The sequence below is a fragment of the Trichomycterus rosablanca genome, chromosome 24, assembly GCF_030014385.1.
Source record: "Trichomycterus rosablanca isolate fTriRos1 chromosome 24, fTriRos1.hap1, whole genome shotgun sequence".
Lineage (NCBI taxonomy): Eukaryota > Metazoa > Chordata > Actinopteri > Siluriformes > Trichomycteridae > Trichomycterus > Trichomycterus rosablanca.
In genome coordinates, this window is record NC_086011.1 from 17,085,407 (window position 1) to 17,211,469 (window position 126,063).

The window sequence follows — 126,063 nt, forward strand, 5'->3', positions numbered from 1 at the left end:
AAAGCATGTAGGGATTTATTTCCAATTAGGGAAGAGATGACGCCCAACAAGCTGTCCTGTGGAAAGCGAATACCAGACAATGCAGAGGCAGGGAACACCGTAATGGCAAGTACATAATGTCCAGACGGTTTAGCAGGTACTAGCAGGTATTACTACTAGTTATCCTTACACAATGCCTATTTTGTCAGGGTTTCCACCACCAGACCAGTGTTTCTTAATCCAATTGTTCAGAGGTGAAACATCACCTAAATATGCAGGATGTGGGAAGTCCAAAGCAGGATTGAGAAACACGGTGTCTCCCAATCCTGGGAATAAAATAACCCTTGAGTACCTGATAGACTGACCTGGTATATATCTGGAATATGTTGTATGTACTTTTTTTGATTGTGTGGACTCCAGTAGGCTCAATGGCACAGATTTGCTGTGAGTTGTGGTATACTGTGATGCAATTACATTAAGAAAGGACAGATTCCTCGCCAGTGGTATTTTCTCCCAAGGTTTGCCTAATTTCAGCTGTTTGTGCAGCAATTTTGCAGTATTTTCTATTTACCAACCATCAACAACTGGTGCATAACCTCCAACAAACCCACCAATCGTACATCATCCAGACTTATCCAAATTTAAGAACAGTTGCACCTGGCCTGACCAAGTCTGAACAGTATCGGGCTCGGCGATGTGGCTTATTATTAGAAACCAATTATGGTGCTCTAACACAATATGTTGTCATGGAAAGGGATTACCACACGCCCATCTGCTGCAATCTATCACAATCGGGTGAATTTTTAACCCGTAGTGCACGGGCACCTGTGTCCCAGCGGCCATGCACGGTACCCCGGAAAGTCTTTATTCTCTACCTCTTCTAAACACTGGCTTTTATGGTGTACTTTGTTTAGGATAAGATGCTATTTTCTGTGGGCAATTATGTATATTTGTGAGCGTATTTGCTCTTAGGTTTTCCCTCTACCTCTAATGAAGACTTACAGGCTGTCTGAGGAAATATGGAGCTCAAGGGAGAAGCTGCGAGCTATCTTTGTCTCAAGCATGAATGTTAGGGATTCAACACTGCAACACTATCATATACCAGATTTATGCATACACCTATAAATTAAACATTGCATGGCTATAAGTATGTAGACACTCCTTTTACGAGTGGATTTGGTCATTCTATTATAGCCCTGTGCATACAGATAGGATTAAAACAAAGCTAAGTGAGTAGTTTCATTATACATGGCCAAATGTAGACAGTCAGACACTATTTAAATAATGAATTTGGATAGGTGTATACAAGTAAGCATTCAACCATGCCTTCTCAAGAGCGAAACCCATGCGTGTCAGCTGAGAATAGCCTTACATGTTTGGTATTCCCTTCTATTACACTTATTAATGAGAAATATCAGGAATCCAGGAAAGTAATCTGACCCGATGCTGATAAGTAAAGCCCAGTGCCGTCCTGTAGACTCACAGTAGGTTCAGGACATTTTACACAGCTTTAACAACCAACATATCAGTTAATGATTAGGTTGTATAGAGGAGAAAACACCAAACTCCAGACTGTCTCAGACTCGCTCTGGTAACACATTCTCAGTGTGCCAATTTAAAAGGGTAACGTAAAGAAAGACTGAAGTGCTTTTTATACCAATTGTTCTTGGAGAGAAAAACTAAACACCATGTTATGATAGAACACAGGGCAGATGTTAAATTCACCAAATATTTAAATGACACTTTATGAAGAATTCAAAACTACAATCACTGAAGGACAAAAACCCAGACAAATAAACTCTCTGAGTGCTCTGTTATATGTGGTAACAGTACCATATATTTTTACACTGGTAGCACACTAGTGGACTAGTAATCAGAAGGTCGCTGGTTCGAGCCTCAGCACTGCATGGTTGCTGCTGTTGGGCCCTTGAGCAAGGCCCTTAACCCTCAATTGCTCGGACTGTATGCTGTCCCAGTACTGTAAGTCGCTTTGGATAAAGGCGTCTCCTAAATGCCGAAAATGTAAATGCAACAACCAAAAACTGCTGGGACTAAAAGAACAAACTCCATAAAATTTGAGCTTCATTAACACAAAATGATTTTGCAAACTAGCTGAGCAAATGTAAAAAATATACATGCTTAAGTCTTAAGATTTCCATGGAATACATGTCCCTTAAAGTCTATGCAAACATCTCACTTTAACTGTGAACCCCTTTCTAAATTGGTGTGAAGTAACAAGGTCAGATCGGGGTTATAATGCTATTGCGCGTCCGTGCGTGTTAAAGATCTCGGTCAGTCCATTCATATGTTAATGCGCCCGAAGCAAGGGTGACCAATCTTGGCTCGATCGATCCTTGGAGAGTAACAAAGGCAAACAAAATGAAAACAAAAGCCTTAATCCGACTTACAGAGTCGGGTCAACATGGTTGAACCCGAACAGAAAAGGCGCCTATAGTAATGCAAGTGAACCGGTGCGACAATCTGTAATTTATTATAGGAGCACAAAGTGCGCACTGTAAAAACCTGGTTCTGAACTGCTAAAGCAACCTTCTGGATATAAATCTTACACAAAAGCGTGTTTTCCTACTACATTTAAGTAAGTAAGCATGCACTATATATATTATATAGTATAGGTATACACTATATTTATATATTTATAGTTTGCGCAAAAGTGCATGATCATGCGTAAACATACTTTTACTAAATAAAGCAAAGTCTAAAAACAGTCTTTCAGTTCTTACCGTTTGAGATGCCAGAGATCTTGCAGAAATCACCCACATTTCCAGTACTGAACTAAATACCCGCAATCCAATTTACCGCATGTCCAAACTTCTCCAATGCCATCCACACCGGACATTTAAATGCCCATAAAATCAAGCTCTCACCACGCTCCTTTAACTCGAGTCAAAGTTAAATCCTTTAGCCTGACTTCTGCCAGGAACAATCACGAAAAAGAACAAAAAAAAAACATCCACGTATAATTTTCCTCGTTTATTTCCCCTGTACGGATTAAACCAGCGACCGGACCGGACCTGACATGCAGCAGCAGCAGCTCAGCGCGGCCAGACTGCGTCTCTCTTTCCGAGCAAGACCAAGCCGAGCCGGAGCATCTTCACCGACCAATCGTCTCACCGTATGCAAATGAGGACGCGTTTTGAACCAATCATAATAAGAGTCCGTTCAACCACCTGGACTCTACGTTCCAGCCAATCAGCAGCGAGTATGCAAATGAGATCATGTCAAGTCAACGTAGCATAGTTACTAGTTAGCGACTTGAACGACTTCGGTTTGACCGTCATTTACATTTAAAAGCTCCAATTTCCCTCCGGCTCTGTCGCCTCTGGGAAGAAATTCAACAAATAATGTAACACAAAATCATTAAATGTTCTGATTTTTGACTCCCATAGCTGTACTATGAACTACTTGAAGAGAGACTAATAGTACTAGTTCTCAAACTGTGGTACTAGACCACTATATTCAGGCTTATCACTGCCAAAGCACCTCAAGTGCACTGAGATACAATATTTTCATTTTAAATAAGTGTATTTTTCCATACATAACTCTAATTTTCCAGAACAGAACACCAAATACAGATATTACCTGATTTCTGATCAAAATGTACTCAAAGACCTGCTAACTCACTAGCTAGTTAATTTACCTCAGTTGTTGGTAGCTAAGCGCTATTTCAGAGTAACCGTTTGACAAGATAATATTTATTTATTTATTTATTAGGATTTTAACGTCATCTTTTACACACTTTGGTTACATTCATGACTAAAATGGTAGATATTTGTTACACAAGACGGACAAGTTTGTATCTCCAATTATTGGACTGTGGGAGGACTTTGGACTGTGGGAGGAAACCGGAGGTCCTGGAAGAAACCTACACAGACACGGGGAGAACATGCAAACGCCACACAGAAAGGACCCGAACTGCCCCACCTGGGGATCGAACCCAGGACCTTCTTGCTGTGAGGTGACAGTGCTACACACTGAGCCTCTGTGCCACCCAAGTGCTTTTTCAGAGTAACAGTTTGGGCAGATAATTGATATTAGAGCCTATTAAACAAAAAACACATTTCAATTCTGTGAAAAAAAACTGGATATAAAGATGGGCAATGTAGAACAGCAGTCTTTTATTACTTCAACTAGAAATAAAATAAGCAATACAACATTCCCTGAGAAATAATATAGCTTTGTACTGTCTGTTCTTCATCAGGTCTTACCATAAGATAAATAAATAAATAAATAAATAAAAAGCAGCACTGATGTAGAATATTGCGTATTGTGTAACTACATGAGTGGTATATGAGTTTCTATAATGAATTTTGCAGCCCGACTGTGGAAACCTGCTTAAACTAAAAATACTTTCTCAATTCTTTCTTTTAAGAATAACAGAACAAATGTTTTTATATCTCCGTGTGTGTTTTTTAAAAGCATGCTGGATTTCCAGCTAGATTTCAGGGCTTAAAAACTTCTTGTAAGATTTTGTCAGGGCAAAACTCAAGTCAAATTGGTCAAGAAAAGTTGTGGATCACCAAACAATCATGACAGCAAAGCACCTCTACCCATGTCCACATCACAAGGTCCAAATACTCAGCCTTAGCATAACATAAATAGGGGTAAAACCCCAATGTCAACGTCAGTTTTAAGGCATTGTTTTGGAGGAAACAATAAAGACGGGGTCTGTGTTTGGAATTCAAGTCTCAAAACAACTACCATCAGCAGCTGCTGCTAACTTTTGACAGCTTTCAATCAAATATGCTGACTGTATCTTAAAGATGCTAACGGATTTAACAGCTTTAGCTAATTTTCACAGAATCCTAGTCTCTCTATAATGAAGCTTCAGAATTCTGCTGTCTAGACCTGGCCTCATGATTTTTGTCCCTCCACAAAACAATTCTAGTATTTTAGTTTTAAAATTGCCTTAGATACGTTTTGGCAAAGGTGGTGATCATATCTTAGCTAAATTAAGCTAAAATTGATGATCACAGCAGTCCTATGTTTCCAAAGCTTTTGGGTTAATCAATCAGATCAGCAAATGTTTAATCCCAGTTGGGGTTAAAGTGACTCAGTTTGGTTCTGATATCCAGTTGCTTGGTGTGTTAGTATAAGATGTTCTCTGTGTGTTCAGGTGGGTTTGCACTGGATAATCTTTCTATTTTGCTCAGGGTTTTAGATTCACCACCATGGCTAATAAAAATGGGTGAGATGGACTAGTGCCATGTTCGTGTTTCCTGCCTTTCGCCCAATAAATCAGACCCATCACGACCCTGACTAAGATAAAACGGTGGTAAAACAATGAATGAAAATGGTAAATGATGTGCAATTTAGGTGCTGTTCTATCATGTAGGCATGGTGCAACTGTGTAGCTGTCAGAGAGAGTTAATCCTCCGCTTTGGTCTGTCTGTGAGGAATTGCACAGGTTTTCCTTGTGACTGCTTGGGTTCTCCCAAACTTCCTTTCACCTCCTAAAATATCCCAAAGGTGGATTGGCTACTTTAAATTGCCAAACAATCAGTGAGCGAACGAGCGAGCTACCACACTGTTATGTGTAGACTGGGTATCACCCCATATTGCAACCTGATCAAGATAAATTAAGAAACAAATAAATGATACACAATTTGATGGCTTTTTTTCTGCCATCACATTTCCTCTTGTTTCTATTTTCAGTGCCTTAATCTCAGCAGCAGTTGCATAATCTTATTATCTATTGTAACCGACCTGCAATTAGCAATAATATAGTTTCAACGAGCCTGTCACGCTGGCTAATGGGATCCATTTATCTTTAGAATGATAAACGAGACAGAACCTGACGGTGAGTGTTAGAGGGGAATAGTCTGACGTAGGAAAGCCATACACAGTCCATGCTTTGTCATATTAGACATCAGAACCCCCTTTCGGTCACCCAACCTGGTTGCAACAAGAAACATAAACGTGCAGCAGTGGATAAACGCCTCATTAAAGCCCTATAATAAATCTAGCGTAACTGATCCGGCGCCGTTAATACAGAGGCCGGTTTGTGTGGCCTGATACTGACCACGTGAGTGAGCACAGCACGCCACTTATCGACCGGCGGATCTTTGTTTCTGCAAACGCACACGCCGAAACCTCTGCGTACACACACACACGGCGCTATCAGTTACCCAGCACGGGCGCACGAGGCCGAGCACGAAAATCACACTCGGCTAAAACCAAACCACGGCCTGTAAACCGGCCCGGCTCACGGCCCGCACCCCATGCACAGGGTTACGGACACGCTGAATTATCATACACCAGATAACCACAGACAAGAATTATGGTGCATATTCATGTACTGGGAACAGAATGGAAACTCTGTTTATTTAAAACTCAGTCACTTAAAATATCAAGCGCAAATAATTTATTAACCACTCCATCCCAGTCATGGTTGCAGTGGGTCTGACATAAACCGGAACCACTTAGATTAAGGTATAAATTATTTACACACACCAAGGGGAAAGTTGGAGCAGCCAATCACACTCATCAGAGAAAACCAAGGAGACATGGGGGAACATGCAAAACTCATTAGTGTCCTTACACTTTGTACTCTTAAGGTATCCTTAAAGGCTTATCATGTCTTTACTAATGTGTTTTAATACATTTCTTTATTTACTTCTATTGACCAATGACCACTCCATTCTGGTCAGGGTCATGGTGGGTCCTGTGCCACCCAGAAACCCTGTTTGCAAGGCATGAACACACCCTGAAAACGGCAGCACTTTATCTAGGAGCAATTAAGAGCTGCTAACTTAACAAATTAGTTTTTAGGAGGTGTACAGAAACCGGATGACCCGAAGGCAACCCGGTTTAGCACTGCTCACAGACAGAGGCTGTGCATCTAGATGTTGTGTGACACCCACCGTACCAGTCTATTAGACTGTCTGGTGGTTGAGAATCATACGTTACTCATGAGGACGTGTTCGAACTTCTCCAGTATGAGTCCAGTGCGTGAGAATGTGATTCATATCTTTCTATTCGACACCTTTCTATGCAGATTTTGATCCTGTGAGGGAAACCATGTACCCGGGAAAAAACCCCACATGGAAACGTGAATGAGGGAATGAAATAATAATAATAATAATAATAAATTTTATTTGTAATGCACTTTACATTTGGACACAAATCTCAAAGTGCTACATAGTAAAAAGCATAGTAAAAAACTCATAGAAATAAACCCACTTGCCCACCCACTATACCAGCTGCATGACCACGCTGCCAGAGCTTTAATTAATCTGCACAGTAGGAATGATAGGTCATCCAGATCATACAGCCCTAATGCTGAGACTTTCAAGCTGGGTAAGAATTCCAGTCCTTCACTCGTCCTTCATTTTTAAATATCCATCATGCTGAAGAGGAGATCCGATAACGACAAAAACGTCCATTTCCACTCGGGATTACACATTAAATGGATTCGCTCGGCCCGGCCAGAGGGATAAGATTACATTTTAAGCGCACTTCTTTCTTTGGGTTTCAATTTGCTGAGCCTGGTTAAAACCCTCGCTAACCCTTTCTACAGAAACTGAAGGACTAAAAGAGAAGGGGTCTGGCTAATTCATTAGCCTGGACAGAGGCGCTTCTTCACCGCCGAGCTTAGAAACGACCTTGTGAGAGGCTCTTGAGGGATCGTGGCTATTTCTGCTCTCCACGTTCGACTCTCACGAGAGCTCTCAAGTGTGAGGAAGTGCTGCGACGTCCATCACGGCTTGGCTCTAAAAACAGGACAGTGCTTTTAAAAAAGGCCTCGAAAGTACGTCAAAATGTGTTTTTGTTCCATTAGCGGCTGCATCATGTGAAGTCACGAGTGAGTCAACAGAGAAACGGGTCACGAACCCTTTAAAGGACAAACGTACAGTACGTATTAAAGAAGGAGGAAAGTGAGTGTGCTCGAGTCAGTGTAGCGTTTCCAGACTGGATTATTACATCTGACATTTGACAAAAAGCATCGACTATTTTAGGAGAGAATAACAACGCACTCACGATGATTCATCTTTCTCTCTCACTGTCCTTGTTTATTTGTTTCTTTAAAAACTACATTCCAAAAGTTTGTGGACACCTCACGACTAAACGTTTGCTGCTATAACAGCCTCCAGTTTATTTGGCAAGCTTTACACTGGATTTTGAAAAATGACTATCAGGATTCACATCCACTTTGCCACAGGAGGCTATTTAGGTTAGAAACTGAAGTTGGTAAAATGCTCACAGTCAACATTCTATTTCTATCCTAATTTGGCAATCGGTCTTTACGGGTTTTGCTTTGTGCTGCAGCAGGAAGAGGCATTCCCCAAACTGCTGCCACAAATTTGAAATTCTGTAAAATGTTAAATGTCCCTGTATGCAGACAGTCTCTCCTCCACCATATTTCACAGTTGCCATTGTGCACTGAGGCAAGTAAAGTTTTCTTGGCAGTCACCAAACCCAGATGTGACGTACAGAAAGGGTTCATTACTCTAGAGTACGTGTTTCATCTTGCTCCGGAGTCCAACAGTGTTGAGTCCAAGAGTGTTGAGCCTGCTTTGCCATGGGAACCTTATTCAAGAAGCTTCTAATAGACAGTTCTTGCCAGTGGTGCATAAAGTATAAAAGTACCAGTATCTTACCAATAATTTACTTTGATAAAAGTAAAAATCACCTCTTACTATATCACTTCAGTAAAAGTCCTGAAGTATCTGATATCTAATGTATTTAACCTAGTGGCTGGAGCTTTGGGCTGTAAAACAACAGGCAGTTGTAGCCTAGTTGTAGCCTAGTGGTTAAGGTACTGGACTAGTAAGGTTGAAAGGTTGCTGGTTCAAGCCCCATCACTGCCAGGTTGCCACTGTTGGGCCCTTGAGCAAGGCCCTTAACCCTCAATTGCTTAGACTGTATACTGTCACAGTTCTGTAAGTCTGCTTAATGCTGAAAATGTAAATGTAAAACGAAAGGCTGTGGGTTTGAATCCCGACTCTGCCTATGTAGCCACTTTAAGGCTCTTGACCCCAGTGATTCAGTATTTTAAAAATATTTCTTTAGCTCAGCCATAACAGACCACACTCACTTTCAGACTCCTTATTGATGCACGAATGCCATTCGAACAATGTGTGGGGGCAGATTTCTCCAGAAGTTTACTCTCACATGCCTCCTACGACACCCGAACACAAAACTGAGTCCACATTCATTCAGCGCTATAGAAAATCTACGGAGCAGCACGCCGTGGGTGTCGGGACACACTGCGTCTGGTTTATACTCTCCTAATCGGACGCAGAGCGAGTTTTCCTCAGAGACGCACGCCTTTAACCCTCAGTGCATCCAGAATGAGAGATTTGCCTCTATTGACACGGTGTCACTAAACATAATGAGCAATAGATCACTAAGTAGGTGGATTATAGGACTGAGTGACTTCAGCAGATATTAGAAATTCATACTTTAACCCTGAAAGCTCTGGGGTTCTTATTATTCATTAAGAAAAAGAAGACACACAAAGTACTTTTCAGCTTCAGATTTTAACCTTAATGACTTTTCAATATCCAGTATTTGTAGAAAATATCCAGTTTGTAGAAAATCCACAAACTGATGAATCTGATAACGACAGAAAGAAAGAAAGTGTGTGAACTGATGATTTGTTACTACCCTGGTAAACGTATTACCAGTACAGGGTGTAAACCCAGCCAGAAATGAACTACACACACTTCCTGTGAGAATACAGTCCCGGGATGGGACGCGCTTCCATCCGGCCATCCACTTCAAAAAATATTAACTTTGGACCCGTCTCGACATACTTCGGGGATTTACGACGGCCAACGTCGGAAAAAATCAGGCAACTCGAAGGCCGGCGGCCAAAAGGGCTCGGGTGCTTCGCGACCATCCGCGGGGCGTTAGAACCTGGAGAAGCGATCGAGAAGCCTGCTGTCAGGGGCAAAATAACCCGCCGTAAATCTGGAAGATCATTTCTGGGATCTTTAGAGGATGAGACATTCCAGAGGATTCTCTTCTCACTGAGAGTTTTAGCCACATTACATAACTGGTTTGAGTTCAGGCCAGAATGAGGTTTAGACTAATATTACTGTATGTGCTACTATAATCATTACATTTACAATAAAAACAAGTTTTAACTCGTTATGGATCTTTAATCTTTTATTAAGGAAGAAGAAAGGAAACTTAACTGCTCGGTTCAAGTCATGAACAGTAGAGCCGTGCAGTTTTAGTTATAGATTTGGTTGTTATATATCAGCAGGACAGGCTTTATGTTTTTCCTCCTCCATGTTTGTGTTGTGTTTGTGGGTTTTTACCCCTTTTAGCAAAACAAAACATAATTAAACAAAGTTAAAATAGGAGTTAGACGGAATTGCAGAGATGCACTGTTAGTACATGCTGGTATAGTTGATACCAGCCTATCTATCAGACTACTGCTGTCTTTCAAATATCACATAGTAATTCACATAACATTTACATTTTTGGCATTTAGCAGACGAGTTTATCTAAAGCGACGTACAGGACTGTGACAGTATGCTAAGAGAGTTAAGGGCCCAAATGTGTGATGGTCCTGGGACCACATAGATGATGTTCCTGGAACCACATAGATGATGTTCCTGGAACCACATAGATGATGTTCCTGGAACCACATAGATGAGACCACATAGATGATGTTCCTGGGACCACATAGATGATGTTCCTGGAACCACATAGATGAGACCACATAGATGATGTTCCTGGGACCACATAGATGATATTTCTGGGACCACATAGATGATGTTCCTGGGACCACATAGATGATGTTCCTGGGACCACATAGATGATGTTCCTGGGACCACATAGATGATGTTCCTGGGACCACATAGATGATGTTCCTGGGACCACATAGATGATGTTCCTGGGACCCCATAGATGATGTTCCTGGGACCCCATAGATGATGTTCCTGGGACCCCATAGATGATGTTCCTGGGACCCCATAGATGATGTTCCTGGGACCACATAGATGATGTTCCTGGGACTGCATAATATGCTGATATAGCTTACTGTGTCATTAAAGCTAAACTGTCAGTTCCAGAACTTTGCTGCTAAGTTAATATAAAATGGACTGCTTCTGGGTTAACACAGCGATCCTATATGATGTCTTTAAGTAAATTTTAGGCATGATTTTCCTAAAACTGCATAGGTCGGCTATCTCTGCTAGCTATCTAGCTAGGTAATGGGTATGCAAGCTAAAAGATCCAGCAACTGTGTTACTTTCAGTATTTGAAAGACTGTTGGAAATCATTGTTCCAAGCAAAATGTTAACAGTGTGAAAGCATTAAATAGATTTCTCAGATTTACCATTAGGTTAGCCAGCTAGCTTAACTAGCTAGCATAGCAAAAGCTATGAGAGATTAGCCAAGCCAAGGCTACAATATCTAAAATATTATTCTGTGTAAGCAAAACCAGTACTACTACGTGTAAAAAGCATGTATAACAAGGAACTTCTAAAAAAAATATCTTACCTTCTGCAGGGGATTCAGTGCGTGGCACGGAGCTTCTCTGGTTGAGGTTAAAAATAAAAAAATAGAAAGGCCCGGAAAATGTGGTGATGTCATAGCAGCTAGTTTGTGATTGGTTGAACAATTTCAATTTAAGCACCTCCCCTGTTGACCCAGGGCCACATCTCACTCTGCAATATCAGGACGTGCTAGGACACAAATGCTGCGTTTAAACTGTGCCTGGTACAGATCTGCTGTAGCGACCTTAAAGCAAATTACAAATCAACATAAACATGTTTTAAACAGCAGACGGCAAAACTGACCACTCACTCAGTCCACTATATCTATATTTCCTGGACAAAAAAGCTTTCAATGCCGTGTTTGTTGTAAATTAACCAATGTGATTAATGGCAATTAATTCCCAAAGCTTCTAGAAAGTGGATAAAAAACTGAGGATGAAGAGACGCCATCCGAAACAAATGCAGGATAAAAAATAACAAAGCTTAAAAGGTCAATCCAAATTCTCCATCTCGCCGAACAAAAGGCCGGACCCGCCTGATAAATGGACAGCATATAAAAAGAAAGGATTAATACTGGAAACAAAGGGGGTCAGCAGGGGGAGGAAGGGGGGCGAGACAGATTCATCCATCAGAAGCTTCTCTTCTACGGAAGAAAACAAATTTAGCTCAGGAACGATATTCCTCAGAGTTCACGGATCAGCGGTCTGAGAGGGAACAAAAACCTTCACAGAGATTATAGATGATCTATCAGTACAGACGTGGGCGTTGCCACCCAGTAATGAATACAGACTACACGAGTTATAGAGTTATAGTGAGAGTTATGATGCTTATTTAGCTAAACTGATCTGATTATGAACAGCAAAATGCTCATCAAATTATTAATACTAATCAAAACCACTGGTGTTTTATTTCCAACCATTAAAAGGTCCAGTGGACAATATTCCATTGTTTGTGCTCCCACAACTGGAGTAAAAATATCTGGAAAGCTTTATAAAATGTAACTGCTCCAACTATTTGATAAAAGCACACGTATCGTACGCCTGGAAAAACAAAAACAATACTTATATTTATAATAAATGTAAAATGTGCCCCGAAGGGCCCTGCAATCCCACATCAGCCAGTAAAGAAATGTTCCAGTGTTTCTGTGGTTCACGTGCTCATTGGTTCTTTTAAAATACAGCAGATGCTATTTGCTTCTGCACTGGTGTTGGTGCTGGACAGTTTAATCTAAGTCTGATTTAAAATACCCCTGGATATGAATGGAAAAGTAAACACGTGATGCCCTGCGCTGGAATCAGGATGCGTTCTTGTCCTGTACCGTAGACAGGGCTCTTCTAAATTTACGGGAAAATGTGCTTGATCTCACGGACCTCGTTACCTTAATAGTCGAACGTAAAGGCTTCATCTCAAAGACAAAAACTCTCGTCCGTGTTTTGACCCCCCACCTTGTGTCCACAGAATTGGTTGTTAGTTTTCCAGACTCAGTTACCCGAGTCGTGTTTATAGCTGCTTTACTTCGACATCTTGGACATTTGCAGATCATAGTGCAGATTAACTAGTAAACATGAGGCACTTGAACGCTGCACGAGTGAAAAACTTTAAATTGTAAATTTCACAGCAAATTGCATATTATTAAGGTATTTTGTATATTATTGTCCTAATTTTACATTAACTGTGGGGTCTTTTGGTCTGGTCACTTTTACATTTTTAGGTCTGTAAATGTACCTTGTATTTATTGTAGGTCCTTACATGTGACTTAAATAACTTATATATACAGTATACAGTCCAAGCAACTGAGGGTTAAGGGCCTTGCTAAACCTGACAGCGGTAGGGTTTGAACCAGAGACCTTTTGCTCACTAGTCCAGTACCTTAACCACTAGGCTACAACTGCCCACTGTATTTATTGCACTATTTTCTGATGGCACTTTGTATGTTATGTTGTTTGCACCCATGTTATTCTCTGCTGTTTAATTTCAACATGTACTTGTATATATCTAAAATGACAATAAATCCATTTGAATCTTAAATAACGCCTTAAATCACTCATGGATTCAACGTGGATCTACTTTATCTGCTTGGTATTGTTTTTCTATAAGGAATTAATGTAACGTGGACCTGTATATATCTAAAATGACAATAAAGCCTCTTAAATAATGCCTTAAATCACTGTTGGTACTTGGCGACTCGGGGACGTGTTTTAAAAAAACCGAATTTTTTCTACTTTTCTGATCCAGAAAGAGCAGAATTTCAGCGAGGTCGTTTGTTAAAGCACCACAAAGTAAAACACCCTGAAAAATACAGAAGCGACGCCGCAAATCATCCCGGCCGTGACAGCTCTACGGGAGGGACAGTGCAGTAAAACGCAGTCTCCATTCTATATATCTGAACGTCAACACTTCAGCTCGTACAAACAGAACACTTACTGTAGTCTGAGAGCTGAAAAAAAACCCAGAGCATGAAGGAAGGAGTGAGGCTCTCGCAGGCTCACACACGGTCGGCTCTCGGCCTCCGAAAGAAGTGTGACCTTGTCCTTAATGACAGGGTGGATACTTAGCCAAGCTCCTGTGGTTTTCTGTGGGGTTTGCACAAACACACACACACACTCGAAAACAGTTCCTTAGTGTTCTTGAACACACCCTCTGTGGAGTATTTGATCTGAACCTACATGCATTGTTATTGCACAAGCAGCATGGACACCAGCCACACACACACACACACACACACACACACACTATAAGGCCCAAAGTACTGTATTTGGACACCTCACCACAAACTGTATTAATTGAGTGACCTCTATGCGATCTTCTCAGCTATAATAACAGCCACTCTTATGAGAAGGCCTTGCACAAAACGTTGAACTATGTCTGTGGGAATTTGTGCCCATTCAGGTCATCTAGATTCAGTGTTGCTTTTTGCTCAAGTATGAGATATATTTAGCGATCAGAAATCAATCAGCGGCAAATCTACAGAAATTCTAGATTTGTGCCCGTGTGATAGGTGGACAGACATAAGAAGAGGAAAATTAGGAAGGTGGAGGGTTCAGGCGCCCCGGCTGTCTCTCTTTCACACATTTTCAGCATGTTGGTGGCGAGCGTTTCACCCGTCATCACATGCACAGACGCTCCTCTGTTTGACCCAGCCGAGGGCAGAACAGGGCACAAAGCTCAAACGGTGCGCACACGCACACACAGTTGGGTCTGTATACAAAAATGGCAGCAGGGTGTAAATCACAAAATGAGTATATACCATAATTACCATATATACCATATATCGAGTATATAGACCCCAAACATGTCTGTCATACTAACATTAAATCAAATATATACATCCAAACATTTACATTCACAGCATTTAGCAGAATTTTATAAACTGACTTCATATCTGATCTGAATACTGTGCAAGTAATTTAAGGTTAAGGGCCTTCCTCAGGGGCCCAGCAGTATTAACCAGGCATTGTTAGGACTTGTTAGAACCAGCCACTTTCTTGTCAATAGTTCAGTACCTTAAACACTAAATTACAACAGCCAAACACCCTCCACCACACACACACACACACACACACACACACTTGAATGTAATTTCACTGGGTTTTATATGAGCTAGATCTACCATATAGATGCACTTTGTAAACAATTACTGACTGCAGCCCATTCTCTGATTTCTCTATGACCCCCAGTGACCATGCATTATGACACAGTCCATAACGCTATATAAATTATTTAGTATCTGATAATATATATATATATATATATAGTATTTAGTCTCTGATTATATATATATATATATATATATATATATATATATATATATATATACACTGTATATGTAGTATTTAGTCTGTGATAATGTATATAGTATTTAGTCTCTGATATACAGTATATACTGTATATATATATATATATATATATATATATATATATATATAATGTCTAATATATATATATATATATATATATAAATATATATAAAATTTAATGTCTGATATTATGTGTGTGTGTATATATATAGTATATAGTATATATATATATATATATATATATATACTCAATAATGGACTCAATACTTAATATAGACTCAATGTTTTTTGTGAAAGCTGCTTTTGAATTTGGGCGAAACACCACAGCTCATACCAAATCTACATATATGGGCACAGGAAAGTCACCAGCTATAGTCACATAGTGATCAAATTCATTAACAAGAATGAGTGTTATGAGGCCATAACACAAAATAAACTTTTTTACACACCAAACGATTAATCACAGCTGCTGTATGTATATATTTGACCGAATGCTGATCGTTATTTTATTATTATTTGTAACAGGACTGTCTGGGGGATCAGCAGTGAGACACAATGCATGAAGCCGTCTTCTCCATATATGGAGATCAGAAGCGTCTCGGTGTGTCAGCAGATCTGCAGCCATCCTGCAGGACCGTGTGTGTGTGCCAGTGATTATACATGGAGATTATTCAGAGGGTCCCAGAGCCAGGGACCTTCAGTACACACCAAACAGAGGCACGGGGGCAGCTAACAGTCCTTCTGTTCATACAGCGTAGAGCACGAGCACGGTCTAACACACCCGGAGACGTGGTATACGCTCACACACACACACACACACACACACACACACACACACTGAGCTACACCTGCTTCTTCACAGCCGTTCTCCAATCCGGCTAATTGCTGGGTGAACGTCACAGAAATCTGAAATAACACCCGGTTACGTCCACGGCTGCACCGGGCTGCTCTGTAATTCAGCAATGACGAAGCCCTACTGTTATTTTACCCCCGACCGTGTGGGTGCGGGATGCCCCAAAATAGACCTCTTTCACACGTCCACGTCACTCCTCGCACGAACAATGAGCGGTTTTTGGCTAGAGTACACAATTCTAAACTATACGTTTACTGCACAGAGCTCCAGTTAAAAAAAAACAAAAAACAAACCCAAAGCCACCACGCCATAATGGCAGACTCGATCCGGTCTGGCAGTCTCTCAGCGGGACGCCGCTAACCCCCGATTAAAACGTCCAGCGCGTCGCCTGCGGTCATCGGCAGCTGTTACTGAGAGGCCTTCCTGCTTCGCCTTTAGCCGTACCAGCAGTTACTGTTAAAACTATGCTAATCAGAATAGAATTAGCCATATCATTAAAACCATGCGCTCATGCGTTAAGAATCGAATTAGCAGTTTGAAGTTTATTCCTCACGCCAATTGACATCAATCAACAAAATATGCTCCCTATCAGACATTTGTATATTTGTATTGTCCTCTTACATATGAGGGTTCTTTAAAAAGTTTCTGCACTTTTTTTTATCTATTTATTAAGAATTTCAAAAACTGATGCAGCGCTGCTTTCACATCATCATCACATGAAAATCTTCTTCCCCTTAAAGCTTCTTTTAGCGTCCAAAAAGGTGCAAATCAGATGGAGCTAAATCCGGACTATAAGCGTCTCTCTCAGTTTCTCAGACACGACTGATTACTACTCCTCCTACCTCACCGCTTATAACCAAAATATAAGTGCGGAAACTTTTTGAAGATCCCTGGTTAAATAGCAGTGATAGTCCAAAACATAGTCAAATATAAATAAATACATTTATTCGGACACCCGGACAGGTTGGTAGCACTACTGAGATTTGAACTCAAGAGCTCGAGCTCCGTAGGGCTAAGCTAGCGTATTAAACTGCATATTATAATTTTAACACACACAACAACCCCGTCTTGTCATTTTACGCGAAGCTGTTTGTCCGAGACGGCGTCCACAATACGTGGAAAACACTAAGCTGTTCCGTGTCTCGAACCGCACCGGAATTGCCTGTGACATTACTTAGCAAATGGCAGCACTGTGGCTCGGTGGGTAGCACAAGAAGGTCCTGGGTTCGATTTCCAGGTGTGGAGTTTGTGGAGTGTTTCCTACCTTTCACCCAGTGAATTCTACTCACTGTGACCCTGAATAGGATAAATCTGTGGTAAAACAGACAATGAATAAATGAATTACTTAATTAATTACTTAGCAAATGCAATAATGCTGCGTAACCTGATTTCGATACAAAACATTTGATTGGGATTTTATTTTAACAATTAATTTCATTTTCATTTCATTCCAGCGCAGTTTTAAATTCGGAGCTCCAGTACAAAACTAAAAAGCAAACACTAAACACTGAACATATATTACATGAACAGAAACACTGACTGTATTTTTCCATCCAGGATCTTGTTTACTTTACACCTTTACCGATCCCTCGAGGACGAGCAGAGAAGGAAAATGAGATGTGTTCTGGGCGGCAGCGTGAGGGCAGAGGTAACCCAACAATTATGGTTCTCTCCTAGTGACCTGGGGGTCGGAGTTCACATTTCAGAATTTCCAGAGCCACGGTTGAGCAGGACCCTTAACCCTGAAATGCTTGGATAGATAAACGCTGGGACTGGATTCCGCTCACACATGGGCGGCTTGTGTGAGACGAATAAATGAAGAGTGTCGGACGAACTGCAGAGAATTGAGACGTCAGGAGTGAGGATTTGATGAGCGGATTGATGAAAGCACCAATGTGAGAGAGGTCTGTAACAGTAGTGACTTTATTAAAATGCTCAATGTCTTTTAAAAGTCACTTCAAAGTAAGAAAACCGGGATAAACTGGCAGGGTAGCGCATCAGAACAGGGAACGAGGTGACTGTGCTACAAAATCTTGGCGTGGCATTGTGGTGCTGAGCTGTTTGTCTGGAGGAGGACGGAAAGCCAGCTGTGTTACTCTCAGCATCCCAAAACCAGCCCAAGGGCACATTTCCAGGTTTTCAAGACAATTGAAGATCAAAACGATAAAGCAACAAACTAAAGTAGAATATTATCATTATTATTTATTTATTAGGATTTTAATGTCATGTTTTACACTTCGGTTACATTCATGACAGGACAGGTAGTTACTGGTTACACAAGATTCATCAAACACAGTCATGGACAATTTTTTTCCATCTCCACTTCACCTCGCTTGCACGTCTTTGGACTGTGGGAGGAAACCGGAGCTCCCGTTGGAAACCCACACAGACACAGGGAGAACATGCAAACTCCACACAGAAAGGACCCGGACCGTTCCACCTAAGAATCGAACACAGAAAGCTAAATAGAATAAAAATGGAACATGGTGGGCGCTCCAATTCATCTCAAAGGTGTAGGTTGAGGTCAGAGATCTGTCCAGGTCACTGGAGGTCCTTCACACATTCACTGCTGTATGAGATTCATGTCTTGATAGAATCCTCTCTACTAAGGCAGCAAGGCAGCTCACTAGGTTTTCGGACAGACCCCATATTTAGGTCTTAGGGCCCCTGTCTGGGTGGCCCTCCTGAGGGTAACTCTCATGAACCACATGAACATCTTTGGTGTAAACAACACTCAGTGTCTGATCGTGCATACAAACAGTTCAGAGACAAATCTGACACATGGTGCTGTGCGTATAAATAAAGCTAAATATCTCAGACACGGGGTGCTGGATCATATTTCGGGCGTGTCCCAGGCTCGCTTCAGCAGTGCTTTCCCTGTCGAGTGCTTTACAATACTCAGGGTGTGAGCTGATTAAGTGAAAAGCTACAATAATTAATCCGGACAGCTTTTCTCTCCACCCCTCTGCACCACCCACTGCCACTAAATCTCCCCTCGGTAGTCAATATTCTGCCCCGGGGGGCATCGGAGGCCCCGGACCCTTTACTGACCCCTGGAAAGAGATGCACACATCTGCAACTGATTGGATTATTGATCTGATCTGGATTTGCATTTAGCTGCTGATGCTGCAGAGGACGAAATCAAGGGCTGGTCGGGTCAGGCTGACAATCACTGATAGAGCACGTAGCAGAGCAGAAACATAAACAAACACAGTGTGTGTGTGTGTCCTTGTATGAAAACACACACACACACACGTGCCGCACTGAATGCTGGGATTGCCTTCAGCGCTGACAAAGCGTCGGACGCTCCCTCTGTATTCAGTCAGATCATCACTCAGAATTAAGGCGCCTCAGTAGGAGCATTTTAAAGAATCTAAGAATTTAGACACGCCCTCTTCTCAGGTGTGTAGGTACCTACACACACACACACACACACTTGGGGCAATTTTGTATCTCCAATGAACCTGAGTGCATGTCTTTGGACTGTAAGAGGTAACCGGAGCTCCCGGAGGAAACCCACACAGACACAGGGAGAACATGCAAACTCGACACACAGAGGACCCAGACCACCCTGCCTGGGGATCGAACCCAGGCCCTTCTTACAGTGTCCTTTTCAACTCCTGAAATCAGAAATCTGAGTCCAAGTAGCACAACAGAACGGAACCCAGTTTACTCATTACTTCAACTGACCACACACACACACACACACACGCGCACACACAAACAAACACTGATAGGCACTATTTTAGACACTGGCTGAGGAATGCGGCACCTCTCAGCCAGCTGCCGAACATTTTGGAGATCCTGTGTCGGCCGACAGATACACACAAGCGCCTCGGGAAAGCGGCCTAATAAAGCTCACACAAATGGCGCACACAGGCGCACACTTCTGCAGCGGTATGTCCAAAAGCTTTGTGTGTGGACTACGGCTGCAGCTATTGATTATTTTTCTAATCAAGTATTTTATCGATTCTTTTCTGTTTCTTTCTCCATTTTGCACGCCGCGCTATCGAATCTCGGCTGCGTCCTAAATCGCATACTTTCATACTGTCTGAACAGTACGCAGGAACTGTATTACTGTATTAAACAGTACGCGATCTACTGCTTGGTACTGTTTAAGTATGCATCTTCATCTTCTTCACGTCACCTTCACACAGCGTAAACGTGTTGTGCAAAATAAAAATTCGTCCGTGCAAAACACCGTGAGCTGTATATAGTTGTGAGGATTAAACAACGTTCGATGCGAGAAATTTTCATCGATGATTTTTAGTAATCGAGTTTCTCGAGGAATCGTTTCAGTCCCAGTGTGGACCACGCTTATCATTAAAAAACATGGTTTAATGTACTAAAAGGAGACAGGAGCACTAAACTTCTCTTATATATTACTGCTCATAAGTTCTCTCCACTAATGTAATGAATCGGTTCTTGTTTTAGTACAATAAATCATGTTAAGTTTTGTTTTATTGCGTCATATCAAACAGTTCGTCTCATTGGAGGCGCTTTGAAAGATCAGCAATCCTCAACCTGGAACAAAGTTCAATCAGGTGAACTATTTTTCCAGTAGTGCTGAATACTTTCTCAGGACGCTACAGAGATTTGCTTTACTCCGTAGCGCACGTTAAACATTCCTAACCGTTCACCTCGCCTCGCAAATAAATGACAGAAACGTAGAAAGACAGATGCCTCTCAACCACATGCGGTGCCACGTAGGGGATGAGATTTGTTCCGATGACATCAGCGCAGATGCAGGAAAAAACTTATTCATCACCCACACCGACGCCTCCTACCTTGACAAACAACCCCCTCACTTCCCCAGGTCGGAGCAAATTACAAAACCCGAGCAGAGACGCAAACATCTGGACCTGTAATGCGCTTTGATGTGGATTTAATATCAGCCCGCAGGTCCGTTTTCCTCTTAAAAGAACAGGCAGGAACGGACCTGTTTTAGGTAAGAACCAAAAAAAAAAACAGAACCCTACAAACGACCCCCTGCGTTCCTCCTCAAGCCTCGCCGGACTGGTAGGAGACGGCTCAACAAGTTTGAGGTCATTGTCCAACTTCAAAACGTGGCCATTTTTATTTGCCGGGTTTTATTGGGCAGACAGACAGACCGGGTCCCCGGGGGGCCGAAGCACCGAGAGAGGGTGAAGTGAGAGGAACGTAAACTTTGCCCTCTTGTGTTTGATTAGGCAGAGCAAACAGAGAATCTTATTGCTTAGAGCAGCAAAAGTGAAACCACTTCACGCAACACAGACGGTCTAAAGAACTCAAACAGTAAATGTGTGTGAACACTTCGAGGAAGAGTCCCAAATATTTCAGACACCTTGAGGATCCGACATCATTCTGACCGGCATGTGGAACCACCAGCGTTTGTCCTGGACTGGGGTTTATTCATTTTATTCCAAGAGGAACCAGGACAACTTTCATTGCCACCTTGCAACCCAAGGTGTCTCTCTACACAGATGCACTTCACATCATCCTACACTCCCGAGAAGAGGGCGTGTCTAAATTCTTAGACCCCTTAAAATGCTCCTACTGAGGCACCTTAATTCTGAGTGATAATCTGACTGAATGATGAGGGACCGATGCTTCCTCAGCGCTGAAGGCAATCCTTCTGCACAGACGCCTCTCTATCTGCCAATCAGGGGCCTTACACAGCGTTTGAAGACCCCACCCACATGGTCCGGTCATCCCGCCCTAGCAGAACCGTGTCTGCTGCAGGAACTACCAATTATGCCCACTAGATGGCACTCAGCTGACCGGTGGCAACGTTGAGTTTCGAACCGAGGAGTTCAGAATCTCGGCGCTGCGCCACCTGGGCGCCCCCTTGTGTTTGATGTCTTATTAGAATCCTCTCTACTGAGGCAGCGAGACAGCTCACTAGGTTTTCAGGCAGACCCACAAGATCTAGACACTGCTAAGCTGTATCCTGGATGGAATAAGCAGTGTCCGTAAACTTAATAACACCAGCACAGACAAATCTTATCAGCTGAAACTCTCAGCAGGACCAGTGAAGCGTTACTGCAGGGCCAGACAAGGACGCCCTCGCCCATTTACACTCAGACTCTTTGTCTATGGCCCTGTCCACCCTGCCGGACAAAAAGGACAGGCGGGGGGGTTATGGGATGGGAGTGGCACTGTATTCTGTATTTAAGGCACATCATCCATCTTCTCTCTCACTGTGGTCTGATTTCATAAACACGCCGAGCTGGAGTGGACGAGGGCCAGGTCTGGACGTGTCGTCGCCGCGCGGGCGGATCGGAGTGTTCCCGAGAACCACGATCTGATCTCAGTTCAGATTAGAGAGGGTTCCTCACGCCACAGAGCTTACACAAAACCACAATACCAAGTTATACTATCGAAAGATTCAGGTGGCTGCCTGACCTGTTTAGTAAGGCTTAAGATTTAGATTTTACCAAGCTAGCTACAATAAAGCCTGGCTACTTTAATTAGCTGCATTGCCTTTCCAATTAAATGTGCACATATTGTCTCTTACTGTGGTTCGATGGAGTCCTAGAGCTTTAGAATGGCTTTGTATTCCTTTCCAGACTGCTTGACATCTTAAGACTTGATGGTGAGGCTTAAGAGGCTAGCTACAATAAAGCCTACACACACACACACACACACACACACACACACACACACTATATATGGCCAAAAGTATGTGGACACATAATCATGAGCCAGTAGAACATCCTAAGGCTTCCAACAACAGTTTGAAGTGTGTTTGTCTATGAGGTCAGGCATTAATGCTGGACACAAAGGTTTGGCCTGTACACAATGTTCCGATTTCCTCTTAGAGGAACCTTATTAACCTTGGATGTGCACAGGGGTGGAGTCAAACTGAAGCAGGAAAGGTCAAGTCAAGTCAAATGTATTTATATAGTGCTTTTTACAATTGACATTGTCTCAAAGCAACTTTACAGAATCCAGGACCAACAGATCAAAAACCCCTATTGAGCAAGCCGAGTGCGACTGTGGCAAGGAAAAACTCCCTTAAAATTACATGAAGAAACCTTGAGAGGAACCAGACTCAGCAGGGATCACCGTCCTCTTTGGGTGGCCTGGAGGATACTTAAAAAAAAATAGGATTTACACAAATCATACAAACACAAAATTAAATTGAACTGTAAGTTGTAACTAGCAGAAAATAATTGGAGTTCTTCATTGTTCAGTCCAATCTGTGATAAAGTCCACTGTAAGTTCTGGACATTTATAGTGCAAACACGCCAGGTACCCGTCACATCTAGTAGGAGCAGCATTGTTGGCTGGTCTTTAACCTCGAGAGGGTAAACAGGTTTCCGTCCGAAAGGGCCTTCCTCAAACTGTTTCCACGGAGTTTAAATCATAAAACAATTATTGACATTTTCCGCCTGGCTGAAACACCTGAACTCAATCATTAGGAGTGGTGTCCACATACTTCTGGTACATACAGTATATGGAAATAATCTGTGCATTGATATTCTCGTCCTGCTCTGCATCACACACCCCTGCACTCACTGGCATTAAACCACGTTCCCCCATGATGCTCTGCTGCTCTTCAGTCCTCCGTGCTGGCAGGAGGCTGAAAGGACACTTCACAGACAGCCGCCCGCTGGAGGACCAGGATAAACAAACCCAGACGAGGCCTTCTAAGGCCAAAGAACGACTCGGTGCCCCTCGCTGAACACTCGGCGCTTGAGAGCTTGTGTGTTTTCCTTGTAAATCTCAGACACGTCCGGCCTTCCATCATATCCTGAGCTGCACTGGGAGAAGAACGTGTGCTTGACTGGACCCAGTAAACTGGACTGACTGAGGTAATTTACCTTCTAGCTTTTAAATGTCAGCAACAAATTTCACATAATGCTTCATTTTGTAGATTAACAGAAGCTAACTAACAAGCTACATGGTCAAAAGTATGTGGACAACACTTCTATCTAGTGGTTTAGACTATTGGAGCAGCACTGATTGCTATCAGGTTCATAAACTCAATCATACACCCATCAAAGTTCAATGGATTTTAAAATAGACGAGACGCCAGACACAATCCTAAGATGATCATGTGCAATGCCAATCACCAGCTGGAGCATCTGATTGCAATATTGTATGAAAAAAAAAGCTATCAGTGACCACCTTGTTTCTACACTCACTGTCCATTTTATCAGCTCCACTTACCATATAGAAGCACTTTGTAGTTCTACAATTACTGACTGTAGTCCATCTGTTTTCCTACATACCTTTTTAACCTGCTTTCACCCTGTTCTTCAATGGTCAGGACCCCCACAGAGCAGGTATTATTTAGGTGGTGGATGATTCTCAGCACTGCTGTGACACTGACATGGTGGTGGTGTGTTAGTGTGTGTTGTGCTGGTATGAGTGGATCAGACACAGCAGCGCTGCTGGAGTTTTTAAATACCGTGTCCACTCACTGTCCACTCTATTAGACACTCCTACCTAGTTGGTCCGCCATGTAGATGTAAAGTCAGAGACGATCGCTCATCTGTTGCTGCTGTTTGAGTCGCTCATCTTCTAGACATTCATCAGTGGTCACAGGACGCTGCCCACGGGGCGCTGTTGGCTGGATATTTTTGGTTGGTGGACTATTCTCATAACTCATAACTCCATCAGCATTGCTGTGTCTGATCCACTCATACCAGCACAACACACACTAACACACCACCACCATGTCAGTGTCGCTGTAGTGCTGAGAATGATCCACCACCTAAATAATACCTATAATATCATGTGCAATGCTAATTACAAACTGGTGTGATTGTTCATCATTATTATTTACATTTTACCATGTTGCAGACTGACAAACAAAGCATTGGCACACGCTCCAAGGTCGCTGCCTACCTGAACGCTCGGTGCCTGAACGCATTCTTTGCAGTGCCAACACCATGAAAGAGTTCAGAGATTTACACTGATTTTCTCGACGCCTGTCAGAACTAACGAGCTACTTGTTCTGCCTTCACTTTTTGGGGTGTTAATTGCCCCCATCACTGTCAAAAATGCCAAGCGGCTTCAAACTACAAAAAAAGGGCAAAGTCAGTGTAAGGATATGTGTACAGCAATGTGTGTGTGTGTGTGTGTGTGTGAGGTTTGCCAGGTTTACTTATATGATGTGAAGGAGTAGTGTTCTCCATGCCAAGTCTATGGTTCAGCGAGAGACAGTGTGTGTGTGTGTGTGTGTGTGTGTGAGTGTATCGGAGCAGAGACACTTAATTACAGGCTCATTCATCACCTCAGGTTTTGCTTGGCGACCCGCCCGACTCTCTCTCATTTCCCATCAGCCCTTCCTTTCACTCGCCTCCCTTCATCACTTGTTGTTCACCTCCTGATGATCCTGATGACATAATTCTGTCTCATTCTCATTCTTCGCTTATCTCAGGTTTGGAATGTTGGACCGTGTTCACGTCTCACCTTAAACCATGAGGAATTTTTACCACAGACGTCTGTGGTACACGTTACACGCCGTTACACACACTCGACTGTAAAATGAATAGCTGTCTATAGACATTGTGGAAACATCTATCTTAATATGCAGATACTGCGTGTGTGTGTGTGTGTGTGTTGAGGAATGCAATTCCTGCACTGTTGGACCCTTGAGCAACACTCATACCATCATTTGCTTGAAATAAAAATGACTGTGGTTTAACCCAGGTTTTTCTTGCCAATTTGGCAGTGGTGGGACTTAAACTGGCAACCTTCTTTTTTGTATTTTATTTATGCATTTTCTCCCAATTTAGTGTAGTCAACTTGTCTTCCGCTGCTGGAGGGTCCCTGATTACAGTCGAGGTGGGTATATTGCTGCTCACGCCTCCTCCGACCCGCGCACAGCCCTTAGCGGAACCCTTTTTCACCTATGCACTCTGCACAGGTGCCTCTCTATCTGCTAATTAGGGTCCTTACACAGCGTTTGAAGACCCCACCCACATAGTCCGGTCATCCCGCTCTAGCAGAGACGTGTCTGCTGCAGGCACAGCCAATGATGCCCGCTAGATTGCGCCCAGCCAAGTTTCGAACAGAGGAGTTCAGAATCTCGGCGCTGGTGTGCTGCTGCGCCACCCGGGCACCCTAAACTGGCAACCTTGTGATTACTAATCCAGCACCTTACCCACTGAGCTACCTTTACCACCGCAGGTCTGTGTTCCATAAATCTCACACACAAGTATGAGTAAACGCTCGACCTCATCTGTGCATCTTTGGGTCTGTCTGAAAACCTGGTGATCTCGCTACAGAGACGCATTTTACTTCATCCTACACTACAGAGAAGAGGGCGTGTCTAAATTCTTAGATCCCTTAAAATGCTCCCACTGAGGCGCCTCAATTCTGAGTAATGATCTGACTGAATAATCAGAATGATACAGTAACTGAGGATGATTAAATTCCTGAATTAATATAATTACACTAATAATAAGAACAGAACTTGAAGTCAGGAAGCACTCAGTCGATACCCTGATAAGGAATGAAACAAATCATTTTTCTTCGTCTCCCCCGGAGAGGAGCGCTGTCACTGTTCCGTCTCTTTCCATTTCTCACTCTTATACAACATACAGAAGCACTTAGGTCTGACAGAGAAGCGCTCATGACGCCGTTTAGCAGGATGAAGATCGTCACGAGGCTGTCAGGAGCGCGCAGCTCTGTAAGTGTGGACGTGGGAGGGCGTGAGTGACAGGACGGTTTGTTCGCCTGTCTCACCGGGACCCAGAGCCGGATGATCCTTTTGACACCAATTGCTGTGAAATCCAGTCCAATTTATAGAATGTGCTTCCTCGAGCGTTACTCCAGTCTGTCATTACTGAATGATGCTGCTTAGTCTTTCAATCATTCAGTCATTGAAAAATATGCTGCAGAAATCTTCTAATGTCAAGACTAACGTGAGCTACACGTCTCTAACCAGCGTATGTAGTACTGTATTCGATCAAAATTGTAATTCATTGATGATAAAAGCCAAACACTAAATGTAAAGTTCATGATTTTATTATATTATAATATAATTTTTATTATTATATAATATGATATTTTTATTAATATATAAGATAATATATTTATTATTAAATAATAATATAATATTTTTATTATTATATAATATGATATGTTAAATTATTATATAATAAGATAATATTTTAATTATTATATAATATGATATTTTTTTTATTATATAATATAACAATATTTTTATTATTATATGTAATAATATTTTTTTAATATTATATAATTTGATAATATTTTTATTATTATATAATATGATATTATTTTTATTATTATATAATAAGATTATATCTTATTTATCTTGTCAAATATGCTTTAAATCATATATTTGGCTACTTTTATACAGTATAAAAGGATGAAAATGCAGCACTGGGGATCAAGATAAAACCGTGGTGCAAAAAAGGTTGGGACCGCTGTCGTACACATCTGTCCGTATATAACCCCAAACATACATGTGTGGACATGTCATAAAATATGACATGGTGTAAGGTACTGGACTAGTAATTGAAAGGTTGCTGGTTCAAGCCCCACCACTGCCAGGCTGCCACCGTTGGGCCCTTGAGAAAGACCCTTAACCCTCAATTGCTTAGATAATATATTGTCACATGTAAACGTATCTTACACATATGAGCCACGTATAAAATTACGAAAGCTGATATTACCCCGTCTCAAAAATACCCGGTAATTTTAAAGGGTTCTGGACTAAACTGTAAGAACCCTGAGCCCCCTGACTTTCCTTCCTTATAAAAGAGCCAGACATGCTGAGAAGTCGCCCAGTGTGTCGCCGGATCCGCCGATTATCTTCGCGCCGAGCATCGGATCGGCCCGAGCGGAGCAAACAGGAAACAGAGAAAGCAGTGGGAGGGCCGTGAGAGTGCATGTGTGTTTGTGAGTGGGTGGCACCCAGCAGGGGTGTAGACACGGCCCGGCCAGCGTGCCAAAAATGAAAGAAACTAACAGCTACATTCCAGGCCGGTTCCACTCCAATCTGCTCTTATCTCGTACAGCCTGGTCTGCTAGTTCCTTATATAGACGTGCGAATGTGCGCACGTTACGCCCACACAGGCTTTTCAGTTCGTGTTCACTCCAACAGAATGAATGATGAAGAAGAACAAAACTCCATGTCAAGTTCAGCCTCAGATCTTTTATATTGGAGACAGTGGTGGCTCAGTGGTTAAGGTACTGGACTAGTAATCAGAAGGTTGCAGGTTTATGCCTCACCACTGCCAAGTTCCCACTGTTAGGCCCCTGAGCAAGGCCCCTCTCAAGTTCGAATCTCAGCTCTGCTACTGGTCGGCTGGGTGCCTTCTAGTGCCTGCAGCAGACAAACTAGGCCTCTAGTCTGCTGGGTGGGAAAAGACTTGACTAATATGTGGTGGGGTTCAGAAGTGGAGGAGTGTTCAGAAGTGTTCAGAAGTGGAGGAGCACAGGGATCGGGGCGTGGCTCTCCTTATGTGAAGTCGACCTAATGCGCAAATGGGAGAGTAATGCCAAGTTCACACTACATGACTTTTGGAGCCGTCAGATCGCTGTACAGTTCACACTACACAACCGGATCTCTTGCAATCGGTCTTTTTATCTAAGTCGTTGTGGATTTCACAAAACACGACTGATCAGCAATAAGCGGTCACACACTACACCATCTATTATCAGGAGAAATCTCAGACGGGTCTGTCTGGTCCCCCAAACTACGTTATGTCATGAAAACACACGCAAGAAGTGACGAGGGGTTTAATGATACCACGTCCAAAAATGCACGTCAACAATAAACAAGCGATCAAAGTCTGTGAGAACTCAGATCGAGTTGTTGAGCAGTTCACACATAGTGATCGAGAGCCGAGTTTCGATCCCCGAGCGAACGCCGAGTTGCTTCCGAGCTGCCACATCTAGCGTTGATCAGTCGGCAAGCGAAAATTGAACTAGGCATAAGAGGGGATTGGTGGACTGAGCACTCATCGGATGGAGGGTGTGTCAGGTATGCACTCTCCTTTTTTAGGAAATGGGTTTGTATATAATTGTCTGCCCATGGGTGGCCGAAAGAATTGTATGTGCTATCAAACCCTTAAATCCCCAATCGGGACAAATTTTATACTGCCTACCTTCTTTCTAGCATCCTTGAAAATGTTAATTAACTTCAAAATCAATCAAATGAATACCCTGAAATATACTTGATATAAATGAAGGACTTGTTTTGATGTGTTTTCACTCTTACCACAGCCTCAAATTAATGGTTTATTCATTTTTGGCCCCTAATTGAGGCGGTCTGGAGATTTTAACTCAAAATTGAAAGACGATGAAGATAGATTAAAAACAAAGTCCACAAACTTGTAGTGGAACCTCTTCAGAGGAGCTTCTGTAGGTGCACGGTAACGTGACAGCAAGACTGCGGTGTTGAATACGTCCGTCCTACTGTCTGGCACTCGCTGAAGAATGCGTCTCAAAGACAACGAGGCATCGGGCGCTGATAAACCACGTGTCCAGAGTTCCGATATGTGCAGAAACACGCAGCACCGACCCCACAGTGCACGTCTTAAAGGTGGCCTACAGCAAACACACAAAGAACAGGGGGAAGAAAAAACAAACCAGGACAGCCGGCGCTGGAGATCAGAGCCTGACCCCCTGTAGTTCAGCTCAAACCTAATCCAGCACACCTGGTCCTGATCTTCAGACGCTCCTGGAGACCTTGTGATTAGCAACGTCACGTGTGTTTGATTAGCGTCGGAACTAAACGATGCTGGGTGGGAAATCTCCGGGAGATTTCCAAGAATACATGAAGCTGTGGTTCTTAGTCACAGTCTTGTTGATGTAATGCCATGTTCGGTGGGGAGGGAAGGGGGGTTCCCTAATTTTTAATCAACCTAAACTGGCCTCAGGTAACTCTCAGGTAAAGAGTCAGGTCAAGCAGAAACATAGCTTAGCATAGGATTCATAGCTGGGTAAAAAAAAGGGATGACATGGACTGCCAATTCTCAAAAGGATCATAAAGTATGAAGGACATTTTGCTCTATTAGCATTTATGCAAGCTGCTGTGCCATAGTATAAAGAGTCAGACTGACCTATACATACTGAGTTGGATGTTCATGTGTGTTTCATGACTATTGGTCCTTATTTATGACCAATCTAAATCTTTGGCAAACACGTATAGCACTGCAGATCTGGAAACAATAACCCTTCCACTGATGCGCTGGGCTAGATAAGCAGTGGTGTTAAAAATAAAGACGGGTAGAGGAGAGGGAGGCATGCAGAACAGCTGAGAGTTCCCCACAGATCTGAGCCCCGTCAGGCAGTTTAAATCACGACAGCTGAGATCTCAGGGACGACCAGCACGCTCCTTCAGCTCGTTCGTTTCTCCTCTCTGCTCTCCCACTCAGCTCGGTTTTAGTCCTGATCTAAAAGTCCTTGGAAGGACGTTCAGGCAGGTCCATTCAGCAGGTGACGCTTTAAATAAAAACAGCAAACACGCCATCAAACGCACATCGTACTGAGTCAACAAACGGGCGGAGTACAGCGTCGTCAGCACGAGAGAACAGTCGAGCTCTGACTGAAGAGGAAATGGAAAACTGAAATGAACTCGAATATCAGCATCTACAGAGCAGGTTCAGGGGAATCAAAACATGTCAGAGACACACACACACACACCGGTGGAAGGTACTCAGACAGACAGACAGACAGACAAGCAGATAGACAGATAGATAGATATACAAAAAGATAGAGATATAGACAGATAGACAAATAGATTGATATGTGGATAGATGGATGGATAGACAGACAGACATACAGATAGATAGACAGATATATAGACAGACAGGCAGACAGTTTTGATAGACAGACACACACACACACACATATGCAGACAGACAGACAGACAGAAGGATAGACATACAGATAGATTAAATAGACAGACATATAAATAGACAGACAGATAGATAGACTGGCAGACAGACAGACACACATTCAGGCAGACAGACAGGCAGGCAGACAGAAATATAGACAGACAGACAGTCATATAGACAAACATATATAGACAGACAGACAAATAAATAGAGAGACATACAGATAGACTGGCAGACAGACAGACACACATGCAGGCAGACAGACAGACAGGCAGGCAGGCAGATAGACAGACAGACAGACATATACAGACAGACGGATAGACAGACAGAGACAGATCAATAGAGAGACATACAGATAGATAGATAGACGAAAACATAGATAGACTAAAGAATAAACAGAGAGACAGACAGATAGACAGGCAGATAGATTAAACAGACAGACAGACAGTTAGACAGTTTAAATATCACAGGAAATTCTACATGTAAACATTAAAAATCAATAGAATTAAAGTGACTCCGCCCGTTCCTCTATGAAATGCGTTCATGTATTTAAGATTCTGTAAATTCAGCTCTCAGCTCTCAGTGTTTCACTGTTTCCTAAATGCAGAACAAATCCTCTCCAGGCTGAAGTGAAAGTGTAAACATGTAGTGAAACATGCATACCAGAACCAGGAGGGATTTTCCCCCCGTCACTCCGCGAGGAACGAACGAGGCCGAGATCGAGAGATACCTAAACAAGTGCACGCAGGCTTGAGCCGGCTCGAGTGGGTTTAGGACATTCTGTCTGCACCCCAGCCTTCAAAACGACCCCCTTCCCCCCAAACGTTCCCCCTACAGCCACCCCAGTAAGCTGAGTAAGAACTTCCTCTACATTCAGTGCAATCAAGATCCTGGCGATCACTTCCATCTAATCAGGGTTGTCCAGTTCATAAAGGGGTGAAGCTAAGGAAATCCCCCAGGACCTAAAACAGTGAGGCAGTATGATGCACCACGTATATCTTATTATCCGGACTATTCTGTTTTCCTCCCGCAAACTGGATACAATCGGCTCTGTTTTGGTCTAATGACCAAAAATATGTGGACACGTCTCATGATTATTTACTTCCAATGTTTCCGATGTGAATATTGAACACAACAGTGTGGAACAGTGCCTCTGTGACCAAAACGCGGTCCAGTAAGACAGAGTTTGCTAGGTTTGCTATGGAGGAACTCGACTGTTCTGGACAAACGTTACACCATTGAACTATTTTGCGATAAAATCTGACACTGATTGCGTTTTTCTTCCTACATCAGTGCCCGACACACCCCAAAATCTTGTAGAAAGCCTTCCTAGAAGAGTAAAGCTGTTGTAGAAGTTGTAGCCACAAAAGAGGGGTCAAAATGGGATGCCCAAGAGGTGCGTGGTGAGGTGTATACATACTTGAATATGCCGGAATGCATGTAGGGGCATTAATGTTAGATCTTTAATCTGGAGAAGGGGATAACATACAAAACTCCTCACAGACAGCGACTGGAATGGATGATCGAACTCTTCAGGACTCCCGCTGACATACGGCGTCCACACTGCCCGTGACCAGAGGCGCCACCGTGCCGTCCCAATACATCAATCGTGTCTACAACATTGTAGAAATACATTCCGAACGATCCATCGCAGGGCATCACACACTCACAGCCAATCCACCTCCTGAAGTGTTTTGGGATGGAGCGGGGAACTCAAATATACCCAGAGGAAGCTGGAGACCAGCTTAGCGCTGAACTCTGTCTACAGCAAAAGTCGATTCCGATTAAAACAATGTGTGTTGCCAGAGAAACTCAACCTTTATTTACTTCATATTTCCTTTATTTTGTCTCCTTGGACTCGATATATGTCTTTATTTCTCTATGAATAACTTACACAACGCAATTCTACGTGATGAGGCCAGGTAATTCATCACATTTGCCACATGAACTTCAGTTCCAGCTCACAGTATGACTTCTGTATGACCATACCGGACCCGCTGATTAACACGCCACAGGAACTGAATCAAAATGCAATAATCACCAAACCCTTAGCGTTTACTGTCAGGACTAACGTTTAATTTAAACAGCCTCGGAATGCTGGAAAACTTCCCCAATATAGGAAACAATTTCCAGAACTTCTCCTCGTGCACTTCATGCTGTTTAATGGTGCGTTCAATAACGCCTGCGCTGAACATTACCAAACACTAAACACTCCCGAACCCACCCAGCAGTCAAGCACTGGTGGTGGAAAACACGTCCCGAACAATGCCGACGGTCTCCTTATTAACGTCCAGACGTTTAATACGTTTAGGATGCCAGAGCAACCGAAAACAATCCACCCATAGAAAGCGGTTATTGTCCAGCCTGGGCCGAACGCACCCGTGTGAGTCTCGTAAGTGACAATGGCCTTATTTAAACGGCTAAGCGATATAGGAAGGAGACTGTTCCATGCCAACTGCAGTAAAATTCCACAGCTGTGCACATAAGCCTGTGGCGCGCTTGTGTGTGGGCTGGATACCAGGCAAACACCTACGCAAACACCTACCCAAACACCTACTGGACTAGTAATCAGAAGGTTGCAGGTTCAAGCTTCACTATGACCAAATTGCCACTGTTGGACCCTTGAGCAAGGCCCTTAACCTTCTGGGCTCCAGGGGCCCTGTGCTCTGACCCCAGCTTCCAAACGAGCTGGGATACATGAAAAAAGTGACAGTGGACGACAGTGGTAGCTCAGCGGTTAGGGTACTGGACTAGTAATCAGAAGGTTGTAGGTTCAAGCTTCACCACGACAAAATTGCCAATGTTTGACCCTTGAGCAAGGCCCTTAACCCTCTTGGCTCCAGGGGCTCTGTGCTCTGACTCCAGCTTTCCCCAGAGACCTCAGTCTCTCAGACACGAGCGATTACTCCTCCTACTAAACCCTCACCTCTTATAACCAAACTATAAAAGTGCGGAAACTTTTTGAAGATCCCTCGTAGTTCATGTCTACACAACCCTTGTGTTCACACAGTGGTTCCTTTGAAACCCCACTTGACATCCTAAGGTGAGCTTCTAAAACTGAAAGTGCTGCCTGTCACACTGCGTTTCAACCCAAACGAGGAGCAGGAAGATGAGAAGACGGAGAAAGGAAGCATTCTCTCCGGTCCTCCTACGGACTTGTTATCTCTCCCCTTCTCAAGTCATCGCTAATTGAAGTGATCAATCAATTCTGACATCCCTTAGCGAGAGGGAAAGCCAGGACAGTGGAGAGAGGGAGGGGGGAGCACTGGGACTATCGTTTAAATACTTCTAAAAGCTCTTTTCCCCATCGATGTAATGAATTTACTTTGTCAGGGCAGAAGAATGATCCATCACTATCACTCACGCATCCTCCAGAAGAAGAAGAAGAAGGAAACCTCTGGGCTACACTTTCACGTTTCTCCTCGGGGACCTGCTGCAAGACGGGCACACAGAGTCCGTATAAAAACGCATTAGGAAGCGGATAATGACATTCGAGACACAGAATGCAGCTAGGAAAAGTAATCAGCCGGGTCTTATTCTGGAGTAATAACCCGCCCAGCCATTCTTATCATCCTTCATTTAAAATCTGATCTGAATAGAGAATAGAGAATCGTTCCCATCTAAAATATAAAACCATGCGCCTGGTTAATAGTTTCTCTGCTCTGCTGGATTTTAATTCTGGCTATAAAAGAAGCTGAGATCATGTGATGAGTGTTGTGGTCATTATAATGTAGGAAAAAGCACAAAAAGGGCACAAAAAGCATTTTTAACCTACCTACAGATTGAGTCTCCCCTATAACACATCTACCAGGGCAGTTGTAGCCTAGCAGTTTAGGTACTGGACTAGTAAGTAGAAGGTCGCTGGTTCAAACCCTACAACTGCCAGGTTGCCAATGTTGGGCCCTTGAGCAAGGCCCTTAATCCTCAAGACTTAGACTGTATACTGCTGAATACTGCATAAAAAATAAATAGGGTAGTGGTAGCTCAGTGGTTAAGACACAGGACTAGTTACTGGAAGGTCACTGGTTTAAGACCCACATATGCCAGGTCACTGTTGGGCCCCTGAGCAAGGCCCTTAACCCTCAATTGCTTGTCTCAATTGTTAGTCGCTTTGCATAAAATGTAACTGTACTATCTAAAGCATGTAGTTCCTCCAAGACATGATGTCTACCAAATACTCTTTATGAACTGAACTCGGCAGCTCGATACGCTTGAAGTAAAGCACAGACATGAACATCCAACACCGTTGCCCCGATTGGCAGAGAAGACAGGAAAGCCTTCCACCCACAAATTAGAGCCAATTATTACACCGGGTTGGTTTCCTGACCTCGGATGGCTGATGATTCACACAGTGACCAGAGAATTAAGTTTATTATTTGCTGTTGTGAACGTTTTCAATGCATCTTTTACAAATCTAGAACTATTATAGTTGTAGTCAGGACGGAATTTAAGCAGAGGTCAGGCTAGGTTTTTGTCAAGCAAATATTGGCACAAGAGCGTAAGTTTTTAGCAATCAGTGCAGACTTTATGGCCAAATAACCTTCACAATCAAATAATTTGAAGATTTATCAGTGCTGTTCTTGTCATGTCCAGGCAAAGCATGAGTTACTAGGGTAGTTAGGGGTTGTAAAAAAGCTCAATGTTGTACACAAGTCATTTCTTCATATGAAATTACGTTTGTTTAAATTTCAGTGGCTATAGACTATTGGGACAGTATTGGACGTGTATGGACTATTGGGACAGTATTGGACGTTTATGGACTATTGGGACAGTACTGGACGTTTATGGACTATTGAGACAGTCTTGGACGTGTATGGACTATTGGGACAGTACTGGACTTGTATGGACTATTGAGACAGTACTGGATGTGTATGGACTATTGGGACAGTACTGGATGTGTATGGACTATTGGGACAGTATTGGACTTGTATGGACTATTGGGACAGTACTGGATGTGTATGGACTATTGGGACAATATTGGACGTGAATGGACTATTGGGACAGTATTGGACGTATATGGACTATTGGGACAGTATTGGACGTGTATGGACTATTGGGACAGTACTGGACGTGTATGGACTATTGGGACAGTACTGGACGTGTATGGACTATTGGGACAGTACTGGACTTGTATGGACTATTGAGACAGTACTGGACATGTATGGACTATTGGGACAGTACTGGACATGTATGGACTATTGGGACAGTATTGGACGTGTATGGACTATTGGGACAGTACTGGATGTGTATGGACTATTGGGACAGTACTGGATGTGTATGGACTATTGGGACAGTATTGGACTTGTATGGACTATTGGGACAGTACTGGACGTGTATGGACTATTAGGACAGTATTGGACGGTTATGGACTATTGGGTCAACAAAGATAATATGACTTGTACAACTTTTCAGGCGTAGTTTTCCCATGAGTCCTGTGTGAAACGTATCATGTAAAACACACCAGCGCCTCCATCTCCGCTGCAGCAAGTCCTCACCTCACCAAACATTTAGCTGTCAGAAACGCCCGCTTTTAATTTTTCCGAGCCCCGAGATTATCTCGAACCACAAACCGACTCCGAGCCAAGACAGAACGAAAGCACTACATACTAGACGCATGGATGCATACATACATAAAAAGCGGCCCACACATGAACGCATATTGCTCACAGCTTGGCGAAACCTGGTCTCCTGGCAGGTCTCCTGGCAGGGCCGACAGAACCCAGTCTGTAATTTGGTGTGTGTGTGAGGTGTGTGGCTGGCTTTTATTAGGGAGGAAGTTGCAACACTGAGCCCAAGCTGAGAGCGCTCCACTTAGGGAAGGTTAAAGGGTTTAGAAAGAGAACGAAGAACTGGAAGAGGGGCGTCGTCGTCTTTGCATTGATGATAATGGACTGTATGACTTTATGTTCAGATGTATAAGAACTCATCAGGCCAGAAACAATACCTGAAGTATCCACCACGGGCATTTTAACCACAAGTACTGTTGTCTTATAACATAAAAATAGAATTTCTTGAATGTCAGGAGAAAACAAATCAACAGCTGAATGCATGAATGTGAAATTATGCGTTTTACTCCACTTTATACACATAATTGTGTTATTTATGGCATGATCACTGTTGTGTTTCTACTTGTCCATTTATATTTTAGTTTTCATTTTTGTTCCTGCCAGGAGGTTTAGGATCGTGTGTTTTTCTTGGTTGAGGGTTTCTTTAACAGTTCCAGGTAGGGATGTAACGATACACTCTACCCACGATGCGATGCGATTCACGATACTGGGTTCACGATACGATTTTTCAGCGCTGCTGTGTCTGATCCACTCATACCAGCACAACACACACTAACACACCACCACCATGTCAGTGTGACTGCAGTGCTGAGAACGATCCACCACCTAAATAATACCTGCTCTGTGCTGGTCCTGTGGGGGTCCTGACCATTGAAGAACAGGGTGAAAGGGGGTAACAAAGCATGCAGAGAAACAGATGGACTACAGTCAGTAAGTGCTTCTATATGGTAAGTGGAGCTGATAAAATGGACAGTGAGTGTAGAAACAAGGAGGTGGTTTTAATGTTATGGCTGATCGGTGTGTATTGTCTAAGCAATTGAGGGTTAAGGGCCTTGCTCAAGGGTCCAACAGTATAGAAAAGTATTGATGGCTTGATATCTGTAGCAGGAATTTTTTAGGGACTTATTCCACTGTGTCCCAGTAGCTCGATAATTCGTGTTTAGCTAGCTAAGAGAGGATTGTATATATTTAAAGATGTTTATTGTGCACTCTCTCGAAGGATTTAAGTAGAAAAAGAACACCTAATGAATCATTTAGCTAAGTTTGTGATTGCGTATTCTATACAATGCATAAAAACTCAACAATACAGAGAATAAAAAAATTAAAAAAAACAGAAAACGTTGGGAAACAAACAAGTAAAACAGAAACAGGCCGAATGAAAAGTCAGAGAACAAAAGTAAAGAGAGAAGGGAAGAAAAATGATTTCCATTCTGCACTAAAGCAAACAATCGCTTCTCCAGATGATGTGATGAGTTGCGGCGGCGATGATGACAACGGTGCCGAAGATGACGGCTCCAGTCACGACTCGAAAACAAAACAAAAAAAGACAAACAATACAAACACGAGCTGGAACATGAGGACAAACGTTCTGAACTCGCGTCCTGACAGATGTTTCGGATCTGCTTATGCTCGCGCCGCAGATGCCGTTCCGCAGAAAACGCTGAGCGACGATCATGTTACCAAAACAAAACCTCGCACTAATAAATACGAGCTCGGTTTGTTTTTTAGTGGACGCGGACCGTGGCGGTCGGGGATGGTGTCGTCCCGTCTGACGGAGTCTGTAGACTGTGTCATTGGAAGGCAAACATGAACGAACTGGTCTACTACTGTGTGTGAGTGGGTACGGCGTTGGTTACACCACTGGCGCCATGGATGTCGTGCAGCACAACCCCAAATCCGAAAAACATGGGACAGTATGGAAAATGAAAATAATAAAAACATGTTTTGTCTGGTCAACGTTGTTTTATCTGTTAATTCGTTCTTTATTGTCCAGGCTTCACATCCGTATGTGGCTCCCGGAATGAGCGAAGCTTTCATAAATAATCCATATAATTAAAAAAATGATTAACAACGTTTTAGGTTCAGTGGGTTGCCAGGCTGAAGCAAATCAAGCAGAACCATTGGATATGATTAAAAATCCCTCTCTTTAGAGATCATTTCCAAGCCTTTTAATTGTAGAGTCTCCCGGGAGGGGAGTGCAGGGGCTGATCTTCAACCCATCCATCACAGCTCCATGATGAACCTTCCTTGAAGTCCCAGTAGACCAAACAGGCAGGACGGAGATCGGCACTATCACCCGAGCTGCCAATCAGACTGAACCGGGTGTACACTAAACGTACAGATTAACCTCTTATTAGAAGATTAGCTTAATAGAAGATTAGCTTTAGGGAGCAGGAGCAGGTGGACCGTTCAGAGTAACTTGGTTAACTAGTTTTGGATGGATGATTTTTATTGATTGATTGATTTGAGGTTCTGATAAACATCTCAATCCAAGATCCACGATTCTAAACCATGTACATACGGTTTTATTGATGTAAACAGATAATCCAGTGCTGTGATCCCTTGATGGACGACTTCATCATGTCTAGTATGTGGTTTGGGGTGCAGCACAATCTTGATGTTTATTTTATTGGATATTAGAAATGTATTTTAATGAGCATATCTATAAATATATTTGGTTGACATGGTGTTGCAGTAGATAGTGTCGGTGCCACAGTTCCAGAGTCCTGGGTTCAATCTTCGCCTTTGGTCTATGTTTAATTTATTGGAAGGTAAAAATGCTAGTTTTACATTTTCGGCATTTAGCAGACGCTTTAATCCAAAGCAACTTACAGTGCTATTTTATTTATGCATTTTCTCCCTTTTCAACCCAATTTAGCATAGTTAATCAGTCTTCCGCTGGTGGGAACCGCTTTTTAGTCCGGTCTTTTCCCACCCTGCAGACTAGTGGCCAATTGTCGACCAGTAGAAGAGTCGAGATTCAAACTCAAGGAGTTCAGAATCCCACCTTGGTCCATGTCTGTGGAACTCTGGTATGCTATGTTATACCCATGGGTTTTCTTTTGGGTACTCTGGTTGCCTCTTGTTTTACAAAATGCTTTTACCAAAACCTTAAATCGCTGTTAGCTCTCCCGGTCCCTGGCTCGTATTTTTTTTTGGGTATTCCAGCTTTCTCCAACCTCCTAAAACACACACTTGGTGGACTAGTTCTTCAAATTACCCATAGGTGTAGGTGAAAGAGTAAATGGTTGAGTATGTAAAGCTGGTGTTTCCAGGTTGGCACCAGACCCACAGAAACACTTTACAAGATACAAATGTACCAAAAATGAATGAATGTCTCTGTTTCAGGGTGAAAGAAGTCTCTCAAACACATTGCAGCTACCTTAGCACATCTGGATCAGGCATTTTTGCATGATAGCCCTACAGAGCAGATCTAAAGCTTCACGTAAAATCAAAACGGTGACTCAGAACCTTCCAGAAACCTTTGTTGAAAGTCAAAATTGACTGAGTATGGACATCCACAGCGTCGATTCATCAGCAGAGAGGAATCTAAATAATAACAGACTCCGGAGAGTCTTTATTCTGGTAAATGTCAGTGTCAGGGAAAAATCTTCTTCGCTGAAAATCTAAACTTCCATCTCAAATGGAGCAGCACGACTACAGAAAGCGGGGTGGATCTCACCCCCGGGTAAGCATCTCCGAACCGAGCGAGTGATACTTCACAGGCTGGAAGTGTTGCCTCAGCAGACGGGAAGCATTGTTCACATCTTGCTCGAGCGCTCTGTGGTTTTCAGGGTGTAAACACACCAAACACTCGTCCCTCTCATCAGCTCTCAGAGAAGAATGATTCAAAACACATGGTCCAATCACAGAGCCTTTAAAGAAGTCTGAACAACGGTGGAGTCAATTAGGGCTCGGCATAAAACCGAGAGGCACGGAAAGTGATCTGCGGCATCTGATCGTGCATTCTGACTGGACAGTCATGTCAATGTGATGTCAGTGTACGTGCCTAATGATTGTCATGTCTAATGATTGATAATCATGTCTAATGATTGACCAGAAACACTGCTGAGTTCTAAAAAGAAAACCTAAACTGTCGCCGTATGCTTAGATTGTTATAATATGTATATGTGCACGCTTCCAGTGTGGACACAGGACGATGAGCGATCAGCGATTCAAGCGACAAGAGGTGAAAAGTCGCTGCTGGTCTGAATGTTGGGCTACAGTGACAGTCAACAATCAATCAAGCTTTACGATGCCATGGTATTAATGCAAGCATGGCAGCTTTTAAACCAATGCTGATGTTAAGCTCAGTTATAAGACTGTTATGTTTTAAAAGGTTACAGATTGACGTTTGAGCCAAAGAACCCAAGATTTAAACAGACGTTGCTTATAAAATACTATTTTTAATGCTATACATGATGACTACACCCAGTGGCCTGTATTATATTTGGCGTCACCCAAAGCAGCTGTTTAATATTCTTGCGAAAATGACAACCACATTTCAGCGCAGGAACACAGCCACAGTACGGCTCACTTGGCACGTAGGATTGCAGATTCGGTTGTGTCGTGCCCCCTCTGAGCAGCTGGGCCCCCCTCTCGACACGAATACATACCAAGTATCCGCGCCGGTCGACCTCTCGGCGTGATACCGCGGCACGATCGATCAGCCGTTATTAGCTTTTATTGACAGGACCGAGCCGAGGCCGCGGTCTGATCGTCCACACATACACACATATTGATTTCTACCAGCCAGATGTGATCAGGCACCAGGACCGGTTTCCCTGGTTTATCTCCACTCATGGGAGCTTTCAGGATCAGGCTTTAAATATTTAACTCTGAGATTTAATAACACTGTATGCATTATGCATGACGGTGAATAAAAGAATGTAGACAAAGAAAAAGACAATAAAAAATTTATAACGGTGTGTATTAAATGTTGGAGAAAAAGGTACACTCACGAGCACTTCATTAGGAACGTCTACCATGTGGGTATACAATCACTTATTATAGCCCAAGTGGTGCTCTTTACAAACATAAAATGGATAGTGAGTGTAGAAACAAGGAGGTGGTTTTAATGTTATGGTTGATGGTTGATCGGTGTATAATCAGGTCTAAGTTGCTGGTTTTGAAGCCTGAGCTTATTCTTGCATGGTGACGTCAAGCTTTCTGTCACCGCCTGTTCTAGCAGCTTTTAATTCATGGTGGTTCTTGGTTCACATCTTGAGTTCCTCCACATCACAGTCCTCAAACTATGTCTTTATGGATGCTGGAACGTGAAAAAGATTTGCCAAACCAAATGAAAAGGTTTTAAAATATATGTTGAAATAAATGTAAAAGCCCCAAGACCTGTCAAATCTAATGCATTTGATGTAGGAACCTGAGTTCGGAGCGCTGCATTATTTTCCCTGCATATCCCAGCTTGTTTGGAAGCTGGGGTCAGAGCGCGGTGTCAAGGGTTAAAGTCCTCGCTCAAGGGCCCAACAGTGGCTGTTTGATGGAGCCGGGATTTAAACCCACACCCAAAACTCTACCCACTAGGCTGCCACTGTCCCTGTAATATACTATACAATACTGTTCCTTATTATATCAAAACGTCTACTGCAAGTGTCAGCTTTTATGTAATACTGTATAAACTGGTCAAGAAAAATCCAACATACACATATATATATATATTATTAAGAGAAATCTTTTTATTTACTGACTGGACCAGGGACTAGATTCTTGGCCGGTTCAGCATTAGTACCCACCCTCTGGGTCATGGCTCCAATTGTGGGTCCAAAAAAGGGGTCCAAAGCAGTATTACACAGACTAAACAAGATCCATATTCCCAAATTAGGAATCACACGGATTATAAACTTGTTCTAATTGCAGTTCCATGATCTCAATGTTTAGAACTCATAAGAACACATAACTGAACAGCACTGTTCCACACTGGCATGAAGGAAATAGGACTGCCCTCCTCCTAAATCCTACTTTAACCCCCCTGGAACACACTTTACAAGGAAGGATGGACACGCAGAAAGAAATTGAGCAAGAAAGACAATCCTAAGCAGACAGGAACTAAAGTTAACGGCACTCCGGAGGGCCGGCAGCTTTTTTTATGAAGTCCAAGTGCAGGGAGGAAAGAGGCAACTCTGTGCCTGAGAAGGGTGTGTAAACTTCACGAGCCTGGTGTCGGTTTCCCTATCAGCTCTGCATCGCTGGCTTTTATTTCTCACTGAGGAAGGAAGGCCTCCTCCGCCTTTCCCCCCCAAATTTTTTCCCCTGGTTTATTCCAGGCCTTCCCTCCCTCTCCGTGCATGTCATTTTCTCTCCCAGTATCCATGTCCAGAGAGGCATTAAGCGGCGGCCACTGGGGACTCCCTGGAATCCAATTCCACTCAAACAGATGTCATATATCACCCGCGGAGACGGGGAGTCGCTTCGAGAGGACAGAACAAAGCCCCATCAGCTGTCTGGTACTGAAAACGGACACACTCCGGCCTCTTTTGTTTGCATCGCGTCTCCTGCTTTGGTACGCCCGCGTGCGAGGTTGGAAATTATTAAAAAATACACGGCAGCAGGGAGAGGCAGAAAGACGCGATGCTGTAACTCGACCCCCGTCTCACTTCCACGTCACGTTATGTCACGTCCCGCTGCCTTTATGACCGGGCCAGACAATGGGGGCGGCGATGGGCAGCAAATTTAGTCGCATTTTATTAAAAGCAGAACTATAATCACCTAAAAACTAGAGAAGAGCGTTAAAGCAAATCCCTTCCAAGCAGAACCCTGTAAGAAAGAAAAATTTGACCTAACAAGTCTTCCATCATCTTTCAAAGGCTCATTAAGTATAGATGGTTAAGCACTAAGAGAACCCTTGAGGAACCCTTGAGGAACCCTTGAGGAACTCTTGAGGAACTCTTGAGGACCTGGAGGAGACTGCAAAGTTTGCTCAGCTGCTCATTAAGCCCGTAAGCTTTCCTTCAAACAGGCGTCTGAAGTTCATACTGCAGAACGTTTTAAAATCACTGAGGAAGAGAACGAGATTGAAGACACCAGAATATATCCAAGAAAAACACCAGCTTAACCAAGCAGCGCTGGGCCATTAATGACGTCCAATGACCCTGAACACCTTGTTTGCACAGCAGACAATCAGCTAAATTCTTCAGCTCATCTGGAGCCGCAGATCTGACTGGATCTGACCTGGATGGTTTCTGTAAATATGGACGAGGGATCGACAGTAAGAAATGACGTCAAGCTCACCTTGGTTCTCCTCGGCAGATTACAAGCTCAAGGTCAAAAAGAGCGTCTCATTTCATCTTGAACCCCAAGTGGACGCTTTCAGAACAGCTTTCTATTTCTAATGAAGCTTCTCATGAGTCTATTTACATTTACGACCATCATTCACGCTATTGAAGGAACTCAACAACACACAGAATTACAAGTAGAACCTTCTCAGAAAGCCATTTGGCTGCCAAAAAGCAACATTTGGTACCAAATACCTTCAAATATTTCAGCTGGTTCTCTTTAAAGCAAAGAACCAGTTTAGTAAGTCAGATCTGGAGCTGCGGATCTGACTGGATTTGGTGTGCGATAGGCTGTCTGCACATATATCCCTTGTTGCTGTCATGGGTAAAATTGTCTTCCCTGGGGGAGATGCAAGACAATGCGACATGTCACATGGCTAGAAATGTCCAACGTTGGTTGGAAGAGCATGACCAAGACGTCCAAGTACCACCCTGGCCCCCTAATTCCCCAGACTTGAACCCAATTGAGCATCTGTGGGACCACCTCGAACGTCGTGTTGGCTTTATGGATCCTCACCCATGCCCCCTCCAGCAGCTGTGGGATGCACTGCAGTCAGCATGGCTCCAGATACCTGCGACAACCTAAGAGGACCTTACTGAGTCCCTCCCAGCCCGTCTAGCTGATGTCCGTGCTGCACATGATGGTTACTCTGGATATTAGCTGGTGCTCATAATAATGTGACTCGACTGTGTAATGAAGAAACAATTCCTCATGAGTCTATTTACATTTACAGCCATTTAGTAGAAAACTTTATCCATGCTGATTCATTCACCACATTCCATTTAAGGAACTCAACAAGAGACAGAATTCCAAGTATAACCTTTTTAAAAAGCCATTTGGCTGCCAAAAAGCAACATTTGGTACCACATACCTTCAAATCTTTCAGCTGGTTCTCTTTAAAGCAAAGAAGCCGTGAAGCGTTTACGTAAGAGCGCAGGTCTGAGATATCTTGTCGCCGAGGCTAAATTGTGGCTGGTCTGGGAGACGGAGTCGGATGATATCACCGCTGGTTTCACGGTGGTATGCAGGCCGGATGAAACTGATAAGTTTGTGGTGGCTCTGGGCCATCGCCGATATAACGATCTGGATTCTGTCCCATCTACTCTTGTATGGTCACCATGTGCAACATCGGTGTTGTTTAATGCAACTGGAGGTTTTCATTCTTTTAGCCACACAAAAGTGGTTTCCTGGTGGCTGTTGGATGAGGCCTGGGGGAGGATCTACAGAGCAAACAGGACGATGGAAGTGTCTGAGGGAAGGAAGATTGACAGGGTTCCTCAGTGGATTCCAGTGCAGAGAAATAAACCAATCTGATAATAAATAAGAAGGATTAACAATTGGTATCCCAGCCAAACGGACTAATAAATCCACAGAGCCGTAAATCCGCCGGTGTCACACACAGTACAAACTATTTTTATTTCCACGCCCAAAACCCGTTCCTATAAGCATAAAGAATATATATTCCTGTCAGTGATGGAGCTCTTCTGGCGGTCTCTGTCAGCACCATATGGAAGAAACGTTAGCGTAGACACAAATCACTGAACCCTCCGGTACTCGCTGTGCAAGACTTTATCATTCCTACTTTATGCAGACAGTGGAGTAAGAGCTCAGTGGGGTTCTGCTCAAATCTCGAATTCCATTTAAACATCAGCCATGGAGTGGTCAGCTTATCTACTCTGTTTCTCAGGACGTACAACCTGGACACCACATGAGAGAACATGGGCCAAGTCTAAGCAACAAACTCAAAAATGTTTAGGAGCAACAACAGCTCAGCTGTGAAATGCAAGGCAACACAAACCTGCAGCACGGTTGTTTTCCATGGACATGGTATAAAACAGAGCACCACTGGACTTTGGAGCATTTCACACTCTCACTAATTAAATAAAGAAACTCCACTGGCCTCCAAGAGCACTGATCTAATGAACTTAAGCATCAATTGATTTTCTTGACAGACATCAGCACCCAGCTATGCAAATCCTTATTTGACTACATGGGCACAAATTCCCACAGACATACAGACATTCAAAGTCTTCTTAGAAGAGCGGCTGCTGTTATAGCTGAAAATATGACATGGAAATGATTCTATTTGGCTGTATAGAGTATCATTAACCTGCAGAACGTGATCTGTTTTTGCACGTGTTGATCTTAGGATTGGGTGCGGCTGCTTCACCAAATCTGTGAAATCAAATCTGTGAAGGTTCTCATGAAGACTTGTTTTAGTTTGGAACTTATTAGTGACCTAAGACATGTTTAACTACACATACAGAGCATACACAATCCAGTCCTTTCTCACAGACATTTCTCCCAAAAATAGGACAGACGAGATTCTGTTGAGGTCTGTGACTCATATTTGGGAGTGGACAGACCGAGGTAAGCTCGTCTGGATAAACTGATTAGGAAGTGTAATCAGCAGCCGTTTATCCACGTTTATGATTGCTGAATTATTGCTTGGTTGATTCTCTGTGACCTTTTTTCACTGGTTCAGATACCGTAATTATTTATGCATTACAAAATATACGTGTCTGTATGAATATGTATATAAATAAGTACTTTAGCATACTGCTGCACAAGCGTTTCTCATTCTATATACAGATGTGGCTAAAAGATGTGGCACCCCTCCACCTCCTTAGTTCTTTCAGAAATTAAGTCAAAGAGAGACGTTAATTGTATTTTTCTTTATTTCACATTAAATTAAACAAACAAAAAAGTCACAGGCAAAAATATTGGCTCTTTTAATAGTTTGTTAGAGTGACCATACGTCCTCCTGATGCAGCAAAGCAACCCCAAATTATCACTTTCCCTCCTCAGTGTTCTACAGTAAGCATGATGTTCTTTTCTTGAAAGACTTCATCCATTCTGTCAAACTAAACTGGTATACTTAGATCCTCAAAAAAAAGCTGTCTGGTGTCCCACAGTTTTTGGCCAGTGGGCTGTACATTATGTTCCAAAATACCTTGACAGTCTTCCTTACGGTGTTCATTGTGTCCTGCACAGGTTCATGACACTTGGTGTATGATGCAGCAAAGCAACCCCAAAACATCAGTGTTTTACAGTGAGCATGTTGTTCTCATTTAGAAAAGCTTTATTCGTTCTGTCAAACTAAACTGGGATACTTAGATCCTCAAAGAAAGCTGTCTGGCATCCCACAAGGCTCTATTCTAGGACCCCTATTTATCCCACATTATATGGGAGAAATTGGTTAAAGCTGAGATGATTTTTAAATTGCAAACGGTGAGGCTAAAACTCTTAATCTTGTCAGTAATGAGATTTTTTCATTTCATTTTTATGAACCGCTTTATCCTGGCAACCACAACCCCCTACTCCAAAACACAGCCAATCATGTCTGTGCCGGCCGTAGCACCGTTGAGATTCAAACCCGGATCCCAGCGGTGAACGACTAAGGTAACGAACCACTGCGCCACCCTCATGCATCATTAAAAGTTACTGATATTACTGCAGAACCACCTAAGGAGAATAAATATTGCATTTTAAAGGGGAATTTATTATATATATGGGTCCGTGCGGGGGAACAGAATCTGATCATGACTGATGCCCTCTCTGCGCTCGGTCAGGACCCCGAGCAAAAAATCCTTTCCATATGCAGACCTCTGGCTCTCGCTCGACCCTATTAACCCCCAGCACATCCTTTAGCTCAGTTTTACTAATGATACTCGACCTGGACAGGGAACTGTGAGTGACGGCTATAAACAAGCTCGGCTCGTATCTGACGAGGTTCAAAAACAACCAGAACTAAAATAAAGACGCTTATTCTGCAAAACGGTTCGGATTTAATCATGCAATTGTGAGATAATATGGGGGGGGGGGGATGGCTACACAGTCGCCAGATCTCAACCCAATTCAAAACCAATGGAAAATGGGTGCTAGTGGGTGCCCAGCCGACCGGTAGCAGAGCCGAGATTCGAACCCGGGAGCTCAGAATCTGCTGAGAATTAGCTGTATGGAATCATTAATTTATTTGCCGTCTGGTCAGGGACAGGAACAGCATGAAACATGCCGGACAGACTTGTGGGAGGAAACCGGAGCACCCGAAGGAAACCCACATAAACAGAACATGCAAACTCCACACAGAAAGGACTCGAACTCAAGACCTCTTGCTGAAAGGTGACTGTGATACCCATGGCACAACCCTCACACCCTCTGTCCCACTCTTTTGGACAGTGGTAGCCTAGTAGGTAGAGCTTTGGGCTAAGGTTGAGAGTTCGAATCCTGGCTCTGCCATACTGCCACTGTTGGGCCTTTGAGCGAGGCCCTTAACCCTGTCTGATCCAGGCGCGCCATACATTGGCTGTCCCTGCGCTCCGACCCCAGCTACCAAACAAGCTAGGATATGCTATCTATCTATTCTTTGCAATCACCGGGTTGAAAACGCGGTACCTGGGCACGTGTACGACGTGGCGCTGGACGTCCCCTCCCGGCAGTCTGAACCGCTCTCCTTATGCTCGGGATTCATTATTCATGCTCAAGTTCACGTCCTGTAACATGAACGCGAATGTAAAAGTGAGAACGTGATAGCATGGCCGTGTTGGAGAATAAAAGCGGCTTCTTTAAGTGAGGAAAGGTAGAATCAGGGGGGCGACAGATGTGTGGAAGGGGGCCAGAAAGTCGCTCTTAAAAGTGCAGCCTGGGTGCAGAAATAATGAAGCCGAAACGCCACATGAAAGCATTTTTTTATCTGCTGATGCGAGGAGCGCGGGGAATAGGCTGAGTCAGCTAGTTCAGCAAAATAGTTCATTTTTAGACTCTCAAGCTGTCGCGCAGGGTTACGGGTCTGACCGCATGATGGCATGACGTAACCCCAAATGCGAAATTCGGCAGAAATTTGTCCCTCACCACTAAGTCTGGTGTCTGAAGTTTGCTTTAGTTTCTGAGTCGATCTGAGCTAACTTAATAGCCTTAACTTTTAACATTCTGTTAAATAATGAATTTTAAAAGCCTGCCACGGTGCTACCAGCCTGGCCGGGCACTTTACAGATGTTTACCTTCTTGTTGCTACAACAGTGACTCCTACAGGCTGACTGAGGAGCCAGGACAAGCAGAAAATGAATCCACCGCCGGCTGGAGTAAAGATGTTGCCATCAGAGGAAGCATGTGCTAGCCAGGACTTTGTAAGGTAGGCACCAATCACCAGAGGGCACAGAGAAATTTGTCCACAGTCAAGTCAGCTTTACATTGTCATTGGCTGAGAGGCTACCAAGCAAAAACAGCCTCCTACAGCCTGACTGATGTTTGTTGCTGATCTTTTTCTTGCAAAGCAGTTACTAAGAAGCCCAGTTGCATAATGCTTGCTTGACTGTGGACAGCAACTTGTATTGTTACCACCCAGTATTTCAGGGGTGTCCAAACTTTCCTTGTTGGGGGCTTGATGGGGTAAAAGATATACAAACACAGGGCCACAGACAGTAGAATGACTAATGATCTATCATCGTCGTGTATACTAAGATGTCGTTTATAATCCTAATGGAAAGATTATTATAGTTCTTTCAATTAAACATACCCACTTCCCTATGAACTCAGTACAAATGTGTGTTCCTATCATTTATCCACATGAAAAGTCTTTTTTAAACACACGTGAGAACCCAGAGACCTCTGCCCAAGAAGGAAAATGCTCAACAGCTAAAAAGCTAAAACCCATCATTAGGGAAACAAACAACGCTCAGCCCTGATTGGACGCAGATGCTGAACAAGCATTAGCATCGCTTTAATTAGCTTTATAAAAGCGGTTCAGAACTATAAAATGCAGTCATCATGGCACAACGTCATGACATCATTCTTCTGCACATCATTTAGTGCCTGCGATCGGCTGAAGTTCGTCCAGATTCATCCAAAATTCAGCCGGAATCTAGAAGGAAGAAGCTTCATGGTCCTCCACAAGCCTTTATATTCTAATTCAGGCCAGGAAACCCCAGTGAGCTTCATTCAGAAAGCCATCAAGAGCCTAAAAGAGCCTCATCCACGTCAAAGAGGACGGGTACACGCTCGAAAAAATAAACAAACACAACCTTGTTAGAACCAAACGAGGAACACACCACACACCAAAGAGGCTTGATTAGTGTGGCGAGGCTTTGATCTTTCACTGCAGAATGAGCCAGAGTCAGGCTTCCGGCACACACGGGACCGAGGCGGAGGAAATGAGCTGGAGATGCACTCGTTAGGAAAGGTGTGGCCGACCGAATCAGAGCCTGAGGAAATCGTCCCTTTAATCTCAAGTACTTGCTTAAGTAGTTTTGGAACTGGTGGCTGTGGAGATCCCGGAGACTCACAGGGTTTAAAGGTTCATTTTGTTTAGGATTATAATATTATAACTTTATAATTTATTGATTAATGTGTGTAGAATTAGAATCAGTGTGGCTGTCTCAATATTTACAATCATCATTATCCTCCTCAGCACCTGCTTTATCTTTATTAGGGTCTTGATGAGTCCAACTGGGTTGTTCCAGATCCAAGAGTATTCTACTTCAGGGTCTGTATATTTATTTTATCCAAAGTGAAGAGAATAAAAAAAAGAGAACAGAACAGAAGAGAAGAGAACATTACAGAAGAAAAGAGAAGGGAAGAGAACAGAAGAGGAGGGAACAGAAGAGAAGACAAGAGAACAGAAGAGAACAGAAGAGAACAGAAGAGAACAGAAGAGAAGAGAAGAGAACAGAACAGAACAGAAGAGAAGGGAAGGGAGGGGAATGGAAGGGAAAGAAAAATAAAAGGGAAAAGAAGAAATAAAAAAGAGAAAAGAAGAGGAGAAGAGAACTGAAGAGAAGAGAAGAGAAGGGAAGAGAAGAGATAAAAAAGAGAAAAGAAGAAAATAAAGAAAAGAGAAGTGAAAGGAAGTGAAGAGAACAGAAGAGAACAGAAGAGAAGAGAACAGAACAGAACAGAACAGAAGAGAACAGAACAGAAGAGAACAGAACAGAACAGAACAGAAGAGAAGACAAGAGAACAGAAGAGAAGAAAACAGAACAGAACAGAACAGAAGAGAAAAGAACAGAAGAGAACAGAAGAGAAGACAAGAGAACAGAAGAGAACAAAATAGAAGAAAACAGAACAGAAGAGAACAGAAGAGAAGACAAGAGAACAGAATTGAACAGAAGAAAAGAGAACAGAACAGAAGAGAAGACAAGAGAACAGAAGAGAACAGAAGAGAAGAGAACAGAAGAGAAGACAAGAGAACAGAAGAGAACAGAAGAGAAGAGAACAGAACAGAAGAGAAGACAAGAGAACAGGAGAGAACAGAAGAGAATAGAACAGAAGACATGAGAACAGGAGAGAACAGAAGAGAAGTGAAGAGAAAAGAAAAGAAGAGAAAACTCTTTCTCAGACCTTCTCATGTCACCAGTTCCACCATTATGACCTGTTAAGACTCAGATCATGTGACTGGTGCTCCTCACATGAGGGATCCCAGCTGATCCCAACGCTTTTAACTTCAACATCAGCGAGTGAAAGTTTCACCTCAGATTTTCTGGACCACAAGACTCTCGTGTTTAATGATGAACGACTTTCTGCCCACGACTCCATTACTGAACGCATTACTGAACGCATTACTGAACGCATTACTGAACGTTTTTTTGCAGCCACTTTATCAGACTGACCTCAGGTTTACTGCATCTATCTGGTTTCTTTGGTTTGGTTTCTAGATCGCCTTTCAGATCCAGCACACACCAAACCAGTAACTGATGACCTTATTATTGAGGATGATTTATGGAGCTGTAACTGGCTCTGACTCCTGATTCTGCGGTCGCCGATGTTTGCGTAAGTTCGCGTTCGTTAAAAACGGGTTTTTGAAACAACGTGAAACACGAGAGCGGCTTCAGATTGGAAAGAAACCATCTGACCGGTCTGGGTGTCCTTGTAAAAACAGTGACTCGGGACGACGACCTGCCAAAAGGCCATCAGGGACACGAACGCGGGGCGAGAACACAGGAAATTCTTCAGGATGGTGGAAAAGCTTGAGGTTTGACGCCGTTACATAATCTGACCCGCTGTGAGTGAGTAATATAAGAAGCACTTTTAAAATAAGAGAAGGTCAAACAAAGCATTTAAATTTGCTTGTTCAGCATCTCATATCCAACCAGGAGCATTAAGGAGTACAGAGCTGTCCCATCTCTTTAGAGCCCTGACGTCTCTCCAGGTTTGTAACATTCCACTGGGATTTACGTTCATTTAGCCCCAAGAGTATTAGCACATTGAGCAAAACTGAGGTTTTGGAACAGATCTGCTGCTGGTTTAAGCTGTAAGTCACTTGTAAGTCACTACACGATACCTTCATTAATGTTTCGACCGTGGGCGCACTGAATTGTGGGATACAGCGCTCCCACGGCCGAGGACGTAAGCCTTTCTATCATACATTAATAAATAAAAAGGTTAAAAATGCTATTTTCATGGATCTTGCTGTACTTGAATGTTCTACCTGTGATGTCCTTGGTTGTACTTAATGCCGTAGCCATGAATTTAAGATGGGGGGGGGGGGGGTGTTGTTGGGTTCCTCCCATTCTAAAACATTCCTGTCAATGATTGGTCAACAACTAATGGAAGCACTGATGGATCCTAACATTACGAAAAGCTAGAATAGTGGGTCAGTAAGTCGGTGTGTGTGTGTGTGTGTGTATGTGTGTGTATGTGTGTGTGTGTGTGTGTGTGAATGCATGTAGGTCAGTAAGTCAGTGTGTGTGTGTGTGTGTGTGTGTGAATGCATGTGGGTCAGTAAGTCAGTGTGTGTGTGTGTGTGTGTGTGTATGTGTGTGTGTGTGTGTGTGTGAATGCATGTGGGTCAGTAAGTCAGTGTGTGTGTATGTGTGTGTGTGTGTGTGTGTGTGTGTGTGTGTGTGAATGCATGTGGGTCAGTAAGTCAGTGTGTGTGTATGTGTGTGTGTGTGTGTGTGAATGCATGTGGGTCAGTAAGTCAGTGTGTGTGTATGTGTGTGAATGCATGTGGGTCAGTAAGTCAGTGTGTGTGTGTGTGTATGTGTGTGTGTGTGTGTGAATGCATGTGGGTTAGTAAGTCAGTGTGTGTGTGTGTGTGTGTATGTGTGTGTGTGTGTGTGTGTGTGTGTGAATGCATGTGGGTCAGTAAGTCGGTGTGTGTGTATGTGTGTGTGTGTGTGTGTGTGTGTGTGTGTGTGTGTGTGTGTGTGCATGTGGGTCAGTAAGTCTGTCTGTGTGTGTGTGTGTGTGTGTGTGTGTGTGTGTGTGTGAATGCATGTGGGTCAGTAAGTCAGTGTGTGTGTATGTGTGTGTGTGTGTGTGAATGCATGTGGGTCAGTAAGTCAGTGTGTGTGTATGTGTGTGTGTGTGTGTGTGTGTGTGTGTGTGTGTGTGTGTGAATGCATGTGGGTCAGTAAGTCAGTATGTGTGTGTGTGTGTGTGTGTGTGTGTGTGTGAATGCATGTGGGTCAGTAAGTCAGTGTGTGTGTGTGTGTGTGTGTGAATGCATGTGGGTCAGTAAGTCAGTGTGTGTGTATGTGTGTGTGTGTGTGTGTGTGTGTGTGTGTGTGTAAACTGCCCCTTTGTGTCCGGTCCAGCTCTGCACACCGTGTGTGTTTGTGTTTCTGACCTCTCGCTCGTTGCCATGTAGCGTGAATAGTGGCATCACCATGGAAACCGACCGAGAAACCAAACACACTTGTGTAAATGCCACCACTGATGTGTTTATGTGTCTCAGACTTACTGACTGTGTCTCTATTTCACAGCGAAGTTCCACACAAAGCGAAGCTACAGCGCCACCTGCTGATGGGCACGGTCCTGATTCAGGAGCAATATGAGGCATCATGTGGGTACTATTTTTTTGGCTCTTCACCTTAAAACTCTGCCATGTCCAGACCTGCAAATCAGCACAAATTCCCACAGATATACTTCAGATTCTTATGAGAAGTCTTTTCAGAAGAGCGACTGTTGTCCCTGTCCACAGTCAAGCAAGTTTTACAGCACCATGAGCTGAAAAGCTTTGACTCCAAATCCAGCACCTTAAACCTGGAGGTAATAACTGGCACTCACCTGGCATCTGAGGACCGCTTTGTGTCGACAGCACAGAGAACCCGTCAGCGTGTTCAGCAGCTGCACGGTTCTAATATTTCAGGGGTCGCAGCGAAGTCGACTGAACTCTGACCTCCGAGTTCAGGGGCTGGAAGAGAACGAGGCAGTTTCCCACACAAGTCACCGAGCGCTGATCAGTGATGGTGCCTCCACCAAGTCCAAGTACGACGACAGTCGGTATGATATTTATCTGTCTGTCTGTCTGTCTGTCTGTCTGTCTGTATCTTTCTGTCTGTCTATCTATTTATCTAGCTGTCTGTCTATCTGTCTTTCTGTTTATTTATCTATCTGTCTGTCTATCTATCTATGTGTCTGTCTATGTCTGTCTATTTATCTGTCTATTTATCTATCTATCTGTCTGTCTATCTATCTGTCTGTCTGTCTATCAGCCTTGGGACAAATCAAAACGGCAACTATAACTGAATTAAAATACCTCATAAGTAATAATCCATCATTAGTGTGAATGTTAACGTGTTCTTGTGTCTAAAACAAGACAAATCCCAGCAGAAATGTTCCAAAATCTGGTAAATAAGCTCAAGGAAGTACAAGGAGAAACACCAAGCTTAAATCTCTCAGCAAACACGTCTTTTTATAAATCTATGCAACAATTGTCCAGAAACAGAGACTAATAATTTCAGTCTTTGTTCATCCAGATCTTCAGGCTTCAGCTCTGTGATTATATGATTTTAAACGTCTGTGATTATAAAGCCGCTGTGGCGCCCGTGACCCTCTGAGGTTTGCAGACGGTCTCTAGACAGGTAGTATTATTCTATTTTGCGGTTTGGGGTTGAACCACATCACCACACAATGGAACCAGATTCTAAAAGTGAACCTATTTGTCCTCTGGTTCCACCCCCTCTGAGCTCCCCTTGTTCGCTGTGACATTTGTGAAAGAGGATTGGAGTCACTGCGGCAGGGGTTAAACCCACACGGGAAAGAATAAAACAAGATTAGCTTTTAAAACCTCAGTGTGAGATTCTTACCCCACACACATGATTCTGAACGTTAAAGAGGAACCAGAGGCGTGATGAACGGGGGGCGGATCACAGTACCACTTAAAAATTTACACTAGGATTTAACTGCCTTTAAAATGACATTAAATTAAAAAAGGATATAAATAAAATAAAGCCGGTAGCACTGTCGTTTCAGAGCAAGAAGGGCCCGGGTTTAAGTCCCCCAGGGTCCTTTCTGTGTGGAGTTTGCATGTTCTCCCAGTGTCCGAGTAGGTTTCTTCCAGAAGCTCCGGTTTCCGGTTGCAGATGCTCTCTAGACTGGTAGTATTATTCTGAACTCTTTGAGTTCGAATCTCAGCTCTGCTACCAACCGGCTGGGCGCCCCCTAGCAGGCACAATTGGCCACTAAGTCCGCTGGGTGGGAAAAGACAGCACTGAAAAAGTGGGCGGGGTCTTTGATGCCGTGTAAGTACCCTAGTTAGTAGCCCGAGGTGCCTGTGCAGTAAGGGAGGAACGTGGAGATCAGAGTGTGACTCTCCATGCGAGAGACTGGCCTCAGGTGGAAATCCACAGAAGTATGTGCACGTGTCAGGTGAATATACCCCTCTCGGACGTGATCGGGGTCCCCAGCAGCGAAAGACTAATTGGCTATGACTAAATTGGGAGAAAAAATCCATAAAATCATTTGGGATCTATTACTTAATCACAGCACTATGTGTAGGTGGGGCCTTAATGCCACTGATTCAGTGTAATTGCCCGTTTTGCCCGTATGTACACAAATGCAACAAAGGAGACTGTCTACATAGCTCCTTCAGCTAACAAACAACAGCTCATTACATCCAATCAAACACACACACAAGCATGTAAACACACGTTTAAATATTTAGGAACTGCACAGTCACTGAATCACAAAGGTCCAGCCATGATTTATCACTGAGGTTAGACCCGGGCTCGTTTATTTACACCGTCTTCAACCCATCAGACGCTCGCTTCAAAGGGCACGCGACCCAGCTACAGCCACTAGGTCGGGCTGACAACCCGGATGCATGTGGTATGTGGTTACGCCTTCAAAGAGAGCAAACCAGGACGGGCACCGGTTCGGCGCTGCCGTGCACGTGAGCACTGATCTTACAGATCGTAACGCGGTACAGACTGAACGTTGCTGAGTGTTTTAATTAGTCCCACACACACACACACAGTGCGGGACGCACTGCACCCCTCGGTCCAAACCCACTGATTTTACAGCATATTGTCGTGGCTAAGCTCAATCATTAACCACACCACAGAACGGAAAGCACAAATTCTGAATACTGACGTGGTTACTTGAACTAATAAGTGTAAACAAACAGCTCAGAGTAACACCTAGAGTTCCTGTAAAAGGCTCAGGATTTACCATGACCTTGACCAGAATAAAGCGCTTACTAAAGCTGAAGGAATACGAATAAATAAAAAAATAAGAGGGACAGCACGGGGAAAAGTGAACCAGACCTACTCGCGACAATCTGCCGGAGGTTTAATCTTCTTCTGTTTGCTTTGGTAAGTGCCTGAAGGAACTCAAGGCTCGCAAAAGCTTATCAGAAAATGAGTGTGTGTGTGTGTGTGTGTGTGTGTGTGTGTGTGTGTGCTTGTGTACACACCTGCCAGTCTGGCCTAATCTCATCTCGTCTGGGGTCAAATCATGGCCACATACCTCCTCCAACAGTCGGCCGGCTAACGTCCTTACTTCGACCTTCGTAAAGCTCCTTAGGAGATGCTGAGGTACCGACGACTGTCAGGTCGCCCCATACAGAGCTTAGCAGTCCACACACACACACAAATACACACGTCTCCGGATCTGCAGCGAGTTTTCCGGGAAGAGGCTCCGGTTTTATTGTGGTGCCGCAAAAGCCAGGCAATTAAGGCCACATTCCTGAGCCGACTGTTGCCCTGTAATAGTTTACAGCGATGGAGCGCGTACTGACGAGCTTTCTCCTCTCAACCACCAACCGAGCAACCGACCCCTCCTTCCTTCCTGTGTAAAGAACCTTCTGTAAACGGGGCGTCGGATTACGCTCATTATTTGGACAATTCCAGCTATTTGTAAACATTCTCGCTCATATTTGCCTTCGAAGCCTGGAAACGCTCAACATCTACGGGTCTGTCTGAAAATCTAGAGAGCCTCAGAAGAGAGGATTCTAATAAGACATCGAACTCATAAGGCAGATTATTTAGACGCTCTAAATATACACATCCTGTATGGTATCCTATTAGTAGTCCAGGGGTGTTAAATCAGGAGAACGTGTGGGGATACATGTATACAGCTCAGTATATACACCGATCAGCCATAACATTAAAACCACCTCCTTGTTTCTACACTCACTGTCCATTTTATCAGCTCCACTTACCATATAGAAGCACTTTGTAGTTTTACAATTACTGACTGTAGTCCATCTGTTTCTTTACATACCTTTTTAGCCTGCTTTCACCCTGTTCTTCAATGGTCAGGACCCCCCACAGGACCCCCACAGAGCTGTGGTGACACTGACATGGTGGTGGTGTGTTAGTGTGTGTTGTGCTAGTATGAGTGGATCAGACACAGCAGCGCTGCTGGAGTTTTAAAATACCGTGTCCACTCACTGTCCACTCTACTAGACACTCCAACCTAGTTGGTCCACCTTGTAGATGTAAAGTCAGAGACGATCGCTCATCTATTGCTGCTGTTTGAGTCGGTCATCTTCTAGACCTTCATCAGCGGTCACAGGACGCTGCCCACGGGGCGCTGTTGGCTGGATATTTTTGGTTGGTGGACTATTCTCAGTCTAGCAGTGACAGTGAGGTGTTTAAAAACTCCAGCAGCACTGCTGTGTCTGATCCACTCATACCAGCACAACACACACTAACACACCACCACCATGTCACTGCAGTGCTGCTCTGTGGGGTTCCTGACCATTAAAGAACAGGGTGAAAGCAGGCTAAAAAGGTATGTATAGAAACAGATGGACTACAGTCAGTAATTGTAAAACTACAAAGTGCTTCTATATGGTAAGTGGAGCTGATAAAATGGACAGTGTGTGCAGAAACAAGGAGGTGGTTTTAATGTTATGGCTGATCGGTGTATAATATATAATAAGTCTCCATTGCTGCAAACCTCGACCCTGACCGAGGAGGGTCGTACCTAACACGCCCCCTCCGACACATGTGCACCCACCAACCACTTCTTTCATTATCACCCGTAACTGCAGCAGTCATGAGGAATCCCATCCATCGCTAAATCTGAATTAAACAAGCGCAAACTCTCCTCAGCACCACCAGTTAATCAGTAGCGCTCCACGTGATGCCCAGCCGTGAGAAAGATTTAAAAAAAGCTCTAACCTCCATTCATGCATGATGAAGCCGGGACACTTTTCTCCACACTCATTACACTTCTGCCCCCTTTCTGGAGTCACTAGTGCAGGAGGCTAGAAAATGATTAAAAACATAAAAAGTCAGCTACTCAATCGGATTGGAGAAATTCTTTGCATGTAAAGATGAACCATGTTTAGTTTTGAATGTAAGAAAATTAATGCATCAAGATAAATCATACATGTTCAACTAGATTATATATTTACATATTAAGGTTTCTGACAGTCCATAATAATTGCCATTAGTCTTCTATTAAACGTCAATTGGTGTTTTTTAATTCTTTTCTCAGTACAGGGAAACCTGTTGAAATATTTGTCCGTGGTAGCCTAATTGTGCGCACACAGAACATATCCTTTATCCTTTGATATTGAGACCTGAAAACTGCAAATGAACACACGGGTCCTGTTCATGCATTATTGATGCACTTTTGCTGAATAATTCATATGCACAAGGTCTAACGCGGTGCTGATACCTAAGGAAAGGACTTGTTGGTGATGGTACATTAAAAAAGAGGACATAAATCGATCGATTTTGTGCAAATATCAAACGCAAACTTGCGTGTTTTGGGGTGTGTAAACACCAGCCTCGTACTAGGGTACTACATAGTACGTATGTCTTAAAGTTCCTACTTTACTTTTAGTACCTACTAGGCTCTGTTTAGTAAAGAACGTGACATTTGCACCTTAACAGAACGCATACAAGTGCGGATTGTGCAACTGCGTGCGCAATATAAGCTGTGCGGAACATCACCGTGTGCAAAAGTCAAATTTTACTGAATTTTACTCACCGATCGGTCGGAGTTCCTCCTTTTAGACACTCGGCTGAACATGGCAGGTTCACAGGGCTGTAATCGAGCTCCCGGTGGAACGGAACGCCTGCAGGATGCGACAGTGTGTGTGTGTGTGTGAGGTAAATGTCTAACCGGGGGGTTTCAGCCTGTCCTCGCCCACCCACTTCATATCAACCTAACACTTACACTAAGCAGTGCTTTAATAGATTTAAACATACTTCACATGACCAAAAGTATCAGGACAACCCTGTTTTATTAAGGTTTGCACCTATTTCAGTCACACATGATGCTAACAGGTGCACACAAGAAGTGCACAGCAGTGCGCTCTCCACAGACCAGTACATGGGCGGTGGGTTCAGTTTTGTGGGAGGTTAAAAGAAACCACAACACCCTGAGGAAACTGGGCACAGTTGGCTTTGAGTTTATCTTCATTCACAGATAAATCTTTCACCTTTTACTGAATATTTCTGTGGAGAGGAATGTTGACGAGTGTAACTGTGGGTAATAACTAAAAGGCTGTAGGTTCGATGCCTTTTTGCAAGTCCCTTAACCCCTTCGGCTTAAGGGGTGCCGTACATTAGCTGCCCCTGTTCTCTGACCCCAAATTTAAAGAAGCTAGGATATGCGAATTAATTATGAATGAATTATTCCATCTGCCCTGAGTCCTTATTACTATCCTTATCCTAGTCATGGAACACAAACTGTAGTGCTAGTTAGCAACCTTCACTCAACACTAATGTACTAGTAAACGTTCCATTACTGCAAGTAAGGGGCACAAACCATCAAAAAATAGCCCAGTGTTTTTATTATGTGCTTTATGCTACTGCACATGGAGATTCTAAGCAGTGTTGCAGTACAACGTGCGATTTAGTAGTGATATACAGTATATGATACACCACATCTCCGATGGTCCTCCATTAGTAGTCCAGGGGTGTTAAATCATCTATTATGTGTGTATGCATGTATACAGCTCTGTATATATATACAGTATATATATATATATATATATATATATATATATATATATATATATATATATATATATTTGATTCCCAGGTGGAGTGGCCCGGGTCCTTTCTGTGTGGAGTTTGCATGTTCTTCCTGTGTCTGTGTGGGTTTCCTTCGAAAGCTCCGGTTTCCTCTCACAGTCCATGACTGTGTTTAACATTAAACTTGAACTGATGAATCTTGTGTAAGCAGTAACTACCTGTTACATGACATTAAAATCCTAATATAAATATATACAGAATTTTATCTTAGCTGTTCAGTAAATCCGCTCACGTTGCAAACGTATTCATTCCTCCTGGTAAGAACCGAGCCATTCATTACCATAGCGCTCCAAACTTCCTTTCAGTGGCAGCAGGGATTACATTTCTTGATTCAGTTTCCTGTTAAGTAATGCAATGCTGGCTTTACAACAAGCCCTCGCTATTGTACCTGAGAAGAAAAGACTAGTGGACTTTAAGTCCCAAAGGCCATCATGCTTTCAATAGAAAAACCTCTCGGTCAGTGAGCTAAAGCTGATCTCTGTGGTCAGTGCTGATTGAGTCGACTTTAATTGATCTATCAAAGCTTAATGTTATGCATGAAGCTTTCTGTATAGCTAGTGAATATATTTACATCCTTAATTTCCAGCTGTTTGTTTTCAACAGTGGCCACTTGTGTTTCCTTCAGTTTATAGGTAAAATATATTCCAGCTGAATGACACCATGTCACCCTTATAAAATATACAGTATAAACATAAATCCCCCTCATTACAAACTAACATCTACAATATACTGCATATAATATGAATGTTTACAATGTACTGTATCAAGCCCACCTGCTGTGGAGATTGGCAGCTGGGTATGATTACAGTATCATGCCCTTCTGCCTTGCCATTTATACACAGACTTCAGCTCAACAGTCCAAAATGTTGCATTAACAGGAGACAGTAGTGGACTGCAGGCAGGCCAGGCAAGCACACTCACTCTGTCTAATTTACTAATGAACTTTCCATTGCTGGAACTAAGGGGCACAAACCAATGTTGTTGTCTTTTATTATTGTGTGTTTTTATTACCACATGTGGAGATTCTAAGCCATATTGCAGTACAACCTAAGAATTATATTTTTTACAGGAGACAAAACTGGACTGCAGGCAGGCCAGGCAAGCACATTCACTCTGTAGTAAATTAAAATTAAATGCAAACTACTCAATTACACATTGTAATTAATATTATTTATTTGATATCTGAGTAAATCAGCACTAAAATATAAAACACAATCCCTTTTCACCAAGAACTTTAAAGACAATATTTCAGTTGTTAATTTACAGTACTTATGGCTTTCTGCAAAAAAATAAAGAATAAAAAATGAACCATAAATTGTTTTAAAGTCGCGAGAAATGAAGAAATGGACCAGTGAAGCAATCCATACCTGCCTGAGAACATTGTAGTGGTTGAAAATGAATAAATACTCAGCCTGAACAATGTAAAAGTTAATCAACAGATACACAATATGACCAAAAGTAAGTGGACACCTGACCATTGCATCAAAAACCCATTGGCATTAATATATATTTGCCCCACTTTATGACTATAAAAGCCTTTGTGAGGTCAGGGCAAGAACACCTCCTGTCAGGGTTCCAATTCATTCCAAATGTGTTCATTGAGGTCAAAGTCAGCGTCACAGTCATGCTGGAATAGGAAACTCTTGCCACAGAGTTGGAAGCATTTCAGTTATTAATGTATTTTTTATGGGTGTGGCTGAAACACTTCTTTTAAACTCAGATTAGTGGTGTGTCCACATACTTTTGACTCCATACTATACCTGTTGCAAAAATAACAACAAAAGTGGAAGTACCCTTATGATTGTACTACATTGAAATAAAATACACACAAATGAAACACAACATGTAAAAATAACTCACAAATTATCAGTCCAGAACCAAACAGAACGGAATTTGTGAGGTATTCAGAAATAAGAACAATACTATATATGTGGGCGTATAAAAAGTATCACATTTGGTTTATATTTATATATATTTTTTGTTTTAGACGTGTCCATCCTTAAATAAAAATATATATTTAGGTTCAATAATCTCTTCATCTGGAAATACTGGGTGCTTCAGACTGGGTGCTTAGGCTTGGATGATGCGATAAAAATACAATTTATGATAGTTATGACGTTGCTGAGCCCGGGACGAGTTCCCAAGCTAGCTTAAGCTCCATACGCCAAGCATGGACCACATTCAAATGACTCTCCAGGCCACCTAAAGGAGGATGGGGGTCCCTGCTGAGTCTGGTTTCTTCCTGTAATGTTAAGGGAGTTTTTCCTTGCCATTGTCGCCCTCGGTTTGCTCAACTCGGTTTTTTGATCAGTCTGTTGGTCCTGGATGCTGAAAAGTTGCTTAGAGACAAGGTCTACTGTAAAAATCACTATAGAAATACATTTGACCTGTCTTGACTAGACTTGTTAGTCTAAACCTGGTTCATTACAAGTAGGTTTATATAAATCTGTGGGTTTTATGGTGTACAGACATATCAAAATGTCCATGTATCTAGCATGTATTGTTTTTGAAATGACACCCAGCGACACCCACTCACATTTAATTTACTGCAATTCTACGGTGTCTTTTATTAGAAACCGAAAACATTATATAACACCCAGAATGTTACTTTATCTTACCTATAAAGTCGCACTATGCGCCTCACAACGACAGCACATTATGCGAAATAAAAGTATATTACAATTATATTCTTTGTTAGAATATAAATAATTGTATAAAAATAAATGTCAATAAAAATAAATAATTCAACACATTCTGTACATTCTATACAACCTGAACATTTACACATGTACAGTAGGAGGTCGGAGGAGATACCGAGGGACATTCTTCATTGTCGTTAGCACCACATCGAAGAGTCCAGAAGATCGACTGCTATGGAAAGATAATAAAAATATAAAAGTAAAGTAGACTGAACAGCGTATCGTACCTAAGATCTACCAACCAGACTAACAGGTCCAGAATTGGCAAAAAATATATATAAATAGGTCACATATAGACATTTTAAAGATTTAAAGATCTGGGGTGCTTGGGTGGCGTGGCGGCGACCTCTGACTGTCTCATCTATGGAACAATGTTGACTGGTGAGTGACTCTCTGTGCGCTACATGGATCTCCATATGAGCCCGTCTCATGTAGGTAAAAAATGAATCAGTCGGTTACTGCAGACGTAGGATAGACCGTGTGCTAGCCACGGCCCGTCTCAGTCAGGAGTGGAGGTCTGCAGCAGTAGAGTATATATATAAGATCTAACTGTTGAATATGTCATTCACATAAATTTTCTGACATGTCTGTGTATCTTTATCATTTATAAAGCCATGTTCTGGTCAATGTGGACAGTATATGGCCAAAAATATGTGGACACCTGATCATGAGCTGCTTGTTGGGTGTCCCATTCCAAAACCATCAGCATTAAAATGAATTCTTTACCTTGTTAACTTTTGAAACCACATATGTATAGACTCCCTTTTGTGCACAGGGGAACAGGAAAGGGCCGTTCCCAAACCGAACCTTTGCTATCAAGGTGGAAACATTTGATTCATTTTACATACATACTGTTAGCAATGGGTGTGGCTGAAGCACCGAACTTAATCATTTGGAGAGATGTATACATTTTTTGGCAGTGTAGTGTCTATAAAATGTCATCTAACCTGGTAAAAAGTAGTGGCTCATGTAACTTGGATGAGGAGCCCTGAGCTGGAGGATGGAGCGCATTTCCCACAGTATCCACCACACGTTCCTGTTACTCTACTGCCATCCTGCGAGCAATAAAGGAACTGCAGGTCAAACACAGAACTGCACACGCTGTATTTCTTACTTTCTGATTTTATTATATTGATATTGCATTATAACAAATGTGCATTAAATATGAACATCACAAAATACGGCCAGTTGCACCATTAAAGAAGAACCATCTGCAACATGAAGAAACAATTTCCCTTAAGAGAAAAGCCATAAAGATTTCCACTTCCGAGCTTTATAAATGTCAGCCAGGTTCTCACTGCTGTAATTAGCGGGGTTCTGTGCTTCTCTACACCCGCTTTTCCTAATAAAATGCGTTTTTAGGTTAAACCTCATCATTCTGTTTTAACCTGTTACCCCATTTTGAGGGCTCAACGTTTTCACGACCCCCAAAACCAACAGCAAAGTCGTAAAGGCAGTTTAGCACCAAGTGTCTAAAAAAACCTGCAAATTTACCGACAGTTATCTGTTCGTTAGTGAATAAACAACAAAAGCTAAGCTAACTTAAGCTAAGCTAAGCCAAGCTAAGAAACGCAGTGGAGTAAAAGTTGACGGAAATGTAAAAACTCTGGATGACTTCAAAATATACTTAAGCACATTACACTACTGCCTGTTTTCAGTTTTTTTTATGTAACCCACCTCTATTCGGTTACCATAAAACACATCAGCTTTCAGTTTTAACGAAACACACCTCTATTCATAACATACCTGTTTTCATAACCCACCTCTATTCATAATCTACCTCTATTTGTAGCCCACCTGTACTCACAACCCACCGGATTTTATAACTCACCTCTATTCATTACCCACTTCTATTTATAACCCACCTCTTTTCAGTTCTGCTACAACACTCCTGTTTTCAGTTTTCGTGTAACCCACCTCTATTCAGAATCTACCTGTTTTTATAACCCACCTCTATTTGTAACCCACCTTTACTCACAACCCACCTGTTTTTATACCTCACCTCTATTCATTACCCACTTCTATTCATAACCCACCTCTTTTTAGTTCTGATAAAACACCTGTTTTCAGTTTTTATGTAATGCATCTAGGTATTAAGTTCTGACAAAACACACCAGTTTTTAGTTTTCATGTAACCCACGTGTATTCATAACCCACCTGTTTTTACAACTTACCTCTATTTGTAACCCACCTGTATTTATAACCCACCTGTATTCATAACCCACCTGTATTCATAACCCAACTCTTCATAATCTACATATATTCTTAACCCACCTGTATCCATAACCCACCTCTTTTCGTAACCCACCTCTAATCATAACCCCACCTGTTTTCATAACTAATCTTTATTCATAACCATACCTCTATTCATAAGCCACCTGTTTGCATAACCCACCAGTATTCGTAACCCACCTGTATTCATAACCCTGGCAGTTCATACTTGTAAGCTTTTCAATATGGCTGAGTTACTCTGACTCTGCACAGAAGAACGTGTGCCGTCCACAGTGATGTTAATGTGATTGGTTATAGTTGTTGCTCCCACAGCATGATGGTGCAAAAATACAAAAATCAGGAAGGTGTGGAGTAAATAACATGTACAAAAGTCTTTAATTGTGTATTTAAGCACTTTACCTGAGACCTGTGGATGTCGGCCACAGCGTAGTTTCCCTGTGAGATCCACTTGGCGCTTTCAGCCACCTGAAAACCTGTTCCTGAGAGATCGATGCTGAATCGGCCCTGAAGATTCGGAACACAAATATATAACATACGTTCAGCTGGGGTGACCATGTTTTCACCAGCTGCAGTAATCAGTCATGATCACTAACAGAGAGGTAAATTACATGATCAAACTCTGTAGGGCAACAGATTAGTGATTAAAATTGCTGTATGTATATTTCATATATGAGTAAAGGTGTGCAAACCCTCACACATTTGCACGTCTGAATTAAGAGTCAGGCCTGCCTCTCCAGTGACTCAAGGAAAGCAAATGAAGGCAGGATGTTTCACCATGATACTTTCTCTCATCTGAAATGTTTGGACGGATGAGCGTCTGTTTTTAATAAACAGGTTCTGCAACAGCTTAGCGGTGGAAGCGTTCCAATAAAGCAGATCTTTTTTTCCTCTCCTTTCTATTTATTTTCCTCGACTGCAGCTCTGCTTTTCTTACATGTCTGCACCACAGCGGTCCACTTGTGTTCTACCCTCTGTGTGCCACGTTTATTAAAGGAACAGCTCTGTAACTGGGTGGCCCTTTGAAAAATATAATCTTTTTAATTGCAATTTGCCTTAGTATTTTTGTTATATCTCACTCAGCATGGTGATACAGCTGTTCTACTCCTGTTCTATTCCTGTTTTTACTGAGCTTCTCATGTTTTCTTTGCCACCCCACCTCCCAAAAACATGCACAAGGTCATCTGGCTGCACTGTTAATAATTAAGAGTGATTATCTAAGTGTACAGTACAGGACACACACATATTTACTCACTTACTTACTCCTATATAGAATTAATAGCAGCCAATGTACTTTATGCATGTTTTTAAAGGTGAGAGGAAATGATCAGACAGTCAGGAATAAAACCCAGGTCCTCAGGACCCATGTTGTTGTGCAGCACATACACACAGTGCCACCCAAAAGCAAATCTTATACACCAAATATATCTGGGCTGATTGACTACATTTGTCATAATGGTAATCACTGTAAGATACAGGGTTGAGCACTAATACCCACCTGTGGGCAGCGGGCGGCACTGAAGCAGTCCCCTGCTGTGGCAAAAGGGACCTTGTGGCCCTCCTGAGTGTAGGCGTACTTCCAATCTGTGGCTGAAAAACACAGAGCAAAATCATTTAATCTAATGTTACTCTAGCGTGGTGCAGTAAGCAGAACCTAAAATATCACCTACTCTAACGTGCTGTAGTTATTATTGTAAACGCTGAAAAAACAGCTAAATCTGAGCGCCGGTGCTATAATAACGCAATACGACGTAATACAAAGCCAATTTGAGCGAATCAAACTCTTGCTTTGTAATTGTGGGTCTTTCAGCGACTGTAACGATCTTGAAACCATTAACCCCTTCATTCTCTGACCTAATGAACGCCTGAGTGGCCTTAGTGTAGTGAAAAGTTTGGCTACGTTGCTATGCTAATCTCAGAGCAACGTGCCTGCCAGAGCATTTACATTTACATTTTCAGCATTTAGCAGACGCTTTTATCCAAAGCGACTTACACAGTGAGCGGAACACAATGAGCAATTGAGGGTTAAGGGCCTTGCTCAGGGACCCAACAGTGGCAACTTGGTGGTGGCGGGGCTTGAACCGGCAACCTTCTGTTTACTAGTCCAGTACCTTAACCACTGAGCTATCACTGGCCCAGAGCACTGACATTCGACAGCGCTGTAATTAACCACAGTGTTTACTCTGGATTTACTCATGACCCCCCTCTCCCAAACTCTGCTACAGGAGAGAAGAGTGTCATTAACCTCGCCAGATGCCAAGCTAGCATTATCGGACCTAAAAAGGCTGAATGGCAGAAACACACACACACGCACACACGCACACACGCACACGCACACACACACACACACACACACACACACACACACACACACACACACACACACACACACACACACACACAGGTTTTCATTAGAAGAAATAATTACTAATTAACATTCCCTGCATCTGTAACATGTCATATGTTACCACGAGTCTAAAAAAGGATTTTCCTCTTAAAATAAATATAAAATGTTTATTTAAAATGTACTCAGGGTGGACGAAGAGCAGCTGTGGACAGATGTTGCAATGGCTGCTCATAGGCTCCCATTATTGATGTGATTTTTGTTACTATAGTTCACAAAAATAAGACTTCTTGTTATCTTTACAACAATGAATTAATAAAAAAGAAAAAGAAAAACAATAAAAATAGAACAGATTTAAGGCATGAATTAATTTTTATATAACAAATAAAAAAAAATAATGCAAAGACAATTAAAGGACTTTTTAATTTAGTTAATTTTGAAAAAGAAATAATGAAATAATACTACAAAATTATAAATAAAAATGATTTCACTTCTGTTTTCTCTTTATTAAAAATTAAATATAAAATACGATTAAAATAAAGCAAAAACATTTAAAAAATAAAGAAAAACAATAAAAATAGAACAGATTTAAGGCATGAATTTATTTTATTTATTATATTAATATTATTATAAAACAAATAAACAAATCTGAATAAAATATATATATATAATATAGAAACCAAAGATAATGACAGTAAAAATGCAAGTAAAATTTTCTAAAAAACAAAAACAAAATAAAATAATATAAAATTAAGAAGTATATTCAAATAAAGTAAAAAATAATTGTACATTTTTTATATTTTGGAAATATTTTTAAATACCCACAGAAATGAAAAAAAAAAAAAAAAAAAAAACATGAAACAAACACCCAAAAAAGTAAATAAAATAAGAACAAATGACCAAAAATATACAAAAACTAAATAATATAGTTATTAATTAGCACTGCTATCAGCATGTTAAGCATTTCCACGTGACTGTACAGAGCACGTTTTTGTTTGTAGAATGACTCTGGACGCTGGTACCTGACCAGGCCTCTCTGTTAATAATCACTGTTTCCTGTTTCTGACCTGAACACGAGTCGGTCACCCGATCACGCTGAGGGTTTGATGAGATTCATTTCACCTCATAACTTTCTGACTGTGACGCACATGTGAAGCGCTACTTTCACTATTCCTGCCTCGCCGGGGGACGTTTCTAATGAACTCGTACGTCCCGGTTTGCCGTGGACATGTGCGCAGCAGAAAACAAATCCTCGATCCGAATAATCTGGAGCTTTAATGTGGGTTTGATTACCGAATCACTCAAGGCTACATTTTTTATTTAGGGTTTTTTACTTTATAACTCCAGCCAATAAAGCCGATAATGTCGTCTATATACACGAGAGAACTGAGTCTAGGTGGTGAAACAAGACATGCTGAGCTCAGAGCTTTCAGATTTCTAAAGGCTGGAAAAGTCCAGATGTGGGATGTGGATTTTTTCCCCCTCCAGATGTGGAGAGTGGTACAGTTTCCAGATCAGCTGGATGTGAGTAATCCGTCAGTGCTGGAGCAGAACACCAGCAGTTGGCTGGAGGAAGATACTGTATTTATACGCTGCACAGTTACATCAGCGGCACCCGGGACACCCCACAGCCGGCGGTTTCGAAAGACGTGTACTGTATGTCAGGGCCGTCGTCCAATTTTAACGATTTATGCAACAGAATAATTGCAAAATTTACTTTATGGTCCAAAAGAGTTTAACATCAAGGTTTCACACAGGTCAGATCAGGCGAGTGCTACCCTGTGGCCCTCATCTGCCAGTGGGAGGGCTGTGTGGCCTGCAAAGATGGCCAGGGGAACTGATTATATCCAAACTGAAGCTGGTTTACATAGCATGGTATAAAAAAACATCCAGTGAGTGGCAGTTCTGTGTGCAGAAGTGCCTTATTGATAAAAAAAAGTCTGATGTAATCTGGTCTGTATGTGTGTGTGATGTGGCATTGTTTATGGTGCCAGAGAGGCTGGTTTGAATATGACCAAAACTGCTACTCATTACATGGTATATATATATATAGAAAAACATCCAGTGAGTGGCAGTTCTGTGTGTAATCTGGTGGTTCTTGGCACATCGGGCCTCCTATTACCATCAGAGCACTGTTTGAAAGCCACCTCCCTAGGTGAGTGTTTATAGAAACTGGCCATTTAGAATTTTAGAGCATGTGACTTACTGATGATGGTCATCGTACTGAGGTCCAGTCTGACCCGGGTGAAGGTGGACAGGCCCGCGGCCGTGTAGTCTCTCCGACACTGACAGTCCTCTCCTCGGCTCAGGTTAGACGGGCACTGTGTCGGATCCATCAGCCTGGACGACAGACGTGAAAGCAAATTAGTACATTCTTTAATTTACTGTCTAAACCACTGCTTTATCCTGATCAGGGTCACAGTGAAAGGCAGGAAACACCCTGGACAGATCGCCAAGCCATCACAGAACAAACACACACACACACACACACACACACACACACACACACTTAATGTGTCTTAAATGCACCTGTATGCGAAAACCTCGGAGAAGTTGTCGCTCTCTCCGGCAGTGAAAGTGACGTACTCTTGTGGATCTGCCGTGTCCATCTGTGAGCAGTAGATCTGCAGAGGAAAGATTTCAGTTCTGATGAGAGGTTACAACGTGACGAGTGTTTGGTGTGTGTGGTAAACAGTGGAGGGTTTTGGTGGGTGATCCTTACAGTAAGCGCTCTGCCCTGTACACTAAGAAGCTGCTCCCCATCAGATACAACACCAGCCTGAACCTGCACATCTCTACAGCTGAATGGCAAATCACCTGCACACACACACACACGCACACACACACACACACACAGAGAGAGAGAGAGAGAGAGAGAGAGAGAGAGAGAGAGAGAGAGAGAGAGAGAGAGAGAGAGAGAGAGAGAGAGAGAGAGAAAGTGAGATGTGTTACAATATATTTAAAATTTACATATTCACATATTTTAAAATTTATTTTTTGGATATGAAAGTAATAGTTCTTTTGTAATATAAAAATTATATGAAAAGTTTATTTCATTTTACAGATTTGTAAATATATATACAGTGTATCACAAAAGTGAGTACACCCCTCACATTTCTGCAGATATTTAAGTATATCTTTTCATGGGACAACACTGACAAAATGACACTTTGACACAATGAAAAGTAGTCTGTGTGCAGCTTATATAACAGTGTAAATTTATTCTTCCCTCAAAATAACTCAATATACAGCCATTAATGTCTAAACCACCGGCAACAAAAGTGAGTACACCCCTTAGTGAAAGTTCCTGAAGTGTCAATATTTTGTGTGGCCACCATTATTTCCCAGAACTGCCTTAACTCTCCTGGGCATGGAGTTTACCAGAGCTTCACAGGTTGCCACTGGAATGCTTTTCCACTCCTCCATGACGACATCACGGAGCTGGCGGATGTTCGAGACTTTGCGCTCCTCCACCTTCCGCTTGAGGATGCCCCAAAGATGTTCTATTGGGTTTAGGTCTGGAGACATGCTTGGCCAGTCCATCACCTTTACCCTCAGCCTCTTCAATAAAGCAGTGGTCGTCTTAGAGGTGTGTTTGGGGTCATTATCATGCTGGAACACTGCCCTGCGACCCAGTTTCCGGAGGGAGGGGATCATGTTCTGCTCGGTATTTCACAGTACATATTGGAGTTCATGTGTCCCTCAATGAAATGTAACTCCCCAACACCTGCTGCACTCATGCAGCCCCAGACCATGGCATTCCCACCACCATGCTTGACTGTAGGCATGACACACTTATCTTTGTACTCCTCACCTGATTGCCGCCACACATGCTTGAGACCATCTGAACCAAACAAATTAATCTTGGTCTCATCAGACCATAGGACATGGTTCCAGTAATCCATGTCCTTTGTTGACATGTCTTCAGCAAACTGTTTGTGGGCTTTCTTGTGTAGAGACTTCAGAAGAGGCTTCCTTCTGGGGTGACAGCCATGCAGACCAATTTGATGTAGTGTGCGGCGTATGGTCTGAGCACTGACAGGCTGACCCCCCACCTTTTCAATCTCTGCAGCAATGCTGACAGCACTCCTGCGCCTATCTTTCAAAGACAGCAGTTGGATGTGACGCTAAGCACGTGCACTCAGCTTCTTTGGACGACCAACGCGAGGTCTGTTTTGAGTGGACCCTGCTCTTTTAAAACGCTGGATGATCTTGGCCACTGTGCTGCAGCTCAGTTTCAGGGTGTTGGCAATCTTCTTGTAGCTTTGGCCATCTTCATGTAGCGCAACAATTCGTCTTTTAAGATCCTCAGAGAGTTCTTTGCCATGAGGTGCCATGTTGGAACTTTCAGTGACCAGTATGAGAGAGTGTGAGAGCTGTACTACTAAATTGAACACACCTGCTCCCTATGCACACCTGAGACCTAGTAACACTAACAAATCACATGACATTTTGGAGGGAAAATGACAAGCAGTGCTCAATTTGGACATTTAGGGGTGTAGTCTCTTAGGGGTGTACTCACTTTTGTTGCCGGTGGTTTAGACATTAATGGCTGTATATTGAGTTATTTTGAGGGAAGAATAAATTTACACTGTTATATAAGCTTCACACAGACTACTTTTCATTGTGTCAAAGTGTCATTTTGTCAGTGTTGTCCCATGAAAAGATATACTTAAATATCTGCAGAAATGTGAGGGGTGTACTCACTTTTGTGATACACTGTATATACAGTGTATCACAAAAGTGAGTACACCCCTCACATTTCTGCAAATATTTGATTATATCTTTTCATGGGACAACACTATAGAACTAAAACTTGGATATAAGTTAGAGTAGTCAGTGTACAGCTTGTATAGCAGTGTAGATTTACTATCTTCTGAAAATAACTCAACACTCAGCCATTAATGTCTAAATAGCTGGCAACATAAGTGAGTACACCCCACAGTGAACATGTCCAAATTGTGCCCAAAGTGTCAATATTTTGTGTGACCACCATTATTATCCAGCACTGCCTTAACCCTCCTGGGCATGGAATTCACCAGAGCTGCACAGGTTGCTACTGGAATCCTCTTCCACTCCTCCATGATGACGTCACGGAGCTGGTGGATGTTAGACACCTTGAACTCCTCCACCTTCCACTTGAGGATGCGCCACAGGTGCTCAATTGGGTTTAGTCCATCACCTTTACCTTTAGCTTCCTCAGCAAGGCAGTTGTCATCTTGGAGGTTGTGTTTGGGGTCGTTATCCTGTTGGAAAACTGCCATGAGGCCCAGTTTTCGAAGGGAGGGGATCATGCTCTGTTTCAGAATGTCACAGTACATGTTGGAATTCATGTTTCCCTCAATGAACTGCAGCTCCCCAGTGCAAGCAACACTCATGCAGCCCAAGACCATGATGCTACCACCACCATGCTCGACTGTAGGCAAGATACAGTTGTCTTGGTACTTCTCACCAGGGCGCCGCCACACATGCTGGACACCATCTGAGCCAAACAAGTTTATCTTGGTCTCGTCAGACCACAGGGCATTCCAGTAATCCATGTTCTTGGACTGCTTGTCTTCAGCAAACTGTTTGCGGGCTTTCTTGTGCGTCAGCTTCCTTCTGGGATGACGACCATGCAGACCGAGTTGATGCAGTGTGCGGCGTATGGTCTGAGCACTGACAGGCTGACCTCCCACGTCTTCAACCTCTGCAGCGATGCTGGCAGCACTCATGTGTCTATTTTTTAAAGCCAACCTCTGGATATGACGCCGAACACGTGGACTCAACTTCTTTGGTCGACCCTGGCGAAGCCTGTTCCGAGTGGAACCTGTCCTGGAAAACCGCTGTATGACCTTGGCCACCATGCTGTAGCTCAGTTTCAGGGTGTTAGCAATCTTCTTATAGCCCAGGCCATCTTTGTGGAGAGCAACAATTCTATTTCTCACATCCTCAGAGAGTTCTTTGCCATGAGGTGCCATGTTGAATATCCAGTGGCCAGTATGAGAGAATTGTACCCAAAACACCAAATTTAACAGCCCTGCTCCCCATTTACACCTGGGACCTTGACACATGACACCAGGGAGGGACAACGACACATTTGGGCACAATTTGGACATGTTCACTGTGGGGTGTACTCACTTATGTTGCCAGCTATTTAGACATTAATGGCTGTGTGTTGAGTTATTTTCAGAAGACAGTAAATCTACACTGCTATACAAGCTGTACACTGACTACTCTAAGTTATATCCAAGTTTTATTTCTATAGTGTTGTCCCATGAAAAGATATAATGAAATATTTGCAGAAATGTGAGGGGTGTACTCACTTTTGTGATACACTGTATATATATATATATATATATATATATATATATATATATATATATATATGTATATAAATATATATATATATATATTAACTAAATATAAAAATCTGAAAATATTAAATTATTATTATTATTATTATGTGATTATTTAAATACATTCTACGTGTTCTATATTCATTTTTTATTTTATTTTATTATAAATTTTATTAATTAAAAAATAAATAACTCTTGTAAAAATACTTATTTTGTTTATAATAACTTATAATAATAATTAATGTATTTATATTATAATTATATGTAATAATTGTTATAAGTTTATGATAATTTTTTTTATTATTTTGCTACATGATTTTTTAAAAATTGCAGGGTCTTGTGGTTTTATTAAAAAAAATTTTTTTTATATTTTTATATAATTTTTATCAGGATCACGTGGCGGGAAAAAATATTTTCCAGGTACTCCGGTTCAATTCCGCACCCCAAACTAGTATTATTAACTGGTTTAAGTTTTGGACAAACAATTATCCTGGTTGTTGCTGTTGCTGTGTTCACTCACAGGTCGGGTTGGTGCAGATCTTACGACCCTCGGGTCTCAGACTGGACGGGCACTGATTACTCATTTGTCCTTCTTCTGATACACACTGAACCGACCGCTCCATCCAGCCCTCGCCACAGCTCACCGAACACTACACACACACACACACACACACACACACACACACACACACGTTTACATGTGATAACAAGACAATATAATACTACCATCAACAACTATTAATTTCATTAGAGCTAAAGACACCCACGGGTCCCCAGATGCCCACTCTCCAGATGGGAGTCTGATCAGCAGGACAGGGTGGCAGACTGCAAGGCAGGTAGCTTTCGGGAGGCGTGCCAGGGCAGTTGGATGACGCCTGGTGGCCGTATTCATAATTCTCCTTTCCAGAATGCACCTCACTGCAGGACACCAACCTCCTGCGATAGCCATGACCACAGGTGACCGAGCACTGAGGAGGAAACACAAAATGTGACTGTCCAGCATTGTCCAGCTAGTCATGTCCAAAAGTGTGTAAAACAGACGTTAAAATACTAATAAATAAATAAATAAATAAAACAGTAGCCTGTTAAACTCATTACATGCATCATTTGTTATTCCGTTCTCACCTCGGTCCAGTCGCCGGTGATCCAGACGAATTCACAGGGTTGTGTGTTGCACGGCTCAGTGTGCGAGGGTTTGTGCTGGGCCGAGCATCGAGAGTCGTGAAGCTCGTCTCTGTTACGACCCACGCACACCACCGTGCGACTCCGCCGTCCCGATCCGCACGTTACGCTACACTGTAAATACACAAACTCGCCGTCAGCAAAAAGTTCACACACTGTTTGACTGTTCGGCTGGGTTGGGCGTCTACATGAACAACGATTGGCTGTTGTTCATACAGGGTGCGAGCCGGACAGGACCTCATAACAGAGCCAAAGAATAATGCGTTAATCAGGGTGTGGCTCTCCGTACACAAAGCTGATCCGCATATGAACTCGCCTGGTGCAGGTTAAAAGATGCAGTCGGGCGTGTGTCATTCTCGGCTCTCCTCAACCAGGGCGGAGATCAACATCATTTTAAATATAATAAAAACAAACTGGATGCTGGGATCTTTGAGACACCGTCCACAGTCAAGCAGGTTGTACATCATCATGAGCTTAGATGCTGCCCAGCAAATAACCGAACCGTGTCCTTAAGCATGACAGCCTGCTAGTCTGGGATTATAAGAAGCTTGTCCAACTGTAGACAGCACCACTTGTCTTCCCCTACAAACACACAGCTAAGTGATACTGAATACTGCATTTGTGTTCGATTAGGTCACATGTCCCTCTCATGTAAGTAAGGCCCTATGTAATTCATGTGTACTGGTTAATCTGCACTGTGAGGCGCCCTAGCAATCCTACGGCAATTCAGTTAGCAATCGGTTAGTCAAAATGCAGCTACAAACACGACTCGGGTAACTAAGTTTGGAAAACTAACAACCAATCTGTGGGCGCAGAAAAGGGGTGGGGGTCAAAACAAATCATGAACGAGAATTTTCGTATTTGGGACGGTCGCTGGACGTTCTAGGTTTACATTCATTCGTTAAGGTAGCTGTGCTGTGTGCTGTAGCTTCTACAGTATTTATTCTACTATTTAATTTATAAGTGTAATTTAATGACTGTAGTGAGTTGTGGCTCTTTTATGTAAAATCAGAGACAAATTCCTTTATTTATTTATATTTTTTACGTCACTGTATCTTCTGCCGCACTTACTGAGGCACTTGTAGAAAAATCGAAGGACGAGGTCTTTTCTAAGTGAGGCACTTAAAGAAAAATAAACCTTGTCATGTTTTATTAAGCACATAAAGGAGAAAACACTGATATGAGGTCAAAGCAAACGTGTAAACCGCTGAGATGTGAACAGTTTGGGTTGATGTGTGTCGTACGATGATGTACAGCGAGCACAAAAGCCGCTGGAAAACACAGCGCACTTTAATCCTGATGTTTTTACGTGACGTCCGTGTGTTTTATTTATGTCCCGGATCTAGTCTGATTACTCCAGCCGTGTTTTGAAGGAGGTCGCTTTGCCTTATCATACGTCACGTCCCCTCTGAAGCACTCGGGCTCTGACGAAAACACTCTGTCTGTTCTTCATCCATCCGCTCGTCAGATCCAGAACCCTCGACCCCTGAGTTAGGAACGGAAACATCCCGCCTCGCGGCTGCGCGCCAAACGATCAGAAACAAACATCGTGTAGTGACGCATGTGGTCAGACTTCGCGGTAGAAAGCTTCATGTGATCTTTTCAGCTAGAAAGGCTTCTCACAGAACGTTGAAGTATGCCTGAGGGAATTTGTGCCCATTTATTCAGAAGAGCAGTTGTATGGCTGGGCGCTGATGTTGATGTTCCGGTTCAGAAGGTCCTTGTTTTGATACCCTGGGTTTGATTCTCAGGGCAGTTGTACACCAGCGGATAAGGTACTGGACTAGTAATTAGAAGGTCGCTGGTTCAAACCCCACCACTGCCAGGTTGCCACTGCTGGGTCCCTGAGCAAGGCCTTTAACCCTCAATTATTTAGACAGTATACTAAGTCGCTTTGAATAAAAGCGTCCGCAAAATGCTGAAAATGTGAATGTAGGTGGGTCGGTTGTTGAGTTGATATATAAATGAATGAATGGATTGAGTGATTAATAGATAGATGAATAGATGGATGGATGGATGTATAGTTAGTTGAATGGATGGATGGATGAATGGATGGATGGATGGGTGGATGGGTGGATGGATATATAGTTAGGTGAATAGATGGATGGATATATAGTTAGTTGAAGGATGGATGGATGGATGAATGGATGGATGGATCCACAGCTGAATAGATGGATAGATGGATGGATGGATATATAGTTAGGTGAATGGATGGGTGGATGGGTGGATGGATGGATATATAGTTAGGTGAATGGATGGATGGATGGATGGATGGGTGTATGGATGGATATATAGTTAGGTGAATGGATGGGTGGATTAATGGATATATAGTTAGGTGAATGGATGAATGGATGGATGGATGGATGGATGGGTGGATGGGTGTATGGATGGATATATAGTTAGGTGAATGGATGGATGGATGGATGGATGGATGGGTGGATGGGTGTATGGATGGATATATAGTTAGGTGAATGGATGGATGGATGGATGGATGGATGGATAGAACAAAAGATGGATGGATCCACAGCTGAATAGATGGATGGATGAACAATCTGTCCACAAAACTATCCCATTGTGACACTATTTCTTTAGTCATCTAAATAATAAAAGCCCTTTATAAATTATGTAGGTGGAAATTTGTGCCTATTCAGTCAAGACCATTGGTATGGCCGGGCACTGATGTTGGTCAAGAAAGCCTCAGTTGATGTTCCAATTCATTCGAAAGCTGTTCTGTGCAGGACACTGGAGTTAAGTTGCATGTATTTTATGCTGGGACAGGAAAGGGCCTTCCCTAAACTGTTTCTGCAAATTTGGAAGCATTTTATTTCCTTTATGTAACTGATTTATTACACCTGTTAGCAACTGTGCTGTCTGAAACACATGAATTTAATCATTAGCAGGAGTGTCCCAATACTTAATAATGTTAACAAACACCAGGCTACAGCCGGGGTCACACAGGACACCAGAGTGGGGTGAAGGAGTTCTCAGCTCCCCCCTTCAGCTACACTGAGGCTGAGATGCAAATGGAATGTGAACATTCTTGGAAACATAGGCTGTTCGACTTGGAACGAATATGAGAGGAAAAAGTCGAATTTCTGAAAGTCTTTGTTTGATCGTTTGTTTGTTTGGTAGATGAGTAGGTGAGCAGGGTGGGTAGGTGGGTGATAAGGTGGGTCAGTGGGTAGGTGGGTGGGTTTTTGCTTGGGCTGTGGGGGGGTTGTGGGTTGAAGTGGCTGAAGAGATGATTTATTGGATAAATAAATAAATCAAAGGTTGGATGAAAAGACAAACAGATGAATGAATAGAAGGAACCATGGAGAGATCAGTGTTCAGTCAAATATGTGGAGATCTGGATGGAATAATAAATAAATGGATAAATATATAGAAGGACTAGAACTCAAATAGGTATCTAATAGAATGGATGGATAGATGGATTGGTGAGTTGTTATATGGATAAGAGGATAGCTAGATATATAGCTAGGTAGCTAGGTGGGTGGGAGGATGGATGGGTGAACAGACAGGTAGATACATAGCTGAGTAGATGGATGGATAGATGGATGGACAAATGACAGGATGAATGGATGGATGGATAGATGGATGGCTGGATGATGGACTACTAAATGAATGAATGGATGGATGGATAGATGGGTGGATGAACGACTGGATGGATAAGTAAACGGACAGCTAGATAAAAAGCTAAGTGGATGAATGGATAGATAGATTGATGGATGGATGGTTGAATGGCTAAATGGATGACTAGATGTATGGATGGATGGATGGATGGATGACTGAATGGATGGATGGATAGATGGATGGCTGGATAAATGGACGACTGAATGGATGGATGGATGGACGGTCGACCGGCTGCCTAAATGGATGACTGGATGGATGGATGGATGGATGGATGGATAGATGGGAAGATGGATGGATGGATGGGTAGATGGATGGATGGATGGGTAGATGGATGGATGGATAGATGGGTAGATGGATGGATGGATGGCTGGCTGGCTTAATGGATAACTCTTCGACTGGATGAATGGATGGATAGTTGGATGGATGGATGTGTAGATGGATGGATGGATGTGTAGATGGATGGATGGATGTGTAGATGGATGGATAGATGGATAGTTGGATGGACGAATTAATAAATAAATGAATAAATAAACAACAAATCTGGGTTTTATTACCAACTTCACACACAGTTTGTCAGTAGTACTCCAACCCCGCCCCACCAAGTATGCTAAAACTGGATTGGTTACTGTAAATTGCCCATAGATGTATGTTTTTTTGTGAAACGAAGAACCGCTCAGTTCCTCAGCATGCTTTAAGCGAGTGTTCGAGCGTTTTGCCACGTTTGCGTTATGACACGAGACCTGAAACGCACATCTGCTCGGCCTCTCCGCCTCACTCTACCCCGACGTGAGACGAGCTATGAAGCGCCTGTCTGTGGTCCTCACACATATCCGCACACCTCGGAGGTGTGTGTACCAGATGTTTATGATTTCGCTTCCTCCCAAAGAGTTCCCAGTGCTGAGAGTATAGACGATAATGAGAGAGAGTCCTGAGGGCCAGATGTTTAGGTGCACAGTGGGAACACTGATGGTTTGGCTGATTTTGTAAGTTCTTTCTGTTTTTTTGTCGTTCTTGACTCTCTTTTTCAGGTTCTATCAGAGAATCATCACTGCAGCAGGAGGGGAAAAGGAGAGGACAAGAACTGTAGATGTTTATTCAGGGAGGCTTAAGAAAGTCCACTTATTTAAAAAAAACATTTAGTTTAGCATCCTAAACGGTCAAAAGCTTTAAAACCTTCAAAGGAAGCCCAGGATATTTACATTACATGTACATATTTAGCATTTACCAGACGCCTTTATCCAAAGCTTACAATTAGGACTGTATATACTGCAAACAATTGAGGGTTAAGGGCCTTGCTCAGGGGTCCAACAGTGGCAGATGTGGGGCTTGAACCAGTGAACTTCCAGTAACTAGTCCTGTACTTTAACCTCTTTTGCATTTACATCTATGGCGCTGTTATCCATACAACTGATCACTGATAACAATTTGAGCAATTAAGGATTAAGGGCCTTGCTCAGGGGCCCGACAGTAGCAACTTGGTGATGGTGGGGCTTGAACCGGCAACCTTAGGATCACTAGTCTAGTACCTCAACCTGCTTGAACTACTTTTAGCATCTATAAACAAAATACAATCACAACTGTGGTTGCATACGAGAAGCAAAGACGCCAACATCATCAAATTTTGCACTTCCAACGTACTTCTGAACTTTATATGAACAAATAAGTGCGTCCTAATTATTCAGTCAAGGAACAAGAACATCTGGATGGCATACATGCCCCTCACGAGTGTAAATGACTTTAGACATTTAGAATATTAAATTAATGCCAACACAAGATCTACCAACGTTTTTGCCATCCAACCAGAACATAATGTGCCTGTACGTGTCAGTAAACCTCCTTCACTCCAAATATGTAGAGAAAGCTGTTAGTCACGCTTCCCGGGCATCCAGGGATCCCTAAATTCAACACTTTTATGACTGCACTACATATATATCATCCCATTAAGGATCTGGAAATGCCATGAGTACGACTGTTATGTCTGTTTGATGGAGTGTGTGTGAACGCCTGTGATGATTTACCTCTCCCCAGGCGCTCGTCATCCACTTGGGGCACCGTCCACCTTTGCAGTGCTTCTGTTTCTGTGGGCGGGACTGCTGAGCACAGTTCTCCTCTCCCATTGGCTGCCCGGATCGGCCGACGCAGGTTACGTTGCGGTACTTGAACCCTCTCCCACAGAAGGCAGAGCACTGGGTGGAAGAACGAGAATGAGAGGAACGTCACGCCAGGAAGCAATTAGTCACGAGCGTAACCTAACCTGTCAGAAAGTGGCCGTGGGTAACAAGCGGAGGGGGAATTGTGGGTCCTGTACGAGGCAAAGAAAGAAGGAAGGGATGCAGAGCTGCTGGTTTATCACGATTTATTACAGTTTTTATTAAAAATGATGGTTTGTAGAAGCAGAAAATGAGTCGACAGAATTCTTCTATTGATCACCTCTTAATAAAGAAAAGAATAAGGAGTCCCTCTAAATAAAGAGTGCACAGACTTTGACACTAGAAGAGAGGCTGGAACGTCTTTGCACATACTTTTACACAAAGACCAGTCCATTTAATTGAAGTTTAGATGAGGGTGTAGTATCAGGATGGAAGCCGGGTACGTCTATGGCGAAGTACAGACCTCTAGGGCTGAAACCCAACTTGATATTGTTGGGGAAAATGACAGCTTTAATGGTAATGTGTCATATTAATATATGATCTTGAGATGGAATGGGTTCTACCTCAAGGTTCCTCCAGAGAACCTTCTGGAACTCTTTTGTCTAACAGTACACAGCAGAAACCAAAGCCATGGCTGTCCAGATGCTCTCCAACATCCTTTAATTTGAACCAAGGACATTTAGCACACTTGGGTGCACAGGTTGAAACCCAACCTGATATTGTTGGAAAAAATGACAGCTTTCTAATGCATTTTTGATATATAGCAATGATCTGTAATAATATGTCATATTGTGTCATATTTGTATATGATCTTGAGGTGGGATGGTTTCTACCTCAAGGTTCCTCCAGAGAACCTTCTGAGGAACCCACTTGTCTAACAGAATACAGCAGAAACCAAAGCCATGGCTGCCCAGATGCTCTCCAACATCCTTTAATTTGAACCAAAGTAAAACCTTGGCCTCACTAGGCATCGTGGAACACCCGTCAGTGTCAATATCCATTTATTATTATTATTTTATTATAATATTATTATCTATTTACTATTAACTATTTAGCACCCAATCTATTATTAAACCCAACCTGATATTGTTGGATAAAACGACAGCTTTCTAATGCATTTTTGATATATAGCAATGATCTGTAAAAGTAATGTGTCATATTTATATATGATCTTGAAGTGGGATGGGTTCTACCTCAAGGTTCCTCCAGAGAACCTTCTGAGGAACCCTCATTTCTAACAGTATATAAAAGAAACCAAAGCCATGGATGTCCAATGCTCAACCCAACCTGATATTGTTGGAAAAAACAACAGCTTTCTAATGCATTTTTTGATATATAGCAATGATCTGTAATAGTAATGTGTCCAAAGTACACATTTGATAGTAGACGCTTCCCATATGTGTCATGAAAGGTGAATCTAGATACGACCAAGGTCTCAGACCTCAAGGTCAAACAGTGCAAATGACCAACCATGTACAGATGTTGTTGCATACAGAACGCAGCATCGGCCTGGACGCCTGTGGCCTGCTGAGTGTACAGTAAGTATTCAATATTCTGCAGTCAAACCAAATCGGATCTATAACCATACTGGTGAGTTTGAGGATTTATTTTTGCATTTTTACCTACATCAACTGGCGTGTTTCACTTAGCATCGTTGAGAAGTACATACTAATTTCACTACAAGCCACAGGACTGCAAATGACCGACCACAAGTCATTGTTTTGGAGTCTCGGGACCTTGACGTGGTCAAATTAAAGCACCCGACCATTTTACAGAGGTCAAGTTCACGAGGGGGTCTGAATCCAACAGGGGGAAGGAGGGCGTGTAGGAGGGCGTGTGGCTATAGGAATGTGCAGTGGATTAGTTCTTAGTTCTCAGTACAATGATGTTACAGGTACAAACAAGTGGGATTTTAGTCCCAAACCTTTAATAAGCATCGTCATTTCTCACCAGTTTATATATTGTAGTAATTCTGGGTAAATCCAAGGTAATCATAATTTTGTAATGTTAGCTACATATGTTAGTTCTGAGCCCAATAGAAGCAGGAAACCCAGCAGTCAGGAGGGCAGTAAGGAAAATAAACATGGGTGATAAATACAAGGACCTTAAAGAGACCCTATAAATAAATAAAAAATAAACAGAGCCCTGAAGTTCTGAAGGAGTATGTCTGTGGGAATTCCAGCACTGATGTTGGTCAAGAAAGCTGTTGGTCAATTGATGTTCTGGTTCATTCCAAAGCTCTGTGCAGGACACTGGACTTTCTAGACCATGCTGGAACATGAAAGGGCCTTCCCTAAACTCTTGCAGCACATTGGAAGCATAGACTTTTCTTATAATTGACTTATGTTTTTTCCCTGAGAGTCTATTGGTGCAGAATTAACGTAACACCTTCAATGTCACACGTTTATACTTATATCCCTAACAGGAGGTTTTCAAACTGTAGGTACCAAGAGCACACCCGTGAGGTACTCCTCTAAACCACCTAACAGGTTTACTGGCTACCTCAATGTCCAATTGGCCACCTTAGGTATAAAATTAATGACCAAAGCATTAATAACCCTAGATTACAACTTCTAGGACTTCCAGTTTAAGGAACCAAAGGCCTATCCTTAAGGTTACATATATGAGCAAGTGGGTATCCACATGTATGATTAATGGTATGGGAAAGTAAGAAGCTGGTGAAGTGTAAACACGTCTTACACCACAGGTTTATTAAATACAAGCCAGACATCAAAGCTTCCCCAGAGAGCTCAATCACCAACCAAAGTGCCACCTGAAATGTCCCCCCAAAAGTAGCCGTCACCAGAAATTCAAACACCATCACTCCTTTGGATAATTGTACGAATAAAATAAGGTACTTCAGACCCCCTTATGTGACTTTGGTTACCCTAAAATACTGCATGATTTGGTATTAATCCACTTCATGAGAGCTGCATCATGTGCATGTGGTCCTCGTAACAGCGAGACGTTTCCTCATATTTTATTGTGGCTTTTTAAATGTCAGATCGTTTTATAAGCTTAAAAATGCACAAATTGCTGCTCGTCTACTGTCAATTATTCTGTATCTGGGTTACTGTAATTACTTTTACTTTTACATTGCCTCTGTCTATAAAGCAACTTTAATAGAACACACATTCAGCCTCAATGCCCAGTGCTGGTTAATAACATACGGTTTTGATTAATAATAAACATAAGCAGGGCCAATTCCTGATTAAAATGAAGCTATTTTTAATATATAACATCAAATATAATGTTCATAAACGTCAATACAGTACATTATCACTACAACATAACCTCATGAACCAATCCGTTCCCAGTCCAGATTACGTACGTCTTATCCACGCTTACATACAGAAGGAAAAGACCAACGTGAACTTTCCAACACTGTTAATAAACAGCTTCTCAGAAATGCGTCCGTTCCAATTACGCACGGGAGACCTAAAGGAGGCCCCGCTTGGATCAAAGGGCGTGAGGGCCCCCGTTGTGACCTTCACCAGCCTCCGGTATTGTTCCGGGACAGTGTCAGTTGGGGTGATGGTCGTTAGCAGTCAATGCTAATCCATAGGAAGCAGGAAAGCATGGAACTTCATGAAGGAATTGAAGATAAATAAGTTTAAAACCGGTGCAAAATGTAGTTATTAGAAGTTCCAAGTCCATTTGAAGACAAAATAACTAATTAGGGCTGCAAGATTATGATCTGTTGGCTTCCTTAAATGATTACATAAAAGACCACAATATTGGTTTACATTAGCTTTTATTTCATCTTGGACTACAGTGTGTATTAAGTCGCATGTTTATTTTGTTCAGAGTCGATTTAAGTTTCTATTTATCATTTTAAGATTCACTCAGTACATTTACGTTTGTGGCATTTGGCGGAGGCTTTTATCCAAAGCGACTTACAATTATGACTGAATACAGTTAGAGCGACTGAGGGTTGGGGGACCCAACAGCGGCAATTTGGTGGCTGGGCTTGAACCAGCGACCTTCTGATTACTAGTCTAGTACCTTAGCCGCTGGGCTACCAATCAAACTCTTTATATAAAATACAATACTGTAAATACCATGTTTATACACCGATTAGACATAACATTATGACCACCTTTCTAATATTGTGTTGATGCCAAAACAGGCCTGACTCATTGAGGCATGGAGTCTGACACCTTTCTATCAGAACCAGCATGAACTTCTTCAGCAGTTTGAGCTACAGTAGCTCATCTGTTGGATCGGACCACACGGGCCAGCCTTCGCTCCCTACGTGCATCAATGAGCCTTGGTCGCCCATGACCCTGTCGCCGGTTTACCACTGTTCCTTCCTTGGACCACTTTTGATAGATACTGACCACTGCAGACCGGGAACACCCCACAAGAGCTGCAGTTTTGGAGATGCTCTGACCCAGTCGTCTAGCCATCACAATCTGGCCCTTATCAAACTCACTCAACTCACTGCTTCTAACATCGACTTTGAGGATAAAATGTTCACTTGCTGCCTAATATACCCCCCCCCCCCACTAACAGGTGCCGTGATTAAGAGATAATCAGTGTTATTCACTTGTCAGTGCTCATAATGTTATGCCAGGTCGGTGTATTTTATGCATGTTTTATAAAAATAATAAAATACTATACATTATATTTCATATAGCGACTATAAACAGCTACAAAAATAAAAGCAGTAACTAAAAAATACTTTTTTTTTTTTACTTCCATCTGGGTTTATTAGACAGATTTATTAATGATGCAGCACAAACTGAGCTCCAGAAATCCTCTGTACACACACATTATACTGTATTACAAATAAAACACTTTATAAAGAAACAGATGTTTGATTCCTCGACTTTCTTTTACTTGTAGTTAAATTTGCTCACAAAAATAACATCATCGTGTCTAAAAAAATTAAATACGAACAAAAAAGCTCAACAGAAATAAATACAAAAACTTACAGAATGTACAGAGATGATGATGATCGTGTCACTTCAACATGATATAAACTGATATAAAACTGATATAAAACGTCACATCATGCTGCTCTAAACATGCTTTTGTATAACAGATCAGGTAAAAACGAGCACCAGTGGTCAGAATTACTGGACGATCAGACAAAAACGCTGTCGCCTGTGTTTCGGCAGATTCTAACAGCTGCTTTTGGTTACGACCGACCGTCCACAAAAACCTCGTCCCAGCGGAGGATTAAAGCTCATAAATCATTCAGTTTATTACGTTTGTACTGAAATTTGTTTACATTATTCACACTTCAGCTGGACAAAATGATTCCTAAATACGTTAGAATTTTGTCATGATGTATAAATTCGTATAAAAAACACCATTATTAAAATGATCTCGTAGGAATTATGGGAAACCAAGCTGGGAATAATGGAAAACCAAGGAAACCAGACTGGGAATAATGGGAAACCAATAATAATTGGAATTATAAGAAACCAAGGAAACCAAGCTGGGGATAATGGGAAACCAATAATAATGGGAATAATGGGAAACCAAGGAAACCAAGCTGTGAATAACGGGGAACCAACCTGGGAATACTGGGAAACTAGGCTGGGAATTATGGGAAGCCAGGCTGGGAATTATGGGAAGCCAGGCTGGGAATGATGTGAAACCAAGGAAACCAAGCTTGGAGTAATGGGAAACCAAGCTGGAAATAATGGGAAACCAGGCTTGGAATAATTGAATACCAAGGAAACCAAGCTGAGAATAATGGGGAACCAATAATAATGGGAATTATGGGAAACCAAGGAAACCAAGCTTGGAATAATGGGAAACCAAGCTGGGAATAATGGGAAACCAAGCTGGGAATAATTGAAAACCAAGGAAACCAAGCTGAGAATAATGGGGAACCAATAATAATGGAAATTATGGGAAACCAAGCTTGGAATAATGGGAAACCAAGCTGGGAATAATGGGAAACCAGGCTGGGAAAAATAAGAAACCAAGGAAGCCAAGCTGGGAATAATGGGAAACCAAGCTGGGGATAATGGGAAACCAAGCTGGGAATAATGGGAAACCAAGGGACGGAGTTTTTGTATCTTTGATTCACCTCACTTATATAGACGTGTTGGTACTGTGAGAGGAAACCCACACAGACAGGGTAATGAGGTAGACACTGAGGATTAACGCTGGGAATCTGGGCTTCTCTCGGATGCTTTTGGCCTCATTTTCAGTAACCGATACATGACATCATGTTCAACTGACAGTAAATGAAAATATATACACACACATACACTATATGGACAAAAGTATTGGGACACCTCGTCTAATTACTGAATTCACTTTCCTGGTCCGGCATGTTTTATAAAGAAACTCATACAAATGCTCTTTTAAATAATTGGGAACAAATGCCCACAGACATACTTTAAACTCTGTCGTTATATACTTTTGGCCGTATAGTGTACGTATAACTATCTACATATATTATATCATGTAACGTTCCTCACTTGTATTTAGTCTATACATTTTCTATCGAAAGTAAAAAATAAAATAAATACACAAAACCAACAGCACTGTGTAGGTGAGGTGTCGCTCGTTTTAAGGAAGCACCGTTCAGAGTTTGATGGCTAGCAGAGACGCACGGCGTGTGAGGTAAAGTTTTGCGTGTGGAGAAACGTTTGCGAACAAAAAATGAAAAAAACGAACGATCAGCGTTTATATCCAGCACCGTTTATAAAATGCGCGTCTACGCTCACAGTTTTGGTTTCATCTGAAGTACTGCTGTGGAAAATCTATAAATAAATGATCTGATACAAAAATACTGCTAATGTACACATCTTTGGCAGAACAAATCTATACAGCGCTAATAATCGTCAGGCTTTTCATCGTGTCACCGACAGGTTGTGCCTACAGAGTTCACATTTCTGGATTGGACCCCCGAGCCAGTGTGATGTTTAGGATGACGATGGGCCTGTTACAAAGTCCTCATATACAAATAAAAAGAAAAAATACACCTACAAACAAACAACGGAACGCAACGTAGCCATAAATTATAAGATCTAGTGTGCTGTACACAAAAAAGAACTACGTTTCATATATAATAAATAATCTACAATCTAATAATCTGTTCCTATATTAATAATAACCTTTTATTTATATCGACAGCACTTTAAGTATTTGGTTCATCATTAAGAAGCAGTCACGGAGGCTAAAGCAGCACCTTGGCCTGGCCGGTCTGTACCTGCTCATGCTACGGTTTAGTAAGAACGGCCGGCGTGTTAAATGTTAGGATGCGTTAGGGACAGGATGGACAGGATGGACAGGATGGACAGGATGGACAGGGATGAACAGAGACACGAGTGTTACGGCCGTACCGAGCTCCACGGGTCCGCGCTCCAGTGAGGACCGGCCGAGCACGGCTGCGTGTTGCACTGCTCGCGGTCCGGCGGTTTGTCCAGGATCTCGCAGCTCTGATCGTCGAATCGATCGCCGCTGTGACGCTGACAGACCACCAGGCGCGTCCTTATGCCCCCGCCGCAGGGTTTCGAACACTGCACACACACAGAAAGAGAAAGAGAGATTCTGATGAAGTGAACTACACTGATTATTTTATGTAATTTACGTCTTCAAACTATTACCAATGTGGGATAAACACGTTTAAATTCTGTATGTGTGGATTTGTACTTAATTTGTTAAAAAAATAAACAAAAGCAGAGAACAAATAAATGTCAGTAGTTTTTTTGCTGTCAAATCTAAAAACTAAATCAATATATTTAAAATATTAAAAATATGAGACAAGCAAAAAATATTAGGCATTAGAGTTAAAATATTTACACATATGTGTGTACATATTTTATTGTCAAATTCAACTTAATCTGAGAAATATCCAACTTTTTGTCCACTGTACCTCTGCAAAGAGTAAAACAGATGATGATTATTATTATTATTATTATTATTAATACATTATTATTATTACATTATTATAATTATTATTAATACATTGTTATTATTATTATTATTAATACATAATTATTATTATTATTACATTCTTGTATTATAATTATTATTAATACATTATTATTATTATTATTATTATTATTAATACGTTATTAATACGTATTAATATTATTACTATGTATTAATATTATTATTATTAAAACATTATTATTATTATCACTATTATTATTTTATTATTATTATTATTACATTGTTATTATTAGTATTATTATTATTATCACTATTATTATTTTATTATTATTATTATTAGTATTATTACATTGTTATTATTATTAATATTATTTTTATCCCTATTATTATTGGTTTATTTATTTATTATTATTATTATTATTATTATTGGTTTATTTATTATTATTATTATTATTATTATTATTATTGGTTTATTTATTATTATTATTATTATTACATTGTTATTATTATTATTATTATTAATATTATTATTATTGCCATCAACTTCATTCCAGCGTCTGAGGTCTGTAGGCTTGATAACTTTCTCTAACAGTATCTTGTTTCTGACCGTCCTTGTGCTCTTTTATTTTAAATTCGTCCAGCCATATTTATCTTTGCCAATTAACTGTTTCCAAAATAACCAATAATGTCCAAAATCCGAGAGCTTTACTTCACTTTGGTTATCTGGGCTTCGAGTGAAAGGTTTGATTCTCTCGTCTTTTTTGCCCTCCAGGTTTCTCTTCAGTGTTCTTTCTGTATTCAGTTAAGCCTAAAGAAAGCTAACAGTGGTGCTAATTAGTTGTAAGACTTCAGGTTTAGAGTCAGTATTGTGTGTGTGTGTGTGTGTGTGTGTGTGCTTCGTACTTCGCCCCAGTGTCCGTACACCCACTGTGGACAGGGTCCAGACTCGCAGGAACGCTGCTCGGCGGGCTGAATACTTTCATCACAGCTGTTGGCTGGATACCCGTTAACATCCTGGCACACCACCACCCGCCTCTGGAATCCACCAGCACACGTACTGGAGCACTGAGAGGAGCGGCACGCAAACGTTAGCAAACACGCTTACAGTCTCTGTGCTAGCACAGCCAAACAATACACGTTTTAATCTATGATAAAGTTACTGCATGATGCTATGTTTGTTTTAATTCTGGAAATATAACATCACATACATAATAATCATTGTGTTTAGCAACTGGCTAATCACTTTCATAACTTTCTTAAAGCTAAGCTAAGCTAAACATTGTATTTTAAATGCCATCTTTTTCTATATACAATCACATAATTAGTGTTAGCAGCGCTGGCAACACACCTGTGCTAAGCTAAAACTGTTAGAATTGCTTGTGCTCAGTAATTATTAGTAGTTTTTAATCACAGTTATATATATATATAATTGTATTTAGCAACTGGCTAATATATATACATAATAATCATTGTATATATTAACTGGCTAATCGCTTTACTAACTTTCTTAAAGCTAAGCGAAACTATTTCTAGCTAAACTATTTTTACATACAATCATGTATTTACTGTTAGCAATTCTGGCAACACACCTGTGCTAAGCTAAAACTTAGAATTATTACTAGTTTTTAATCTCAGTTAGCAACAGTGGCTAAGCTAAAACTGTTAGAATTGCTTTTGCGACAGTCCAGCTTTGCTCAGATATTAAAAAAATGCATGAACACCGACGATAACAAGCACAAGCAGGTACTGTCTATATATATTTATGTTGCGTCAAGATTATCTTTAGCCAAAAATACTATTTCTAAATTTAGCACACGTAGCATCCTGCTAACCCGGAAAGCCCTGAAGCAGCAGATCCTGCAGGTGCCTGCTATAAATACCCAGAGTGCATCTATTCACAGAGCCCAACATCAACACGTATAAAGAACACAATGGTTTTTATCTACAGAGAGGAAGAGCTGATGACTCCCAGACCTGAACACGACGGCTAAACCTCTAACCGTTACTGTCCAGTACTGTCCAGCTCCTAAATATGTGAAATATCACATCTGCTGGAAGGAAGCTAGCCAGCTAGTCAAGATTTCAGGGCTGCATTGGGGATCGGGAGGAGCTTTCTTCAGAAGACAATTACCTCGTCATGCTTACATACACACACGTGTGTACAACATGATAATCATCTTTTCTTTCTATAGCCCAGATTGTTAGGATTTGTTAGGGTTCAGGATTGGGATTTGAACCCCTAACCTTCCAATAGATACCCCATAGCTGTTACCACTAAAGCACCACGTCAGCATTGCAGGCAACTGATAATCTGTTCAACAGATAACGAAGCAAATTCAGCCTTTTTTATGAATTTTTTCCTCAGTTTTAATCCAAATTTAGTCATATCCAATCACCTAAATTGTATTTCCGCCTCTGGTGCTGCACACCTTCCACTCCTGATCGAGGAGGGTCGTGACTAACACCGCCCCTCAGACATGTGTGCAGTACAGACAGGTTCAGGTTCATATAGAGATCCGTATCGTGCACGGAGAGTCACTGTGTTATCGATCAGCCAGCAGAGGGCGTAACTGCGGCAGTTATGAGGAATCCCTCACATGAGCTTGATGTTTAGATGTATTAACACTCCTTCCACTCTTACGATGTTCTACAAAACATCTGCATGCGACTCACCGCTCCCCACGGTCCGGTCCTCCACTGCGACTGCGGACGTCCCTCTCTGTTTCGATCCGCTCTGCCTGCGGGAACAGCTTTCTTGCGGGCGTCCGGGTGCGACGGGGGGGTCCCGTGGTTCCCGGGGTAGGACGGACACTGGGGCATGGCGCACTCCTGCTCCGCGCTCGGCCGTTCGTCCGGGTCACACTCGGCCGCGTCCACCGGCTGATCGCTGAAGTTCTCGCACTGCACCTGCCGGGTGGCTCGACCCTGACCGCACGAAACTGAGCACTGCGAACACACGTAGAGAAACGGCTACGTTCATGTACGTTCTACACAAAAATGCTTTTTTGTTTTTACACTGTACCGATGTGGATGTAATTTGGCGACCCCTGCTGGTTGCACAACAACCTTGCAGGCTAAAGAGCCTAACGCATGCTACTTATTTTCCAGGTAGGTAGACAGACAGACAGATAGACAGACAGACAGACAGACAGACAGACAGACAGACAGACAGATAGATAGATAGATAGATAGAAAGACAGGCAGACAGACAGACAGGCAGACAGATAGATAGACAGACAGATAGATAGGCAGACAGTTAGATAGATAGATAGATAGATAGATAGATAGATAGATAGATAGATAGATAGATAGATAGATAGATAGACACGCGGGCAGACAGACAAACAGACAGGTAGACAGATAGTTTACGGCTACAAACCAGGGTCCTTATACAGCATTAAAGACCCCACCCACTTTCAGTCCGATCTTTTCCCACCCTGCAGACTTTAATGGCCAATTTTGTCTGCTGCAGGCATTGCCAATTATGCCCGCTAGGGGGCGCCCAGCTGCTAGAACAGCTGTGATTCAAACTTGGGGAGACCAGAATCCCAACGCTGCGCCACCTGGGCACCCCACATGCCAAACTGCTCACAAACAGCCATGAAAGGTGGGAATCGAACCAAGAACCCATGCCCTCCTTCCCCAAAGGTGCAGAATGTGGACCTTGTGATGGACTAGCACCCAGGTTCATTCGAAATGAAGCGTTTTTGTTTGAGATCCTTGTGGGTCTGAACGCTGCACGTTAACCACTGACACGCCGCACCCGGAGCTGAGGCGGCGTAATGAGTGTGGGATCGCAGCGGCCTTAAATAAGCGTCTCCCCGCTGCACTACGCTAACCGTCTCTGACATTAATAACACGGAGACCCTTCACCGGCCCCTGTGTACGTGTGTGTGTACGTGTGTGTGTACGTGTGTGTGTACGTGTGTGTGTGTGGGGGAGTATCAGCACAGCTCCTGATGAGAAACATCTGCAAGCACAGCAATCCGGCTCCCTCTCACCGCACACACACACACACACAAACACACACACACAGCTCGTTTCCCCTGGGCCTTCCACAAAGCTTTCTAACCCTTCAGCATCAAGAACACTCGTGTTAGAAAAATAAAGCATCACGTTAAACCAGCGTCGTGAAAATAACGCTAATTACGAACATTTTAAAGACCAAATCAGAGTTACCTGGGAAAAGTGTGCGGCTTAATCCCTTAAACTCCTCACACGCTGTTAACAAGTTTAACCTAAACAAATCCAATTGTCCCAAAGTACCAAAGTGAACATACCGGCGTCCATTCCAGGACCTTCCACTGACCGCAGGCCACCACGGAGCAGATCTCAGTGGCAGGAGGTTTCTGGAGGTGAGCGCACGCCGACTCCTCCGCTACTCCGCCCTGATCGTCCCGACAGCTCACGTAGCGCATGCGCTCGCCCTTCCCGCAGGTGGCGCTACACTGCGGCACACAGAGACGTACTCGGCTCAAAAGACGTTCATATACACACCTATACATACCTGTTTAATGTGCGTTTATTATTAAGGCCGTACCTGAGTCCAGGACCCGAAGCGCCACTGGGGTTTGTGGGCGGCACGGGGCGCTGGTTTGGTGTCGGGAGAGACAGGGTGGATGAGGGGGCAGGCGGAGATCTCACAGTCCTGCAGAGAAGAAGGAGAAGAGTCAGAATGATGCACTGCTGCTTTATCATCATCACATGAAAATCTTCTTCCCCTTAAAGCTTCTTTGAGCTTCCAAAAATGTGGAAATCAGACGGCGCTAAATCCGGACTATAAGCGTTTCCTAGTCTCTCAGACATGACCGATTACTCCTCCTGTACTATAAGAATACAAAAGCAGATCTCCCAGTTACTAAAACCAGTTACCTCACCGAGCAAATAATGGTTTGCAAACTTTGGTGGACTGTATAGAGCTTTGAGCTCAACCCTATATTTCACATTTGGGATGAATCGGAATGACAAATGTGAGTCAGGCATACTCGTCCAGCATCAGGAGATCTAACGAATGCTTGTTTGAATAAATTTAGTTGAACGTATTGGGACGCCCCGTGTAAGTATTGAATCTATGTGTTTCAGCCTAAACAACTGTCCCAACAGTTTAGGGAAGGACCTTTCCTATTCCAGCATGACTGTGTCCCTGTGTCCAAAACCAGCTCTATAAGAACATGAGGAAAAGCTAGAACTGGAACAATAATTGAGGCTTTCTTGATTAACATCAGTGCCCAGTCATACAAATGCTCTTTTGACTTAATGGGCACAAATTCCCACAGGCATACTTCAAATCTTGTGAGAAGCCTTCTTAGACGAGCGGTTGTTGTTCTAGCTGAAGATTTACATGTAAATTTTCGGCATTTAGCAGACGCTTTTATCCAAAGAGACTTACAGTATACAGTGTAAGCAGTTGAAGGTTAAGGGCCTTGCTCAAGGGCCCAACAGTGGCAACCTGGCAGAGGTGGGGTTTGAACCAGCGACCTTCTGCTTACTAGTCCAGTACCTTAACGACTAGGCTACAGCTAGTATTCAGAAGCTGTCAGGTGTCCAAATACTTTTGGTCGGTAAGGGCCTTGCTCAGGGGCCCAACAGTGACTAGATGATGGTGGAGCTTGAATCAACAACCTGCTGATTACTACTCTGGTATCTTGACCGCTGAGCCCTAACCCCTGAGCTACTGTAGTTCTAGCTGAATAGATCACACATGCCGTGAAGGAACCGGGGAGCGATTTCATGCTCATGCCAACGGTTTTGGAATTGAATGTTAGGTCAGGTTCATATCGTGTATGCTCTTAGTTCACACACACACACACACACACACTCACACACAGTCGGGAGTTCAGCGTGGGCCTCACACTTCACGACTGACTGACTGACATCACACAAACCCACTTCCTCAGGGTCAGCGCGTCCGAAGCTCATTCAGGAATGAAACCAGGGCCTCTCTGTCCCCCTTTTGGCCGCACCACCCTCCCTCTCTCTTCCTCCCTCTCTACTCTGTACATCCCTCGATTGGTCTCTTCCTGTCCCCAGCAGCCGAGCCTTTTTACTCCGTCTTTTTAACTCGGCCTCGATCCGGACAGATGTTTATCTTTAAAGCTACGTTTCCACAGCTGGAAATCTGCCGCGGCTTTGCTTCATCTTCGGTTCCCATGGTAACGTAAAGCGCGCTCGACTGTGGACAGTGTCCTTACTTTTAAACCCTTGAGAAGAACGATGCCTTTACAGTCATATATACACTATATGGACAAAAGTATTGGGACACGCCTTCATATTTTAAATTCATGCATTTAAGCCACTTGGATATTCTATGCTTTCAGCTTTGCAGCAACAGGTTAGGGAAGTCCCTTTCCTGAAAGAAAGCTCAGATTAAAGAACCTCCAGTGTCCTGCACAGACCTCAGGCCCACTGAACAGTCCAGCCGTACAGATTCTGTCATGTTTTGACTAAACAGGCACAAATTCCCACAGACATACTTCAAATACTTGTAAGAAGCCTTCTCAGTAGAGTATTCTAAAGAGAGTCAGGTGTCCAAATACTTTTGGCCCTATAGTGTACAAACACACAGAGTCAGAGTGCAGGGGCAGTCAGTAAGGGCCTCGCTCAGGGGCCCAACAGTTGAAAGGTGATGCTGATTACTACTCTAGTATCTTGACCACTGAGTCCTGACCTCAGCCCGGTCTCACCTGAGTGTCGGTCGGTCGGGTTGCTGCGTTACATTCGGTGTCGTCCATCACCGAGCCGTACGATCCCACGACACACTTCACAGCTCTCATCTGATAGCCGGGGCCACATGTGGTGGTGCACTGAACACACACAACACACACACACACACACAATCAAAGGTCAGTTAGAGACCATTCAGATACCACTAGATACGCTTCATACAATAGAATTGAATAGGACACCTTTATTTGTCATATATACTGTACATCTACATGTGTATAGTCAGAGCGCAGGGCCAGACATCCTACACTGTCCCTGGAGCAGAGAGGGTTAGGGGCCTTGCTCAGGGGTCCAACAGTGGCCGTGTGGCAGAGCTAGGAGCTGGGATTCGAATTCTCAACCTTTCGATTGATAGCCCAAAGCTCTTCCCACTAGGCTACCATTGTTTTGCCCCTCTCTGACTTTGATCAAATAAGATCAAATGGTTTTTGTTTGTAAGCTTTATTTAATACCTTCAAATGTAGGTTTTAAGTCCCGACCCTGTGCATATAGATCGTTTATTTCAAGAAATACAGTAAATGTATTTATTTATTTATTTATTGCCATAAATTTATTGGCAGAGCAATAATTTTTCAGAGGGTGGCACGGTGGCTCGGTGGGTAGCACTGTAGCCTCACAGCAAGAAGGCCCTGGGTTCAAACCCCAGGCGTAGCGGTCCGGGTCCTTTCTGTGCAGAGTTTGCATGTTCTCCCCGTGTCTGCATGGATTTCTCCCGGGAGCTCCGGTTTCCTTATTGGATAATCGGTTAACAAAGCGAGTGAGTGAGTGAGTGTTTTAGATTAGCTGCTGTTTACATTAAGTTATTTTACTGGAATTAATAGTCTGTCTCTTTGTAAGGTCTATCACTATGGCAGAGACCATCCAAGTCAAATCTGAAACCTTTAAGGATTCTAATTGCAGACCCAAACAGAATATCGATATGTAGTTTGGGTGCCGAACACTTCCATGTTCCTACAGACCCGGATTCCTGACTTCTGGTTACAGTCAGTGCTGGATTAACAGGTGTAGCCACAGCCGTGTACGTGTGCTCACCTGGCCCCAGGGGCCGACCTGCCAGGACGCGCACTCCTGCATCTGGCACGGCTGCACCGACTCCGGTTTGGGCGAGACGCAGTCCCGGTCGTCACGACGCTCGTCTCCGAACTGACACCACGTCCGCCGGTGCTTGTAGCCCTTCCCGCACGTCACCATACACTAGCAAATAAAACACACAAGAACATCTGAGCGGAACGTCTCTGTAGATGCTCTGAGATCAGATCTATGCATGGGTGTTTCCCAGAATGCTTACGCAAAAACAACCTGCTGTACTAAAACTAAAACAACTGAAATACGTCCGCTCGTACCTCGGACCACTCTGCGGTCCTCCACTGTGGACAGTGGATCTCGTTGCACGGCTGGACCACCAGTTTGTCCCTTTCGTTGCATTTCCCGTCGTCGTTCTTTGAGGATTTTCCACACATGGCTCTCCGACGCCTCGTTCCTCCTCCGCAGCTTTTGGAGCACTGAACAAAAATTACAGAAACGAAAACAGACTCTCATCAATGCAGTTCTTAAAATGGAAGGGTTTCGGGAGCTACCGGCCATGCCGAACACCCTTGTGAGAATGTATATATATATACAGGACCAGCATTCTTACCTCAGACCAGGGCGAGTACTCCCACACTCCAGGGCTGCAGTCACCCCGACAGACCTCCCGCTCGCTCGGTTTGTGCTGCTGGCTGCAGTTCTGACTGTCGACTCTCTGGGTCTTGCCGTCGGTCCGGCTTCTTTTGGAACAGTAGATTTCTACAGTCCTGTAGCCCACACCGCACGTGGCCGAGCACTCGCTCTTACGGGCGACGTTCCACCTGTCAAATCATAACAGAACAAACACCAGAGAATTAGGAACGTTTCCCAAGCGCTGCATTTCAGACAAGAAAATAAAAACATAAAAACATTATTATTTGTAGGGTTACAATGAAGCTGGACAGTAAATAAGACATTATTATACAGAATGTTTGTATGTTTTTATAGCTAAGGCCTCACGTTTACTGGTTAATCTGCACTATGCAATTCTACGGCAATTCAGTTAGCACTCGCTGAAAACAGTAAAGCAGCTGAAAACACGACTCGGGTAACTGAGTTTGGAAAACTAACAACCAATTCTGTGGACGCAAAAGGGGGGTCAAAACACGGACGAGAATTTTCGTATTTGAGACGGTCGCTGGATGTTTTAGGTTTACATTCAACTATTAAGGTCGGCTGTGCTGTGTACTGTAGCTTCCATTTATTTTATTATTTTATTTATAAGTGTAATTTAATGACCGCCGTAAAACGTGGCACTAGTGTAGTCGATACCTGAGTTCACAGTCTGTGTTGCAGGGCTCGGTGACGGCCGCCGGTCTCGGGGAGCCGTGGCACCTCTGATCAGAGACCACCATGCGGTCCGGATGACGACTGCACACGATCTTCCTCTTACGCTCGCCTGAATAATGCAACAAACCAATAAAGAAATGATTCTTTAATTACTGATAACAGGATACAGTACAATCAGTTTGAATGGTAATGTAAAATATAAAAAAAAAAAAAAGATTTCCGTTCTCACCTTGGCACAAGCGGCTGCATTCCTGCCACGATCCGGACGCGTCCCAGATAAACTGAGTCTTATCCTCGATGGGAATGTTAAAGGAATACCTGACGTCTGGGTTGTAGAGGCTGCCCACAGATAGCACCTGTCAGGTAAAAGACACTTAAAAATCTCATATTGTTTCTATTTATTTATGCATTTTCTCCCTTTTTCTCCCAATTGAGCATATTGTCCCAATTTGGTCAATTAGTCCTAGTGAACCCCTTCTGTATGCCCGTGCTTCTGTGCAGGCTCCTCGGTCTGCTTACCAGGGTCCCTACACAGTGCTTGAAGACCCCACCCACTCAGTCTGGTCATTTCCCCACTCAGTCTGGTCATTTCCCCACCCAGCAGACATAGTGGCCAATTGTACCCGCTAGATGGCGCCCAGTCGACCGGTAGCAGAGCAGAGACTTGAACTGAGGTGTTGAAATTTTGGCGATGGTGTGCTAGCGGAATATGCCACTGTGCCATCTGGGTGTCTAAAAATCTCATATTTTATAAACATACAGTAGAACCTCGATTTAACGGATTTCTGATTTAACAGACAAAATCTGGGAAACCGAATGTCTGGTCCGATTGTTCAAAATTCCTGTGAGAAGAAAACCAAGACCAGCAGTTCAGTAACTGTCCACTAGCAGGCACACATCTTTCTGTTTACATGAGTGAGAGGTTTTGTTTTGTCAGGAGGCTCGCTCTGTTCTCGCCCTTTTCTCGATTTTGATTTTCTTTATCTTTTACTGCAGAACTACGATTTTAAAATGAAGTGTGTTGAAAAAGTTAGCATTAAAAAAACAAACAAACGCCGCTCAGGTGGCGCAGCGGTAAAACACACGCTGGAACACCAGAGCTGGGATCTTGAATACATCGTATCGAGTCTCAGCTCTGCCTGCCGGCTGGGCTGAGCAGCCACATGAACAACGATTGGCCTGTTGTTCATGTAGGGGTAGGATATTAAGCCAAATAGGGACTTTCTCATAACTAATGCAATTACAACCTCTGCTGGCTGGATGCACAGAGACTAGGAAAGAGTGCGCTGATCAGGGTGTGTCTCTCTGTACACAGTGCTGATCCGCATTGCACTCGTCAAGTGTAGGTGACAGGATGCATACGTGTCGAAGGGGCGTGGGTTAGCTCCATTCTCAATCAGTCAATCAGAGCGGGGGTCGGCAATAGTGGAGAGGAAGTATGACGCAATCGGGTGATTGGACGTGCTAAAGTTGGGAGAAAAAGGGGAAAAAATGCATAAAAACTCTAACAGCGATCAGTCGTTACCTGGATGACGATCTCCTCGTCGATGCGCTCAGTGCAGTTGAGTCTCTCGATGACGTGGTCGGAGCCGCTGTACTCCAAAACAGTGTTCCCCAACTTCACTTCCCTTTTAAACATGCTGACCACAAAATCACCGTTGAGTAAATATTCTCCACGACTGTTGGCCACAGCTAGAGATGAAAATAAAAAAGAAATTTCAATTATAGGACGAATAGACGAACGTCCAGATTCACGGAGCCATAAAATTGATTTTTATGACATCACAAGACAGGTCCTGTACGCCAGTAGCTTACTGATTGTCCTGTTCCTTTAATAAAATGTAACCGGACCCTTTTCCCTTGGTTGAGAACCACTAGTCTAGCACATCAGCAGTGGACTAAATGTTTTTGGAATTACCAAAACACAGGCAGTTGTTAAAACAGCTCATCAAAATAAGCTAATTTAAAATATAAACTCCTGTACGTGTTTTGAAATGTTCCCATGACATGTTGGCTGGTTTGTACTGGTGACCGGTAAACGTGCAGGTTTTTACCGCCTGTACGTTTCACCCCATGAGATGATGAAGCTAATTGGGCCAAAGTGGCGCGGCATTCCTCCGAGGGGCCGACTCTTCCTCTGCTGCACACATTCACGTTAATGCGATTATGTCCCTTATTTCCTGCATTACTTTCCTCACCATTTCACACATCACAGGTCCCACCGTCTTCCTGTAAACGCCGAAATCCTGCACACACGCACGCGGAGGCTGATGCATGAGAACCCTCTGCCGGTCATCCCCCCCGGGATGCAGGAACCCGGCTCGATGACCACACGCACCGATCCCGAGCTTCTAACTACGTTCCTGGACTGATTAACCCGACCTGACACCTCAAAACAGCTTTCGACTGGGCACAAATCCCCACAGAAGAGAGGCTGTTATTATAGCTGAAAAGATCCCACTCTATTTTAATATCTATTTTTAAGAGGATGTCAACTGAGGCTTTCTTGACCAATATCAGCCCCCAGCCATTCAAAACAGCTTTTGACTAAATGGGCACAAATTCCCACAGACGTATTTCAAAGTCTGGTTAGAAGCCTTCTCTGAAGAGTGGCTGTTCTTATAGCTGAAAAGATCACATAGAGGTCGGTCAATTTTAATACCTATTTTTAGGGCAGTTGTAGCCTAGTGGTTAAAGTACTGGTCTAGTAATCAGAAGGTGAGGGGTTTAAGCCCCACAACTGCCAGGTTGCTGCCTTAACCCTCAATTGCTCAGACTGTATACTGTCACAGTACTGTAAGTCGCTTTGGATAAAAGCGCCTGCTAAATGCCGAACATGTAAATGTTAAAATGGGACGTCCAAACTAGCCCACGGTCAGGTGTCCGAATACTTTTGACCGTCGTACGTCCCATCGTACGCCCCTCAGGTCTAATTTGGTTTCTCTCGCTCGCCCGCTCGTCTCTGCCTTTCCTCGAGGCCCGGAAACCTTTCAGATCCTCTACAATGAGAGTTTTCCAGAGAGGGACGTGTGTAGGAAGCTGAAATTTCCTTCAGATGTCTCCATCAGTGGGGGCGTGATGACGGATACTCCATTGTACCCTTAGCAGAACAGAACCGCATTATTCAGCGACGCCCACACACGACGATGCTTCTCATGTAAGGAACGTGCTCCTCTCGTGCTCCTCTCCATCCTCTGGCTTCTCGTTGAATGGGCCTCTCATGTGTCCTTGATTAGCGTCTGCTGGCGAGGTTCTGCTTTTAGAGGCTTGAGGATGTCAGACGTGAAGGAGGAAGCACACAGTGGGGTAAAATGTTCTGACAAGAGACTTCTGAGGCATATCCCAATACAGATGTTGTCTCATAATTATAACTGCTTATTAAATTCAAGGTAAAATGTGGCCAAGTGGTCCGGGGTGTTGCTGATTTGCACCCTGACCAACCATGACCCTGACCAGGATGGTGGTAAAACCGTGATAATGAAATTAAAATGAAAGTGATGGTCGTTTTGATTGTCGACTTTCTCCTGCCTTGTTTATTCACCTGATACCCCAGACAGCAGAAACGCTGAACAGGCTGAAGGTTCGACTCACCGAGGTAGTTATCGTCCTCCGATTTCCCTGAGAAACTGTGCTGTCGCACGTCAATGTTCGTAGCACCGCTGGGTATACGCACCACAACATTGTAACCTAGAGAAGAGGAAAAATTATAATAATTATAATAATAACAGTAATAATAATAACAACAATTAAAAAACAATAATACATATAGTAATAATAGTAATAATAATCATAATAGCAATAATAATATGGTAATTAATAATAATAATAAAATAATAATAATAATAATAATAATAGTAATAATATGGTAATTAATAATAATAATAATAATAATAATAATAATAGTAATAATATGGTAATTAATAATAATAATAATAATAATAGTAATAGTAATATTAATATTAATAATAATAATTATTATTATTATTATTATTATTATTATTATTATTATATAATAACAATAATAGCAATAATAATAATAATAATAATAAACACATTTGCGATGCTTATAAACCAGTACCCGTGTATAAAGGTCATTATTTAAAAAAAACTGAAAATATAAATTCACATTGAAATGGTTTAAATTGAGAAGCTTGATCTGAATTAAAGGTGCGGTACATGATTTTATCAGTAGGTCACATTACTTTTTATAGATGTTCTCTTTAAAGCCCTAAATAATGAATCTAGTACAACAGGAGGTTTACAAAAATAGAAACAGGACTGACAGGGATGTAAAGATGATTTGTTTTACAGAAGCTGGATGCTGGTGGCCAGGAGTCCTAAAGGGCTGAATTTACTGGTTTTGACGTACCGTAGTGAACCGTGTTGAACGTCCCTGCCACGGGCTTGCAGGACGAATTATCTCCCCCACACACTCCACACTTATCTCTCCTGGCTTTGGAGTTCAGAATGTTGTCACATCCCGCTTGCTGTGGAAAACAGAGCGGAGGGCGAGTCAGCACAGCCCGAAACGCCGTCAGTTATTCCTGGCGATGGAATCGTAACTCGACAGAGTTACATAATCAGATCTGGAACGGCGTGCCAGAGAAACGGAGGATGAAACTAAATATGGTAAGTACGGCGAGCCGTGTTTCATAAATACACTCGCTCACCCTGCAGAGGCCCTGCACGCAGATGTCGTTGGTGTCGGGGCCACACAGCGTGCCGTCCACGACCCGGTCCTTGAGCTGATAGTACGCTGTGTTTCCTGCCACCCTGCAGAAGAGCTTACAGCGATCCTTCATCAGAACTGCAGCACATCAAAACACATTCATCATTTATTAGTTATTATTTTATGTTTTACACACTGTGGTTACATTCATGACAGATCAACCCCAGGTCCCAGGTATCTGTCTGTCTGTCTGTCTGTCTGTCTGTCTGTCTGTCTGTCTGTCTGTCTGTCTGTCTGTCTGTCTGTCTATCTATCTATCTGTCTGTCTGTCTATTCGTCTATTTGTATATCTATCTATCTATATGTCTGTGTCTGTCTGTCTGTCTGTCTGTCATCTGTCTGCTTGCCTGCCTGCCTGTCTATCTATCTATCTATCTATCTGTCTGTCTGTCTGTCTGTCTGTCTGTCTGTCTATCATCTGCCTGTCTGTCTGTCTGTCTGTCTGTCTGTCTATCCATCATCTGTCTGTCTGTAGGTCTGTTTATCTATCAATCATCTATCTATCTATCTATCTATCTATCTATCTATCTATCTATCTATCTATCTATCTATCTATCTATCTATCTATCTGTCTGTCTGTCTATTTGGCTGTATGTCTATCATCTATTACACTGTAATTTTCATATGATTTATTACACCTGTTATTAACTGTTATGGCTGAATCAGGTGTCCCAATACTTCCCGATACCTATAGCGTATGTGCGTTATTATTTTTTGTCAGTATCACGTTACTCACTACCGCTGTACTTGGGAACCCAGCGCACATTCGGAGGAAGACCGTTGATGTTAAAATGCCGGCCGTCAAACGCGGCGCACTGCTCGTCTCTGAAGTCTCGGACCTGCCGGGAACACGGCTCGGTGTTACAGGAACGAAACTTCATCCTGCGCCCCACACAGTACCTCCCTCCGTTCTTCGGCCTGAACAGAGATACACACAAATGGGGGGAAAAAAAACCCATTAAAATTGATAGATAGAGAGACAGACAGGTGAATTAATAAGACAGGTGAATGAATTCCAGTGCTCACAGGGGCCGGTCGCAGTCGCGGACGGCGGTCTTGATCCCTCCTCCACAGGTCCTCGAGCAGGAACCGAAGGGACTCCAGACGCCCCACGCTCCATCCACTGGCGTCGGGTTGTGCTCCTTCGGGAGGCAGACGCCTTGCTTACAGTGCTGCACATGCAGAGAGAAAGACAGGAGACAGACAGACGGTCAGACAGACAGACAGTCAGATAGATAGACAGACAGACAGACAGTCACTTTATGTACTCTTGGCCATTCGCTCTTGGACAGTCAAGGATGCCTGTCTAGATAAGCCAAAACATCAGAACCACGCCCCAATGGCGATTTCATAGCAACCGTGAATGTGATGGTCAGCGAGGTTTAAAATCTTGGGCTGACGCTCATTCCTCGTGGTTCAGGTGTTAAACAAAGCAGATCTGATCTGGCGTGGAGACCTGAGTGGCCCGTTTGTGACCTTGGTTGAAGAGCATCAAAGCAAGACTCAATACCAGCCATCAGTAATACAGTAATACAGTAAATGAAAGAAATGTAATTAATTCCTTTAAAAAAGCCATGAACGTCGACAGATGAATTATAATCCGACCTCACCGAGCCGACTCGTCGTGTTTACTGTGTGAGTTACAGCCCAGACCACATCCAAGAGCGGCTCGAGCTCCTGGTTATGAACTGTGCAATCATGCGCATCGTGTATTGGAAGGCCTCAGTGCACATAAACAACATAGGGAAGTCCCTAACCCTGGGTTGCGGCGTCTACCAGAACTCGACTCCCTCCGATCCCAGAGACGAGATGAGGTCTCAGGAGTGCAGTTCTGAGACCACCCAAATGTACACCTACGTCAAAACCTCAAGAGCTTTTCCACTGCCAGAAGCTGTTTTAAGAACCCGGGCCACACAGGCTCAGAGAAGAGGATCATGGGTTGCAATATACTGAGCTCCAAACTGCCTCTGGAGGAATCGATAGCGTCAGCACGTCCATTGTGACCATTGTGATTTATGAGGGTCGGTATGAGTGCTACAAAGTCTACCACGATTGGACTCCGGAGCTGCAGAGGCGAGATCCTTTATTATGCTTTGCTATGCAGGTTCCAGCAAACAGTATGTCTGCATGCAGTGTAGTGCTGACTGTGAAGCATGGCGGAGGGTGACTAATCTGAGGCTGTTTTTAATGTGTAGGATTGTGGCAGCATTTTGAGAGAACACCCTTTCCCAGTTGCCAATGCCAGGCCTTAAAGTGCCACATGAGTGCCCAACAACACTTATGGTGGCAGAAAATCCTCACAGTTGTGTTCCAACATCTTTTCGAAAGCCTCCTGGAATAACTCGAGGCTGTTATGGTCGAGTCTGATCCAAACACGTACAGATGTTCAATGTACTTTGAACAGTGATAACCGAACCCGGGTGGGAGAGGTCGTAACTACAGTACTTGCCTTTCCAGGGCCACATTCGGTGCCATCGGCCCACGGCATGTGCTGGGTCCTGCAGCCACGCTGGGGGCCCTCTGGACCTGTGCACCAAAGCCGTCGGCACTGCTTCTGTAAAACACACACACACACACACTGTTAGTGTAAAGTGCCACGCCCACATGAATTTGACAACCCTAATAAACATAATTGTACATTTACAGCTGAATACAATTCAAGCAATTAAGGGTTAAGGGCCTTGCTCAGGGGCCCAGTAGAAGCAACTTAGCAATGGTGGGGCTTGAACCGGCGACCTTCTGATTACTAGTCCAGCACCTTAACCACTGAGCTGAAACTACAATAATAATAATAATAAACAGTGTGTGTATGTCGTATTCCGTCATAATACAAACTGATTTGCGGCCAGTGCAAAGTCATGCTGTGAAGCATGATGGAGGACGCATGAGACCATAACCAGCGCACGGTTCACTTACCATATATGGGCACACCTGCGTCCCGGGTCCAAATATGAGCTCACATTGCTGATTGACGCTGTACATGTGCCCGGGCAGCTGCTGGCTCAGGGTGTACGGTCGGGAAACAGGCTCGTCCAGCAAACACTCCCCGTACCCTGTACTGATGGGAAACAATCAAACAACAGCTTCAGGATTAAAGAAAACAAACAGGAGACACACGGGTTGATAGTCCTGAATTAATCACGTTATACGTCACGATTTCTGAGAGGATTAAATATTACGGGCGGTACGTACTCGAGGAACTCGGTAATGTACTTCCTGCTACATTTGGACCACATCCAGGGGTTGGTGTTGTAGTTGAGCACAGGAGCCATGACGTGCAGCTGGTTCTTGGCGCCGTCATCCTTACATTTGTTGCTGTCGTCGTGGGGCATGTTGAACCTGCAACCGGCGACGAATAAAGAGGAAACATCAGAAGAAACTAGCAGGAAAACAAACAGAGGTTCGGTGCCCCAGGAGCAGACAGGGTTAAGGGCCTTGCTCAAGGGTCCAACAGTAGCTGCAAAGCAAAGCCTGGACTCGATCTGACAATCTTTTGATTGATAGCCCAAAGCTCTACCCACTAGGCTACCACTGTGAGAATCGGGATTAATAAACAACTGGAAAAACTGGGGTCCAGTGGGAAAGACTGGCAAGATAGACCAGAAAATAGTTCCAAGACTATAAAAAGGAAAGAAGACCGGGGAGAGTGTAAAGACTAGAGGCAGAAGGTTTAGGAACAGGAGGTTAAAACAGGGACTGGAATGCAGGAAGACCAGTAGAGAAGACCAGTGAAGAAGACCAGTGGAGAAGACAGTGGAGAAAAACAGTGGAGAAGACCAGCGGAGAATGACAGTGGTGAAGACCAGTGGAGAAGACCATTAGAGAAGGACAGTGGAGAAGACAGTAGAGAAGTCCAGTGGAGAAAACCAGTGGAGAAGACCACTGGAGAAGACAGTGGAGAAGGACATTGGAGAAGACCAGTGGAGACGACAGTAAGGAAGACCAGTGGAGACGACAGTAAGGAAGACCAGTGGAGAAGACCAGTGGAGAAGACCAGTGGAGAAGACAGTGGAAAAGACCAGTGGAGAAGACAGTGGAGAACACCAGTGTAGAAGACCAGTGGAGAAGACCAGTGGACGGTCCGTGATCCGCAGGTCAGTGAGGACGGTAACGCGGTGGTCACTTACACGTGGCCGAGCTCATGAGCGATGGTGAAGGCGGTACTGAGGCCGTTATCTTCACTGATACTGCAGCTCCTGTACGGGTCACAGACCGTGCCCAGCTCTGCCAGACCTGCCAACGTCATCGAAGTCGTTTAAAGACTTTAAAGTGCATTTAAAATACACCGTATGACCAAAAGTATGTGGACACCTGAAACACAGGGCTTTTCTCACAAGACTTTGAAGCTCGTCTGTGGGAATTTGTGCCCATTCAGACAAAAGATGGCAGCATTTGACAGCAAGGCTCTGTGCTGGGACTTGGATTTGTGCTGTGGCAGGAAAGGTCCTTCCCTGAACTGTTGCTGCAAGGCTAGACACATATTATTTCCTTTCTATTATTATTTTTTTAATTTCTAGTGGCTGAAACACAGAAACTCAATCATTACAAGGGGTGTCCCAATACTTTTGTCCATATAGTGTATAACCATCATTATGTCTAATAAATAATATAAATAAAACAGTTACCCAGGGTATCACACTTGTCCTGTGCTCGACAGATGTCCTGCCTGTGGAAACATAGTGGTTCGTGTCAACCCAGCAGGCATTTTTAAAACCCACAGTCCTTTCACTAAGCTGCTCCTGAGACGCCCTAGTGTTAGGGTGAACATGCTAAAATTCCACTAGCCCTCTAATTACAGCTGTGCTATCGACCGGTCGTACGCTTACATACAGACACGATTGGCTGTGTCTCTTAGCCAAGACCCTGCGATAGTGTGTGTTCTGTGTTGTAGGGTGTATTACTGACATCCAGCCACTAATTGTATAGAAATTGTATAGAATTTCCCACCCAGCACACTAGTGGCTCATTGTTACCACTAGGGGCGCCCAGCCGACCGGTAGCAGAGCTGAGATTCGAAGTAAACCTCTCTCTGTGCCCTCTTGTAAACAAAAAGCTGGCAGACCTGGTGATGAAGATGGCGGTGTCGTAGTGGCCGTGGTGATTGTCGTCGGGATGGTTCTGACTCTGCTGCCATATACAGAAGTTCTTTAAAGTGACCTGTGCGTTGAAAGACACAACCGGACCCTCCTGCACACAGACAGAGACAAAGCTAACGAGCCGAACCCAACGTAAAGCCACGACGAGTTAGCAAAGCTCACAGCTAGCTCTCTTACCAGCTCGTCGTTTATGATGACTAGCTTTACGATCACGATGTTAATCAGGTTGCCGATGCTGGGATGCTTGTAGATCGAGGAAACCTGGACGAACACAAGAGCGAATAATCAGATCAAATCAGGCGATTCCCTGTGAACAAACTATATGGCCAAAAGTATTTGGACGCCTGACCATGAGCTTGCTGGACATCCAATTTCAAAAGCATCGGCATTGATATTGTAGCTTTTCTGAGATGACTTTCCCCAAGATTCCTGAGAATTTGTCTGTGGGAATCTGTGCCCATTAATTTAATCAGAGAGCATCTGAAAAATCAGGCACTGTTGACGGAAAGAAGGCCTGACTCACAGTCAGTGTTCCAATTTATCCCAAAGGTGTTAAATAAGGTTGAAATCAGGGATTTGTACAAGAAACTGAAGTTCCTCCATGACAAACTGGTCAACTTCTGTCTTATGGCTCCATAAGAACTTCTGTCCGAACTGAAACTAAACCTTGAGAATTCTTGTTCCAGGCGAGTTGGGAGTAAAACCAGAGTCACATTAAAGGCATCGTTGAGCTCATTTTTGGCAGCACTGTGAGGAAGATGCCCCAGTTCTTTCTTGGCAGCGGACGGATTCTCAGCAGGTTTCTGGGAGCGCGGTCAAATTTCTCAACAGCCGAGAAATATTTCTACAGCAGCTGAGCGGCGGAATTAAAAATAGAACGCTTGTGTGAGCCTCTGCAGGGAACGTTAGCTTAGCACAGCGGCATTTGTTAGAGTTATCTGAGGGCAGATGTTGGGTTTTATGGTTTTATTGAATTTTAATTGTATTAAGCACTAGAGGTTAGCGTTAGCATTTTAGCCCCGGCTTTGTTGACATTCTGGTAAGATTTTAGTACATACTAGGAGCTTGTTATATTTAAAACAGACGTTCGTCGTCTGACAAAATGTATTAGCTGGTTCTCATGAAGGAAAATCAACCGTAAGGTATTTGTGGTCAGTCAGAAATTGCTTGGAAAACCGTAAAAAATTGGTAACGCATCTGCTCACCCCATTTCTAATTACAAATATCTAGGATCTGCGACGTCTCCTCCCATCCTATGGGACAGACGTGGTTCTTATGGGACAAGTTATTCTTATAAGACAGAAGTTGCTCTTATGAGGAAGAGGTGGCTCAACAATTAAGATCTTGGAATATTGACTGGAAAGTTGCTAGTTAAAACCACTAACCACCGGTCAAATCAAGTCTAACAGTCAGTAACTTACGATGGACATGAGCGTGAGGATGTAGTGCTGGAGGTTGTTCCCGTGATGCTCCACCATCTTGAAGTCAGCGACCACCATGGCTTCCACGTAACGTGGGTAGGAGAGGAAACGTTTGGCTCTGTGATGAGATCCTGAGTCTGTGCCGTTATCAGACGAAGAGAGGACGCTCGAGAAGATGCCGGCGCTGAGGGAATCCAGATCAAACGACAAGCTGCCAGGCGCTGTGCCTTTCTCCGCGACCCCGTCATGACCTGGCAGAGAAACACAACTGGTTTTGTACTGGTATTAAGCTAGAAAGGGAACTGGTCAGTAGTGCATGGAATACCCTCACAAAATCCCCAAAAGAACCCTCTAAAGGTCCTTGGATTGTACCTGAGAGAAACCCTAACCTATGGGAAACCTAAACATTCCAGACATCTCACAGCGAGTCCCTGGAGACGTGCAGGCTTTAAAGCTGGCATCGCTGCCACCCACCACTGAGGTTTGTGAATAAACAGCAACATGCCACACGTCTGTATTACACGGCACACAATCAGCATTTATTTTCACAGCCACGCAGTTGGAAATGTTTCGCAGTTCTCAGCACTCAGCTCGACGCCGCTCGCCCATGTCCGGGTGGTATCGGGCCTATCGTGTTTCCTCATCTGCAGGCCACAGGAAGTGCAAGAGTCAACAGGATCTGCTGGTAATAAACTGAGATGGAGAGCGATATCAAAAACGTTCAGAATGACTTTTTCCCTGTCACAGTTAGCGGCTTTAAAGGGATTTTTTCTGCACCATTCGCAGGAATTTACCTGGAAATAAAAATGTGGCATTAAATAATTTTATTACCAGGGTGTTTGTACGGTATGCTCTGCAAGAAAAATGCACCACACAAGAAGCCTAAACTAATGCACACCAAGCAGCATTTTATATTCGTTTTATAGTATAAAAGTTTCTACTTTTAAGTGGATTTAAAAATATTCCATACTGAAATTAATGGATGGATGGATGGATGAGTGAGTTGTTATATGAATGGATGGATGGATGGATGAGTGAGTTGCTTTATGAATGGATGGTTGGATGGATGGATGAGTGAGTTGTTATATGAATGGATGGATGGATGGATGGATGAGTGAGTTGTTATATGAATGGATGGATGGATGGATGGATGAGTGAGTTGTTATATGAATGGATGGATGGATGGATGAGTGAGTTGTTATATGAATGGATGGATGGATTGGTGAGGTGTTATATAGATGGATGGATGAGTGAGTGAGTGAGTTGTTATATAGATGGATAGACGGATGGATGAGTGAGTTGTTATTTGGATGGATGGATGGATGGATGGATGGATGGATGAGTGAGTTGTTATATTGCTGATCTTGCTGGATGGATAGACGATGAATGGATGGATGGATGGATGTATAGATGGATGGATGAGTGAGTTGTTATATGGATGGATTTTTTATCACCATGGTAACCAGTGTATTCTTTCCATGGCAGTAAGCGGGAATCTGATAATCGAGTTCTTATTTCACCTGGTGATCTAGATCAGGACTTTGAAGTCTGAGGTATCTTCCTTCCATCCTTCCTTGGCGGTATCTCATACATTCGGTCAGCACGTATCTGACTGTTAAGGGGGCACGGCAGGGCCGGCAGATAGGTGCACCCTCTCACTCCTAATCAAGTGTGCACATGTTTGTGTACCCAGTACGAACCGCTGAGTGAAGCGGCTGGTGTGCCTGACACAAAGCCGGGCCGTTACCAGAAACGACCTCCGTATTTACACCAGCCTGAAGTGTGAAAGGAGCTTAACTGAGACATGCTGAGCTAAGCTAAGCTAATGAAGTTCCTAAGCTAAAAGCAGGACCCCTGGCCAGCGATTACTTTGCCCTTGGCTGCTTCCTAATCACTTGAGCTTCATAGAATCGCCCCACCATGAAGCTAATGGCTTTTAGTGTTATTTAATGCATTATTTAATTTATTTTCTGGTGCTTTTTTGTATTATAGGTGCAAAGTTCACAGAGATTGGGACAGAAATCTTTAACTGGATCTTAGTTCATGACACAGTTTATGATCATGGTGAAACATCTTGAGAAAAGCATCACCCAGATGTCTGATATTACTGATGAGGCAAACAAAACATGATGAAACATCACTAATGCAAAAAAAAAAAAAAAAAAAAAAAAAAAAAAAAAAAAAAAAAAAAAAAGCATTTCTTCGTTTTGCTCTTACCTGCAGTATCACATGCAGATTTCTCCTCTCGGGTTCTTCCGGGCGTGTCTTTTCTGTACACTATGTGAGGTTTGACGTGTTCTTCTTCGTAACGTCGGCCGTTGTAACTGTGAAGAGGCTCCACGAAGTACTCCCCTTCTGATGACCTGAAAGTGCCAAGCTGGAGGAAAATAGCAGGACTTCAAATGGAGCATCGCCAGGAAAAGTGTGCACCCAAATTCCACAGGTCGCTGGTAATTGCCCTTGTCATACCCCCCCACCCCCGATACACCAAAAAAAATACATTCAATGGCTTAGAAACGATAAGATACAGAGGGGCCGAGAGTTTCACATGCAAATCAGTCAAACGAGGTCAAGAAGAAACAAACGTGATTATTTTCTGAAAGTGTTTGTTCTTTTTGGTTGGGCAGGATGATGGGAGTAAAAAGCGCTGAGGTCAGTTATGTGCTGAGCTCTTGTCAAGCTGGTAACCAGCCTGTTCATGATATTATATTATGTTCTGATTTAGCTATTATTTGTCTGTTTGAAATGGAATGTCCAACAGGCTTATGGCCAGATGTCGACATACATTTGGTCATATAGTGCAGCGACGGACCGGCTTCATATAAGATATAATTTCACACACCGGCGAGGGAATTGAAATAGAATAACACTAATACTACTCACAAACGATGGGAAATCAGTGGTAACCCTGAGCTTTTTTCACTGTAATGAGACGCTCCCACCTAGGGGTGATAGGAGACAATAACACCCGCAGTGTGTTGGAAATGGAAGCCGTGTTTTCATTGCTTTTGTAGTGATCTAATTATCTAATTATTTACTTTTTCTGTGTGGCCCGGTAATAAATGATGCCGGTAACGGTCCGTGGCCCGGTGTATATTTTAACAAGCTAAACAGATGATTGGGAAAGGACACAAATACATGATTCCAGATCCAAACGATCCCAAATGAGTCTCTGGTCAGTCTAAGCACCTGAATAAACCCTTTTCCAACAATCACAATGCTCCAGAGAACCTACAAATGCAGCTCTGGGTCCAGTTCTGTCCATGTCCGGCTATTTTTCCAATAATCGCTCAATATGTGCACCTTATTTACTTGAAATAATCTCCATCGCACATCATTGCACACTTGGTCTGATGCTGTACTGTTTATGTCACTGTTGTATTGTTCATTCTAAGTTTATATATAGTATACCTTTCTCTATTATTTAATTAGATGTATATATGTTGACCCTGTACCAAGAGAAATTCCTTGCACGTGGTACTGGAAAAATAATAAAAATTCTGATTCTGATATACAGGATACCAGATATACAGGATATCCAACCCTCTATCCATATATCTAAGTTCCAACAACAATCAGTGTTCTTAGAACCATTGGCCACCCAAAGAACCTTTAAGGAACCATGTAGAGCAGCACAAACCTTCATATCATTTAGAAAGTTCTTCTAGAATCCATCCATCCATCACTTTATCTACATGTTATTCCTTCTACTCTATACAGCCATCCATCTATTTCTTAATCCATCCATCCATCCATCCAATCATCCGTTCATCCATCTACTACCCACCTATCCCTCCCATCCATTCCATTGTTGTTCTATCCATCCTTCCTTTAGTCCACTCACTCATTCATCTATGTGTAAATCATTCCACCCTACAATCAAGCATTCCCTTCCATCAATCCATTCATGTTTTCACCATTTCACAGAGTCACCTTAATAATCAAGGGCATTCTTACTTGGAAAATTCATGGACACAAGGAGAACATGCCAAAATTCTCCCAAACCGTTTCATACGCAACGTATTCTTTGCAATCTTTACTGGTGTGCGCATCGAACAACTCCACGATCACATAAACCTGGATTTGATATGAATGGTTGTCCTCAAAGTGAGCTGATTTTCATCCAAGGCATGCCAGTAGGTGGATTTGTTGGTCTAAACTAAGTCTAAACTCATTTCACCTCATAATCAAGCTTTCCCTTCCAGTAATCCATTCATGTATTCATTCTTTTATCTATCACCCAGTTGGAGCTGGAGAAGCTGTGTGAACTCACCAGGCCAGAACAGAGGCTGATCACCGCCGTGTGCTCCGTCTCTCCGTTCACGTGTCCCTTATAAAAACAGTGTCGGTACACGGTCTCCTCCTCCTGCTGCTCCTCCTGCTGCTCCTCCTGCTGTGTTAGGTTCCCTGTTCCCAGTACAGTCACTGTGTACAGCGGGGCGATAAATCCCGCCTCGGGCGTGAGGTTCAGGTGATAATCCTGTCCGAAAGCAGAGAGTCTGTAGTGGATGCTGACGGATTCCCAGTGCTCCTCTCGTGCGTGTTCAGCATCGGTCGCATCTGCGCTCCGCTTCCTCCTTTTAAAGTGTGCGCCGGAGGGCAGAGCGTCCCCGGCCTCGTTAACTCTGGTGGGGGTCACGATCTGGTGCAGTCCAAACTGCTCTGGTATTCTGGCTGTGGAGGAACAAGGAACACAAGCTTTGTTAAGTGATGCTTCTTAAATAAATGACTAACATCTAAAGAAAAGCGACTCGGGCTAAAAGCACTCTTATTTTACCTAGGAACCGATACCCATCCAAAAAATCCTTAAGGAACTTTTATATTATCTATAAAGTCATTTAACTGGAGACAGATCCACCTAAAGCATTACCCATCCAACCAAAGATGAGGAACTCTGCTTTTTAAAGACTGGATGTCCAACCTAGACACCCTAAAGTGTTCTTAATTTTGTCTTCTAGGGAAAGAAGAACCCTTTTTGAAGCTTGTCTTGAGTAGATATGCTAAAACCACTCATGAACCCCTGAGGAACCCATTTAACAGTGGACATTTATAAAAATGAAACACTTACTCCTAGTGTTAATGTCAAGTACCCATGTGGTCAAAGTCCATTTTAACCTCTTGAGACCCAGCGGCCACATATGAGGACATTACATCAGACCTGTTTTCCAATGGAATGGCATTTTTAAAATGGTGTCCACATACATTTGGCCATTTTGTGTACTTCAGACCAGACGTTTCAGGTTCCACTCAGCTGATGAGGGTTTTCTTCAGCTTTCATCATGGCGAGCGTTCTGTGGAGAACTTTCTTCTGTATGGCCTCCAGAAAGGTTCATTTTTGGAAGTGAACTGGGGGTGAGAAGTGAAATCAGTCCACCTAGAACACTGACCATTCAAAGAATCATAAAAAACCCCTTTATGTGACTCAGATGTGGGTTCAGATTCTACTTAATAAAACATTTTAAATGTTATTTGGACCTCAATTGTCTTTATAATCTTGTTACTAAACGCATGACTGTAGATGAATTATTATAAGTGATTTTTAAGATCCAGGACTTCAGAAGAACCCTTGATGGATAGTTTTTCATCATGTAATAAAGTCAGACAGACGTCAGGAATGATTTTACTACCATAAATGTTTGTGATCAGGAGAATCTGACACTGAAAGCTTCTTCTTTGGAAGACTTATCTTGTATGTTAGTGCGCCCCCTCTGGCCTGTTATGCGTGTGACATTAGTCCTATTCATTCATTCATTCATTTGTTCAGCAGTGTTAACCTGGTAAGTGTCTCGGTGGGTTCAGTGCCGCCTGGAAATACTGGGCACAACTTAGGAACACTCCCCGGATAAAGTGCCAATCGATCGCGGGGCAAAGCATGCCCAAACAGGGACGATTTCAAGTAGCCGGTCCCACCTTCTGCAGGTTTTTTGGGAGGTGAAAGAAAATACAAGTACTTGGAAAAATCGTGGACACGCGGAGAACATACTAAACTTCTCCTAAACCGTGTCATACGCAATAAATTGTTTGCAGTGTTTGTATCGAACAACTCCAGAATCATGTAGACCGTGGTTGTCCTCAAAGTGAGCTGATCGTCTTACAAAAAACATGCCAGTAGGTGGATTTGTTGGTCTAAAATAACTGAAAGAAAGTAAGTGAATGTGTATCTGTGTGATCTCTGTTCAGCTTCTCTATCAGGCGCTCCAGATCAGTATTCATCCATTCGTTCCTCCATCCAGGCAATAAGAACCACGTTATCCTGGTCAAAATTGCGGTGGGTCCGGATTCTTTCACTGGTGATCTAATGCAAAGCGGCAGTATATCAAAAGACACAAGACACCGATTTATTCATTCATTCAAACTCCCAAAGTTGCCCCGCGTAAGCTTCCTGGGTGAATGTAACTTGTACCACAACACACCAAGTCGAAGCATAGAAGTGTTTCTAAAATATTTGGACACAGTACGAGGTACTTCATGCACCAAAAGTAGCCGAAAACAGCGCGTCCTACCCCTCTGTACCCACTCGGTTTCCAAAACCCATTCATCACCCCCCTCCTGCGCGCTCGGCTTCAACCGCCTGGAATGAATGACATTTGGGGAGAAAAGTTCCTCTTACCTTTCCTCGATCGTGCCGCGGTCCAGGCTACAACATTTACAAAGTCGGGGATGAGGACGAGCAAGACCAGACCCCCCAAAAAAGCGTGCATGGTTCTAATTCCGCGCGTTCGGTCGCGACTGGCGCATCCAAAGCTCCGGATCTCCCGCTGCTGCTGCTGCTGCTGTCGAGGCTACGCGCGGCTCACATGGTCGCGCCTGTGCGCCGGAGTCCGCAAACTGCGCCGCGCTAATACGCGAGCATGCATAATGTATTATATAAGGGAGGGGAGAAGGAGGAGGTGGTGGTGGTGGGGGGGGGTCGATGTACGGCCGGTCGCGGTGGGCTTCTGTGCCCCGGTTCACCACGACTGACTGGGAAGGGCGGGATCGAGGAAAAGGCGGCCGGCGGTGCGCGCACGGGCGGAGTTTTGGGTTACTTGGACTTGGACTGCAGATTTTATTACAATCCCATATTAGAAAAAGTTGGGACAGTATGGGAAACGCAAATAAAATAAAAATGCAGAGTTTCTTACATTTACTTTGACTTTTTACCTGAGATATTTCATGTTTTATCTGCTCAGCTTCATTTAATTTATTAATAAACATCCATTCCTGCATATCAGGCCTGCAACACATTCCAAAAAAAAGTTGGAATGGGGGCAATTTAGGGCTAGTAATGAGGTGAAAAAGCTAAATAATGATGTCATGTCAACAGGTGATTGTAATCATGGTTTGGTCCAGAAGCAGCATCCAGGAAAGGCTGAGAGTCTCTGATGAGTAAAGATGATCAGAGGATCCAGTTTGTCAACAAATGTGTGAGAAAATGATTGAAATGTTTAAAAACAATGAACCTCAAAGAAAGATTGGAAGGGATTTGCATATTTCTCCCTCTACAGTGCAGAATATCATTAAAACATTCAAGGAATCAGGAGGAATTTCAGTGCGTAAAGGCCAAGGGTGCAAGTTTAAGCTGAACGCCCATGATCGCCTCAGACGGCACCGCATCAAGAACCGCCACTCAACAATAGCTGATATAACCACATGGGTGAGGGATTAGTTTATCAAACCTTTATCAAGCTCTACAGTACAGAGTTACTGCACAAATGATACTTAATACTTTACTGTGCAAAAAGAAGCCTTATGTTAACCATGTCCAGAAGTGGTGTCAACTTCTCTGGGCTCGGAGGCATCTAGGATGGACCATCACACAGTGGAAAAGTGTACTGTGGTCAGATGAATCAGCATTCCAGGTCTTTTTTGGTGTGCTCTGGACCAAAGACGAAAAGGACCATCCAGACTGTTATCAGTAACAAGTCCAAAAGCCAGGGTCTGTCATGGTATCGGGGCGTGTCAGTGTCCTTGGTGTAGGTTATTTACACTCTGTGATGCAGCATTAATACAGAAAAGTACATTGAGATCTTAGAGCAACATGTGCCGCCTTCAAGACGTCGTCTTTTCCAGGGACGTCCAGCATTTTTCAACAAGACGATGCAAAACCACCTGCTGCACATATTACAAAGGCGTGGCTGTGGAAGAAGAGTGTACAGGTACTGGACTGGCCTGCCTGCAGTCCTGACCTGTCCCCAATAGAGAATGTGTGGAGGATTTTAAAACGAAAAATGTGACGACGATGACCGCGTACTGTTGCACATCTTAAGACGTATTTGTAGGACCAACGGGACACAATAAAAGCTGAAACACTAAATCACTTGGTCTCCTCGGTGCCAAAACTTATTTTAAGTGGTGAAAAGGAACAGCAACATTACAAAGTGGTAAATGCTCTTTACTTTACTGACACCAAAAATCTGAGCAGACGGGTGTCACGACGTCCTCGCTACATGAATCGAGCGCTTTTGTCTGTTGTTTCCACACCAGGTTTGTCCCTCAGCCAAAAAAAACCCCAAAATGTTTACATATGTGAGGGCCGCGGCTAATTGCCCGGCACATAATCGCACGTGCTCGTTTACAGACACTCGGTGTGGTTTTGTGCAGGTGCACATCTAAGAACGATGGCGGCGACATGCCCCGAGAACACGCTTTGATATGGAGAGCGCGTCTGCGGCGTGATGAGGGACGGCACGTCCTCACACACCACGCGAACCCATTAAAACCATTAAACTTTCTCAAAATGCCTCTTCGTCCTCATTATCTGGTCTTTAATGGACGACTTGACCGAACCGTATAATGTTAGTCACTTTTCTCAGGTCCAGGTGCAAAAACAGTCGGTGCAGAAAGTTTATTTAGTGATTGTGACTGAGTGCAGCTGGTGAATTCTCTGTGCACGTATAAATAGGGCTAGTTCGACTGCGACACTGAAAAATAGGGACTCTCCTGACAAAGACGAGAAGCAAACCCAAACTGTGCCTACTAAAGACGGACGGACGACCGAACCCCGTCCCTCCGACTCCTCGCGATTGAGGGCTGTTGTTTATTTTGGCAGCGCCGGTTTTCTAGAGAGAGAGAGAGAGCAGAGCCGACTCTCGTCCGTAGGTTCACGCTGACCTCACGTCTGTGTAAACTTCACTTCCCCTCTCGCTCTAATGACCGCAGATAAGGAGCAGAGAGCCTGAATGGGACCAAGAAAGTGGGCCTGGATGTTCAAAGCACTGAGGAGCAATTTGCCCGGCTTTTAAAGCCCTAATGGCATGGAGGTTTCCTCAGTCACCCCGCGGGCGCTCATAAAGACCGGGGCCTCGTCACGTACTCGGTTTTTTGGGCTGCGAGTCAGAAGGTGGACGATTCTGTCGGTTCCTGATATAAAGCTCGACTGGCTCGACCTCTTCTAATGATTGAGGTGTGTAAAATTAATTGTATAAAATAATTGATGTGCTTGCAAGAGTTTAAGAAAGGCCCTTTACTCCTCCAGCTCAATCCAGACATTGATTCACAATGTCGATCATGTTTATAATTATTGGTACATCCTGCATGGGTATAAAATGTGCATTAAAAGGCCATAACATGGTCCAGAGAATGTTCGTTTGCAAATATCTTTGGTTCCGACTGTTTTATTTAACCGCCTGAGAAAGATATCTGATCTCGGATGACCCATTTGTTTGGCGTACACAAACCCGTGCAGCTGCTTGTGGTCTTTTCCAAAACCGTACGCTTCTAAAATCTCCCCCCGTCTCTCTGGAATGGCAACATCACGGAGATAAGCGAGCAGGGATCCGTCAGGAAAACGAGAGCAAGAAACGAGAGCGAGGCACCAGCGATAACCTCCGAATTCCTGATCCCTCGGTCCGTGTGCCTCCTCAGGATGTTTCAGACTGCACATCTGCCTTCCTAGAAGCAGCCGGAGCTTCTCCGAAGCCTCTAATAATGTTTATGTGGATGTTACGCTAACGATGGCTGGAGGGAATCAGTCTACACTCGGTCAGGTTGCAGAGGTTACGTAATCGTTCATCAAGCGACGGCGAGCGCAGTGCTCGAGACGCAAGGTCGTTGAGGAGACGGATTTGGGGCAGACGGGTTTTCCGAAGCGTGCGATTTAAAGCCACGGTTTTAAACTGCACCATTGCAGGAATATTCTTATTGTAGGAATGATTTAATACCGAGGTTTTTGTTGTTTTTATTTGCTGACCATTCTGTACAAAATTAATCCAAAGTTGGTGTTGCAAAGCTCCGGAGACTCTCCTGACCGAGGAGAGCCGTGACTAACACCCGCACCCTCGGACACGTATGCAGTAGCCGACCGCTTCTTTTCCCCCTCACCGGGCGGGTTCATACTGAGATCTATATAGGATCTGTTTTATTTAGGATCTGTACAGGATCACAGCCCATTTCGAGCAAAACAACTCTAGATCTTGAATTGGTTCCGTTTGGGCTTCTTAGAACCTTGGTGCTTTTGTTTTTAGAGAACCGACCGCGTTTGCACCGGTTTTTATTTGAAACGAGGATGCGCCATGAACGGAGGGTGTGGCACAACACACAAGTGAAGTAAACAGTAGTAACAAGCTGTGGGAATTTGTGCCACTGTTACAAATGTTTTCTCTCTTGTAGAACCTGACACACCCATAGATATCGTCACGGTTCCTGCTGAAAGACCTACTGGTTCCAGATCAATGCACCAACGGACTCGTTCCATGTTGGTCGAGGGCCGAGGCATTAAAGCAAAGCTGTAAAACACCCCGGACAGGACGGCAACCGATCCCGAGCCTTTATCAATTTTATTGATTTATTTTTCACTTCAGATAAAACGTTAAGCAATAAAGCGCAACACAGGAAGAACTCTGAGTTTGGAGGAAAGCTCGACTACAGGATTCTTGTGCATCTCAGCACAAAACATTTGTTCTTTTTTATGTAATCAATAAACACTGAAGGTTTCAGCGGCGCTGATGAAAACTGATGATTCAGTCGTTCCAGCTGGCAGCGAGGAAGCAGCTACAGTGAACTGATGTTAAACCACCAGATGTGAGGATGAAAAAAATTACCCCCCCCAAACACCCCCCACCCTCCTGGAGGCGCTGTCATAGTGAACCGGGTCTTTCTGGTGGAACGAAACTGGGGCACAGGGGCAGGAAATATCCCGTATCAATCCCCCAGCCGTACGGAGCAGCAACAGTTGCTTATTGTTCACTCGCTGGATTGTGAGGAACGTCTACGTTACGGCCGTCCTAAAACTTCTGGAACGCTGCTGACATTACGGTCCAAAAAATCCTCGACTTAAAGCTTAAACGAACGTTTGCTAATTACATAACGTAATCGCTGTAATCACTGACTTAATAAATAGTATTTCATTCTGGATGAATAAAGTATCTGTCTGTCTGTCTGTCTATCTGTCTGCCTGTCTGTCTGTCTGTCTACCTATCTGTCTATCTATCATCTGCCTGCCTGCCTGCCTGCCTGCCTGCCTGCCTGCCTACCTACCTACCTACCTACCTACCTACCTACCTACCTATCTATCTATCTATCTATCTATCTATCTATCTATCTATCTATCTATCTATCTATCGCAGCTGATCAGGCAGTGAGGCAGCTCATGAAGTTTTCAGAGAGACTTGTAGCCTTTACTTCACAATCAGTTCCACTTGGATGGAAACATCTAACCATGACAACATTTACATCGGAGGGTTTGAGGAACAGTAGTTAACATATTTAAGTAAACCTGAGGTAACAAAACATGCCGGAAGGTCTTTTTACTGAAATTTAAATGAGGGAATTCGATACTCAGAGTGATTAATTCAGAAAAAACAACATCAGACTCCATAATTATGCGCATGAAAAAGTTTTGGGTTTATTTTACTGACAGGGTGCTTTATAGTAAGCTGTGCTACTGATAAGGAAGACCTAAAATACTACCTTAAAAATAATATAATAATAAAATGAAATAAAAGTTTATTGATTTTCTCATTATCACTTTTCCTTCTTCTGTATGTTGTGGTTTTTAACGCCAGAACCTTTTTACAGCTGTACAAATATCCAGATCCAGAGAGCAACCTAAGAGAATCTAAAAGTAGGAAACCGTTCTCTTTGGGTGGCACCAGACGTTTTTGTTTTGTTTCGGCTGCTCCCTGCTCCCGTATTTAGAAGTCACCACAGCGGACTTGCGGACAAACTTGGTACAGCTTTACGTCGGATGCCCTTCCTGACGCAACCCTCTAATTTCTATCCAGGTTTGGGACCGGCACTGAGAACACACTGACAAGTGCACCTACCAACTAGGCTGTTTCATGCAATTTTCCAGCCCCTCAGACATTAACTGACTGATAACACCGCTGTGTTTTAAACCCTGGATCCCCAGATCTCAGAAGTAGTGGGGTAGCATTCTTTACTGCTACACCACGTGAGTCGGGTGGCACCAGACTTGCGACAGGTTGTTGGGCAGCCAAGACTCACTGATGCCAGAGGACATGAAGGCTGTGGCGTCTGGTACGGATCCACTGAGAGCATTAATGAAAATTCTGCAACAAAATGCACGAAAATGCGCCAGAAATGTTATGAGGCTAGAAGTTAGCATGGAAGTACGCCATTTGTGCCAGTAAAACGACAGAATAGAATGGCAGAGAAACAAACTGCTGCTGGTATTGTCGGCTGGTAGTGGGCATGACTGGCAATGCAAACATTGCAGCAGACAAAACTGGCCACTAGTCTGCTGGGTGGGAAAAGGCTGTGCTAAAAAAGTGGGCGGGGTCTTTGATGCTGTGTAAGGACCCTGGTTAGTAGCCCAAGGTGCCTGTACAAAAGTGGAGGAACAAGGAGATCAGCGTGTGACTCTCCAAGTGCAAGACTGACCTAATGTGCGAATCTACCAAAGTATGAACAAATAAGAAGGGGTCGATGGACCATAAACGCGTTGGATGGAGCGTGTGTCAGGCTAATATACCTGCCTCGGATGCGATCAGGGTCACCAGCAGTGGAAGGCTAATTGGCTATAACTAAAGTAAAAAATGGAGAAAATGCATAAATAAAATAGCAAAATATATATAATAACGATACCTAGCATTAAAAAAGTGCTGATCTAAGCAGGAAAAAGCCTGAAATGCATAAAAACCAGGATAGAAATGAAGACCCGTCCTTTTAGCGGTGAGCCCAGGGCTACATTATTATATGATACCATTGTGTCTGGCTCTTACCATGAGACTGGCACAGAGATTTGGGGGAGATTCCCTCCCACAGCCGTGTGTGCAGCAGACCCGGACCGAGTCTGTTCACCCAGTCGGTCTATACGACATCCTGTAGACTTCAGGCTGTATTTTCCTCTCTTTCATGAGGCCACACGCTTTCTTTGTAATCTGTGTACCCGCCGGTGCCCCGAGTCCCTGTTTCGTCTGTGGTTTCCTGCGCCCGTCCGTCTGTACCAGCTTTTAAACAGCCAGCGACAAGGAGAATACAAATCAGTGCAGTGTCAGTTTCTGCCCTTCAACACGCAATTCATCAACTGAACAAACGACTCTCGGCTGCACTGGTGGTTTTTCCTTCATCTCCCCTGTCCAGGGTATTTCTGCTTGGCACCAAGGGTTAGGGCAGTTGTAGCCTAGCGGTTAATGCACTGGACTAGTAATTAAAAAGTCACTGGTTCAAGTCCCTCCACTGCCAGGTTGCCACTGTTGGGCCCTTAAGCAAGGCCCTTAATCCTTAATTGCTTAGACAACACACTGTCACTGTGCTTTAAGTCGCTTTGGATAAAAGTGTCTGCTAAGTGATACAGTACAGTGACAGTATACAGTCTGAGCAATTGAGGATTAAGGGCCTTGCTCAAGGGCCCAACAGTGGCAGTCTGCCGGTGGTGGGGTTTGAACCAGCGACCTTTTGATTACTAGTCCAGTACCTTAACCACTAGGCTACAACTGCCCAAAATTGAATTGAGCACAAAGCCACTTTTCCATGGCATGACTTACAATTATCAATGAATACAATGCAAGCAATTAAAGGTTAAGGGCCATACTCAAGGGCCCAACAGTGGAACATTGGCAGCGGTGGGGCTTCATTGCTGTCTGTTTTTATTCACATTTTTATACTGTCCAACCTTTTTTGGAACTGGGTTTTATTTCTGTATTTAAAAAACAGCTTTTATTAACCATTTTATTTGCTATTTTTACCAGGGTTGCCAATCATATTAAAGTCAGCTGTATATTCAGCCTGGACTGCCTGATTTGCAGCAAAGAAAATAAGAAAAGTTCCCTTCAGCCCTTTTAATGACCTAAATTACCTCTCAGAGATGGAGGGAGCTCAAATACATGTAAAAAAAAGCCCTGACCTCAAAGGAAGCTCCAGCCACTGATAAAAGGCCAAAGGAAAGGAAGTGTTTGATCTTATTACTCGCCGTTATCATGGAGGATCCTCTGGGACGACACGGAGCAGGACCGTGGTCAACGAGGGTGTTCCTCAACTCAACTCCGTCCACCTCGCTTCCCAACCATGGAGAGGATTTTTCTTCACTTGGTTCCTTGTTAGTTTGTTTATATGAAAATCTAGAGTTCATCTGAACTGACTGAACACATTTTGGAAAGGAAGACCTGGGTGTACAAGAGCCCACGATTTATACTTCAGTGCTGTGAAGCCATGAAGTCTGAGGATCTGTCTGTGGATCTCCACAACCAAACTGTGGTGAGGAAAAGATCATGGCAAAGATTTAAGATGGATGGATGGATGGACGGATGGACAGATTAATAGATATATAGCTAGATGGATGGATGGATGGATATATAGATGAATAGATATATAGCTGGATGGATGATGGATGGATGGATTAATAGATATATACCTAGATGGATGGATAGATGGATATATAGATGAATAGATATATAGCTGGATGGATGATGGATGGATGGATTAATAGATATATAGCTAGATGACTGGATGGGTGAATGGATGGATGGATGGATGGATGGATTAATAAATATATAGCCAGGTAGACGGACAGATTAATGGATAGATGGAAAATCCTAGCCCCGCTTTATGTTAGTCCCTCAGAACATACCCAGTGCACGCCACCGCCTTCCTTCCGTGCTAAATCCTATCCAGTCAGATGGACTCACACACGGTACCCGGCTAACCCAGAGGCGCTACGTACCTCAGACAGACTCATGAAACGTGATCTGGTTTCTGATCCTGAATTACACACCCTGTCATTTTGTTATTCTTGGACTCAGATGAGGAACGACTGGATTGACCACAACACACGACTGGTGCAGCGAAGGTCGGCTGTGTGAATTCTTTTCACCCGCCTGGTCTGCTGCTCGTGTATTTCTGGATCTCGGTGAAGTTTTAAAGGTTTAGTTTATTTTTACTGACCGCCTTGGGTGGGTCAGAATCGCAGTAAGTCCAGTGAAACGATGGGAAAACAGAGAAGGCCGGGCAGCCAAGTGCCAACGCATCTCTCATCAGTAGACAACAAAAGATGAGCTAAAATGATGCCCGAACTAAACTGTTTGGATGGTGGAGAACAAGTTTCTCATCCTGCTTGACCATTCTGGTGTATCTTCTCTGGACGGTTCTGTCCTCTCACTGTGTTTATAGGAGACTCAGGAACAGCTCTGATATGAGTTCAGTCCCCGCGGGCATTGCCTTGGCACCCTCCCATCCTGCCTGTGAATGAAAATCAGATTACGCCCTCAAAGCCAGCGCCAGATACCTTATCCTGCCCCACAACCAAAATTCTATCGAGTGACCCCCGTGTCCAGAAGCATCAAACCGGCATTTACTTCTCAAGACCCCCGTCCTGCTCTCCTGGTTCTTGGTTCTCGGTTTATTTTGACTTTAAGTGGAACTGGAGAGGCAGACACGGTTCCAGATGTGGCATCGAGCATATGAGGAAGCACCGATGCTTGTTTATGATTAGAAACACTCGTATAACTACCCCCAACACACACACACACACATTTTACCTCCATGTTCTTCAGGCTACTTATTGGATAAAGCTGGGCAGAACACAGACAGGAAAACATCTCTGAACAAGCCAGAGCTGCACCAGGGTTCCAAAAACTAACCAGGAACTAAAGAGCTCCAGAAAAGAAGTGGCTTTATGAATTATGTCGGACTGTTTTATTAATCTCTGCTAAAAACTATTAACGATGTGAAAGTTTAGCTCCTTAACATTTACACAGCTGATCACAAGCGCTAGAACACAACGTAAACACGCCACAAACCTGCTGTACGTCCATAAAATATTATTTATTTCTGTATTACACACACAATATGATACACGGCTGAGCTTTATTAGTTTGCTCGTTACTGTAGAAAGCAAAGGAACGCTTAAAGATCACCGTCAATGCTGCTGACGTTGCAGGACTTTCAAATGAAGGGATTCAACCAACCAAAGTTTATTTAGCCGTGTGTAGAAAATACAGTGCTGCTAGGGACGCTGGGGCACCTTAGCACTCTTAGACCCCTTAATGGAGCAGCTAAAAGAAGAGGAAGAAGGCAGCGTAGGTGGCGCAGCGGTAAAAACACACGCTGGAACCAGAGCTTGGATCTCAAATACATCGTATCGAGTCTCGGCTCTGCCTGCCGGCTGGGCTGAACAGCCACATGAACAACGATTGGCCTGTTGTTCAGATATGGGCGGGACTAAGCCAGATAGGGTTTCTCTTTCATGACTGATGGTTGATTGATGGTGCTTGCACAGAGATGGGAAAGAGTACACAACGCTGAGCTGCACTGCACTCGTCAAAGTGTAGGTGATAAGATGCATACGGTATGCTGCCCATGTGTCGGAGGGGGCGTGGGTGAGCTTCGTTCTCCTCAATCAGAGCAGGGATCGGCATTGGTGGAGAGGATGCATGATGCAATCGGACAATTGGACATGCTAAAAAGGGAGAAAATGCATTAAAAAAATGTAAAAAAGAAAGAAGAGGAAGAAGAACAACAAGACAATCTGAAAAAGTCCCAAAAGGCGGTGGAAGAATACTTCAGTTTAGTGCGTTCCTCAATGTGTGTTGCTGCATTTTCTTGGAACCTGCCTCTGGCTGATGGAAAGAAAAGCCAGATGGATTAAAACACAGCCGAATAGACGTATGCTAGTCTGCGGTTCTCCTTGTCTAGCATGAATATCATGTCATGATGACCCCTTAAGGAAGAAGCTGAAAGAAGAAGACGTAGAAAGCGACTTCGTGTGAGATGGACGGAACGTGAAACGTTTTCATTTGCAAAACTCTGTAAAGTGTGACAGTATTTGTATATGCACGCAAAAGTGGACATTTATATCTATAAACTTTATTTATATATTCTATATTGTACACTTCACAGCCATTGTAAACTTTCTGTATCCTCTACAACCTTTTTTATGGTG

At 43.2% G+C, this 126,063-nt stretch overlaps 1 protein-coding gene across 1 annotated transcript; it reads right to left on the reverse strand.

Moving 5' to 3' along the window:
- Positions 1–62,529: 62,529 nt before the first annotated feature.
- On the reverse strand, positions 62,530–115,444 carry LOC134301467 (A disintegrin and metalloproteinase with thrombospondin motifs 9-like). Its single transcript, XM_062986161.1, has 39 exons — positions 115,354–115,444; positions 113,017–113,417; positions 110,961–111,120; positions 108,744–108,994; positions 107,500–107,583; positions 107,289–107,413; positions 106,852–106,892; positions 106,354–106,459; positions 105,419–105,565; positions 105,143–105,284; positions 104,676–104,780; positions 103,253–103,398; positions 102,963–103,144; positions 102,168–102,304; positions 101,867–101,984; positions 101,089–101,184; positions 99,023–99,189; positions 97,727–97,853; positions 97,480–97,606; positions 96,779–96,989; positions 96,486–96,644; positions 96,175–96,336; positions 95,103–95,222; positions 92,960–93,067; positions 92,700–92,867; positions 91,093–91,365; positions 89,323–89,484; positions 87,867–88,043; positions 80,425–80,592; positions 74,717–74,887; positions 74,359–74,559; positions 74,112–74,241; positions 69,976–70,070; positions 69,783–69,877; positions 69,460–69,593; positions 66,408–66,499; positions 65,312–65,416; positions 63,628–63,735; positions 62,530–62,852 (listed from the first exon to the last, which is right to left on the reverse strand). Exons 1-38 carry the CDS (start codon positions 115,442–115,444, stop codon positions 63,646–63,648), a joined length of 5,574 nt encoding a protein of 1,857 aa, XP_062842231.1. The 3' UTR covers positions 62,530–62,852; positions 63,628–63,645.
- Between the last annotated feature and the right edge of the window lie 10,619 nt (positions 115,445–126,063).

What these genes read in the sequence shown, in the direction of transcription:
- LOC134301467 (XM_062986161.1), bottom strand. Translation starts at nt 115,444, where the DNA reads ATGCACGCTTTTTTGGGGGGTCTGGTCTTGCTCGTCCTCATCCCCGAC. An exon ending in GCGTGCAGGGCCTCTGCAGG is followed by an intron (nt 101,985 to 102,167) that starts GTGAGCGAGTGT and finishes TGTTTTCCACAG; the next exon opens with CAAGCGGGATGTGACAACAT. An exon ending in GGACCGGACCGTGGGGAGCG is followed by an intron (nt 89,485 to 91,092) that starts GTGAGTCGCATG and finishes CGCTCCTCTCAG; the next exon opens with TGCTCCAGTACGTGTGCTGG.